At 39.2% G+C, this 144,179-nt stretch overlaps 1 protein-coding gene and 1 long non-coding RNA gene across 3 annotated transcripts; both read left to right on the forward strand.

The window, feature by feature from the left end:
- The first annotated feature begins 4,625 nt into the window (after positions 1 to 4,625).
- Positions 4,626 to 73,918, forward strand: SLC66A2 (solute carrier family 66 member 2). 2 transcript variants are annotated; one of them, XM_075213186.1, is made up of 6 exons: positions 4,626 to 4,742; positions 20,384 to 20,721; positions 22,018 to 22,151; positions 27,799 to 27,852; positions 42,456 to 42,672; positions 71,040 to 73,918. In XM_075213186.1, the coding sequence occupies exons 2-6, from the start codon at positions 20,516 to 20,518 to the stop codon at positions 71,245 to 71,247; spliced, it is 819 nt and encodes a 272-aa protein (XP_075069287.1). In that variant the 5' UTR covers positions 4,626 to 4,742; positions 20,384 to 20,515; the 3' UTR covers positions 71,248 to 73,918. The 2 variants fall into 2 exon arrangements, with proteins under 2 accessions (XP_075069287.1, XP_075069288.1); XM_075213187.1 differs by lacking the exon at positions 27,799 to 27,852 and having other exon boundaries at positions 4,627 to 4,742.
- A 49,715-nt stretch (positions 73,919 to 123,633) lies between these two features.
- LOC142157797 (uncharacterized) lies at positions 123,634 to 140,571 on the forward strand. The gene is made up of 3 exons (XR_012692638.1): positions 123,634 to 123,926; positions 135,136 to 135,308; positions 140,233 to 140,571. It is a non-coding gene; the product is annotated as an uncharacterized LOC142157797 (long non-coding RNA).
- The last annotated feature ends 3,608 nt before the right edge of the window (positions 140,572 to 144,179 follow it).

The following is a 144,179-nucleotide window of genomic DNA, read 5'->3' on the forward strand; positions in this document are numbered from 1 at the left end:
TATACTGTATACAATATGCCTCATAATTAAATGTCTGCATGTTTATCTACATTATCTTGATCATCCTTATAGCCTCCAAGTATCTATCGTCCAGACTTTAGCGCTGTTCCATCCCACTGCATTTATTAGGGAGTGGACTCTCCCCCTTTTGATCTAGCAGCTCAGTCTGGGCAATCTGTCTCATATACATTTTCATCCCATTCCCGCTGTGCGCACCCGCCTTCCTCTGCTAAATCCAGAAAATAGTGCATAAATGATTTGCTGACATTATCATCTGAAGGTGCCCATCAGTGTTATGTAATAGATTTGTAAAATAGTGGAGAATTTCAATATTCTTGAAAAAATCCTCTGTAATACCACTTTCATACTGCATACCCAGCAATATCCTGGGTATATGAAGCCAGGATATTGCCGGGGGACAAGGCTCCCAGACTGGCAAAATCCCAGGTCGACCAGGTTAGACCCGGGTATGCCCAAAAAGAAAATGATAAATTGAAAAAAAAAAGAATAAAAAAAAGTCATCTATACCTTAGCATTTCCTCCACACTGACTGTCCGGCAGGTTACATGAAGAAATTACGTAATTCTTATTGGCCAGGGAAAAAATTATGCATTTAAAGCGGCAATAGCGGATCCTACGTCTGGGTTACATTATACATGCATAGGGTCCGCTATTGCAGCTTTAAATGCATTATTTTCTCCCTGGCCACTAGGAATGAGGTAATTTCTTCATGTAACCTGCCGGACAGTCAGTGTGGAGGAAATACTAAGGTATAGAGACCTTTTTTTAAAATTCATCTTTTTTTTTTTTTTTTTTAAACTCTAGTCGGTGAGACCCGGGTTGAAAAACGGAATTACCCCACCAAAAGTCCCAGGTCTAATTCCCCGGTCATCTGACCCGGGAATTAGACCAGAACTCTTTCATACTAAGCCTCAACCCGGGTCATCGGGGCTTGCCCCGGCAAAAACCCAGGTTTTTGAGGCAGTATCAAATGGATATAATTGTATATGGGTAGACTGTTGGGAGTTTATTTAACCAGTGTGATGATGAGTTATTGATGTAGGGAGCTTGTTGTAACCTGTGTAGCGGTACTGTAAAATCCCATCCTAGAAAGGGCAGACCCTTCAGAAGTGTTGAGTGCTAAGTCAGGGCTTTTTGAGCATTGCAAACTCATTACTAAAGCTAATAAACATCAAGCTGTTCAGTTCAGAATGACTTAGAAAAACATACAATCTGTAATAGTATAATCCTCGCCCGTAGTTTTACAAGCTACAACTTGTTCATGAATAATTGACTGGAAATCTTATTAAAAATTAACATTGCATTGTATAACTATAGATAACAAGCAAAGTTGTGGCAGGTTTTTTTCCCCCCAGGAAACGTTTACATTAAGGATAGTTTATAAACCGCAAACAATGTGGACCAGCACTGATTCTTTACAAGAGTGCCTACTTGCCCACCTAACACATTTGCAAGATGCACACCACTTCACAATTCTTCAAGCTCCCTCTGGGAAATCTATCTGCGCCTTCCTTTGTGATTTTGCGAATGCACCAAATGTTATGTGGTGGGAAAAAAGTCAGTTCAAAGTCCAACCTGCTAATACTTTAGGAACACCCCATTTATTAATGTAAACCTTTCAGTTTTCTCTTAAAAATGCTGCCGGCTTATCCTTATTTATGTATTCAATAAATCTTCAGAGACAGTAGCCATTAGGACTAGCTTTCTTACATGCTACTTTCATGTGTTTGAAGCACACTTCACAATGCAGTTTGCACAAGTGTGACTAGATGAAAAATGTGAACCAATCAAATTATAGGCCGATTATTGGACGAAAACCGTGTAGTGTGTACCCAGCTTTAGAAAGTATCTATTGCTCTCAGCATGTGGTTTACAAATGCAAATTGTTTACTACTAACTGAATCAATAACAAAGTACTTTGCTCCCAAAGGAGTCTCCTCAAACACATTTCCGACTCTGCATAAAAACAAAAGGTGCATGTCGTTGCCAATGTGTCCTTATAAGCCGCATCATAAACAAATCATCATCATCATTTATTTATATAGCGCCACTGATTCCGCAGCGCTGTACAGAGAACTCATTAACATCGGTCCCTGCCCCATTGCAGCTTACAGTCTAAATTCCCTAACATACACACACACACAGACAGAAATAGAGAGACAGACTAGGGTCAATTCTGATAGCAGCCAATTAACCTACTAGTATGTTTTTTGGAGTGTGAGAAGAAACTGGAGCACCCGGAGGAAACCCACGCAAACACGGGGAGAACGTACAAACTCCACACAGATAAGGCCATGGTAGGGAATTGAACTCATGACCCTAGCGCTGTGAGGCAGAAGTGCTAACCACTTAGCCACCGTGCTGCCCATGCACTGGTGGCCCTGACCCTTAGTATTCACACTGGCTTTTGGAGTCTCCAAGCCATGAATACACAGCTGACAGAGCATTGGGTGCAGATAACAAGTCCGGGTTATGGTTCTACACTCAAGTTATTATGTCTGCGGAACCTCACCAGGTATCTGTATGGGAATGTCCCTGCTTGGGCAAATTAACGTCTTCTTTAGAGTGGCTGCTTCCATCACACTCCCTCACCCATATTCTTCAATAGTGACTCCTTACAGACAATTAGTGGAACCTTCCTAATGCACTTGGAAGCTCTCACAAGCAGGACCCTTCTCTACTCTCTGTCCCATGTCTGCACTTTCTTCATCAATCCTGTACATCCTTGTTCTGTTTCTTTGTATGATATGTGATACTGACTGTCTGGTGCCTTATAAATATATGAGGATAAGATATAGCCGGTCTTATACCTACGCAAAGATAGTATAACAATTTTGAAATTTAAACAGAGCTGAGGTCTGGGTATTTCAAACAATAATACGAGGCGGTGCAGCTCAATTAGTACATTTTATGGAACAATCCTGGACTCACCAGAGTATGGACGTTAATAGAGTCTGAAAGTCCGGGGATGCCCTCTCCTTCTTCTGGCTCCCACGATCACAGTGCCCAAAAGTCACTTTATGAAAATCTGACAATCCCCCCATTCCTTACCAATATGGGACTATGCCAACTATTTACCTGCTGTATCCTCCCACTCTAAAACAATCCAGTTTCCACTGAGTCCCTGGCTGGCAAGTGGCATTAGATATATAAATGACTTAACCCAGGGCAATGGTTCTCCCCTCTTTACAGACCTCCAAACTAAATGTGTGATTCCCAATAAAATATTTCCCAGTACCTACAACTTAGACATTTTCATAATGACATAAAGACTGTCCTTTCCACCTGAAGTCGTAGACAGTTGTAACTATCATAAGGTCGGATTCGGAGCATGCACAGAGCTATTTTATGCAAGATACGCTACACAAATGGACATATATCTGAACATGAATCAGGCCCATAGTATCTCCTGACACCTAGTTGCAGAATGGAAACAATCCAATCCTCTTGAATTCCATTAAGACAGGATCTGGCACGTCAATAAAATGGAGTACATGACAAGTATAATAAAATACTGAAAATCTTTTGACCAAACATGGAGTCCATGAACTTCATTCTTCGTCTGTTCCCCATTTATATCTCTGGAGTCATCATCAACATTTATTTATATAGTGCCAACATATTCTGTAGTGCTTTACAATTAGGGACTTTCCTTTCCCTCTCCTCCCCTTAACATCAACAGTCTGCCACATAGTCCCCCCTTCTTCTTTACCTTTTTCCCTATCCATACCTAAAATCAATCCCTATAAAAAGTTGTTCTGCTCACTCAAGATAAACCAAATCCTCTCTGAATGACTGATGGGCAGAACCCATGTTTGAAGCACCATGATTATAAAAATTGAATAAACTTCACAAACAAAAAATTAAAGGATATACGGCTGTGGGAAAGAAATTATGTTAAGTAATAAAAAACTACCCTCCCCTTAGATTGTACGCTCCTTCCAGCATGGCCTCCTCTCCTCCTGTTCTCCACCACCTTAACTCTGCTCTCCAGCTCCTCGTCTCTTCTGTGAAGTCCTTCTGCCCCTCTCGCTACCCCGATGGGGGCACTCACCTTTCATCTAGCTGTACTTTGAGCTTCTGAGTTATTGTGCTTCTTGTTAACTGTACCGTGCTGTCTCACCCTGTACGGCGCTACGGATACCTAGTGGCGCCTTATAAATAAGAATGAATAATAAAAATAATAATAACTGCAGTAAGGCAGAACGATAAACTTTGAGCAACCAAAATATACTTCATCATACAGAAAAATGAGCCCTTCCTCTTCACTCCCTCCCCAGTAACCTGCAGAACAACCTTCTTATGGAGGTCTATATTGGTCACCAGCAGGAGGCGCAATGATCTAACGTTCCGGCACTGTTCCGCATTTTTAAAAAAGTTGCATACTAGTACTATCAACTATTGTATATGTACGAATTTAAATATTGAAACATCCGTATTTCCGCGGATGAGATGACATGAGGTTCCTCTGTGTCAGGATATACAGCCACGTGTGACTAGCCGGGTGTCAGACTCACACCTGGACATTCTACTTCCTCTGTTAGCTCACGCGGCGCTCCTTGTGACGTCACAATGCCGCGGCCACACCCCTCCGCCCGGGGCTCCAATCAGATGTGCAGAGTGAGAGGATGGGGATGAGTCGCAGTGCTGGGTATTGCTAAGCAGATAAGCTGCTCAGACTGCTAGATCCCCGCAGCCCGCAGGATGACAGCTCATCCGGGGTAAGTTCATAAAATGTCATCATGATGGTGGTAAGTGCCTGGATGTCTGGTGTGATTGCTGTTGTGTTACCTTGATAAGAGCACCGACTGGCTGTCTGTAATATAGTAGTCTCTGGGATATGTGGATGTTGCTGGGGTTCTATTATATCTGCAGCTTTGGTAATGCATGCTCAGTAGGCTGTCTGTCACTTCATATATTTATCCATTCTTTCTGACTGACCAGAATTTGGGTATTTTGCTCCCAAATCCTACTGCCCCCTTACTAGTTGCAGAAGTATTCTTATCATGACTCTATTTGTGGTGGGAGCTTAAACGTGTATCTGAAACTAAGCATAAAATAGAATTAATGGGCAAAGCCAAGTTCACATCTTTTAACTATACTGTATGTGTAGTCAGTAGTATGAATGTTTGCTATTGATTTATGCATTTAAGTAATTCCTATGGAAAAGTGTTTGTACTATGAAATATCATTAGTAGAGATGCTCAGAATTGTTCCAAATTGGTTATTTAATTGTTTTTTTTAAATTGGTTCCAAAGTTGGAAAATTTGTTATAAATTCTTATTTAGATGCTCTAAAATGCTTTAGCTAAATTTAAATGCAGTTAACAGGTTTAAACTTGTTTAGTCTTAAATGGCCTAATTGTATTATTGTTTTTCTTGGAAATTAGAATTTCACTCAAGCTTTGAACTTGAACACAGTACTGTTTGTTGTTCAAACTAAAAATACACACATATATATATATATATATATATATATATATATATACATATATACACTAAAGAATGTAGTCTCTCAAGCTCAAAGTGTTAACATTGTATAGTTTAATGTCTTGTGTTTAACTACAAACTTGAACCAGGGTCATCAAGCTCAAATTGTACCAGCCCCAAATTCACAAGAAATGTCAATGTACAAGCTTTAGGCTCTCAACAGCCAAATTCAAGCAGTTTGAATAATTTGAGTATCTTTAGTCAGTAATACCACTGTTGTACTACCCAATGGTTTAAGGAGGTTTACAGATTTCTCTAAATTCAGCTAAAATGGCGAAGGATAGTTAATACATTTAGGGGTATATTTACTAAACTGCGGGTTTGGAAAAGTGGAGATGTTGCCTATAGCAACCAATCAGATTCTAGCTGTCATTTATTTAGTGCATTCTACAAAATGACAGCTAGAATCTGATTGGTTGCTATAGGCAACATCTCCACTTTTTGAAACCCGCAGTTTAGTAAATCTAGCCCTTAGTGTTCTTCCCTGCACCTATTTTCTGGGTGCTCCACCTGGCTGTTTTTCCCTGCTACTTGGCTCTTGGAGCCCAACAGAGTACTATTATAATAGAATAAACCATTGTTTCTCCTATTAAAACAGGCACTTAATGAGTGCTACAGCCAGCAGTGTGCGTTAGACCACTAACCACCAGTCTGACCAATCCTGACAGGTGTGGGCAATAACCTCCCAACATTTTTCAATATAATTGGAAAGCATTACAACCAGGGCCAGTGCTAGGGTCCTTGGCGCCCTAGCCACATTTTCAAAATCGCCCCCCCCCCCCCCGTCTTTTCTTACCTTAACTTGCCTCCTCTCTACTCCGTCTGCTCCCCTCCACTCACTGACACTGTCGGGCCGTGATGATGATGTCACGGCCCGACAGTCAGTGAGTGGAGAAGACGGAGCAGAGAGGCGGCGGTGGTGATGATCAATAGTCCCTCCCCCCCCCTCCCTGTGGATGTATCTGAAGCTGTGCGGCGTCCGTGAAAGGTATGGTCAGCGGTCGCCGCACAGTTTTAAAGAAATTTTTAATCTGTGGTGCCCGGCGCCCTAGGCAACTGCCTAACCTTGCCTAATGGGAGCGCCGCGCCTGATTACAACAGCCCCCTCCCGGCTACTTCTTAATGCCACCCGGCTGGCAAAAATGTTAGGGGAGGACACTGATGTTGAATTAATATTCTAGTTACACAATGTCTGGACAAACCTTGGGGGTCCTGCGGTTGTGACTATGGTGGAGAGAGATGGAGCAATGGCCCCTTCCGCATAGGATTATGGGCAGTGTAATGTGGCTTCTGAGACCAATAGCTTCCTATTGGTCTGTGTGGTCAAACCCTTCCTAGGTGGTACTTGCAGCCTGGTGGGGGATCCATTTGATCACGCTGCCATAGGCTGCATGCACAGCCTATGGCTATAGCTGCATCTGGGCCTGAGATTATGCTGGCAGTGAGCTGAATAGTATAGCAAAGTGTATGGTGAAAAAGTAATTCACATGAATAAAGCAAATCTGAAAATAGCACAGTTTTATGGTATTTTTCTACTTTATTCTTGTAGTTTGGTGATATGGCCTCCAGAAGTGTACATAGCACTCAATGTGAGATCTAAACAGTGGCCGATAAAATGTTAACATACCCACCCTCATCCTGCTACAAATACCTTTTTTTAACTGCCAATTAATTTTTTCCAGCATACACTAGTTAATTCGGATGACCCACTGGCTTAATTCTTGTTCTTAGTATTATCCAGAATAAACATGATATATAAAAGTTAGTACTGTGGATCTTCGATATATCCCCGCTGATGTCCCTTTTATATTATTGATTTTCTGTACTCTCCATAACCGTAAAATTCAAGTTGTGGTTCCATGGAGTTGGCCATGTGGTACGAGCCAACAGGAAGTTAATAGCTCTGAAAATGGTCCATGGAATGTATTCGGTTTGTCATAGCTGATTCTAGGCTAAGAGGTATTGATCAGAAAAGAAGTACAGGTTAGATGCTTGCCAGGAATTACTGATGAGGAAGATAGTAGACATGTGGTAAAGATTGTTGAAATTGTGTGTCAAGATGGAGAGGTAGATGTTGGTATTAATGATTTATGCATAAGTGATGTTGGAAAATTGCAGAAAACTATTTGTCTGTTGGCATAGGAGCCTGGGCAATGTACTGTGTGTTATTTGTTGAAGTTTTGCCAGGTCATAAGATGGAAGAAAATGGGATGCTGCTCAGTAGACATTTTCTCACTTGCTTGAAGAAATAGTGCACGGATAAAGAGTTTAGATTTGTCAGTCATGACATTGCAGTTTAGAAAAATAAGCCATTGTTCAAATGAGACTGCTTGCATACTACTAGTAATGTATAAATATGTTTTTAGTGAGACGTTCAGATGTTTCATTAGTGGTTATTTAAACTACTTAATGAGGGCCCTGCAAAAATGATTGATCCCTCTTCTCCCCCAATGATGATAAATTGTATCGGTAATCCTCAATATTTATTGATAAAATAATAATTATTAATTATTATAATAAATTATAATTTAATAATTTTGTAATGAATCAATTAACCTACCATAATGTTTATGGAGTGGGAGAGGAAACCGGAGCACCCAGAGGAAACACATACAAACTCCACACAAATAAGGCCCTTTTTAGAAATGAAAATCATGACCCCAGCACTGTGAGGTAGAAATGCTAACCACTGTGCCACGGTGTGCCCATGGTAATAGTGGCAGAATATGGAAAGTGGTATAGTATGCAAATGGAAAACTCTTTGAACTTCTTTCTATCATGTTAAGGGATATCTTGTAGCTATTACGGGGTCATGGTACAATGATAACAATCACCTGGGCACAATTAATTCCGGTTTAGAAAAGACAGAGTAGGGAAAAAAAGGGAGTGGAGTTGCTTTATATGTAAGGAGTGAGAGAAGATCCAGTATAATACAGGGCAATGCAGATAGGATTAACAGTATTTAGTTAACTTGAAACTGGTGACATAAAGTTTTTTGATTAAGAACAATTTGTAGAACATCAGGACAAGATTAGGAACAGGATAGATTATTCATTGACAAAACAACTGAGATGTCAACAAAAGTCAAAGAGGTACTTATAGAAGCTTTCAAAATACTGGGCGTGGACTGGAATCTGCCAGAAATGCAGGTTGTATTGCTTGCATGTGGCACATCTTAAGCAATTAGGGGTCTAGTGTCCATCAGTCAGTGTGGTTCGATATACAGGCAGCAGTAAAGTAGGGGCCAAAAGGTTTTAGGGTCTGATCCATTAAGGAAAGTTAAGGAAAAAATTGAGCAAGTTTTCTTACTCAAGTTTTCTGGACAAAACCATGTTGCAATGCAAGGGGTGCAAATTAGTTTTATTTTGCACGTAAGGAAAATACTGTCTGTTTTTTGTTTTTTTCATATAGCACACAAATAAATACTTGATGGCTTAATAGTACACTGAAATTTAAAGTTGATCTAGGACATGCCCTACCCGAAATATAAATCTGCCATCACATTTTAAATCTTTCCTCCCTCCAATGCAACATGGTTTTGCCTTACTTATTTACCTTTGCTTAACTTTCCTTAATGAATCATGCCCTTGGTTCTTAGGAAGACTGACTTAAGTAAATGAGAAATCCTTTGTGAATGTCTGACAGGGCAAGGAATTGATAGCTGGGTGCAGGAACAGTGACATAAACTAAAAAGGCATTATTATTGGATTATATTACTGAATGCAAGAGAACTGTGTGCCAGATATGGTAGAAAAAAGGAAGGGGACTGCGGTGCTGTATGTGCTAAAAAAAACTGCATGTAAGAAATATAGACAAACAGTCTTATGAGGATAAAAAAGATGCATGTACTGCTAGTCTGCAAAAGACTAAATAAATAGCAATAAAATGTCTAAAGCACAAATTAGATTGCACTGTTAGTTTTAAAAATAAAACAACAAAAAAACAAAAATGTGACAAACGCTCTTTATGTACATTGGTGAAAGAAAACCAAAACAAAGGGAGGAGGAATAGTTAGGCTAAAACTGGAGGTGGTGGGTAAGTTGAATGAGACTGTCAGATCTAAAATCTGTTCAGAGTTTGCCTAGTGGTGTCAAGTATATCTGGGAGCGCTTCAGTAACAGCTGGAGAGAATAGACACAGACCAAGTTCTTATATGCATGAAATATTCTCTGTTTAATATCTCAAAGTTACAAGTTTTTATAGCATTCTGAATATATGTAAATCCGATGTCATATGCATACAATAGTCTATGGGATGCGCTGCGGATTAACTATCTCACTTATTCTTGAAGTTTCTAGCTTCCTCCCCCTTCTAGGCCAGTTGTGTCAATTATTCTTATCTATGTCTTGTTAGTTACACCTCAAGGCCGTGAGCTTACATCTTGGAAAACTGCATTTCAGCAGAAAATGAATAACCTTTTTTAAGCAACTAAAATATATGTAAGTTACAAAAATGGTTGAACACAGGCTTCATGAGCCCTTAACAAAAAATCATATTTATCAAGACAAAGAAATTGCAGGCAGTCTAACTATTTTTGCTCTGTATTTATTGTTGAGAATTCAAAGGGGTCATCTACACTAGGGAGGAGACATATACCCTACAGTATTCTAGACCTAAGTATCTTTACTACAGAAGAGCGGTTACTTGAACTCTCACAATTAAAATAGATAAGTCAGATTATACCACCTGGCCTCGTTAACTAAACTTTCTAACAAATCACAGTTGACAGGCATTATTGCAGGTGATTGAAGGATGACAAATGTAGTACTAAAACACAAAAAGGCAGTAAGAAATCATATAACAAACCTGAAATCAATAGCAGGGAGAAACAAATGTATATTGATTAAGACAGTATAGTGGAATAAAGTAATTTAATTTTAAATTCAATGCATCAAAGTGTGATATAATGCATTCAGAATGAAGCAATTTTAAAGCAGAATCAAGTTAATGGTGATGTAAGCAGTGGTTATATAGCAAGAGGGTGGCTATTTACTATTTATAGGCCACTGTTGGGGCCTCACCCTTATTGCCATGTAGACTTTTGGAGGACCTATCGCCAAAAAGACATTAAGAAAATAGAGAAAAATAATAGAAGACAGAAAAATAAGAGGATTTATAACAGACCTGTGGCTCTCCAGGTGTTGTGAAACTACATGCCCCAACATGCTTTGCCAGAAGATAGCCCACTGACAGCTGGCAGGGCATGCTGGAGAGCCACAGGTTGGTCAGGCCTGATTTATAACAAGGAGATATGCTTTGAAATTCATGGAAGGAACAGTGAAAGGGATGATAACATATGGAGGAACAATTTTTTTTTTTGCTCCCTAGAAAGGGCTATAGATCAACAGAATAGCCTCCCAGCAGTTGTGGTAGGGAAGTGTACAGTGTAAGAAATCAAGGGTGTATGGGGCAAACCTATTGCTATTGTTAACAGACTAGATAGACTAACTTAAGAAAATGTTAAGAAAAAAGAAAGAGAACCCAACCCCCAAATAAAAAAAAAAAAAAGCAGTCTAGATAGACTTGTAGAGTTCCTTGTTTAATTGTTTCTTTTTTGTTTTGATGAGGCAACATGTATTATTGTGTAACTTGGGATTCAACACTGCTACATAAGAGGAGTCCTAACCATATACTAAGAAGCTAAAAATAGGACTTGTTAATGATATTTGTAGCAAGTTAAGAGTAAAATATAGGACAAGTTGCCTTTGCAAAATCTAAGAAGTTTATACTCCATGTCAGTTAAGCAAATTTATAGTAACAAAACAGCAACACAGGGAAGGGGGTGTGAAAGAAGATCAAGGTAAAGGGGTGAAAGAATACAAGAGGAACCTCAGGGATCAGAAGCCTAGTCGTTGGTGGTGGTGGAAATGCAGGTTTTCCTTGTTTTCTATGTCTATAGAAATGTCTAAATATTCAGTCTCAAATCAGAAACACACAAAATACCTCTACACCAGAAGCAAAAAGACATCCATCATCTTGCCAGTAGTGCTCCTCCCCTTGTAAACTTTCTTACCAGAATTGTGTATTCTGCACACACTGTATTCTAAGGAGAGAAGCAATAATGTCTGTGTCCGTTTACTATTATTTACACATGGGTTAGTATTACTCTCTTGTATCATACAGGAATGTGTAACGCTTTAACTGTCTTTAGTGGCAGTTGAAGTAGTAAAAACAAAGTCTTGTCTATAACCATGTTTGGGTTATACGCCTCGGGCTAGAGTCACGTGAACTACAGCGCTCCCACATTTTCTCATTGTAAATGTTTCTATTATATTTCGTGCTTATGTATATATAAATCTGTGTGTGGATATGTGTGTATGTTCTATATAGTACCAAGTTGCGCACTGGTATTCAGTGGAAATGGTTATCTTCAGTTCTTATTTTTGTCAGATGTTATTGTTGTAGTTATTTGACCATATACTTTAAAATTTACCTTAATTACTGTGCCCACTTTATCTTAAACTATCAAAATGCAACCCACACGTTTGTTAGAACCAAATATGTGTTTTTACTAAGGGGTCTATTTATGACCCATCGCATATTTATCACGTTAATTATCATTCCTTATCAATATGTATCTCCAAAAAACATGAAAGAGCGCAAACTTAAAATCAATACATTACAATTTAATATTCATTGAAAAAATTAAAACCTGTACATCATCATCATTTATTTATATAGCGCCACTAATTCCGCAGCGCTGTACAGAGAACTCATTCACGTCAGTCCCTGCCCCATTGGAGCTTACAGTCTAAATGCCCTAATACAGACCGACAGACAGACAGACAGAGACTAGGGTCAATTTTGATAGCAGCCAATTTTAACCTACCAGTATGTTTTTGGAGTGTGGGAGGAAACCGGAGCACCCGGAGGAAACCCACGCAGACACAGGGAGAACATACAAACTCCACACAGATAAGGCCGTGGTCGGGAATCAAACTCGTGACCCCAGTGCTGTAAGGCAGAAGTGCTAACCACTAGGCCACTGTGCTGCTGTACATACATATGAATGGGTGAAAAACCATGACCTAAAAATAGAGCAATGAGCACAGTCCAAATCCTTGGTGTTATCCATATAAAATCGATTAATCGTGAGACACAGTCCACATGTGAAATGACTTATGTGTAGATGCCAAATTACCAATCCAATATCAGCTGGCTTAAATGACAGAGCATAGCTTTGGGGTTTTTAAAACATGTAGGTCAGAAACCTGGGACAAACATGCCTGCCCAAAAACACTATTCTGGTGGTTTTGTCACACCCTCCCATCCCCTGTTTCGACCTAGGGAGTGGAACACTTGTAGCCTCTAAACAGAAGATACAATAGAATGCATCTGTGTTAGCTAGTTGTGTACCGGACCTATGTTCAACTGTAAACATAACATTTTGCAAAGCTAAAAACTATGTCTGTCCAACAGGTAAGATATCGGAGCGTCTAATGCCCACTTAATGGCCAACGTTTCCTTTTTCACAATGGCATGCCTGTTCGTGTTCATTGAGTTTTCTACTCAAATAAATTATAGGGTGCTCCTCCCCATCTCTTGTTTTTGGACAATACAGCACATACTCCTAAATTTGAGGCATTCGTCTGTGCGACAAATTCTTTTGATAAATCTTGTATAATCAACACAGGTTGCGTACATAACGCCATCTTTAATGCCAGAAAAACTTTTTCTACCTCAGGGTTCCACTTCACCATATTAGACTGCCTTTCTTTGGTAAGGTCTGATAGTGGAACTGTGGTGGTGAAATTAGGAATGAACTGCTGGTACTACCCTGTGATCCCCAAAAAGGCTCTCGTCTGTCTTTTATACACAGGACAGGGCTGGTTTTGGATAGGTCAGTTTTATTCAATTGGGGCTTAACCAAACTTTTTCCTATGGTGAACTTAGGAACTTTTTCCAGCACTAAGCAATATTTCTTGGCTTGGCTGCTAGCACTGCCCTTCTGATTGAGTCCAACACTCCTTGAACTCTAAGTGAGAGTCCCAGTCTGGACTGTGAATCACAACATCATCCAGATAGGCAGCTGCATACTGTCTGTGGGACTTCAGTCTTAGCCATTGCACGCTGGAAGGTTGCTGGGGCCCCATGTAACCCAGACAGCAACACCTTATATTGATAGAGACTTTCTGGAATAGAGAAGGCTGTTTTTTCTTTTGCGCTGCCAGTCACTTGCCAATAACCCTTTGTCAGATCCAGTGTGGTGAGACATCTGTCTGTTCCTAGCCTTTCTATCAGCTTAGCCACACAGGGAATGGGGTATGCATCAAACTTGGACACTGTGTTCATCTTACAGAAATCGTTTTACAGAAGAGTAGGTTTCCATCTGGTTTCAGGATTAGAACTATGGGGCTGGACCACTAACTGTTGGACTCTTCTAGAACACTGAGGTCTAACAGTTTTGTTTAACTTTCTTTAAAACAGCCTCTCGTTGGACTTCAAGTATTCTATATGATTTTAGATTGACTTTGACCCTTGGTTCTGTGACCATGTCATGTTTTATTATGGCCGTTCACCCCGGAAGCTCTAAAAATATTTCCCTATTTCTTATGAGGAACACTTTAGCCTCATTCTTTTGAGCAGTTGACATTTTCTCTGACACTTTTACTTCTGTAAGTAAACTGAGTTGGGTTACTGGTTGACAAGGTTCAGCTGCAAAGGCTAACCTATCCTTTCAGGGTTTTATTAGGTTAACATGGTAAATGTGTTCAGGCTTTCTTTTACCCGTCCGGTACACTTTTTATAGTTTAACCTCATTCACTTTCTCCCTGATCTCATACAGGCCATGCCATTTTGTTTTCTACCGTGGGGACCAATATAAGAACTCTGTCTCCAGGGACAAATGTTTGTACCTGGGCTTTACACCCTCTGTTAAGCTTTTTGGGCCTATTCCATGTGCTCCTTGACAATGGGCACCAATCCTATTATGTATCTGAGACACATGTTCAATAACACTTTTAGAAGTAGTGGGTTGCCCTTCCTACATCTCCTTTGCCACATCCAGAAACCCTCTGGGCTGTCTCCCATGTAGAAAATGGATAGAACCCTGTAGAGATCTGAGGAACTTCTCTAATGGCCAGTAATAAATATGGGAGCAAATTATCAGAATTTTTCCCATATTATATACAAACTTTTTTTTATCATGCATTATAAGGTTTTGTTGAACCTGTCTACCAACCAATCAGTCTGGAAAGGGTAAACGGATGTCCTGAGGTAAGCAACCTTAAACATCACATTTCCTTTATGATTCTAGACATAAAAGGGGTACCTTGGTCAGTCAGGATTTCTTCAGTTATGATATTGGTTGAGATGTTGCGCAAAGGGTTGGCCTCGGATACCCGGTAGCATAATCTATTATCACTAGGATATACTGATGCAGACTTTAACAAGACCCCAAGAAGATCCATGACTACCCTGTCAAATGGGACTATCTATAATAGTCATGGGCACAAGTGGGCTCCTGAAATGGGGTCTGGGTGCATGGGACTGGAAGAACAATATTTTGACACCTCTTTATGCACTCCTGGTAAAAAGAACTGTAAAATCCTCTCAGTCTTTTTTTCCGCTCCTAAGTTTCCTGCTGTGATGTGACCATGAGCTAGGTCTAATATAGTTCTCTGATATGACTGAGGAGCTGCCAACTGTTCTACCATGCACTCACACCTTTTTGTCATTTGGTACAAAAGCTCATTACAAATGGCCATGTTTGGTTACACAAGCCTGTCGCATTGTCTCTGGCTTTTATGAGGGTGGGGTCTTTTAACTGTTCTGACGCAAACAGCTCCTTCCTCACATCTAGGTTAGTCATACTTTCAGCTCTGTCTACATCTTTTCCTTGCCCCGTAGGAGGTAACTCATTTTGACCCTCATCATCATTGCTATTTCCTCAGTCATACTAGCAAATGGAAATTGCTCTGCCAGAGGACCATTGGTGCAGTCAAACTGCTCTATACCATTCACACCTGGGACCATACGGGTTTCCTGTAACTTCCAAAGATGTTGAAAATGTTTATTATAGTATCAAGCATCTAGTAAGGGCAACAGTCGAACCACAAAAGGTTTCAATATTCACCTCATCAGTGGCATAATGCTGGGTGTCACCTTGTATACAAGTTACACCAACAGTTGTTTGCTGGAATTTGAGAGAGAGAGATTCAAATCTGTGCTGCATCACATGTCTGCAACAATTAGCAATAACGTGCCCTGGCATACCACACATTTAAGACACATTCTTGTCAAGTCTGTTGTGTGGCAGGGATCTGCCTGGCCTAGTGCCAGCAGTCTCTTTATTTTGACATCCAACCTCCCAGCACCCTTTTTCCACGGAACAGTCTTACCAGTGTTACTGAAGTGCGCTGTTGTGGATCTAAGGGTCGCTGTGGTGCATCCACCAACTTGTCAGCTGTCTGAGGGTCTCCGTGGCTCACTAACTTGTGCAAAACCATGGGCAGATACCTTAAATAGTGGTCCATGACAACTCTTCAATCATATGCGGACCGGTTAATGTCTCCGGCTGTAATCATTTTTTGGTTAGGTGGATAAGGTTGTGCATTTGTGAGCGAGGAGGCTTGTCCATGGAGTAAACCTAGCGGTGACCTCTAACAGACAGCATAACTCCCAGGCAAGTCAGGATTTCAGTCTTTAGCTTTTGTAGTCCTGAGCATTTCCAGTGCTTAAATCAAAGTCGGATTTTTGAGGTTCTCCTGCAAGAAAAGCTGCCAACTGGACGACCTACTGTTCTTTAGGCCAACTCTCATGCACAGCGGTTCTCTCAAAGGTGGCCAAAGTAATTTTTTTTAAAAAAGTGACTAGCTCTGGAACGGGAGATAGTCACTAAACTGGAGGTCATGGTGATCTATTGTACGACCTCAGTTAAGGCTTTCATGATCTTCACACTATTGCCTGTGGTTTTCATCAATGACCAAATGCTGCACCCTGGTAGCTTCCTGCTAAACCGATGTAGCCTGTAGTAAGGCTTTAACTACGTCTTGGAGGCTAGATGGGCCAAGTGGTTCTTATCTGCAATCACATTCTATGTCTTCCATGTTTTCTGGTTTTATCGGCAGCTTCGTAGCTGTTTTTACCCAGGACATGTATCAACACTGTTTTTCAAAAAGAAGGGTCTGGCCCTTTAAACTGTAACAGTTTCCACAACCGTGCAGACCAGGCACCACTTGGACTTGCCTTTTTATGTGTCCAGCATGTGCCATGCTGTAAAAATTCTCTGTAGTGTATCACTCCTGTGACTTTGCTTTCCAAGCACACAGGCTTGCTGCTGCTGCTCTCAATATGTGCAGTTCTTGTGCTCACTTTCTCCACCAGGTTGTAGCCGGGTTAGGGTAACAGGTGCCATCTCCTGGGGTAGATGATAGTATACAGCAGCCGAGAAATCACACAAGTCTAAAGATTTGGTACAGATGGCTCAGCCAGTTTTATTTATCAAACAAAACTAAAGAAAAACTTAAAAATAAACACCTTGTCTGTCTTGTACTAACTAAACACAAGTTGGTTCTGACTGTCAAACTATAAAAGAGAACATAAGAAGTTCCAGGACATAAGGTTTACTCACAACAAATAGAGACTCTGCAATCCCTTTCCCCCAGGCACAGCAGAAAGGATGTCTAGTCTGACTGGTTTTTAACACCCTTCCTCACGTTCCAGCGTTAATCGGCCTATCCTTAGGCTGGAGGTCCAAAAGCCCTGATATGGGCCTAATGGATGGAACCCGCCCTCACTCTTTGTCTAAAGCCGCAGGAACCCTTTTCCAGTTTTTACCAAAGGCCAAAAGCCCTTAGCAAGCCGTTTAAACAGACAAACATTTTCCTTCGGATTTTAAAACATGTAGGTCAGAATCCTGGGACAAATATGCCTGCCAAAAAACACTATTCCAGTGTTTTTGTCACATTTGTTACTTTAAAATGTGTTAATCTACTGAAAACTATGGTTTTCGAGAGATTTATTGTAATTAATTACCGTTTTTCTTGGTTTGGTTTTTCAAACTGTGATTACTGCTTTATATTTCTACACAGTTTTGACAGTGTCCTGTGACTACTATGGCAACCACAGTCACATAACACATGGCGTAGTGAGCAGAGAGGCTTTGGAATGCTCCAGTTCGCACTATAAAAGTCTCCGCTCTCTACCATCATGTGACCTGTTGAGAGTATGAGTCTCCATGTGGTTTTAATTTTGAGAAGGAGATAATGTTTTGTATGAGGACAGCTAAGAAAAATCAGATGCATACTTAACTTGCTATTTCAAGGAAAAAAAACCTTTTATGTGTAGTTTTAAAGTTAAATGATTTACATGACTTTACATGCACTCTCCCAAACATTGTTCCCCTCTCACACTTGTTTTGTCTTCACTGATTCTTCATTGCTTTTCTTTTTCTTCAATCCCAGTATGTTTTGCCTTCAGTGCACAAGTACACTACTCTCCTTAGGAAGCAGACACTTAAGCAATGGTACCCAGAGCCCATGTGCTGGCCTGGTAACAAAAGGCAGGAATCTGCCTTGGAAGTCCATTCAATAGGATGGCTGTTTCATTGTTCCAGGGCTCAATGCAGCAGACTGTTGATTTGTAAAGCACTTTCATAGTCCATGTATTTGGATGTTTTATGGCTTGTGGGCGATAGCTTTTCAGTTGAGGACCTGTAAATTCTGGTGGCATTGATGGGGGGTATGGATTTACATTACCCTTCACTCTGAAAGTGTAATGTGATGTGATGCTTACCACTGGTATAGGCTATTTTACGTCCTCAGTAGTAGCCAGAACTGTCTGCAGCCCCAGAGACCACTGTTCAGACAGACATTTTTTGTAATTATTCCCTGAGGAATGTGATCTAGAAATGTATGGATTTTATACATCTCTGAACAGCGAGTTCACGCTGTCACTTAAGACGACTTGCTTCTGTGTTTATTTCTCTTGCTCTTGATGTTCTACTCTAAAGAAAGACCCGCTTTATTAAGAGTTGTACAAATAATATTAGGGCGCTAGATAGGACCTATAAGATAATTACAGCTGCCCCTAAACGCTAGGATGCAAACCTAGACCAAAAGACAAATAGACATAAAACAGATATAGAGGCGCTAGTAATTACTTGATTAAAAAATTATTGACATTTATTGTTATAAACATACACCAGGAACATATATTCCCTAAATAGGGATTTTAACAAAAGGCTCCTATACCTTGGGTGGAGCAGGTAAAAAATCACAGCACTATCAGCTATGAGCACTCAGACAGTTATTTGAAATGACAACCAATATTAATAAAAGTCAATAAACTCCATAGATGAATTGAATGAAAGTGGGGATGACACAATTTGTTAGGAACTCATATAGTGTAGAGTATTATGTTAGACTCTTGCTGAAATACATGTCCAGATGGTATAGCAAACACCATATATGAGTTCTCACAATGCCGTTTATGCAATGGTATAATTTATCAAACCGGCAGTTTGCTACATTGACTATACTAAGCGCTCTCCTTATACTGAAGATGGTGATCTAATTTTATCATATTTCACCAGAAGAGATCCAGCTTGTATTAAGATCAAGGGTGCACTGCCCCCTTTATTCTTTTCAAACCATTGATATTGTGTTTCTCTCCCTGGTGGTCTCTCATGCGGAGATGATGCCGGTTTGATAAATTATACCATTGCATAAACGGCATTGTGAGAACTCATATATGGTGTTTGCTATACCATCTGGACATGTATTTCAGCAAGAGTCTAACATGATACTCTACACTATATGAGTTCCTAACAAATTGTGTCATCCCCACTTTCATTCAATTCATCTATGGAGTTTATTGACTTTTATTAATATTGGTTGTCATTTCAAATAACTGTCTGAGTGCTCATAGCTGATAGTGCTGTGATTTTTTACCTGCTCCACCCAAGGTATAGGAGCCTTTTGTTAAAATCCCTATTTAGGGAATATATGTTCCTGGTGTATGTTTATAACAATAAATGTCAATAATTTTTTAATCAAGTAATTACTAGCGCCTCTATATCTGTTTTATGTCGCTTTATTAAGAGTTGGTGTGTTCTGTGATGCAGTTCTAGATTTACAGGAAAAATTATTTTACTACTTATGTGTCTGTTTTCTATGTAGTTGTAGATGTAATATTACCATTTTATTATTACAGGAATTTAAATCAGCATATGTGTTTCTTTTGAGCCCTGCCTGTGCAGTATATACACATTTTGCAAGCTTGGAGTGAATAAACCCTTTCTATATCCTGTTGCACAGATTAACTGTGTCACGGTGTCACTAGGAGTGGTTGGCAGACTATATAACAAGTCATGTTTAGTAGGTCAATGACTCCATTGAGCTAATATCGCTCTATGGCTATAGAAGCAGATATTCTTTTCCTATCCTTGTTTCTTTTTTACTTCTTTCCTGTTGTTTTTTTTTTTTTTTTTTGTTTCCTTACTTTTTTTTGTATGTAAATGTAAACACTTCCTACCAACTATGGTTTTATGAGGATTAGAACCTGATATTCTGTATTCTCAATGGCACAGAAAAAAGTAAATGGTAGGTAGTTGCTTCAAAAAAATGTTGACCCCCTACCTATGGCTCACATTATGACATCAGTGAATCACCCACAAATTAGCTCATCAATGGGTGAGAAGACTCGTCTCTTTACAAGCTGTGTGGATGCCATGCTGGCTGTTGGTCTTATTTGTTAGAATAACTTTGAAGGGTACAGGGGGATGGAGGGCAGACTACTCCTTGTCGGGATAGCTGCAGGAGATTACCTGTTGGCTCGCACTGAACTGGATTCACCATCCTTGAGTTAAAGCAGATCTTGCTGACTACTACAAGTATTATTTCTTAACTACGTATTTCTTTCTTTTTCTGCAGGTATCATAATGGGATATTATAGTATCCTAACACAGGTTTGGTGGCGCTGGCCCCTGTAATAGTCCAGTCACAGAGACTCTGCTGGACAGAGAAGCTGGACAAAGCAGAGAAGTGTAACGCTGACCCTCGGGCATGATGGACGAGGACGGGACAGAATGGCTTGTTGCCGCTTTACATCAGCTTATTTCCTGGGGAGCATCAGCTGCCATGATCTTTGGGGGAATAGTGCCATATATACCCCAGTACAGAGACATTAGAAGAACTCAGAATGCAGAAGGGTTCTCTGTTTATGTTTGTCTTATGCTATTAGTAGCCAATATATTGCGGATACTGTTTTGGTAAGTTATGTTTTTGTGTCACTTGATTCCTGGTGGTATGCTTTCTAGCAGTCCTATTAGGACAAGGCTTCATCTTCCCCACCTTAAACTGTACTTGTCATTGCTTTTGCATGTGCAGGAGATCTTTTTATGATAAGAGGAGAAGTGAAGCTGTTACAAGGTATTCTAATGAGACAACCTAGCGTTTGCTCTTGTACAACACCTTGGGATGTATTTTTGCTAAATGTGCAATAGCGTGGGACACATTTTAGGGCACAAGTCCAACCCACCCTATGAAACAGTCTCCGTATTGAACGTGGTTGGGAGATAATAAAAATCTTAGTGGAATAATATGATGTATAAGAATAAAGATAGCTGAGAAAAGAAAAAAAGTCCAATACGGATAATTGGGAGTGAGGGGATATAAATGGGGGGACTGAAGGAACAGTAGTTGTCTACATTAAAGTAGGAATAGTTTATTCTAATGGTAAGGAAATATTGAGATAAATAGCATTTATACATACGGGGTAACAAAGAGAGTGGTAACAAAAGGAGAAATACTTGTGACAGTTAAAGATTGTAGGGGGTTGATAATTGGGAGAGCAAGGTGTATCTAGCTTCAGTCTAGTTGCCTAAGAAGGTACCACGTAGTGAGTTAAAAAGTTTGAAAATTTTTTGTTGAATAGGAGTTGCTAATTACCCCTTTTTTTTTTAATATCATCATCATCAACATTTATTTATATAGCGCCACTGATTCCGCAGCGCTGTACAGAGAACTCATTCACATCAGCCCCTGCCCCATTGGAGCTTACAGTCTAAATTTCCTAACACACACACACACAGACAGACAGAGACTAGGGTCAATTTTGATAGCAGCCAATTAACCTACCAGTATGTTTTTGGAGTGTGGGAGGAAACCGGAGCACCCAGAGAAAACCCACGCAAACACGAGGAGAACATACAAACTCCACACAGATAAGGCCATGGACGGGAATTGAACTCATGACTCCAGCACTGTGAGGCAGAAGTGCTAACCACTAAGCCACCGTGATATCAGGGAGTGTTTCTTTTCTACATAGGTAAATAACGTTGTCTGGAGTTCACCCCAGTTTGGAGGGATATAATCAGTTGTTTAGCCACTGTGACTATTACTGTTGGGGCAGGAAATGTTTCAGTGGAGGGTAGAGCATCTTTCCAAACATCAAAATTAGCGAGGAGTCATAGTTACATGTATTTCGAAACGATGGTTGCTGAATTTAATATGTGAAGTATGGCTAGCTCTCTTAGTTTAACATATGAATATTTTCCCCTTTTCAGGTTTGGGCGTCATTTTGAATCCCCGCTCTTGTGGCAGAGTATTATAATGATTGTTACCATGCTCCTGATGCTGAAGCTGTGCACAGAAGTACGTGTTGCTGGTGATCAGAGCACAAAGCGTCGCTTGTTTACAGGTTAGTGATGGTAATATAAAATGTACATTCTATTTCAATTGCATACAGAACATATGACTCATCCAGCTGTTCTACTACAACTTTTGCAAAACATCCTGCAGTTAATTTTTTTTTTTTTTTTTTGGTAGTGTACACTGTAATTATGTGTAATATTTTTGACTATCATGGTGAAGATATGTTTGACTTGTTAAAAACCAAAAATGAAGCCTTTTATCGAGTATCCGAGTGCAGGAATTCAAGCTGAGAGGCTTCAAATGTTAGGGTGACAGTGGTCATCATAAAAATATTTTGGTGGAAGTCTCCTTGAAATGACTTCTCCTGTGTTTATTTGCATCAGAAGTTTTTGTTCTGTTAAACAAGAGGTCGGGATTAATTACGAACATCTTCATTTGTGAATGGTACAAATAGCCGTTCCATACATGGTATCTATAGTTTGTTCAGTTATTAGAATCACAAAGTTAACTGTGCACTCCAAAATAATAGGATTTGTAAACTATACATTTCAAAAGACATATAGTCATATTATGGATATATAAAATTATTTCTATCGCTGATATAGTTACTTCACTTTTAAATGAACCTGAACCTTATGATGATATTGTAGGTCCTCCCCCAAATGTATAAGCTTTATTCCTTAGCTTCTAGGACTAACACACAGTGATCTGTGTTTTCAATTTGACATTCGAAGCACTTATGGAGCATGAATATTTAGATATTGTTCTATTTAAGTCCACATGTTGTACTTGATTTATCAACCATTTGCCAGTGCCAATGCCTTGGTAATACATATAGCAGAGCGGGTAAATAAGACATTGGGCAAAAAAATAAATGTTCAAATGTCAGAAAAAATGTACGTTGCAGTAAAGAACTACTTTTATACTGCGACTGAAGTTATACAGCAGCTTCTTGGGAAAACTGCAAATAGCAGAGGATGGTAACGTCCATTTCATTACTTTTTAAGCACATAACTATAAGAATATCAGTGTTTTGCAAATCCTGTCTATGAATGATAACCACACTGGGTAATTTATAAAAGTGGGAGTAAAGAAAAACTGTAGTAGAGAAAGTCAAGCATTTCATTATTGTTACTAATGGTAGCCACACATCAGCAGAGCGTTCTGCATTGCCCAAGTGGAAGGATTCGTTTCCAGTTGGCCACAATTGTGGATAGCCTTGCTAGAATGATGCAGTCATTCAGTGATCAAGTGGCCGTATCGCTATGTAGGTCAGTTTGTGTATGTGGTTACCTACCATCCTCACTAACAGACAGTTTAATATAATAGTTATATCTATTAACTGATTTTTGAGCATGCCTGAAACTGTTCTGATTAATTCAACGTGTACTGTTCTAGAGATGATCTGAGCCCATCTGTAATCCATGATGATGTGTGTGGCCAGCTCGTGGAATTCTCAATCAAGGCCACTTACTGTTTTGTTTTTTGGGGTTTTTTTTTTTTTTTTTTTGAGTGCATTGTTACAGTTGTAGACAGGGGTCATATAGTGATAATGGTGGAGATATAGATGTTTCAGTTTGGAAAATGCAAGTAAATGGAATTTGATAGTTTTACAGTCAAAGCAGTAGGAGAAGGGGCGATATGGCATAGCATCGGCACACTTGACCCACTGGTCATAGACTTAATTTCTGTATTCTGATGCATAAAAATGTAAATGCTCAGACTGCGGAGTTCTGGATGGAAACTAGATTATCAGGGAGTACTCGTCAACTTGTTCACAACCAAAGCGAACAAGATGCCTTTTATACTATGGAATTCAGTTCACAACAAAATATATATTATATTTACATTTTTTTTTAATGTGGTGTTTAAGGAGAAAAAGGATAGTTAAACAAAAAAGGTGCAGCATGGATTGTTGTCTGTTCATTAATTAAAGTTCATGACGTGGGTCAAATGATGTGGGTCAATATGCAATAACAACCAGACCTGTTCTGACATTCAATGAAAGGTAGGGCTATAAAGTGTATAACATATTAAAAACTTTTTTATTTCTGGTTTAGTTCTGCTTTTATAGTATTCTATTGCTTGATTCTGCTTGTTGCTACATCTCTTGGGAAGTCCTTTCCGTTTTCTGAAATCTGTGGCGTGAAATGCTTATCGCTTCCCTTTATTGTCTTCAGAACATTGTGATGGCAAAATCCACTTGAGTATCACAAGATACTTCATTATAGTTGGTGTGAAAAAGAGGGTCAGTAAAAAAAAAAAAAAAAATTACTGAAAATGTTTGTTACCTTGTTCTATATTAGGTAAAAACTTACTTCTACTTGTCCTGTAAATTTTGTTTATACAGGACTTTAATGTGTGATAAAATAAACATTGTAGGTTGACTCTTTTATATGCATATGTAAACCATCTAGACAAAGAGAAAAGCTGGAGCTTCTAAAGGGATTCACAACATAAATAGCTCTGGTTGGTTTTGTGCCTGATGTGTATGTGGCCTTGCAGTACTGGAATATTGCTGCATCAGTACACATTTTGTGGCATCTGTTATAACTGGTGCACAGGAAAAATCTAGTGTAGACCATGGCAACCAATCAGATTGTCATTTTGAAACACAATTTAGAAAATGAAAGCAAATGGCTGATTGGCTGCTATCTGTTAGCACATTTTCTTCAGAATTACCTGTGGAACAGTTTATCAGTGACATTTAGCAGGTTATCATCACATTGATGAACACATAACTGACCTACATTTTGTAATATATCAATCTTTACTGCTGTTAATAAACCTGTTTTTTCCCTGTGGTAACTATAATTTAAAACAAAAACTTCCTTCATTTTGCATGTAGGTTTACTATAGTTTAGGTTTACTGTAAGTAATTTCCTATTGCTTTATGAAATGTTTCTATTCAAATGTTTCTAGCATTGGTATCTCTGGATAAGGAGATCTTCTTTAAAATTGAGATTTTGTAAAACTTTTTCTCCATATCCTGATGTGACCCTTTTACCAAATGAATCTTTTTAAAATGCTTCTTTCACAATGCCGATTATTGAGATAATTTTGCTCCTTTTGTCCTTGTCTTGTGGAACTTCACACTTCTGTCTGCCCCCTGTATTGTGTTGAATTGTCCTGACTTTCTGGGTTGGTCTCTCCTATATAAAAATATATATATGATGAAACGCGTAGCAGCAGATAAATTCCTATCTGCACTGGTGTTAAGACGCCCTGTTTATTTTGTAAAGACTTCAAAGGAGTGTGTTATCTATCTAGACAAGTATAAAGTATTTTCAAGTGTAAATACTTATATCTTTGTTTTTCTATTATTATTATTTTATTTATTTTTTCACATTTTTTTTCCATTTGAGCCTTGAGGCTCATTTTGTATTCTTTAAGCTAAACATCATATCTGCACTTTAATAGCTTTGTTGTAAGTCATGCATGTTGGTATCCAGGTACAGGGCTAGATTTACTAAAACCTCTAAAACTGAGATGACAAGTTTGGAAACTTAGCTTTAAAGTACAAGAATCCCACAGAGATTGAACATTAAAAAAGTATTCCCCTTTTAATCCAAGTGTATTACATCCTGAAATAATATAATATTGTTTTATTTTAATTTGTATGAAGTTCATTTTCAAAAATAAGAGAAAATCAGGGGTAGATGTACTAAGACTTCTAAAAAGTGAAGTTGTTGCTCATAGCAACAAACTAGATTCTAGATGTAATTTTATCAGTAAATTCCAACTCTGATCTTGGGCACCATTTAAATCCATTTGCAGAAGAATATGTGTCCTGTCCTCCTTATAACATTATAATGATCTTGCACATAATGTAATATCGTTTCTGCACTGCTCTGTAAAATGAGGTGCACCAATGATCTTTACCCATACTTCAGTGGGAATACCTTGACTCTGTCTGACCCCCTCCCGTGTCCCTGTGCAAACTTATAAATTTGCCCATTTTGCCACATAAACCTTTGCGCCAATGGACAAAAATATAGACATATTTGTACAAATTGAGAGCTGTGGAGCAGCCATTTTGCTTTTAAACTCCAGATTCCCCGAAAAATGTTTTTGTCCAGATAGTCGCTCTCTGTCTCTCTTGAGGCAGCACAACACATGATTGCAATGATTACGATGATATATGCTCATCTGAGATCTTATTTTGCCTCGACAAGTTGTGATTAACATGCACAAAGTTTTGGGGAGCTCTTCCCCCTACAGGTGTAAGAATAATAACATTATAGTGTTGTGTACAAAGTTATATAATTATTCATATTATTAAAGCTCAGAGGTACATTAATTTGCTTTAATGCCACAGTATCAACATTTTAAAGCCTTTTAATGTTGGGAGGGGGGTGCTTTTCTGCCTCTTGGAAGGTTCCCTATATCACAAAGATAAAGGTATACAAAAATTAAACACTATTGACCATTTATTACTGCTCGTTAATCAGATTGTACATTATATGTATACAAAGATAGGACATAAAAACAGACAAAGTTTGCCACTTACTCTAGCTACACACAGCAGATATACAACAAAATAAAATGCAAAAATGACTTTGGTTTCTCTTTAAAGTGTACTGTAGTGATCATACATCATTATGTGCTTAAGAGTGATTGCTCTAGTCTAGACCTTCCCAATGCTTGATGTTGCATAAAGATTATCAGGAACACAGCACATGCCCCTGCCAGTACATGGGCTGTTCACATTCTCGGAAACACATAGTAACACGTTGTAGATGCACATTGAAAATATACACACAGCTGTATCATATTTAATGGTATTCTATTTAACATGTAGATGACAGGACCACTTTTAAATACAATTTTCAATGGATTTTGCGCAAAATAAATCAATGTTTGTTTAGAAGAAAGAAATATCTGTTTATGAAAATTAATATTTTGTTGTAACACTTTATCTGTTCATTTTATCTATGGACAGCATTGGGCTTGCGTCATTAAGGAAAGTAAGGCAAAAAAAGAGTAAATGTTGTCCGAGACGAACCATGTTACAAGGCATGGGGAGCAAATTAGTTTATTATTTTGCACATAAGATAAATACTGGCTGTTTTTTTTTTTCTTCCATCTAGCATACAAATACTTTCAATTTTAGTGTAAAAATAAAGCATAAAGTTGAGCTTGGACATGCCCTTTCCCAACTATAAATCCATCCCCACCCCCCCTCCCCCCCAAAATGTAACATGGTTGTGCCCAGGTGCAAAGTAATTCCTTTTTTATGCTTTGCTCTCCTTAATGACTCGGACGCATTGTGTATATATATTTTCAGTACATTTTTTTTTTATTTTTTTTTTAAATATATTCTTCACTTTTTTTTTTCCAGTGGAATCAAAATGTACATTCATAAGCTGCTTGAACTAAATTCATTTAATTTTAAATTAACTTAATTATCTTAATGAGCCCTGATGGTCAGCTTGGCACATCTACTGCTTCATGAAACTGTGTTAATTGCAGTAATAAATGTGTTTCTAGGTGGGGTGCCATGTAATGAGTAGTCATTGTACTGGAGGTGCATACATCTTTGTTTCCTATTCTCTGGTATTTTGTGATTGGAGTTGTGCTGAGTCATGAACAGTATACGTTATTACAACAATAAAGGCATTAATAGGTGTTTTTAAACATTGTATCAATGCTCTGTTTTTCTTTCTTTTCTTTTCATTGTTTGATATTTTTAGCCTCAGATAGTAAGGATGAAGAACTCAAAACTCATCCCAAGAGATGCTTTCTGGGTATGTACTGTCAACACCCACCTTGCATGAGGATTTACCCCCTTCCATCATGTGATCTGTACATTTACCTTTTTTTTGTGATTTTGATCACGTTCCTATCTAACAGTTATCACTCACTGAAAAGAAGTTTGTGCTTTTTTTGTTTTGTTTTTTTTATTTCTATCAAATATTTATGGAGACTTCTGACTGACTCCGCATGCGTTACATTTAGGTGATACATTTCAGAATTGCAACAGTTTTTTTCAGGGATATTTTATGTCTGTTCGAGGTTGGGTCTATTACTTCTGAAGTACTGTACAACCCAACCAGTACATGATTGACAAGTGAGTGTGTTTTTGTGTCTTTTAATCCTGTGTGTAGTGTTATGCAGCCTGTATATGATTGATCTGTGGTGTTTCTGATTCTAGTAGGACATAATATAAAACTATAGTAGTAATATTGACACTACTTTACAGCATTCAATGTATAATAGCATTTTGAAAATCTTGTAAATCTATAGAACTTTGATGTCTAATTCTGATTCTTGAGTGTCGTCTCCAGCAGGCCCAATTTAATAAAAAAAATAAAAAAATATATATTTATCTTAATGTTTATCCAAAGTGGTAGAAACATGGGTATTCCTGAGACGATCATCCCTGCCCGGGGCAGCATCTGATGCTAGAATTTTGAAATGACACTTCCTGCTTCAAAATGCTGATTGGATAAGCAGCAATTCAACTGCATGTACATCCTCTAAGTGCAGGGCATTGTCGTTGAAGGTTTTTTGCATTTATCCTGGACAAGCATTATGCAAGGATGCTGGCAAGAGTAACTAGAGACGAAGCTACTGATACTCCTTATAATGGCACTATGCAAAACGCTGATTGCTTTTGTCTCAGTCACAGAACTGTATGTTGATTTAAAGTACCATATTCTAGCACATAAGCGATGCTGATGAGATATATTATTTAGAGGAGTTTATATTAGAAGATGTATGTGTGATCACATTACTGATCATCAGGTGTGTGTGTGAGATATATATATATATATATATATATATATATATATATATATATATATATATATATCATAATCGGACTGCTTTTGTAAATTATTACAGATATTAAGTCATCCCAGATTTCCTTTCCTGTGTAAATGTCACCAGTATAGATAAGGTCATGGAACTCCCATTACTCCAGTGATGTCTATTTTCTTGATATTTTGCTGTAGGGTTACACTATTTCATATATTATTTTGTATCTATGTACGGATGATATTAGTGGCTGCATGCGGTTGTTTTTTTTTTTTTTCCTTCAATAAACCAAGTTATGCATTTCTAAACTCCTGTTAACCTACACAATGACATAAAGGATAGAGTTTAGATAAGCTTCAGACTTTGGTTTGGCTAAATATGTAGTACTTGCATTTAAGTTGGACCTGCTAATTAGAAAATGAAAGAGCATGATGTTTCTGGGGATGACTTTTAATTTAGGTAGCATGATTGAACACTGGTTAGTATTGCTGACTCACAGCACTGAGGTCATGAGTTCTCTTCCCACTAGAGCCGTATCTGTGTGGAGTTTTGTATTTTCACCCCTGGCTTGTGTGGGTTTCCTCTAGGTGCTCTGGTTTCCTCCTACACTCCAAGACCTACTGGTGAGTTAATTAGTTTCTTACAAAATCGACCCTAGATTGTGTGCATCCATTTGTTATGGAATGTAGATTAAGTTTCACTGGGAGAGGTACTGATGTGAATGCTTAAATACTTTTTGTAAAACACTGCATAATATTTAGGCACTATATAAATAGCTGATAATAAAACATAATTTTGCATCATCTCACAGGTCATTATTAATAATATAACACTCTTAAGTTTTCATTGCATCATAGAACTTTGCAATGCTGAATGTTGTGTTACTGACTCGACATACTGCAGGTAACAGCTGGTAGGGGTCAGAAGGCTATATATTAGCATAACTTTTTCGAATGTGTGGTAAGTTATTGGCTTAGGGAAGTCTTCCCGCAGTTGTGCTTTTATTGAGGCTATTGTTCTTTTTCATTCTTTGTGTCTATTGGTTTCATCCAACTTTGACATAAAGGGATTCTGCTAGGGTTTTGTATTTGTGGTTAGTGTTCTCCATGAACAGCTGTTATGTGTCATTTTACATTGCCTTTGAAAAATCTGTAAATTCACTAATAAAGAAAGTGTGGACAGAGGAGTAAAACCTATGCACACTTTATTCTCTTTATTTCTTATTTTGTATTTCAATTTTTCGGTTATGTTGAAAACTGACCATTATATAAGAGTTTATATAAGAGTCTGTGCACCCATGATAATTACTATTCACTAATAAACAACATTCTGCTTCTCCTGGCTTCAAGTTTCTGTTCCTTTGCGACACTAGAGGGCAGCACTTGTACAGCTCAAGATTGTTGGCAGTGTCTGAATTCTTGCTGATATGGTTCATCACTGCACTGTTTTCTTTATGAGATAACCATTGTAAAACTGGAAATGCCTGTGCTTTTGAAGCTTTGATGTTTTTTTGTTCTCAAAAGGAATGAGAAAATTCACATAAGCAATTTATAGGGGCTTCAGTATTTAAAGCAAAACTAATGCAGCATAATAATGCTATATTCATTAAAGTCTAAATCACAGTTAACAATGTCCTGATTCATTTCTTTAATTCACTTTTTAAAGCACATATGTCTGCTTTGGAGCAATTCTATAAAAAGACATGTATCGGCAGATTCACTTTGAGATGCGGCTCTAGCCTGTAGGCGAGTATGTGTAGTAAAACAGAATTGAGCTATCGGCCCTTTTTAGATTATCTGAGGACTAGTCACTTTCAGGGTTTGTGTAGAAGAACAACAGATCTCTCCTTGCCTGTACCTTCATCACTCTCCATGCAAAAAAATTGCACAGTCTGCTTCACGCAGCAAGATCTGACAACTATATTCACAGGAAAGCAGAATGTTTACAGCTCAATATCTGCACAATGTTCAAAGCCAGCCAGGGAAATACATGCATCTTGCAGTGTTCTCCCCAGCACCTGTTTCCAGGGTGCTCCACCTGGCGTTTTTTTTTCTTGCCACCCAGCTCTTGGAGCCCAACAGTGTCCTGTTATAATAGAAAAAAACATTGTTTCCCCTATTATAACAGGCACTATGTTAGCACTACAACCAACAGTGTGTTTTACACCACTGACTACCAATGTGACCAGTCCTGGCAGGGAGGGCCGCCATCAGGGGGGTACGGCCAGTACTGCTGTGGGGGGCCCAGACAGACCTCTCCGCCTGTCCGGGCTCCCTGGACTGTCCAGGCCCCTCAGTTTGACTGACCGTGCTGCACCTTCTCTGCGATGCTGCAGCTCCGCCTCCCAGGCTCAGATAGGCTGGGAGCGCGGCGCGGTGACGTCATCACTGCCCGCCGTGCTCCCAATGTATCAGTGACCGAGAGCTGCAGTATCGCGGAGGAGAAGGTAAGTTAATTAGGTATTCATTTTATAGTAGAGGGGCAGATAGAAAAGGGGGCTGTGGGGGGGGGGGGCATTAACTGTGATTGGGTGGACAGGGGGACATTAACTGTGATTGTGGGGGGGAAAGGGGGAAATTTACTGTGATGAGGGAGTGGGGGAATGTACTGTGATGAGGGAGAGGGGGCGCATGTATAGTGAAGAGGGAGGGGGGTCCTGCCAGATTACTTAGTACTGGGCCCCACAGTTTCTGATGGCAGCCCTGCTGGCAGGTGTGGGCAATAACCTCCAACATTTTTCTATATTGTTGCAAAGTATTACACTGCCCCCAACCGACTATTCCTTAATGCCGGCCTGCTGCCAAAATGTTCTGGGGATAACACTGATCCTGGTAAGAATTATTTAAATCCTTGAAACGACATTGCTTTGGTATTCGCTCAGTAACTGTGTTCACCACATTCTGTCTCTTTAGAACCAATATTAAATGAAATTAAAACTATATATAATGTCAGTTTGTGGCTTAATTCCACCAATAGCATCACTCATACATACATACATACATACATACATACATACATACATACATACATATTATATAGTAGACAGCACGAAAACAATGTAGAAGTAGTATTTGACTGTACTCTTGTGAGCTAGCAGTGTGCCAGCAATTTATCTCTTTGTTGTTATCTTTATTAATTTGTTTTTGTTTCAAAATTTCCTTCTCCGCAAAAGGAAAATAAACTTTCTGTACAATTATAGAAGCACAAAACAAGAAAAAAAAGAAAATGTTGGCTGTCCAAGACACCATTCTCCACCTCGCCCACACAGTGACTCCCTTTCTCCCTAAATATGTGTTGCTTCCTCTACCATTTCCAGATCTTCCAAAATATCAGGATAGACTTGCTAGACATGTCCTGAGCACTTCTACGTGCCTCATAACTAGCTCCTGGAAGGGCGCCAGCCCTCCTACAGTGGCGGAGCCATCTTTTAATTACTGTACCCTCTGCTGCAGGAAAACTTTATGTGCCCTTTAGTATTTCCAAGAGGCTCCCTCTCTCCCTCCCCATTTCGTATTAATCCAATGAAACAAGCCTCATACCACTCACTCCTTTGCCGTTTGTTGTTTTTATGGTGTTGTGTATGGTATACTTCGAGCATGTAGTATGCAAAGAAAATATTTTGTAGTACTAATCATGATTACTACATAGAAGCTCTTATGATCTAATTATTTTATACTCCAATACATATTGCATGAGCAATAGCACATTGGTTTTGTAAGTATATTTTACTAGTTTTAGCCACAAGATGGAGCTCTAAATATCTTTTTTTTTTCCGCCATGCTAAAACTACTGCATATTGAAGGTAAAGATTCACGTTTCAAGTAGCTGTATGTTTTTCTTCCCACCCTCTCTGACTGGTCAGTTAAAGCACGGAGATTGTTTCAGATTTCTTCAATTGTCTATACATTTTTACATTTTTAGACAAAAAATACTTAAGTTGTATTGGTCATTGTCAGATCTTTATTCCAATTGAGATTTATACCACATTTTACTATTGGTGTACCTTAGTATTGCATTTATGGAAAAATCATATACGACGGCAGAAAAAGAGCACCTCTTTCTTGATTTATGTATTATAGGAGATGGATCTTAAACTCAGATATTTTCATGGAATACAGCTGTAAGAGTGTGGTATATTAGTTGTATCAATTTGGTGAGGACAAGTAAGAGAGCCCCAAAGCCTCTGGACCTGCCAGAAATGTCTCCACTCCATGGAGTTGGTAAGATTTTCAACCCTGCTTTATCCCGAATGTTGATAAATACTCTTTAGTATTTATCTTTAGTATGTGCTTTGCACATGCTATGAAGCATACACAATTTTAAAGTGCTACGGAATTTGCTGGCGCTATATAAATAAATGATGATGATGATGATACACATACTATAAAATCAGTGATATGTTTAGGAATGTCAAGTGGAGATTCAAGTCCCACGGAACCACATATAGTAACTTTTTAAGTTAATTGATGTCATTTTTTATTAGAGCTTCCTGTTTGTTTGCACAGAAAAATATATACCTTTAACACAGCTGTTAAGTGTGAAAATAAGTGAACTGGGTTTGGCAGTAATAATACTTTCTTCAGGAACTTTCAGTGAATATTAAGGGATAATTAAGATGAAAAGTTCTGACAGTAATTGGGTTTGAATGATAAAACTAATGTGAAGGTATTGTAGTGGCAACGCTGTTTTGGGATATATATGTCAATGTTGGGTGATTTATATATGCTGTACTACTGTGAAAAATTCTAGCATTTTGTTTTCTAACATACCTGTTTGCACAAAAAACCTGCAGAAGCAGTAGCGGTAGGGCTTTCCATATCAGTACCTGTTTACTCAAAATATTCCCCAGTGTCACAGTAATGTATTCCAGTCTCATGTACTCATTAAGATATGCAAAAACCTTGTTACATTTTCACTCAATCCACTGTAAAACAAATCTATAGGTTGCTGACCTCATTATTGTGTTGGCTGCCTTAAGGATTCATTTGTATAATGCTGTTACTGATTTTGTGTATACAAAGTTATTTCAATTGAATGATGGTCTATACTGGAGTGACTCAATGTTATAAAAACGCTTATTTTGCCATCTGCAATTTTTCACATATCAACTAATCATAAGGACATTATACTGCTATTATGGGGGCTAGTAGTCAGCCTGGGATAATTTTATTTTTTTCTGTCTACTTTTTGTTGATTGTGCACTGCTGCGGATAATATGGTGCCATGTAAATGATAATGATGGGTTAAAAACAGCATACGTCCCTTTTATAATATGGTGTTAATCTTGTAAATTTATGACATAATTGGCTCTTGTATTATATACCCCTTTTGATTTTTATTGACTCTTGTATCAGACACTCTGATTCTATTGGCCAGAATTCCTGAAGAGGCGGTTCTGTTTTTTTGAACATTCCCGCCCTAGACTTTGATTGGCTTGGAGAGACACATTTTTGCTTATATTGAAATCGAAACTTGCTATAACTTTACTTTTTTTTTTTTTTTTTTAATGGAACAAGATTAGAATATGTTTGAGAATTATCCTTCACTGACCATATGAATCAAATCTAAGTATTGTAGCATATCTATAAGGTCTGTCTTGTCTGGATTCAGTCTTTTCAGATTTTCATACTTTTACAAATATATTGTATGTGTTTAGTTATCATGGGAAATGGATATTAATTGATTTAATATAATACTAGAATTGCATAAATTAATTCCTTGCATGCATTGTGTAAAGCCTGAATTTCTTTTATTATGTAAATTTCGAATACTTGTGTTTCGTATTTTGTGTCTGTTATTTGGTAAGTCAACTCAGCATTAGTGTTGTTGAACCATGGTGAAATATTTTTCTCAAAAACTAAAATTCTGGATAGCAGAAACTCAAACATAAGCGCAGTATGAAGTATAAGTTTTGTTGTAATCAGTGTTTGTTTTCATTTTTATTGAATGAATGAGAACATTGTCCATGGAATCACTGTAGTCACTTTTCTTCCACAACCTTCTGACTTAGCAGGAGTCAAATAATTGACATGACATTATATGCTGAAATGCCACAAGTTATTTGCTAAATTGGAATCCTCTTCTTTTTAGATTAATTAAAAATGGTGTCGTCTTACAAATGGATTTGTAGTGGTTTTCTTGATCGAAATAAATACCACTCATCATATCTTGTATGTGTATCAGTCAATTATGAGAAATGACCTTGCCCTTTGTCATTTTGCAGGATATTGCATTCTGAGATGGACTTTTCAGTTATCAAATAAAAGCTTATACAACAAATAATACCAGACAGCACAGGTGAATTTTTTTTTTTAAATATGACGTGAATACACATAGTAGTGTGAATTGGTGACATTAAAAGATTACCTTGATTTTAAGGTTTTTATTTTACAAAACCACAAATAAATCTGAATATAAAATTGTTTTATATAGACCATTTATTAAAAAAAATAAAATAAACCCTAGTGCTGTTTGTAACAAAAACAGCACAAACAACAATAAAATTTGAATTTCATGTACAAAATGAACATGTGAGTTTTCCACTACTAAGGCCATGGGGGATTGTGTACACCCCAATATTTACAGAGCGAACCTAGGATATAGGGGAAGGGTGTTTGGGCAATTTTTAACCTAGCTATACAAAATTTAATTAAAACTAGTGTAAAACTGCAGAGCAGAGAATACTCTGAAGTAACAGTGAAGGGGGGAGAACTCTCAAAATGATTCTTTCTCCCCTTACCCCTATTAACTGGTTTTAAATATCTTGTGAGGGGTTGGGTTATTGCCATGGCCCACTTAGGGAAGCCAAGGAGGTATTAAACTAGAAAGCCCTTTTTGGCATATCCAGTGTTAATGGTGTATATGGGGCAGGAGGTTTGGAGTCCGAGCATGAGGGGGCTGGGGGGGGGGGGGGGGTCTGCAAGGAGTTGCCAAGGAGGTGGTATACAAAACATCAAAATCATTCTAAAGGGCCAATTCAATTCAGCCGCATTATTCCTAGAATATACCGGCCTGCGCACTAATACTGTTAGTACGGTAAAAGTGTGCAGTATTACCGTTAGTACGCTAATTATGACGCTGATTTTTGCTCGCACCTGTCGGGCCGTGATTAAAAATCTGGGTTAAAATTATTGTATTAAAGGTAATACTATTATCCCCATGTTAATCCTAGACTAACGTGGCCAATTTATATCTGCCCCCAAGTGTTTGACAGTGTATGAGAAGAAGGTGAAGACCAAATTGGCGCTGTGCTTAAGATTTTAATCTTGGCACCAACAAGGGTAAATATAACATTGCAGGATAGCAAGAGAGCCAGTATTGCTAGAATTACATAACTGCTAATGTCCAAGAATGAGTAACTACTAGATACTTTAATAGAAATACAATGCCTACTTGTTAAAACTTAAGTAAGTTTTTGAGTTGGTCCAAGAGACAATAATATAATAATATATTATCACTTATTTATAAGGCACCACAAGGTTTCCGCAGCACCGTACACAATACAAACAATAGACCATACAGGGAAAACAGTACAGAACATTAAATGAGTAATACCATGACTTCAGAGGCTCCAGGCAAAGCAATTATAGTGAAGTTAGAGCAGAAGAGTAGGTAGAGAGACAGGAGGGAAGAGGGCCCTGCTCATAAGAACTTACATTCTAAACGGAGGGCAAACAGACGGCTGACACAAAGAGAGTCTGAAGAGGGGAACAAGCGTAGGAAATGCGAGGTGATGAGAGCGAGCATGGAGAGACGGTTAAGTGGAAGGCTGGTAGGCTTTGAGGAAGAGGTGAGTTTTGAGTGCCCATTTGAAGGAACACAAGTTAGGGGACAAACGGATGGAGCGTGGGAGGTCATTCCAGTGCAGGGGGGGGAGCTTGGGCGAAGTCTTGAATTCTGGAGTGGCATGTGGTGATCAGAGTGACCAGGTGAGAGTGTTAATGGAGAGGAGATTGGAGATGAGGGGCAATAGAGTGGGAAAGAGCCTTGTAGGTGAGGGTAAGAAGTTTGAAAAGGATTCTGTAGGGGAAGGGGAGCCAGTGTAAGGCAAGGCAGAGAAGGGAGGCAAAAGAGGAGCAGCGAGAAAGGAAGATAAGCCTTGCAGCTGCATTGAGTAGAGAATGAAGGGGGGCAAGGTGTGAGCTTGAGAGGCCGGTGAGGAAAAAGTTAAAGTAGTCAAGCTGGGAAATGATGAGCGCATGGATATGGTTTTGGCTGCATCCTGAGATGGGAAGGACCAGATGCGGATGATGTTGCGTAGTTGTAAGTGACAGGATTGAATGTGGGGGGCAAAAGAAAGGGAGGAGTCGAGGGTGATGCTAAGGCAGTGGAGTTGGTGGACAGAAGAAATGGTGGTGGTGTTAACAGTGATGTAGAGATCAAGGTGGAATGAGGACTTGGATGTAGGGAAAACAATGAGTTTGGTTTTTGCAATGTTAATTTTGAGAATGCGTGCGGACATCCAAGAGGCGATGGCGGAGAGGCCGTTGGATACATGAGAGAGGGGGTGGGGGGTCAGGAAAAGAGATGTAAAGTTGAATATCATCGCCATATAGGTGATACTGAAGACCGAATGAAGTGATGAGAGCACCTAGTGAGCTAGTGTAAACTGAAAAGAGTAGAGGGGTTTGAGAACAGAGCCCTGAGGGACTCCTGCAGGGAGGGGGGGGGGTGTTGAACAACACATGGGTACAGAGAGCAAGAGCGGTTGGCGAGGTATGAGGTGAACAGAGCCAGAGAGGCCGAGAGAGTGAAGGGTCTGCAAAAGGAGGGGGTGGCCCACGGTATCAAAGGCTGCGGAAAGGTCCAGGAGGATGAGCAGGGAGAAGTGCCCCCTGGATTTAGCAGAGAGGAGATCATTAGTTACATTGGCCAGGGCGGTTTCAGTGGAGTGGAGGGGGAGGAAGCCAGATTGGAGAGGGTCATGAAGGGAATTGTCTGAAAGGTGACAGGTGAGGCGAGTGGTGAAAAACTCAGGTAGCATTATGCTCTTCTGGATTAGCGGTAGAGAAGGGTCTTCTTGCAGGACCTCTTGCAGGCAATATGCCATTCTTCCCGTTGGAGGGCGAGACTCCAAAATCGCTGAATACTTGTGCCAATCCGGTATCTGTACTTTTGGGATGTTAAGGGTCTTGTAAAAGGATTCCAACTTGTCAGGAGCCATGAGTATGAGCTTGTCATTGTGGTTTACTTGAATACTTAGCGGGAATCCCCAACAAAATCTGATTGCTTTATCAGTGAGAGACCTAAGCATCCTCCTCTGTTGAAGGGTGCACCATCACAGATCCTGGTATATTTGTATCTTTTGGCCTAAATTCAATCTCTTTAAGGCTTTTTGTTTTTCTGTCGATATCTTCCATAACTGTAAATTGATAAAGCCTACAGATGATGTCGCAAGGCATCTCAGACTACAGCCTATGGGGCTGAATGGCTCTGTGTGCTCTATCAAACAATATTATTTGAATCATTGTACAAAATGTCATTGATAATGTTTGTAAGAACATCCACAATTCCCAGGGAGGACATCCTCTGGAATACCTCTGAATCTCAAATTGTTGTGTTATGATCAAGGTTTTTTTTGGGGGGGATTTATTTTGCTTGTTGACCAATTTCCTGGAATTTGTCCAGTTGAGACTCTTTGGCATCTTTATTTTATTCCAGGGATATCACCCGATCAGAGAACTGTGCAAATTCTGTTTGGATTGTTGCTACTTTATTTTACATGTTTGCAGGGTTTCTTGGATTTTAAGCTCAGAAGCTTGTAAATCTTGGTTAGTTGCCAGCATTTTACGATAGTGGAGTATTCATCCCAGGTCACGCTGATCTCTTTGTGCTAACTCAGATCAGGGGGTAAATGTATCAAGCTGAGCGGGTTTGAAAAGTGGAGATGTTGCCTATAGCAGCCAATCAGATTCTAGCTGACATTTTGTAGAATGCCCTAAGTAAATGACAGCTAGAATCTGATTGGTTTTTCAAACCCGCCGGAAAACTCTCAGCTTGATACATTTACCCCCAGGAGTTGAACTGGTGTTTAGTCACTCATTTCTTAGGAGTATGTTTTTGGTGATTGTCATCAGGGATTCAATGAAAATGCGGAGGGTGTGTTGGCAACAATGATGCTGACAGCGAAAGACTTAAAGCTTTTGTACAATCAGCCGCACTAGGGAAGTGTCCTTTTACATATAACTATATCTATGTATTTCTTCTCCTGATTTTGCTGTCTGCAGTCTATCAGTCCAACTCCAGCTCCAGTTCTAGCAGAAGCCAATCATTACAGGCTGCAGCCTGTCAATTAGGTGTCCTCCGTTTGGAGGATACCTAATTGACAGGAATTGGAGAGGCTCTCGCACTAATCAGTGCCAAGCACCAGCAGCCTCCTCGGAGGACACCTGGGCGATATTTGGAGACTGCTGGTGCTTGCCACTGATTAGTGCGAGAGCCTCTCCAATTCCTGTAAATGCAACGTGACTGGCGGGAGTTAGTGTGAAGCAGAAGGGCTGCTCTGGCAGGGTGAGCCCCAATTGATATGTTGGGAAGGTTGCTGGGTCCATGAACCCATATTTGATGCCTAATATAGATAAGGAGGGTTTCCTCTACAGTTAGACACATCGATTAGTAGGTGGGCATTTCTGATGTAGTAGGCCGAAGGAGCAGCGCTCAAAGGCTTCCTTTTCTCCACAGTGGATGTCGTAGTCCACTTACAGTTGTGCTGATTAGAGCTGGGTGGTCAATGGTCCCATTAGAGGAGGAGCGGAAGTCCCCTGGATCCAAGGAGTATGAGGAGCGGCTGCCTGTGAGCCAGAGGTCAGAGTATGGGACCAGGCATGTTCCAAATTTTATATGTTTTAATAGAATTTATATTGCTTATTAAGGATACTCGTACATCTGAAAATTGCTGTCCCAATTGCTCCTGATTTAGGTTAAGTTGGCGTCCATATCTGGAACAGGACATGCAACACTGCAGTAGGACACAGGTGCTAAAGTTTAGAATTGGCATTTGTAGCCAGAGTCTGTGGTCATCGGCAAGGATGAAAGTCGAAATTGTCAGAAAAAAGTTGGATACACAATACACAACACATCCTTCAACATGGGCACAAGTACAGCCAGAATTTATGTAATGAACCAGAAATCCACGATTATTCTTCATGTTACAGACCTGGAAAGTCTTTATATGTCGTGGTGAGAAAGGAGAGAAAAGGAGCAATCACACTTTCTACAGGAACTGAATCTTAGAAATTTGCATCCTAAGAAACATAAGAGTAGATAATATGGACAGCACACATTTTTGGATGTTCTCTAGCTAAATTATTCCTATGTACCTGAGAAGATGGTTTCTCAAGGTCTTGAAACTGGCTTAGGACAAACTTCTCAGGGACGTGTTTGTACCAGTAGATAGAAAGGGCAACCATCTATAGTAACCTGTAACTGTAACCTCCTTATAGGTCTCCCCCATTCTCATCTCGCTCCTCTTTGATTTGTACTCAAGGTGGCTGCTAGACTAATCGTCCTTTCTCGCCTCTCTACTTTTGTCTCCCCCTCTACCAAGCCCTTCACTGGCTCCCCTTCCCCTACAGAAGACCTTTCAAGCTCCTCACCCTCACATACAAGGCCCTAGCCAACTCCACTGCTCCCTACATCTCCAACTACCTCTCTATTCGCACTCCATCCAACTCACTGTGATTGGTCAATGATCGTCGCCTCTCTTCCCCCCCTGATTACCTCTTTTCACGCACTTATTCAAGACTTCTCCCGCACTGCCCCCCTTCATTGGAATGATCTCCCTCGCTATCAGAACATACCCCAATATGTGCAGTTTCAAACGGGAATTAAAAACCCACCTTTTCTTAAAAGCCTTTTAGTCATCTGCTTAACTACCCACCTTGTCGGCTACCTCTCCCTCTCATCCCTTGTTCCACCTTCGCTCTGTTTGACTCTTTCCCTATATCACCCTTCTGTCCTCAGTATGTCTGCCCCTCCCTTTAGATTGTAAGCTCCTTTGAGCAGGGTCCCCTCTTCTCCTGTTTCCACCACTTTTAACTTTGCTCTCCAGCTACTCTGCCCAGCTCCTTCTTGAGCCTTCTGCCCTCTGACTTTTCTTTTGCTTTTCTCTGCACCTTTCATTGGCTCTTAACCTGTCAGCCGCACCCTCCCTTTGGGCACAGGTTCCAGCCTGTGCTTATTATCCCTCGGCCTCAGCCTCACTCTTTCATCCTTTTCTTTCTAGCTGTGCTTTGAGCTACCTGAGTTATAGTGTTTATTGTTAATTGTACCGTGCTCTTTTACCTTGTACTGTCCTATTGTTTGTTCCTGTATGGTACTACGGATACTTTGTGGCGCCCTATAAATAAAAAATAATAATACTAGTAGGGGGTTAACGCTCTCAAAACCATAGACCCCATCCTAGATCAAGTAATGTAGCATGCTAAATATTTTAAGTTTTGTATTTCCTTGTTATGTTTGTAGTGACTGGGAAGAAATTAATGTCTCCACCTCTGCAGGATCTAGGTGTCTTGTTTTTGCACATTGTCATGCAATGCTGGTTTTGGTCCAGCAAAGATTTTACAATTTGTAGAATAGCTTGGCCGCAAGGGACACTGTTACAAGCATGCCTGGCGCTATTTCACTGTGCTTCAGAGTTTGTCACATGCCACTAACCTGAATAAATATAAATACTGTTTTTGAGTTATGTGTACAGAAGAGCATATGATTTGACTGAACCATAACGGACAAATACATTTCATGTAAGCCCCATGAAATGTATTTGTATATATTTATATATGTATTTGGTATATATTTTTGCTTATTTTTTTTTTTACACTCCTTTTAAATTATCAAACCGTTCCGTTCATGGGTCATTTGGAATAGTGCTTCAGAGTGCAGTGACCATATACAAGCACAAGACTGTAGATCAACCATTTTATACTGGTCACAGGACTCTGATGTGACTTGTTCTGATATTTTGTTTATAACCTAATCTGATATATGAGTAACAATTTTGTTTATATAGCAATTAAACATTTTTTTGTATGACCATCTTTTTTTGTTTTAGTTATGTTGTTTTGTTTTTTTATGAGTGGAAAGAAGACTGTAAGTCCTATGGTTTGTGAGAATATTATGTCCATTTTTGGCAGACCACTTTAGTATGGGAAAGGAGTAAGAGCTGGACTGAGTACAGGGTTGGGGATACGACCACCCCAAGGTTTCTTGTGGGCATTGTTTATCCCTGGCTGAGTTGATTGATAAGGAGGGAGAGGAATGAAGCAAAGTTGCGCTAGGTATTGTTCATACAGCATACAAACAAGTGTGAAATCCTATAGTTGTGCTTTGCCACTCCACTGCCATGAAGGAAGCATGTACTACAATGGTCACTTTAGCAAATTAGATATGCTACATTAAGGCTCACTATTAACCTTTGTTTCTTTGAAAAGTCATTATCAAATTATTTTATTTTGTATTTTTGTAGGACCTGATCCACCAGCATGTGGGTTGTAGTTATGCAACAGCATGTCTAAGTTGCAAATACATGCCCTACTATACATGTTTGTTCTTATTGGTGTGTTGGAGACTCTAAAAGTTTTGGTTTTTTTTTCAGATTTTGATATGAACTTCTTCTGGCACTGGAGCAGATTCACAGACTATGTGCAGTGTGTACTGGCCTTCACTGCTGTGACTGGTTACATCACCTATCTGTCCTTGGATTCTGTGCTCTATGTAGAGACACTGGGCTTTCTTGCAGTATTCACAGAGGCTATGCTTGGTGTTCCTCAGCTTTACAGGAATCACCAGAACAACTCAACAGAGGGAATGAGGTGAGCATTTTACTGGTGGTACAATATTTTACAGTATACCTTTTACCATTGATATAAATCCTGACCAGCCAGGACATATTATATAACCTTAAATGTCTCCTTCTGTGAAGCTTAGATTAGGTGGAAATTGATCATTTAGTTTCCACCCCATGATTGGCCATCTTTGAAACCATTTTCTTTAAGAAATCTCAGCCTTGTATTGTATTGTATTGTATTCTGGTGGAAGCTTTAATAACAAGCAATGAGAGCAATTACACAGGTAGAAATGACAGCCGGCTCCTGAGGTGACTAGTGTCTTGCAATTAAATCCGTTGTTTGCCATGTCTAACTGTAGGAGTGTCACAGCATACAACGTAAATCTTCACTGAAGCTTCCTAACAAAGGTCCCCACTAATTGTAAGTCTGGGATTTGCTGTGTTGCTGATTTACTGATGTGAGGTGGTTTTTGGTAAATCTTCCATACCGAAAAGATGGTCTAAGGTCTAGCATATGCACCTTGTATGCCTTAAGACTTAAGGCAGTGTTGGCTAACCTGTGACACTCCAGTTGTTGTGGAACTACAAGTCCCAGCATGCTTTGCCAACATAAAGCAGCTTATTGCTGGAAGGGTATGCTGGGACTTGTAGTTTCACAACACCTGGAGTGTCACAGGTTAGCCAACACTGACTTAAGGCTTAAGTGAATCTTCATGCACAATTTAAAGCTCTTAGAATTCCTACCAGTTTTCCAGTTGCCTTACTATTTTTTTTTTTTATTCCAGTTTGTCCATCTCTGATAAGACCAAATGATAACCAGAGAAACTATTTCAGCAAATAAGTTGCCCTGTTCACTACAAATGTTTATTGTGCAAGTTAGAACAATGGTATTGATGATTGGAAATCTGTTATACAGCAAATTAAGAAAATGAATAACCTACAACACTATAATATTTATTTTTTGCTGGGGGTTTGGGGAAATTTATCAGCTGTGACAGCTGTGCCATTATCTTTTGAGGTTGCTGCTTAGTCAGTATTCACATCATAAGCTAAATTCGAGGACAATATGTGTTCTTCAGATGATCTAAAGAACATGTTTTAACTATGCACATTCATTCATAGTAGAACTCTGATATAATAATATAGAGCCGTTGCCCTCGCATAATAGACTTGACTGACTTAGTGGTTCGGAATCCATGTACATGTTTGTATACATGCGTGTCCAACTCTTGTCTTTGAATCCTGGACACATGTCGAGGGTTCAAGGTATACCTAATCTGAGTGCATAGTGATTTGTTAGGAAGCTAATTGATTGTGTTTTTTAAGAGACCTCTGGGCATAGAAAAAAGAAATCCAACTGCCCCCACCCAGTAACATCGGCATTCAGTTGTACGCAACCTAGGCCTCTACTGTTAATCTGAACATATCTGCATGCGGAGTGCTTGAACCCTACGGACAGTTTTACTCTTATTATGTAACATGGGATCAGATCTGCTGATTCCTGAGAAAAAATGTAAACCAATATATAAATGAGCCCATGCTAGTATCTGCCGAATGGGGGGGGGTCAATCACTTTTATTTTATTTTATTTTATGAATGGTGCAATTTTCTGATTTACGTTTAGAAATAAAACTGTGTTTTCCACTTAGATACTGTTGTCTGAATATTAACATTACAAATATGCAATTTCACATTGATAAGTGCTTTTTTTTGATAGTCTACAAATTCGCTCTGATTTATGTCTGATAGGACCTTGGAACTGAATTCACAGGAATTAACAGATATTTGTATAGTTTGAAAAATCCACATAGGTTTGTAATCATTTTTTTTTTTTTTTATTTTTTTTTTTAAAATTACAATACAGATTTGAGCAATACGAAATCAGTCACACTAAGAACAAACATTATAAAATCTAGGGGGAGCATTAATCCTTAATGTGACCTTCCCTCTTATGTCACCTGTGCTTTATCTGAAAACATTAATTAGCTAGTGTTCATAAAACAAAGAGGTTGTGATTAATGGAGATTAGCCTTCCTTTATTCAAATATATAGTAGCTTTTGAGTTTCACCTTGAACAAGTTGGTCATGCTCACTGACCTCTTAGAGAAAGTGACCTCCCTCCAATGCAATTTATTTCCAGATAACGCTTGTTAACCCCACACTGCTTCTGGTGAAGTGTGTTCTTTTACCTTTAGATCCCTGTGGTAATTGAGAAAATGTGTCTGACAGGGCAAATTAAAGTCTTTCCCTTACTAAATTACTGGATGGATATTCATAGGTACAGTTTATCAGTTTACTAGGAACTAGGGACATTACTATCTAATGAATCCATAAGCTACATTCCCATGTATATTTATTTGTTCAGTCCACAGAATGGCTGCCTCTACTGTGCAGAGGTGATGGGTGCACTTTAAGGGAAAAGAACTGTAGAAGTGGCTTAAATGTTAAATATCAAAATAACCAATTATATGTTTTATCACAGTCAAACATTGATTACATTCCTAAGTGTGCTGCCCGCATCCTTAAATGGTGTACAATAATAAAAAAAAAAAACTCCTAAATGAGTCGCATAATTACATGCCAACTCAGCTGTTGAGTCACTTCCACTATGATTGCCCCCACTGTGTGTTCTCTCCTGCTGTGAGAGCTGGAGAAAGCCTGCCAGGGACAGAGCATAGTGCCCTTTAAGATGCCTTACCACCTATTCTTAAGTGTTCAACAATGCCTCTATTTTTCCCCACCACTTTTTTTTTTGCTGGTAAGGTGTATGGATAATCGTCAATATGTGTATCATGTCATCCATACTTATTTAATTAGTGTATAATTGTCTCTTTGCCAGTTCTCTTCTGCGCAGCAGACAGTGATTTTGAACATGACCACTGTTAATTAGAAATCCTATTAGTGAGCTGCAGAATGGAACATGTTGCACTTGATGATGGACATTTTTAAAAGTTAAATAAGCACCAGCTTAGATACTAAATCTCATGTTGCTAGGAGAAGCTGATTGGAATAATTATGTATTGTGAAGAAAGTTAGTTGTTACAGTGAAAAGATTCCAATTGTTTGTCTGCTGTTCAGTTCTCTCAGAAGAACAATAAGGAACACTGCCATTTAACAGCAACACATAGGTAACTTTGGTGCAGTAGGATTTATGATATGTGCTGAATTAATGGCCACCTACGCAAGCTCTCAGAGGACAAATCGCATTAATGCTGCAAGTCCAAGCTAATTATTTTGTATGTACTTTGTGAACCACAGAAGAGAAAAAAGTTGTATATTTTTACATTGGCCAAACTGCGGAGATTAGGCAGATGCATTTTTTTGTTTAGTCTTTTGCTATAATTTTTCAGATGTAATGAAGAGTTGGCTGGCAGAGTATCCTGGGAAATGTAATGCAACATTGGCAGGAAATTGTATTTTGTCATCTAATAGAGTGGAGTAAGCAGAAAATGGAGGTAAATTGTTTTTTAAGTGGTGTAAAATTAAGTCTATATTCTATAAAAGATAATGCCACTTAACTCCAGTTCAATTTATTAATCAAACATGTTGTTTGGCTCATACTCTAACCAAAACATAATGCACAGATACTTATATTGTTTCTTACATGTGGCACCCAGGCCCGATCCTTTGAACCACGAATACTGCTGCCTCCCCGTTGCTATATATTATCATTGAGTGATCTGCAGCATCGAGCAGTGAGAAAAACAGGACATATATAAAACGGGGACAAACAAGGTAGCAAAATAAATGCAGACATGAAAACAAAGGGTGGAGATGGCCCTACTCATGAGAGCTTACATTCTAGTTGGTCTAATAGGGCACAGCTGAAATAAGAGGAACAAATGTGACTCTGACTGGAATTTGGGATAGTTCTCAGGGTGCTTTAGTATGGGTAGTCTGGGTGGGAGTAGAATAAGCCCTAATAATGCTGTAAGTCCTTTCGGGCATGGAAGGGAATTCCATAAGTGGGTTTCCTGAAAGTGAGACTGGTTGCCCACCAACATTAGGAAAACACAACGGAGCTGGTACATTAACGAAAGTTGAGCAAAAAATTGAGTAAGTTTTCTTACTTAACTGTTCTGGACAAAACCATGTTGCAATGCAAGGGGTGCAAATGAGTTTATTTTGCACATAAGAAAAATACAGGGTATTTTTTTCATAGAGCACACAAATACTTGATAGCTTATTGGTACACTGAAACTTAAATTTGATCTAGGACATGCCCTACCCCAAATATAAATCCGCCATCACATTTTCAATTTGCCTCCCCTCTAATGGAACATGGTTTTACCTTACTGGCTTACTTTTGCTTAACTTTCCTTAATGCATCAGGCCCAACGTGATTGCGTTTGACTTGTGATGGTAACCAGCTCTTGCACTCGGGGATTAAGGTGTTGGTGGCTAATGAGGGAGTGCAAATATATAGAGCGGCGGTTCCCAAACTGTGCGCCGCGGCTCCCAGGGGTGCCGCGGCGCTGTCACTGGGGTGCCGCGGGCCAGACATAAAAAAAAACAAAACACAAAAAACTTACCAATCCGTCGGGCGCCGGGACCCAGCAGCCTCCTCTCTCCCACAGCTGTCACTGAATATCGACGTCAGTAACAAGCTGCAGGAGAGAGGAGGCTGCTGGGTCCCGGCGCCCGACGGATTGGTAAGTTTCTGTGTTGTTTTTTTTTTATGGCTGGCGCCTGGCGCGGGGCAGAGTGAGAGGGATCGTGGCAGAGGAGGGGGACAGAGGATGGTGAGAGGGGGACAGAGGATGGTGACAGCGGGACAGAGGAGGAGAGCGGAGGATAGAGCAGAGGATGGTGACAGTGGGACAGAGGTTGGTGACAGCGGGACAGAGGAGGAGAGCAGAGGATGGTAACAGCGGGACAGAGGTTGGTGACAGAGGATGGTGACAGTGGGACAGAGGTTGGTGACAGCGGGACAGAGGATGGTGACAGCGGGACAGAGGAGGAGAGCAGAGGATGGTGACAGTGGGACAGAGGTTGGTGACAGAGGATGGTGGCAGAGGAGGAGAGCAGAGGATGGTGACAGCGGGACAGAGGAGGAGAGCAGAGGATGGTGACAGTGGGACAGAGGAGGGGGACAGGATGGTGACAGCGGGACAGAGGATGGTGACAGTGGGACAGAGGAGGAGAGCAGAGGATGGTGACAGCGAGGCAGAGGAGGGGGACAGAGGGGCAGAGGATGGGGACAGCGGGGCAGAGAAGGGGGACACAGAGCAGAGGAGGGGCACAGTGGGGCAGAGGAGGGGCACAGCGGGGCAGAGGAGGGGGACACAGCGTGAGAGGGGCAGTGGAGGGGGACACAGTGTGAGAGGGCAGAGGAGCGGACAGCGTGTGAGAGGGCAGAGGGGGCAGTGTGAGAGAGGGCAGTGTATCTGGATGCAGAGGGGGCAGTGTGTCTGGATGCAGAGGGGGCAGAGTGCCTGAGGGCAGAGTGTCTGGATGCAGAGGGGGCATTTTTGCATACAACTAAATAAGTATTTCTGTCCTGACCTAAATACTTATTACAATTTTTTGACCCAACTACTTCTAAAACAGGACTGCTCAATAATTATTTTGGAGGGGTGCCTTGAAAAAATTTGGAGACTCTAAGGGTGCCGCGAACTGCAAAAGTTTGGGAACCACTGATATAGAGTAAGCAGAATTCATTTTTCTTGAAACACTCCTTTCTGCAAGCATAAGTGGGTACAGGTCATTAGAACCAATATATGCCCTCACTATACTCGTTTACATGCTGTTACTAGTGTTAGTAAAATTCTGAAGTAAAATTTCTGCTAGTAAAATCATCATTTTTTTTTACACCAGTGGATAACGGCCTTTAGGCTTTTTTTAAATTAAACAGGTCTAAGATGCTCTTTACTTGAGGTTTTTAATCTTGTTTATATTTTATTGTGTTTAATAACTTTTTGCTGATCTAGTGTGCAAATACTTTTTTTCCCTTGTGGTTTATTTAACCTTTAACATTCTACTTTAATGGTTCAAATAAATCAGACCTGTTGTGTTGCTGAATGCATTTTGTTGAATTATCTGTATAATCTTCCATTACTCTGTCATCTTCATTGAATGTTTGATTGGAAAATGGATAGTTTCATTAGTTCATTATTATTCATGTTATAATGCTAATTAAGCTGTTGGTGTGCATGATCAGTACATGCCTGTTTGTACAAAGTGCTTTAACACAATAACTCCAGGGTCTGGATCTTGGTTCATGTTCATATGGATGGACTCAAGGTGGTGGTTCAAGGTGCCTGTATGCACAATTTTCCTACACAAAGTGGGTTGAGAAACCCACTTAGGGCTAGATTTACTAAGCTTCGGTTTGAAAAAGTGGGGATGTTGCCTATAGCAGCCAATCAGATTCTATCTGTCATTTTGTAGAAGGTACTAAATAAATGAAAGCTAGAATCTGATTGGTTGCCATAGGCAACTTCCCCACTTTTTCAAACCCGCAGCTTAGTAAATCTAGCCCTTAGTGTAGGAAAACTCCCAACACCATCCCACTTAGAGTGAATTCTAAGATATAGCTGTGATGCAAGCAAACAAACTACATCTGTGCTAATTGGTCATATGGTTTAAATAACAAACCAAAACAAAATACCTATTGGTATTAGTTAGGCTAGATGAGTGCCAGGCCTGGATGGTCTCATAAACTATGCTGCACGGAGCAGCAGCCAAACACAGGTTATAGAAATAGATGATCAATTCCTGTTACATACTTTTAAATAAAACACAGTTGCACGATGTGAAGCACAGGATGCAATAAATTAGGTGTATATACTTTTAAAAAAAAGTTAGTCAGAACTAGATGCCAGAAGATGTCCATCTATTGATATGAATAGAAATTAATTTATGCACATTATTAATTGGCTCCTATGATTTTTTTAGTGCTGAAGTGGGGATATAGTGAAAATGTTCAGCTTGTATTTTCCTGTTCGAAAAATGTAATAGCCTCATTTAAAACATGTATAATAGACTTGGGCATTACTTTAGTAGAGCTTGGATGTACACATTTAAGCACTGCAGCAGTTACTGAACTGCAAGTCCCTGTGCTCTTAGTAAGCGTTCAATAGAAAAGTCAGAGTGACAGATGTCTTCACAGGGTATCACAATGCATATTTGCAATAATGATGCTCTTGCACAAATTATTTCCTTGTTTAATTATTTCCTTTACATTTCAAATTATTATTATTGTACATCAATTACAGAAAGCAGGACTAGCGGTTTGATTACAAGCCTTTGGAATGTGTGGCTTTCTAAGTATGGTTATTTCTTTTGTATGAACTATTTTTCAAACCCAGGCAGTGTAATAAGAAAGCTAAATCTAAAATATGACATCTAATTGAGGTTTAAAAGCCAGTTATTTCCAATGTGGGATTTTTGCAGTGAGGTAAACGCACAGTTTGTTGAACCCTTGTGTTTTTAAATGTGAACCTCAATGAGAACATAATTTTCATTTTATTTTCTGTTACTCCATGTAAATTTTCCTTTTGGGGAAATTGGAATGTATCCTTTGAGGCAGGTCGGTTGTTGTATCTGTTGATAGAAGACCAAAGAAAAAACATCCTACCTACTTGTTTATAAATTGAAGTAGAAAATGCTGCTCCGAGGGAGCACCTGAATTCAAAATAAACCAGTGGCTTAATAGAATTGTCAGCTCAAAGAAAATAAACATGACATTTTTACGAGTCAGTACTATGAATAAGGAAACTTTTTTTTCCCCTGGAATGGAAGATGTGCTGACACAAAGTTTGGGAAGTAGGGCAATGAATTCAAGAAAACAATTCACATTTCTTAGACTGTAGTCCCATGTGTATCAAAAGGTCTAGTGAACAGCAAAATCTTTTTTTTAAAACAGTAACAGTATTTCACAGAAGTAGGTTTTTGCATTAAAATAGACTTAAAAATGCATTGAATTCTGTATAGCGTACATGTTACCTACAATAAGTGGAGGACGCCATTTTATGACCCCAGTATCCATGAGGATATAGCTGCCAATTCTCTAGAAACAAGACGCCTCACTGAGTTGGGAGGTACAATGTGCCCCAATTATGTTACGCCCCAGTGGAGTCACAGGTTCTTAGTAAATTGCAAAATGGTTGCCTCCTTTGTCCACTGGAGATGGGTACACTTTTATTCAGGCTTTGTCTTCTTTGCTATTGGATAAAAACAAAAGTGCAACTTTTGTAATTGCCATTTTTATCCTCCCCTCAAAGTATGGAAGGAATCTGTCTCCTATCTATAGGCTGCTGCTGGCGTTGGGCATGAAATTTCAGCAGGTAACGAAGTTGACATTTTAACTGCCCTTGAATCTAAAATTGAGCTGGTGATCTTGATTAAAACCCTGAACATAATAACAATAGGAGTAAAATAGAATGTCAGGAAATAAACCAAGATTCCCAACAATCTACGTAGTAATATTTCCCTTTGTACCTCTCAAAAGTGTAAGCAAGTTTAACGGAAGCTGGGGCAATCCTGAGTAAGAGAGATCATGATCTAATAATTCCACCGTAATGCACATCTCCAGACGTTCTGCTAATTCGTCATGTGTTTGTGATACTTGTGTTTGCTGCACTTGCATCCTTTGAAATACCATAATGATGGAATGCTGCCACTGTGTGGGGGAATAAATGCTGGTACTAAAATGGGGAACAAACTATTGGTGCGTGGGGTGAGTATAATGCAGAAACGAAAAAATAAGAGCGCGCTGATTCTACACAGTGTTTAATAATTGAACCAAATCATTAATAAATAACTAATAAAATCAGATTGATATTCATCAAATTAAAACTATATTAGCAACAATTTGACATGGACAAATGCACCTAGATATCCTGGATATATTAAATCCAAACTCTCTGGGCTAAGGTTAAAGGACAACAGAAAAGTGAAAAAAGTTCCTTGTTTAGCATGCAGAAGCCACTACAGCAAGTAGTTCGTATAAGGAATATACAGGTACTGTCCCACCTGATAGCCACCGATGAATCAGAGAGATAATGCAGAGGTTTCCTTGTTTCAATCCTAGATTAGTCTCAGTCCACTTGAAATGATCTTGATATAAACAACCTTGGGGTTATGGTGTTATGAAGTTCTAGACCCAACCAAGGATCCAAAGGTGCCAACGATGATATAATATCCTGACGCATTTCTCCATGACTAAGCACGGTTTCATCAGAGGAGTAAAACCTGATGATCCTAATGATCCTCTGATGAAACCGTGCTTAGTCATGGAGAAACACGTCAGGATAATATATCATCGGTGGCACCGTTGGATCCTCGGTTGTGTCTATAACATCATAACACCATAACCCCAAGGTTGTTCATTTCAAGATCATTTCAAGTGGATTGATCCTACTTTAGGATCGAAACAAGGAAACCTCTGCATTATCTCTCAGATGGGACAGTATCTATATATTCCTTATACAAACTACTTGCTGCAGTGGCTTCTGCATGCGAAACAAGCAACGTTTTTTTTCACTTTTATGTTGTCCTTTAAGCTTAGCCAGGAGAGTTAGGATTTATTTCTCAGTGATCCATTTCTTCTAATCATCTCTGCATGATATATCCAGGATACCTAGGTGCATTTATCCATGTCTAATTGTTGCTAATATAGTTTTAATGTGATAATTATCAATCTGATTTTATAGTTATTTTTATATTAATGATTTGGTTCAATTATTAAACAATGTGTGGAATTGGTGCTGTTATTTTTTCGTTTTTGTTGTGATCTACAGAACCAGACATCTGTATATAGGGAGCTGCGGTCCATTGTGTGTATGCTGTTTTTGTTTGATTATTAGCTTCCCGATATTTGTTTTAGTATAATGTAGGCAGCACTTCCTTCCTTTGCGAGTGGTAGTTTGTATGTATTTTTCACTTTGTTTAATAAAAGGCTGTTTACTTGAATTCAATAAATTGTTGCCAATTAATAAGATCCTCACAACCAGAGGAAGCACCCAGTCATACCTTCATATAATATACTGCAAAGATATGAGACTCCTAAATACTCTTATGTCAGTACTTGCTTGCATATGGCGCTCTTTACACCACGGCTTCGACCCTGGCAATTGGCACTTAACTGCTCCTCCGGTATCTCCCAGGGAGGATCTCAATCTCAGCAAGTATGATCTTTGAATAAAACAATTATTTTTACACTGCTAGAAAACCATTGTCTACTTTTTTTTTTTTTTTTTTTTTTAAATAGTTTTGTGGGGTTTTTAATCTTAGGTAATTCTTATAATTTAAAAGTTTTCACTTTAAAGCATTTATATTTAAAAGTATGAACATTGGCTCATAAGAAATGCTATCTCTGTATAGAAGAACAATGTCTTTGTTAGCAGAACTTGGAAAGTGTCCATGCCAGTAGCAACTCGTCTCTGCCAGGACTAATGCTGATTTTGCGAAAGAACAAGAGACGATTTTGATCCTGTCATTTCACATTCCAGTGTCTTAATATAGCTACTGAGATATGGATTGCACTTTTGTTCTCTACACAGAGAGAGATATTTACAAATCGCAAATGGTACAAAGACAAATGACAAAGTTAATGGAGATGATTTATGAACTAAGGGAAGCACAATATCATTTGTCTGTATAAAATTGAATTACAGAACCAAATTTAATTGCAGAAATAAAAATAGAAAAAAAATAGAAATGAGTATCCCAGGTCCTCTGTTTTTAATGTACATATTCATTTTATGGAGATTAATATACAACACAATGTCTCTATCGATCAAGTTGTAAAGCTGTAGATACAGGAGAAGCACAGGTATTTTATTATGTTAGGTGACAGGGAATATACAATTTTTTTTTTTTTTTAAGATAAATTGACTGATTGATACAGGTTATTAAATCACTGATCAGAGTTTGCAGCTTTACATTTACTAGTTTGTATTTGTTTTCAGTTAATTTGTAGTCATTCAATAATACTTGCAACATAAACCACCAACTTCTGCAGCAGAGAAACCTTTTATATTAAGAAAACGAGAATGTTGGGATGGATAAGGAGGAATGAATGGAAGAAATGAAAAGCAGTGGAATGTGGGTACCATAACTATTGGTTAAAGCTATATGAATAAAAACAACCTTTGTTTTAACATTATTCTGACTGTTCTAGGATATCTAGATCCTAGAAATTTTCCTTTGCAAAATTTCTCTGCCAATACAAAGTAACGTCTCTCATTTAGATTTGCATATCAGTACCCAAACTCATTCCCGAGAAGAGATTTACCTGTTTTACCTGAGCCATCCCTCCATGTACATGATGGCAAAGGAAAGGGGTTGGAGTTGTGTTGTGGAGAAGTGGGACATTCCAAGGCCTCTTTGATCTCTTCATCCTATGTCATGGTTGCCACTGTAGTCGCATGACATCTAGCCATTTGTTAATCATTAGTTGCATCTTGAAAAGAAAAAGTACTCAACCATTTGTCTTATTACAAACAACCACAGTGTTTTTTTTAAAAATACAATTTTTGGATCACTTTACTATGTAAATTGTTGCTGGCAGATTTAAACCTAAATCAATATATTTTGCAACATGGATGTGTAAAAGACGTTCATTTGCGGAATTCTCTAAATACCAACTAGATGTCACAATCAGTATCAATATTGTTCAGCGTGGCTTCAAGTCTGCATGTTTTAGCTAGAAGCCTGCACCATGTGGCGAGGACTTTGTGATGTAGGAGCACTGATTCCTGGCACCATGTGGGGGGGAACGAACTATGGGGGATGGGGGGGGGGATATAATGCAGGGAGCATTTCCTATAGTGTGAGTTACATGGCTATTACATAACCAGTGTGGTATTGTCTTAAAATCTTTAAAAAGTAAATGAACAAATAAATCTTGAAATAAGATTTTTTTTTTCTTGTTTGTTTTATTGGTATTGTCTCTGAAAGAGAGAGTGTCCACACAGCAATGGGTAAAAGCTATGACAAGCACGGGGAGTTTTTTGATCACTGGGTCAACACCGGCTTTTGTGTGTTGCATTATTTTTGGGTATTATTGTGGGTTTATTTTTATTTTTTTTGAGGTTTCCAGATATGTTCTTAAATGCCTTTATGTTTTGAATTTTAACAATTTGATGTGTTTTAGGCATATCACACTTCTCAACAATATACTATAATACATATAAATAAAGGTGTTATGCAGCTGATGGTTTTTCTTTTTTTAAACTAGAAATAATATGTATATACAATAATTTGACAGAACACACAAAAGCTTTGACAAAATGTGTTCACTCTGCTGTGATGTACAGATGAAATACAGTCAGCCTACTTTATAGCGAGAAGTAATGTTGAGCACTGAGAATGGGTCTAGGTTTGGAGATCTGTCTGCTCAGAAAACTCTTTCTCGGAAAATCTCGAAATTCTGGGAAAGAACATAATGCAAGGTTTTAAACACATTCCTATATGTTCTATAAACCTTTAGATAATGTCACATTAAGCACGTGGATTAGAAAGTGTAGATGCTATCAAAACATGACTCCATCTGGTACTGATAAATCCAGTGTAATTTGTGTAATATATATATATATATATATATATATATATATATATATACACACACACACACATACAATAAAGATTGAAATATATTGCCTATTGGCATAGACACAAAGTAGTCTGCACGTCTCTCTTGCATGTAGTTAATCAGAAAAGCTTAGCATTACCCCTGTCTCCTTATAACTTCACTCTTGTAATTAGTTTGGCCAGTGAGTTATAATCTCTGTATAATTTACAATATGTGGAACATTATCCCATATATATTCCTTCGCAGGGCTCTCTTGTCAATCTGGTCACACAATAGAGTAGTTTTAGGCTGGAAAGGACCAAAAACATGACAAGAGCAGGCAAAATGGTAGCCGACATACTCCCCAAAGTTTGCTCATAGTTGCTTCAAGGAATGAGATTGTGATCAGATTTGAGTCTCCTAGGGCTAGATTTACTAAGCTGCTGGTTTGAAAAAGTGGGGATGTTGCCTATAGCAACCAATTAGATTCTAGCTGTCATTTTATTGAATGTACTAAATAAATGAAAGCTAGAATCTGATTGGTTGCTATAGGCAACATCCCCACTTTTTCAAACCCACAGCTTAGTAAATCTAGCCCCTAGTGTGAGAGTAGGCAGGTCAAAGGATAGGAGATAAGTGAGCAAGGCCATAAAGTTGTCAAGAAATTGAGAAACTGGACCTTGGGGGCGATAAACACGAAGGTGAAGAGGATAAAATAGAATGATAGTGTGAACTTCAAAGGAAGAGAATGAAAGGGAGTGTTCAGATGGTATTACTTGGAAGGTGCAACTTTGAGAAAGTAGAATGACTTCTCTACCACCTTATCTGTTTCCGTGTCTGGGTATATGGCTGAGGGAGAGTTCCCCCCCATAGGGGAGAGCTGCAGGGGATGTAGTGTCAAGTTTCTGTAATGGCAAGGAGGTCAAGGGATTTAGAAATTTAATAGATCATGAATGGATTCAAGTTTGTTGCAAACAGATCTGGTGTTCCATAGTGGACAGGAGGAGTGGAGAGAGGGTAGTGGAGATATGTGGATAAGGTTGGCAGGATTGCAAGTATGGAGTGGACGGAAAGGTTTGGGATGGAAAGAGAAGCATGAGCAGAGAGTAGGCATTGTACAGGGTCCAGGTTTGGGTGAGATATCACCAGCAGCCATGAGGAAGAGGACGTGTGAGGAGGATTTATTTCTGTTTATGTAGGCTGGTGAGCATGGTGGGTGCAGGCGACAAAACAGTTCATGTGTGCAGACTAGTGAGGAGAGAAATAGTGATGGGGAAATCATAATAGGGGATGGAGAAATAGGATGATAGAGAAAGAGGAGGAGTTTGGAGTGAAGTATGGTGACAGTATATAGGGGAGACTAAATTGAGTGGGTGCATGATGTAAAGATGTGAATGAATATTAGCTGGGGTAGGTAATGAGAGAGTGTAAAGGAAAAATGTATTCAAATTGTGTGGCGCAATGGAGGTGAAGGATACTTTATCACCCCCCTGGCTGGGGTTGGTAGTATCCTGGAGCCACTGCCTACTCTGACAGTTGGGTGCAGAAGGTCCAGCAGCCTAACATAGGTGACAACGGCAATCACAATTGAGCTCAGTGGGTCCCACAGCTGTACAGAGATGGTAGTTCAGTAGATCCTAAAACAGCCTTGCTTTCGGTATAAAGTCGATCCTCGACGCTGCTGTGACGTTTGCCAACAGTATTCAAAAATATTGAATGCTTTATATCGGTGTCAAAAAGGAAAAGTGGGAGTTTGGGCGAAGAGCTGAGGCAGTGTAGATCTACTCCAACTGCTGTTGGTTTTGAGCTGAAGTAAGAAGCATGTGATTGGTGGCCACTGTTGTGACACATGTCCCCCATTTTAAAGGTCTCCTAGCAGATTGCTGTCAAAAGCAGACATTGAATTACTTGGTAAAAACTATATTTCATACCATATTATTTTGGCCATTATATGTCATAGTGACATTTTGTGTCTGTAGAAAATTGGGTTTTAACCCAGAGATGTTGAATAATAAGATGTTTCATGGTTATCCTTTCTATCCATTTTTATTCTGTTACTCATAGCCTTTGCTTTAAAATTACATTATTGCATTCGGCAGGGTAAATTGATTTATTTGCTAGATTGTAACCTTATAAAGGAAGAAGGCACCAGAAGCAGAATAAAGCCTAAGGAGGTAGTGCAGTCTTCATTTAAATTATTGTTAAGGTCTGAAAAGTACAAATGTCAAACTCCAAGATGTTTCAAAAACATACAAGTGTACATGTTTGCTCCAAGCAATAATGATCTAGTGTATAAGGCTACATCTCCATTTTAGCAAAGTGACTCATACCTGCTGTTGAATGTCATAGCAGCTTTTCTGATATTCACTGACCTCAAAATAACACATTTTTTAGTGCAGTGTGTAGAGTTTAAAGGGATTTTTTCTTTTCTTTTTCTTCTACCTATGTGGATTGTTTGTGCGTGCTAGCCTTAGAAAGGAGTGGAATCACCCCTAAAACCGACAACACAGATCACTCTATGGTGCTATCACTGAGGGTTGACTTACGGTGCATTCTGGTAAAATCCTCTTCAGGCCTGATTGATCAAGGCACACAGTCTGAGTGCAACCAGCGTGTAGTATTTATTATACGCTGGTATTTCGGCTTTGGGCACTCCCAAATTCATCAAGGCACGGATCTGAAGATACAGGCGCTGATGAATATGGGTGTAGGGCTGCTCTATACATGGGAGACTGCAGGATTTGTACCTTTTAGGTCCAGCTGCATTACAGCTTTTTATTTAAACGCCATTTGGATTATTCGCTTACAAGATATGAATCATTTACACATTAAGAACACAGATGTTGGTAAGTATTACTTGGGTATTTATTTGTAAATACATTTTATGGTGCCAATGATGAGTGTGGTTTATTTAACCACAGCGGGCCCTGGGTGCCAGGGGATGCTGGCACTTGTGGTTCCCCAAGTGCCAGCATTGCACTGTCTGCCATGGGTATGCTTGTGCTTGTAGTACTAAAAGCATCAGCATGCCTAAATTGTTAACGGCAGCATGGGCTAGCTGGAACCTGTTGTGCACAAACACAAAATAGTGTTCAGACTCAAAATAACACCTTTATTACCCTACACTCACTGCCCAGGGGTGTGGGAAGAGCCCTAGGGACTGTGTAACCCTGGGGTGGGGGTTGAGCCGCACAGGTTTTATTTTTTTGTGGAGCCCAACTCCCTAGGGAATCCAGCCCCTTGCTGACCAACCTGGGGCTGCCCCTTGCTGACCAGCCTGGGGCTGGTTTGTCATTATGGCACAGAGACCCCACATTGCGGGATCCCCTGCTATAGGGCAAACAGCTCCGCTGGCTGAGCCTAGTGCTGGTTGTAGTAAAATTGGAAAGACCCCACACTCTTTGACCTCCAATTTTGCTAATAAAAGCACTAGGCTGACAGCACAATGGGTAATCTGGTTGGGAGAGGGGACTCCACACTTTTTTTTCTTTTTAACTGGACCCCTACCTGGAGCAGGAGATACGGCTGAAAATACTTATTGTCTCTGTGCACCCGACCTTGAATTGGGCGTGGCTGCACAGGCACACCCTTACTGTACATTGACTTTGTGATTACACCCGTTCCCGACAAACCAGCTCCCTCCCCGACATCGTAGGTTATAGTAAGTGTGGTTTACATTCCTAGCTGAATTTGATCAGGTTTATGTTATTGGTGCATTCTGCACTTCTGGGCATGCGCAGATTGATATACCAAAGGATACGTTTAAAATGTACAGATAAGTGTCTTGATGGATCAGGCCCTTCATGTACAAACTAGTACATTGCTATCCAGCAGAAAAAGGATTAAACTAATTTAGGTCAACATCATTAACCCTAGAAACTAATTTTATGTTACAAAAAGAAGTTGGTGTTTGTTTGACCTTTCTGCATGCTTTAAGCAGGATATGTTAACCTTTATCCATAAAGTATGTTTAAAAAAAGATCTCTCTTTATCCAATTCTTGGAATCCAACTCAAAAGATTCAAGAGGTGGGACCAGGAATTTGAGTGTTCCTTAACAAATGTGTAGGGACATATTAAACATAATCAAATGTGTCCATATACACTATAATACAATTGTAATAAATGCATGTTTCTCTGTAACATCATGACCATCAAATATTATTTATATATATATATATATATATATATATATATATATATATATATATATATATATATATATATATATATATATTTTTTTTATGTTTTTTTTATTTTTTATGAGTATTTTATGTCAGCGTTTCATTGCATTTTTACTAACTAGCTTATCTGTGAGGCACAGACTTGACATGTTTTAGAAGTGTCTATTTTCTGATCTGCAAGAAAATACCTGTTTTGAATTTGTCCTTCAGAAGACTTGGAACATCAAATCATTGTATGTTCGTTTTTGAAGCACTTGCAATCTAATCATGCTCTTATCCTCTCAGTAAAGCAGGGCACTGCTCCATCACTTTTAGGTCACATATACAGTATATACCTGTCACTTTTACAGGCTGCATGTACTGTATATGCCTACATAAGTAGAAATCATGTTCAGAATCGTCAATTTACTGTTTAAGATCAGTTTGCTCTTCCATATTTAGGATGGGCTAGCTGATAACCCAGTCACTGGTAAAGCATAACAATACATTATTAATAAATAACTCTTAATCCACATATAATCTTGAATAATCTGACCGGTTAAGTGTAAGCACTTACAATAGCTTCTTCAAAGCTATGATATTTATTATGTACTTAGTGATAAAACCACAGTACAAAACAATATAATAGATAAAGAAAAGTATATTAAAAATAATAAAGCAAAGCAGTGTTACAAAGTTAAACAATACTGTAGCCATGTAGCTTAAACAGCATTATATACACGGAAACACGCATTAGCACCTCTGACATATTATTTATAATATGAAATTCACCATTTCACATTAAGTGTGGTATGAACAAAGATGGATGACTCTTTTTACCATTTCTTTTTCTGTCTATATTTAACTGATGAAAGTATGTCTGTCTTACTTGTGTCAATGCCTCGACTTCATCGCATGTTCTAAGCAACAAAGAAAATCTGTCCTTGAAAAGAAGAAAAGAAAATAACACAATTAAAATACAATGTTGCAAAAATGTAGTGCTAGCTTAGCAGGGAATGTTAAATTACTTCTAGGGAACATTGCTTTGTTTGTATTTTGAACATGAAGGACAGAAGAGAATACAGAAAACTATAAAATCTTAAGACATTTTCACGGTAGAAAATTGACCATTGAGACCACTAATTGCATAGCTTTAAAACACATGGTAAGCTTTTTTCAGGAGTTCAATGATTCCTGTGCCAGGATAGCCAAATAACACAAGTCCTAGTTTACAAATGTACTTTTTGTTGTATAACAACTGTCCACATTTTTTATTACTAGGCCTTTATTTACATAGCGCCAACATACACTGCAGTGCTTTACAATTAGAACAAACAGTAATAAAACAAGACTGCTTGTTACCAAATAGACAAAGATGTGAGAGGACCCTGCTCACAAGCTTACAATCCATGTGATCAGAAGTTGGTTACACAAGTTTAAATGCCATATATATATATATATTGGTCCAGCCAGATTGTAAATGTATTTAGTAGGGCTATATGAACCATGGAACCTTAGAGTTGGTTTGGGGCAGTCACTATGTTGTTTGGTTATTGAAAGAATAAATTTTTTTTTTGTGTAAACTGTGTAGAGGGGTGTTAATTTTGGTAATACCTTAGAGAGGTTAAGAAATTTTGATAAGCTTAATAAGTGTGTTTTCAGGTAACATTTGAGGCTAGGGGAAAGTTTTGGGGCTATATTTACTAAGCTACGGGTTTGAAAAAGTGGGGATGTTGCCTATAGCAAACAATCAGTTTCTGGGTTTCTTTTATTTAGTACCTTCTACAAAATGGCAGCTAGAATCTGATTGGTTGCCAAAGGCAACATCCCCACTTTTTCAAACCCGCAGCTTAGTAAATCTAGCCCTTGGTGTATGAGGGAGGAAATCCCACAGAGTGGTATGCAGCCTGAAAAAGGTCCTGTAAGCAGAAATGGGTGAGGGTGAGAGGTGAAGAATGGAGGGTTCCAGTTGGGAGATCTTTTGAGAAACATGTAGAGATTTGTGGTGTTGCTGTCTTGTTAATTGTTTAAATATTAATTAAAGTGGCCTATTTTATACCTGATTCTGTAAAGTACTGGCATCTAATGTAGGCACTGGCAGTCTAGCTGTTGCATTTAAAAAGAAATGGAGGGTTGGAAACCTGGTTAAGGAAAGACCAATAAGAGGGGAATTGCAATAGTAAATTTAGGAGATTTAGTGCAACTGTCTTGTTTGAGATACGTGCATATTCTGGAGATGCTTCCTAGATGCATGCAATAGGATTTGGTGAACGATTGGATGTGTGGAACATAGGGCATCTAGGAGAGTCAAGGATGATGCCTAGGCAGCAAGCTGGAGGAGGGTAGGCTTTATACTTCGCTGAAGACAATTTGAAGGCAGTGCTTTGGTTTCGGTGGTAATCTGTATCCCGAATAGTTAAACAATGACCTGATGAAAATATACACTTTTACATGAGGTCACACTCCAACGCCAGCATGCAGCAGATTTGCAATTACTAGGTGTTGCATACCAGACTCTTCGGAAATCAACGCAATCGCTGTGAAGGTAAGTGTAGGTTTTCATCAGGTGGTTATTTAACTATTCAGTTTTGCTTGTTTTTTTCAGAAATAGTGGTCGTCAGTAGCCCAAGCATCAGGATACTGTGCCCCGCCCTTTTGTTTTATGGTGTCCTGTCACGAACACGCTCCCAGCTTTCGTGACTTTGGGGTGTTTGCTGTATGAGGTTACATGTGATTCCATTCCATTCTTTTTCTACCTATCACACAGGTTATAGACCTACTGAATTGCCCCACAACAGTGCACTCACACCCCCACTCACTTCAGGTTTGCCACCACCTATTGAATACAGGCAATAGGACCCCAATATACTGTCCCACACTGGCACACAATGCTTTTGGCTACCCACAGGTTAGCAAAGCCCACACCAGCAATCAAAGGGTTAACTCGTCACACCTCCAGACTGTTACACAAATGTAAATGCAAGCACACATTAGGCTTGTTAGTCAAATGTATTAACAAATGTCGCGCCGACATTCAAAGGGTTAACTTGGTTGAGTTATATTCTTCTTAACAGGCTAATGGATTCGTTAGAGCAGTGAAACCCAAACTTTCTCAGTTCAAGGCACCCTTAGGCTAAAATAATTACCAAGAAGTCCCCTGCTTTGCTTTCCACTGGCCCTTGCTGAGGCACCCCAGTGAGCAAAATTAAATGGGACGGTCTTCACAGGGGCAGTGTTAATGCTAATAGGGGGGCAGGGATGTCCCCAGGGTGTCACTATAGTTTGCTCACAAATATTCCCAAAATTTTGACCTTTGGGTAATTCTTCACAGATATATCCCAGAGAGATAACTCCCCCTTCAATAAACCGGTCATAATCTCGCACACATTTAAATACCAAACGTGATGGCATTATGACAATGTGACATATCTTACCTACAAATGTGTGATTATAGCTGTTCCCGGGTACCGCCAGTACCTGTCATTCACAACCCTGGTGTGATATCGGCCCCTCAGCATGGAGTGGCAGACAGATTTCCCAGAATATGAATTATGAAGACATTTTCCTTTTTAAAGCTCATATTTCTATATACCTGTATAGGCCTTCAAATGCTGTCTTTAGCTGTAAGGAGGTTCAGTTGTGACTGGCCCTACAAAGTCTATTTAGGTGTCCAGAAACTAACTTGTCAGGATGTAGGTCACAGCAGAGGAGCTTTGAAGCTGGTACAGCTGACACTGCTATCGTCTAACACTGGGATGTGCAGAGCCACTGAATACACACTCTCTAGCTTCACATTTTACACTTTAATAGCTCAACTTATCAATGGTTTCATTTGATATATCATATCTACACTGCAGTTATGATTTAGGCCTTATTCACCACAATTATGTGATGGAGTAACCCTTATAAATTTCTGTAAGTTCTCTCTGTTAATGACATGTCCTGACAAAGGATGTGAGTGACTGATGACAACAGAATAGCTGGAGATACTCGGTAAGGGATATTGGTGGATGTGATCAAGATGCAGAATTGAGAGAGGAAATTGAGTGTTGCAAAGATCAGATACTGGACAAATTCAGGTAAAATCAAGAAGAGTGAGAGAGTAGGTCCACTCTGCAGAGAGCAAGGGTTACAAAAAGTAGTTTGTAAGCAGGAGGATGGTATGGAACATCAATAGGGATGTTGAAATCGCCCAAACTGTTACTGGGGATATCAGTGGATTTGAATATGGGAGCCAGGATAAGAAATGTTTAAGCAATTACTGGGGTAATGCCGAGGGACAATATATAATAGCAACACACAGCAAGAAGGGGTTGAAACACTGGATGTACTAAAAGATTGAAAGTGAGTGAATAATAGGGTGGAGCACTTTGAATGTGTAGTATGGTGATAGGAGGAGCCTACCCCACCTCTTTTTCTCTTAGGCCTGTAGAAGTGGGTGGATGGAGACTACCATGTGGGCAACAGTTGAAGCAGTGTTTAATTGTGTGAACCATGATTACATTATTGATAGAAGTCTGGGATAGTTTGAGAAGAAGAGTTCATGGATGTAAATTGGTTTATTACAGACAGAATGTGTGTTCCTTAGAGCACATTTAAAGGATCTTGAAAGTGACAGTAGATAGATGTTTGAGGTTTGCCTGATGGTGTGCAGAACCAGAATGAAGTGGAAGGTGGTGGGAAGAGAATGTGAGTTAGAAGGATTGAGAGGTAAAGAAGGTGATTGAGAGGATACCAGGGTAATGGTACCTCAAAGTATGTTCAATAACCCACCTGGCATAATTTAGGAATATCTAATAGACAGACATAGAATGCATGTATACATGGATAACACACTATAATCCAGCAATTTTAAGCACAGTTTGAACGAAAAGTAGGGCTGACTCCCCAATGGACTTTTAAAACCTATGTTTTCAAAGTCCAGATATCCATATCCAGTCACAGTGATTACTGACTGAGGATAGTGCCATTAAGAATGACAGACTGTTTGTTAAACATTGTGTGCTGTGATAGGAGTTTGAGAATGAGTGGCAGGGGACTAATTCAAATGAAAGGTAGTAGTGAGAAATAAGTCACCACCCCCCCACTTTTCGGTATATAGTTCCTAAAATTCCTAAAAAAGAAAAGTGGAAATGTTGCCCATAGCAACTAATCGGCTTCTAGCTGTCATTTTCTAGATCATTATATCTAGAACCTGATTCGCTGCTATGGGCAATACCACTTTTTTTTATATTTATTTAAGTAGTTTTAGTAAATCTGCTTCTAGGGCTTTTCACATTCTTAGGTAGTGTAACATCCTTACTTTTTCAGAAATTTTTCTTTAGACCAAATACACTGGTGACACACACACTCTATATTTCTCTGTCCTGGTATTACCCTGGGTACTTGAGATATTTTGTGCAAGTGACGTTACTCTCCTATGTTTTCCTGAGCAGTAATTCCAGTGGCAGAGGTTACAAGCTCTGTTCTCACTATGGCATCCTTCCCTATTCCTCACCCATCTTCCATCACATGACATGCTGAAAATGGTGCGAAGTGTGACCCCGTGACAGCCCATATTTTCCCTCCAGAGAGGTATTGAGCAGGAGATAGTGATCTGTAGGAGGATAGCCAAGACCAATGATTATCAGATGCAAGCTTTAAAGATACTTAACTTGCTATTTAATGAAAACTATATGGGACATATAGATATGAAAAGGCTAAGGCTGAACTAAATGTTGTTTTGTTTTTTTGATTATTTTGGAACATCTATTTTTTTTTTTATCATTTTTTTTTCAACAAATACTGTATAATGTAATCCAGGCTGTGGGTCCACTCATTGCCACTTTAAAACTCCAGTTATCATGATGTCCATTAAAAGTGACTTTTTACTGTCGAATTTTACATTTGGAGGCGATTTTAGCTGCCAGAAATACTAGTTGTCCGTTGCATGGTTAGTCAATATCATATTATCGCTGTTATACTCATAGTAATTTTTTTTTGTCAGTGTGGTGTGTGTCGGATTTGTTAGTGCCGGGTTACCCTGCCACACCTGCTTGTATGCCGCATCACAGTAGCATTACTGTAACTTATAGCTTCAATCTGACAAAGGGTATAAAGCATTGTTGCTTTAATTTGCCATTTCAGTTTGCTGCTGGTATTGATGTTTGAGAGTTGCAGAGGAGTGCATTTCTCGATTTCGGCAGCAGAGAGGTGGAGGAAGCAGATGCTATATAATAAAGTAGTGGTGCTGTTTCACATTGTTTTTATACTACACCTGCAGTCTGCCTGTGGATTTGTTCTTGCTGCCTGCAGAAGATCCAATGCAAAGAGAGGTGGAATGTAGACAGAAAAAGCAGTGTTGCTTCCATAGTAGTCCCGCAGTTTCTTCTTTCTTTGTGGCATTAAAAGGTTTTACAAATGAATCTTATTGTCAGTAAATACAAACCTGCATCCCTCTCATTTACTTTTCTAGTTACATGTGCTGATTTACCTTTAGTAAACTGACATCCAACTATAAGTTTGAAGATTAGTTTAAAGATGGCACACAAAGTTGGTATAACTGAGGAATACTAGTGGCACCGCTCACTGCCAGATTATACCCGGTATCATGCAAGTTGGAATAGATTTAAGCTGACAGTTTGCCTTGTAACTTACTTGATGAGAAGAAATTCCCAGGATAATGGCTCAAACTTTCAGCGGAATTATATATGTTCACTGACCGTTGAATCCCCTAGGAAGATGCAGTGCTTGAGTGATAGCATTGTGGCAAAGATAGGGCTTCTTGATATGTGTCCATGACAACATTTAGATACATTGTTAAATGAAATAAGGTGGCTTAAAATTAAATATACAATTTACTTGCCTAGCTAATGATTTGGTAGGTCCCCTAATGCATGTAATGTGCTGAAGAGGGATCCTCTACTGCTTGGGTATTCATTTTACAGGTTGTCAATGCCCCAATCGTGTGAAGTTCCCATTCACTCGAGTAAGGGTCCAGCTTTTTTGTCTGTGTAGATTTAAATGTTGATGGAGCATTTTAGGTTCAAAACATTACCTACTTTTTTCAGAAAGCCACTGTATATGTCACAAAAAAGTAATAAATAATTGGTGGGCATTATTATTAAAAAATAAAGTGAAACCTCTTCAATAAAGTATTCAAAAGATTTAAGCGTTCAGTTTTTTATCCCTGAATGGAATCAAATTGTAAAATAATTTTACAGCTGTTGGCAATGTCAGTGTATGCCGCACAACTTTTAAAATAATGATCGCTTGAAGGATTTACTCACTCTCTTTGGTTTTGGCTCATGGCTCAATACCAATCAGGGACTGTATTGTTTTCATTTCCATCTGCCAGATCTACACACACATATGGACTACAGTATGCATTGATGATTGATTTGGCTTTCTGGCTGATGATTCCCACCTTCTGATATTGCTGACAGCTGTAAAACGATTTTACAACTTGACTCCACTCGGGATAAATGACTCATTCATGCCTCAGGTTTTCTTTTATAATGGTGTAAAGCTTAAACAAGAATTGTTTGGTACTTCGAGGGCAGAGCTAAGAAACTGTGACCATTCAGCTATGACAAAAATACAAGGTTGTTAGCAAAATGTGCAACAAATTCATAGTTCATCTATAGTTTTATGGATTAGAACATTTAAATTAACAAACTTAATACATTTCCATTATATTTTATGCAAGACCCAATCACTCTTGTTTCAGGCTTATTAGGTCATTGGCCAAGAGGGGCTTTTGCACTGGAGTTTACTTTTATGTTAGCACGGTTTATAAATTGCATGCAGTAATTTTTAAATTATAATTGCAAATATATGTATGCTATAGTTTTTGCACATGATTACATAGCTTACGATGTTAAAAAAGGCAGTAAGTTGTGTTTGGTAGTACGGTGGTTTAATAGTGTGTATGTACGGTAGTTTTAGCATCTGCTGTATGGGACTTTGTTAGTCACCGTTTTGTGCAGCTGGTATAATCTAGGATGTTGGAAGTAGGTTTTGTGGGTTTCTTTACTGGCAGTGTTATGAATAATGGTAAGGTAGCAGTATACTGTGGGTAGGAATATACGGCAGTGGTATGTGATACAGAATTGAATGTCCAGATATCGATGAAACATTGTTCATTTATTACAATAGAGCTGGTCATCGATATGGAAGGTTTGAGCGGTGTTAGGGTACCAGTGTAGTGAGGTATTACAGTAATATTATGGTGGTATTTTAGTTGGGGCTGTTAAATAAGCAGTACATTGCATGGTGTATTGTCTTGGAAGCATAACGTCATTTTAGTTTATGGTGTTAAGAGTGGCAGTATGTTGTGTGGGATATTTTAATGGTATTATAGTATGCTTGCCAGGTACTGTTAGTTGTATATACTGGGAGTGTTAGTGAGGCAATAGTGAGCGATGGGGTGTACATACAGAGGTAGTCTATGTATTTTGTTGGTAGTAAAGTTTGCATTTTTAGTGTGGCAGTATGTCGTGTAGGGTGTAGTTAGTGGTGGTAGTATGGTATACAATGATGGTGCAGTAGTGGGTTTGCTATGGCATTTTGTGTGGTATATGGGTTGTAGTATAATGTGTAGTATCAAATTCATAGTATAGTGATTTTTTTAAATCAGTTTGTCATAGCATAGTGGATGGGATGGTAACATTCCCCGTTTTCTCTGTTCACTCTGCACTGTAAGCAGTGCATCTACAGTAAGCAGCAAGGAAGTCACAAAACCTTGGTGCTGGATAGACCAAAAGAGCAAGTTTTCGGAACCCATCAGTGTTATATGTAAAACAGTACTGGATATCATGTGACCCCGCCATTCCTCTTTTTTTGCATAGATGGGTGGATTGGTGGGGGTGGCTGATACTCCCCAGCCTGTGCTATGGCTATACAGAATAGAGAGCTCAATCGGGAAGTGGAAGAAATTAGGGTGGGTATGAAGGCATGGAGAAGGTGGTGTGTGACGTGCAATTTTTATACCAAGACAGAGTGGGGTCAGTGACTGGGCTGTTAGACCGTCTGTGTAGGTGGGTTTAGAGCAGGGTTGTCCAACCCGCGGGCCGCATGCGGCCCAGCACGCCTGTAAATGTGGCCTAGAAGGAGTTTTGGTTGTGGTAAGGGGGCAGCGCTGTTAATGGAAAAACAAAAACCTGCAAAAAGAAAAGAAAATACCTTGCAGTCACGTCAGCTGGTACTCCGGCTCCCTCCCTTGTCTCCTCCTCCGTGCGGTGCTCGCAGTGAATGTGGGGCGTGATGTCATCACGCCCAACATTCATTGCGGAGCGCAGCACAGAGGAGTCACCCGCGTGAGAAGAACAATCAGCAGCACAGAATTGGAGAAAAGAAGAGAAGAGGACAGGAGAACAAGCCGATTAAAAGGTAAGTTAAGGGGGATTTTTTTTATTATTTCAAGGGACGCTGACAAGTGAATAAAAGTCACCTGGTCCTGGAGCATCATGAACCTTATCTCCCTGCTACATACTTTTACTTGTATTACTAATGGGGCATTATATATTATTCTCTTTGGCCCATTATAAGTTGTTATCCCTTAACTAAAAGTGGTGTAATTATCAAAACAGGCGACAATTTGGGGTCACAGTGATGTATATGTCAGGTACCGCAGGCCTGGTCAGGGCACCCTGATATACAATGCCCGGCTTAAATGCACTTTATTGATATTGCATCGAAACAATACAAAAAGTGATTATAGTATAATAACTAGAGAGGATTTTTTGAACATGGTGATTGAAAGGTAAGTATAGGGGGATTTGAAAAAAGTGATATATCACTTTTTTTCTCATATATATATATATATATATATATATATATATATATATATATATATATATATATATATATATATATATATATATATATATATGTGTTAACTATGTTTTCTATGGTGTTTTGGATGATCAGCTATCGTTATTGTTAGTGTATCTTTTATGTGCGGCCCAAACCAACTCGTCGTCTTCCAATGTGGCCCAGGGAAGCTAAAAGGTTGGACACCCCTAGTTTAGAGGATTGTGGTTTGTTGGTGTTAATGGAAGTACTAGGTCTATGAACTCCTCTACTACTTTGCTTATAGTATATAGCTATGTAAAAGTTTCAATACTTTGACAGAACTGTCAATTATTGGCATTGGCTCTGCTCCCGAAATTCCCACTTTTAATTCAGCACAGTTAACGTCAATAGAAAATTAAATAAAAAGTTCAGGTGCAGAGCATGTAGACCGGGTGGAAAAGACAATAGCTATTATTAATGGTGTCCAGATCTGCTGCAAAAAGGTTTGTAAGCACTTCTAAATGTACACATTCATATATGTATTATCAAAATGTGCCATTACGCTGATCATAGAACACATATACAGTTCTCCTGGTCCATTATTACAGTTACAGCTGCTCTCAGGACAGTTTGTTACCTACTCTCTACAGGACTAATGCATTTAGCTAAAACATTAATTCATGCACTCATCATCTCCCGCATCGACTATTGCAATTCCCTCCTTACTGGTCTTCCCAAAGGCAGACTTGAACCCCTACAATCTATTTTGCACGCAGCTGCTAGACTGATTTTCCTTACAAACCGTTATTCCTCTGCTGAGCCACTCTGTCAGTCTCTACATTGGCTGCCTGTATTTCAACGAATCCAATATAAAATTCTTCTACTAACATACAAGGCCATCAACAAAATTGCACCGACATACATTTCCTCACTTGTCTCGAAATATCTCCCTACTCGACACCTCCGTTCTGCACAAGATCTACGTCTCTCCTCCACTCTCATCACATCCTCCCATTCTCGGTTACAGGATTTTTTCCAGGCTGCACCTACTTTGTGGAATTCCCTCCCTCGCACAGTAAGACTTTCCTCTAGTCTTCAAACCTTCAAGCGTTCACTGAAAACCCACCTCTTCAGACAAGGTTATGATATTCCTCAACCATCATCTTAATTTCCCTAGATTACCCTATTGCCATCCTCTACACTGCTAACGCAAGACAACAACCTTCTGACCAACATTGCAACACACACAGCCCACTCTGTACTTTTACCTTTGCAGTCTGGCTGGTCCATTGTGCAATATGATGTAGCACATGCCCTTGTGTTTCTAACTCCCATTGTCCTATATATTGTAAGCTTTCGAGCAGGGTTCTCTTACCTCTCTGTCTGTATGTATTACCCAGTATTGTCTTATTAATGTTTGTTCCCAATTGTAAAGCGATACGGAATTTGCTGGCGCTATATAAATAAATGTTGATGTTGATGATGATTTAGCTGCAAAAGCACTGAGCCATAACATCTAATCAGCTGTTGGCTTTTATCTGGTTAGTGCAAGTTAGAGAATGATTGTCTGATTGGTCACTGTGATTCAGTGTAGATTTTGTACATAACTGCAGTGTTGGTAAATGAGCCCTAGTGTCAACACACATATAGGAATGGGTAGTCCATTGTGGTCTGAGACCAAGATAATATCTTTGCATATATTTTTTTTTTAGTGTTGAAATTACTAAAAGATCAGATAAATGTAGCCTAATGATCTGTGAGAGAAATGTCGCCAGTGGTGCATACATTTGTGTAACGGACACATAATGTAGTGTTTTATTATTACTCTATTAATTCCTGTTGTAGTTGGATATTAACATTTTTTGAGTTGTTACATTGTTAGTTGCTTATTGTATTTCACCTTACATTTTCTCTCATTCTTTTCTCTCTTTTTTTTTCAGTATCAAAATGGTACTAATGTGGACCAGTGGAGACACATTTAAGACTGTGTACTTTGTCCTGAACCAGGCTCCCTTCCAGTTTACTATATGTGGTCTCCTTCAGGTCTTTGTAGACATAACCATCTTGCTGCAGGTCTACATGTACAGCGGATACCCTCAGAAGCCAGTCTCGCACATCACACACGTTTCCAGTGCCAAAGCTCTATGATGAAGAGAACATGTACTGTCTGATCACGTGCTTCCCAATCCTAGAACTACTTCTGCACCAATAATGCAAATATCGATCATGAACACTCTTTGCCAAGATTGTAATCTGTGTTTTTTTTTCTATTTTGTCTAAGAGTAACATGATTTTAGCAAATCTATCAGCATGATCATGAAAGTCTTCTCCTAAACTGATAATTTTTTTGTGTTAAGTCAGATTTTAAATCTAAATTATCCACTGTATATGCTTGAATACATGTTTCTGGACTATGGGCCTTATTTACGATGCACACTTGATGCTCACCACATTATCACTTTTGATTTTTCACTGGTACACCTAGATTGTCTGCCCGAGCACTTCAAGGAGCATCCTTAGTGAGTGTTGTCCCTCAGGAGATGCCTCTGCAATCTAGATTTTTACACCTCCCTGAAAACAAAGTTTTCTAAAGTCCAACCTCTTACCACTTTAGCGCTGCTCGATTTAGCCTTATTTATGTCTTAAATTATTTTTGACAGTAAGGGGGTTTTAGGGCCGTCTTTACTACATTTTTGTGTGGGAAGATTTTTATTACTTTGTATAAAGTGCACATCAAAAGGCGCTTCTCCACTAAAGTGCAACTTGAAGATACAAAATGCACCACATTATAAGTATACAATGAGAATCAATCTCTGCCAACTGTGAGATATTGCAAATAGCTGTGTGACCCCCTTCTGCCAAGTTTGGAATGTCCATTAACCTGCACCTCTGCACCCCATTATATCATGTCTATGATCTCTCTCAACAAAAGAATCTCATTTCTGCACTCCTCTACAAATCTAGATGCACAGGTGTGTGTGTGCTCCTTACTTTGGATGGAATGCCCTTTCTCTGCCCACTTCCACTCACCTACTCTTCTACAAATGTCACCATCTTGCTTCACAAACCCATGCACTTTGGAGGAAACCAAAGTTCACTAGCACAAATATAGGCATGTGACGCCACCATAGAGGAGTTTGTACTGTGGCTTAGCCCTTGTGTGCTTCGTAAATGAGGTTGTGTGTACATAGAATTTAATCAGTGTCAAGCCAGTATAAAGGAATACCCAATTTCACTTTACGCTGTCAGTGTTAATCTATCAGACTGCTTTTCACTTGTTCCTACGGTCCAGGTAATTGATGTGTGAGGCCTGGGACACCATGCTATGCAATGTATTTTATGGGGATGGTACGCAGAGCTCCTTATCCTCTGTATTATTTATAAATAATGGGAGTTATTAACGTCCTCTAACCTCTCCGCACAAATCTCTCATTGTCTTGCCATTAGTATTTTTAATGCCATATTAGCAATTTCAGAGTTGATTAATATTTTTGTTTTATAGGAAGGATAATATCAGCCCAGTCCATTCCATGTAATTGTGTTACTATTTTATTTTTCTCTGAACTGGAATGAGAATATATTCCAATGATATTATCTCAACTTAGAGTTCTATACCCATAGATACTGGAGTCTATTTTAAATCCTATGTGTCTGACCTGTGTGTATAGTTTTACATTCTTCTTTTTTTCTTTTTTTATTCACATGTCTATTACTCATACATCATTCGTACATGCTTGTCCTGTTATAACTATATAGGCTTCTGTTACTTCCAGGCTATGCCTTTTATGTTTGAATGTGGCCATAGATTATTAATACATGTGTATATGTTTGCACTAAAACTGTAACATTATACTGTAAACACTATCAATGTATGGTGAAAACTCATTTACATCAGCTGTAGCGTAGTTGTCATTCAAACTTACTGATATCATGCCATTACATGTCTATATGTGCTCCTTTAGTTTCACTTGCCTGCATAGATGATCAGCAAACTAGACTTAAGAGTTCCAGGGGGGAATTCAGAATGACCCGCGCACTAGAACCGTTAGTGCGGTCATTTTACCACAGATTTTTGCTTGCGGCTCAGAGCTGTGAGCAAAAGCCAGCATTGAAATTACCATACTAACATTAATAATGCGCACTATTACCATAGTAACGGTAATATTGTGCGGGACATGTTGTTCTCACGAACAACGCGGTCAATTGATTTCCCCCACTAACCCAGTGGAAGTGAAACGCAGTGATATTTGCATAGACTCTTTGAATGGCCACAGCTGCTACATGAATGTTACTATGCCGGCCACATAACGGCTACATGTAAAATGTTACAGACTTGTCCAAAATGGTCTACATACAAGTTGAATTTTAGGATTATTTTAGAATATAGACTTTGCAGTTGCAATGTCTTGCCAGAACACACAGATTGTCTGTTTATTGTTGGAAACATTTAAGCTATCTATGAATTTTTATTATTTTACATTTTTTCAAGTTTTTGTTTTGCTGTTTTTGGAGGAGAGATTTTGCATAAAATATATATTTTCAAGTGTAACGGGTTTTTTTTTTTTAATGGATTATCATGAAAAAGTATGAAGGTTATGATTGCTGGCAGCAAAAAACATAGCTGCTGGGCTTACTTTTATACTCACAATGTGTTTCAGGGTTCAAGCAGTTGGAAGTCTTGGATTTGTATATTTTCTTTTCTCTATAAAGTGGTGTAAAAATTGTGTAAAATTGAAAAAAAGACCATTTTAACAAAAAGCTTTATGAGAGATTTTGATTTGTGTGGTAAAACGGCAATAAAGCATCATATTTAAGAATCTGTTATTTGTAGCAATGAATTTAGTGTTAAATACTTTACAGCAATGTGAACATATTAAAAATGAAAACGTCCATCTCTCCATGTAGCCGGTGTCTCACAGTGCAGTATAGTGATTACTTTGTTATTATGAACTTTCATTTAATGTCACAACTTATCTGAACAAGGCTATCCTGGCTATGTGCAGAGAGATTGAGATGTGAAATGGAGCAGACAACTAGCTTGGCAACCACATCTCTGCTTTATGAACAGTAAAGGAGAGGGCGGACACTAGTGGTTCAGACACCAGTCTTTTCTGTTAGCACGTCACAAATGGATGTGGCTGAAACTGTACAGGCATGGTTTTAATATAGCCAATGAAATATGAAGAATTGTTATCTCAAGGAACTATAATAAAATTCAACACTGACCGAGCCCCCTCTGACTTCTAGACGATGCAGAGACTATTCTATGACTGCTGTACAATACAGACAGCATTCTAGTGACTGCTGTACAATACAGACAGCATTCTAGTGACTGCTGTACAATACAGACAGCATTCTAGTGACTGCTGTACAATACAGACAGCATTCTAGTGCCTGCTGTACAATACAGACAGCATTCTAGTGACTGCTGTACAATACAGACAGCATTCTAGCGACTGCTGTACAATACAGACAGCATTCTAGCGACTGCTGTACAATACAGACAGCATTCTAGCGACTGCTGTACAATACAGACAGCATTCTAGCGACTGCTGTACAATACAGACAGCATTCTAGCGACTGCTGTACAATACAGACAGCATTCTAGCCACTGCTGTACAATACAGACAGCATTCTAGCCACTGCTGTACAGTACAGACAGCATTCTAGCGACTGATCTACAGTACAGACAGCATTCTAGCGACTGATCTACAGTACAGACAGCATTCTGCTCACTGAAATACATTGCAAAGAGCAATCTACGGACCAATGTTCAGTACAGCGATCATTCTAGGGACCGCTATACAATCCACAGAGCATTCTAGTGACCACCAAGGGTAAATCCTTCCTGGGCCCCTGCTGCTGCAAACCCATTAAACAAATAAACTATATACCAAAAATTTTGTCAAGTGTTCTAAGCTACACACACACATACATTTTCAATGTTGCAAGATGTATTTTCATATCATGTCAAATGTATCTAAGATTGGCTCCATTTTAAACTGCTTGACTGTGGTAAGACATGTTTCTTTTAAAAATGACAGTATTTTTGAGAGGGAGCAACCTCCAGTTTATTATATGTGACAGACCTGTTAATAAAGCTCATTTTAAGATCTATAAAGATCAAAGCCATTTTTCTTTGATCTGTTTTTGAAGTTTAGGCCCAATACATCATGGTTTTTACTATCATTTTCCAGCTATTTTTTGTTACCAATCCTCTACCTCTGTAATTTTTTGGGTGCTTGATATTCGTGGCGATAGACCTCTGAGGGAGGGTAATCCTAACTGTTAACATCCCGCCAAACAGCTTTCTTTTCGTGGGCACCAACATTTCCGCCTGTACCTCAAATTCATTTTTCTTAAAGCTTTTATGACCAATTTTGCACATGTCTGATATCACTGTCAGAATAGTCTTACAATTTAGACTGGATGCACAGAACGCTGCTCAGATTGGTTTGCATCAGGATACCTGGAGCTGCTGACTGCCACCTGCAATGTTCTTTCTAGCTGCCTGTTGTTACTGACTGCTCATTGCAGAAAATGTCTTTTAACTGCACACATGGATCAGGAGCCAATCTCCAAATACCTGAAGGACACTCCAGGAAAGCCCGGTAGGAGTGTTTCATACAAAAAGTTTTTTTATTTTAGTATTTTTCAGATGGTTTGTTTTTTCTGTTTTTTTTTTTGTTTTTTTTTAACTGTACCTGTGTGGAGCCTGTGCAAGGGAAGAAAATCAGTTAATAATAGTGTGTGTGGAGCATGTGATAACGCCTTACCAATTGACTATATGGGTGTTTTTTTTGTATGGAATCTGCTTCTCAACCTCCTCAACAGTTTAACCCTTTTTTTTTTTTTTTTTTTTTTTTTAACTTTTTTTCTTTTTTTAAGTCTATGCAGGAAATATTGACTCAAGAACAAGGAATAAAAAGGGATAGAACCCAAGTTGATGAGGACACATGGCCCCATATGTTCAAATCTAAATATGATAGTGATTCAGGAGAGAATAAAAAGGATTCAAGGTTGTTTAACCTAGATTGTCAATTATATCCTCAAGCATATCTAAATCAATGGATATGAATGATGCAAAAAATGACAGTTGTCAGCGCTACTCCTCAACACTGCGTATCTGTGTGTATCTAGCAATATGAAAACATGAGGTATTCGTTCATATTTTGATCAGTGTTTTATTGGTGTTTTGAAGCATATAGGTCAGTGTAGGACCTGCATATAATGAGGTGCCCTTGACGCTGGGATGCAGGCTTAAATACTATTGATCAAAATATGAACTAATACCTTATGTTTTCATATTGCTAGGTACACACAGATATGCAGTGTAAAGGAAAAGCGCTGATAACAAGTGTTTTTTTTTTTTATTTCTTATACATATATCAGCATTCATATTTCCATGCAGCTGGTATCATTTATAATATTGGATATACCAAGTGTGGGCTTAACACCACGCAACTGGTACCATATATAATATGAGATATAGCGAGCGCACACCTATTTTTTTCTCTGCATATGAATGATGCGCCTGTTGTTCCCTATCCTTTACAAGTCCAATATGTAAAAACCCAAAAAACATTTTATTTTTTTAAATTTATTTTATTTATTTTTAAAAATGGTATACAAAGAGACAAACGTTAGATAAACGACAAGCTGTGGTGTTACGAGTTTTCTTTCCACAACATGAACAGTCTTAACTGTATGTATCCCTTTTTAGGAGGAGGATGTCTAAACGGAGTCTTGTGCCCAAAATTGATTCAGCAGAACGACTATTCCATTAGATTATCACAGTCCTTTAAAATGCTTCAGGCATTGCACTTAAATCTGCAATAGTGGTAACCTCAGTCACTAGAGGACTTGGATTACGGGCTAATACAAATATTGAAGATATTGAAAATTATGCAGAAAAGTATTTTGTTTGTGAAGCATCGCTGCATACTGTTGCCTTCTCTTGTAGAAACAGGACTTCAGCTCTACTAGCGCAAAGGGATCTTTAGCTACATCCATGGGCTACAATCAAAGAATCATCTGGGTATGCTTCTATTTGAAGGTACTTTTGTTCATAAATAGGATTCAACAGAGCAGAAAAATAACGGAGGGTCTCATCATCTGTCTCAGAATAGAAGAGCAAGGCGGTTTCCTTATTTTTCCCTTTAGAGCTAAGAGTACAGTAAAAGGAACCTTATACTTCTAGGTCTGGGAACCGTATTCTAGGCAGTTTGATAACAGTCATTTTGGCCCTTTAGAGCTAAAAGAGGCAGACCAGGAAAACAAACGACACCATGACTTGCTTCAACCCAAACGCTCTATTCCTGTAAGAGAATAATTTCATACTTTGCAGTGGTCTAGAAACTCCATTCGGGATCAGTGGGTACAAGATGTGGCCAGCAAGGGCTACAGCATAATATTCCATCATTTATCCCAAGAGAACAATTTAATCCCAAACTCATTTTCTTCTTGAGTTACAAGCTTTAAAAGACAGCTTACAGAGCTTTTTTAAAAGCAATAGTCATTATGTCCCTGGAAATCAGGAAGGCACAGAGTTTTATTTAAAACTCTTTCTATTACAAAATCATAAGGAGGTTTCAGTAGGCAGATTCTACAAGCGCGGTGGCTACCTCCTGAGCACACTCGGCTCAGGCCTCAACGAACGACATCTGCAACACAGCTGGATGGTCATCTTTGCACATCTTTACCAGAGATTGGGCCTAAATCATGGTCTGACGCAACCTGCATGCAACTTGCAGTTAAAAAAAAAAAGAGCAGAACTTGTTTTTTTTTAAAAAAGCATTGCTTTTTTTTTATTTTATTTCATACCTCTTTCACATTACAGACGCAACAAACTTACAGATTAATTTCTATGTTCCGTATTCAAATATGGGTAGATCTCAAGATTAGAGGTGGACGGGCTCGGTTTCCTTAAAACCGAACTTTGGGGTTCCGAGTACCGAGCTGACTCGGCTCGGTACTCTCGTGCCTATTCGGATTCCAAAACGAGGAGTGACGTCGTCGGATCTCGCGAGTTTTGGAATCAATAAATACCCGCCTCCAAGGCGATCTAGCGCCATTTGAGAGAGGAGCAGGAAAGGGTTAGGTCACAGTATAGAGCAGGCAAAGGGATAGAATAGAAATAGGAGGGTGGTAATCCTAATATAGCAGTCATTGCACTGTATTTTTATGAATTTACAAGTCCTTGCAGGCTTTTTTTTCTGAATTTGCACTACAAAGTGTGGGTCTAATATACAACCAAATACAAGTGCTCAATTGCTAAGAGTCATTGATGAAGGTGAAGACAAGCAGGCTTGTCTGTAGAATTTGCAGGCAAATTCTACTGCGTTATATAGACAACACCCAAAGAGAAGAGCTCCATTGCTAATTGTAATTGCTGAACTAGATATTATAGGCCTGCCTGGCTGGGTCTAAATCTGCAGTTACATTTTATTGTACCATAGCTCATACAAAACAGGAGGGGTGGCATTGTTCTTGTCACTCTCCAGTCTCAGTCATGATGATACTAATCCTTCTACCACATGTACTAAAGTCTATGTTCAAGTGCATACTGTTTTTAAATCAGGGAAGCAAAAATGTAAATAAAAAGCTTGTACCTTTTTTAAAGAAAAAAACCCTCTAAAAAAAGGTGAAAGTTTACTGTAGAAAAACATAAAATTGCCAACATGCCATTCTACCCAAAATATTACCAGGCATACCAGCATCAGGTAGCTCCCTTCTCTTAGCTAGATTTCAGCCCCTGCTGCAATCTACACTGTCATCATAATCGCCCTCATCATTGTGTACATCTTCCTCAAACAATAGTAATTCATCCCTGCTGGAATCCACCATCATAGAGGTTTGTGTTCTTTGATGCAATTGCTGATAATGGCCTTCCTCATGGAATTTGTAGTTCATTTTATGGCAGAGCTGTCACGATTTTTGGGCAGTTCTTTTAGAGCAGAGCAAATATCAAAATGTTGTGCTGACTCATGTGCATCACCACTGGGTGTCTTGGGAAAGCTAAGTTTTTTCAGAGAAGCGTTTGCCAGAGAAACTGAAGGAATAGACGTCATTACAAGATATTGATAGCTCTTGGATCCTGGCGAAGCGAATTAAGTACTTAATCTACAATTACAATATAGTTAGCAGATTTACTTTACTGTTTTATTTCATCCGTAAAATTTCTCTTCGCTGCTTCTCAAAAAGTATAATTAAGGCAATAACTTGACTCAAGCTAACCATGTCTGCACTCTCTTTACAGGTGACTAGTTCGCTGGACTAAAGTACATTCCCCTAAAATGCTAGTCTTCTTGCAGCTACTGCATTCCCATACATGCTGTTGCAGAATCCCAAAAATGACCCTAACTTTTTCGGGACACAAACAGCATCTCCTGCATGTCACTGTCATTTTTTTTAAAAGTTCTGTAACACCAAGTTGATTGTGTGGGCAAAACAAGAAATGAAATGTGATGGAATTCCCCCCCCCCCCCCCCCGCTGCTGCAATGCTCTAACAATATTGGTGTCGTTATCAGAAATCACATATCCTCTGGAGAGTCCACTCAGGATTAGCTATGTTGCAATGACATCCCTTACTTTTTGTAACAGATTGTCAGCTGTATGCCTCTTAGTGAAGCCGCTGATACACAGAGTAGCCTACTTCTGAAAAACGTGACATACTTGGGTACGTGCTGCTGCAATCTCCTACATGCTGTTGGAGAATGGTGGTAAAGTCCAGACATTTTTCCAGCCACAGACAGCATCTCCTGCACGTCCCTGTCATCATCCTCATCAGCAGCAGCTAATTATATAGCGCCAGTAATTGGGCTGCGCTGTACAAAGCAGATGAGAACTAAGCAGAAACCATTATAATTTATGTTAGTTATGTAGATAGTTATAAGATATAGTTATAAGTTATGTTAGCTCACATCAGTCCATGCCCCATTTAACTTTGCCTTGATTACAGGTGTTTTTTAATTTACTAAGGAAAATTGTGTGTTTTTACATTTTGGTTTCCTTCACTTTAAAAACACTATGCACCTCAGTCTTTAACATAGGTTATAGCAGATGCCTTAAAGGCATTCCTATAATCGGGACTGGTGCCAGCAGCTGCTTGGTGCTCCTGGTTTGTTCTCGACTAAAGTGTACTGACATTGTACTGTGCCATTGATGTGAATCCATATCGGAGAACACTGCCAGGCATATTAATAATGCTATGGCACATTACAATGTGAGTGGAGAATAAATTCAAGGCTGATTACTTCTGTTGAAGCACTGAACACTGGCAACTATTTGGGGGTGAGCTATGGCAGTCTTTTGGGCAAAAGTATATGAAAATCATATTGTGACCTGTGGGGTGCTAAAAATTGACTGGAAATTAGTGTTATTGAGGTTAATTATAATGTAGGTACAAAATAATAGCTAAATTATGTGATTTTTGCCCAACAAGTGGCATTTTGTCAAAAAAAGCAAAACCAAAACATGCAAGGGCGGTTTTGGCAAAACCAAAACCCGAAGGTAATCCAAATTCAAAACACGGAGTTAATGAGCATCTCTACTCAAGATACTTTGCTTAAATGTTGCTTGCTGTATATTAACAGATTGACTAAAGTGCAGGATACACACGTGCAATATAAAGCCCCATCAGAATGCGTGTTCAACTCCTAATACTATAATCATGAATAAAAACATGTTTTAAAAAAATATATATATTTGCATTAAATACATAAATCAGCATTTTCTTAATGTGTATCATACAATGCATTTTTATATTTTCACTGGCATACAAATGTTCTCTCTATCTCGTTTGGCATGTGTACATGTTTTCAATATAAAGCTGTGGCAGTCATCATTAGTAGTCAGCGCTTACAACTGCTCTATAGGTGGTGCAAATGATACGGCTTCAAAAAAATGTGCTTTAGAGAAACCCAGGACATGCATCTGCTTCATCTGTGTCGGAATGCCGTAGACACGCCCCCTTCAAGACGGAGGCAGTCTTGTAATTTGCATTTGAATAGGAGTTGCATGCAATTGCGTTCATTGGCATAAGGTCTGTTTCTGAGCATGCACAGAGCTATTTCGTGCAAGATACGGCACGCAAATGCGTCCAAACATGAATCAGGCCCATTATCTCTAGATTTCTCACCCTCTGCTACAAAAAAAAAATTCCCTGCTCAGGTGCATGGTGCTGTAACTCAGGGAGTACAGCAGCCTCATGTTGGTCAGTAAGACAGAGCCTGCGCCTAATCCCATAATGCTGTAGAACACCCAGTCCAGTTCCGGCCCTAAGTTATTTTATTGTATGGATTGCTACTTTGTTAGTTTTGTAGTATAGTGTTCCCATTTCCAGTACTGTTGTAGAGCCTGTTGAAACCAACAAGAACATAAAACAGAGGATTTGTTCAGCTTGTGATAAAGCCTTTATAACAGAATCTGAAGAAATGTGTGCGATATGCAAGATTTAAAACAAATAGAAAGATCAACCGCCTGCGCAATGTAAATAACTAGTTACAAATGATTCTTTCATCCATGCAATCAAGGAGGAATTTTTTTTTATATAAAACATTTTTGAATGGAATCTGTGCATCTAATTATAGGGGCCTTCAGTAAAAGGAACATTATGACATCCATAGACTTCCAGGATGCCTTTCATATTCCTATAGAAGAGCAGCACAGACAATTTTACAGGCTCTGCATAATTGAGGGCCATTTTCAATTTCCCTGCCTGCTTTTGGGCTGGCAAAGTTCCACAGGAAACAAAAGTGGTGACAGAACTAAGGACACCATGAGTAAAGATATGGTCCTATACAAACATTATCCTAATAGTGGAAATAGTCAGCTGCAGAATAGCATAGGTAATATATTTCCTGCAGCAGCATGAATGAGTTCTGAACAAGTAAAAGTGCCATCTTGTTCCAACACAACACATTAAGGTTTTGGTAGTCAAAATAGACACCAGGAGAAACAAGGTGACTGTCAGATGAAAGATGTGTAAAGATCCTGGCAGGGCCATTGCAGGTTCATTCAGATAACAGAATGGGGCTACGGCTGTTGGGAATGTTTTCTTTAGCAATAGGAATAATTACGTGGGCAAATAGGCACATGTGAGCTCTCCAACTAGTGATCTTAAAGAAATGGAATCACAAACAGATGTCATTGAATTGGGCAATAGATCTCTTGGTGGTCTATAAAAGTTTTCTCAAATGGTGGAAAGGGAATGCCACTTTCAGAACCAGAGTTGGTGATACTCATAAAAGGCTCATGAGCAACATGATGGGGAGCACGTCTTCAGGAAAATAAAGCATAAGATGCATAGTCAAAGAAAATGTTACATATATACATCTTGGAAACAAGCAATTTGGAAAGAAATCTGACATTTCCAGTATCGAGTACAAGGTAATCATCTAAGAATTTAAGAGTTTACTCGGACAACAGGACTCTGGTGGCCTTCATCATTAGATAGCAAGAATTATGCTTTGGGCGGAAAATAATGTAAAGCTACGATCAGCATTGCATGTAGCAGGCAAGCAGAACATAGTACCTCAGTCGCACAAAAAGTTCCATCTAGGGGTGTGGAGTCTAAATAAGGATGTATTCCAGCTACTAATATACAAGTTCGGACTTTCACAGGTAGACCTATTGATGACAAACCACAATGTCAAAGTATCCGTAAAGTTCCATGAATAGAAGGAATAGTTGTTCTAGCACAAGCCTGGCCAACCTGTAGCTCTCCAGGTGTTGTGAAACTATACGTCCCAGCATGCTTTGCCAGGAGATAGCCAGCCGATAACTGTCAGGGCATGCAGGGACATGTAGTTTCCCAACAGCTGGAGAGCTACAGGTTGGTCAGGCCTGCTCTAGCACTTCCATGGATATTCCAACTGCGATACATCTTCCCACCATTTCCTCTCATGATTCGTGTCCTGAGGAAAATCAAGAAGGATAAAGTAGAAATGCTAGCTATTCTACCATTCTGGCCAAGGCATGAATGGTTTCGAAAATCCTGGGAAATGCTCAAAGAAAGACCATGACCTCTACCTCATTGATTGGATTTACTAAATTAGGGTCCAGTTTTACATCAAAATGAAAGGCATATACATTTAATGGCAGTTTCTCAGAGATAAAGGATTTTCAGAATGAGTACACTCCTCCATCCTAGGAAAAATACTTTTTCCATTATCTACTATAGAATATAGAAAATAATTGTGAGTATTAGTATGAGTCTAAAGTTAATCTTCCTTTAATGAATATTCCAAACATCTTAGATTTGCTACAAGATGTATTTGCTACCGGTCTTGCCTTACCCACACTTATAGTAAAAGGTTTTGGCTCGAAGTGTCCTGCTGGATACCAAACTAGCTTCTGTAAAACTTGTTTTATTGTTTGGGAAAAAACATATAAGGATCCATCTTTCAGTCAAACCTTTTGTGGCTCCATGGAACCTGAATTTAGTCATAACAAAGAATGGATAAACATCTTAAAGCGCTACCTGCTATATTTCAATAACAATGTCTTTATTAATAACAATATATGTACAGGACTAACATCACACAAGTCCAATAAATAATAAATTGACCCTTTATCGTATCCACACTGAGGTAGTTCTCAGTATCTAAACAAAATTGTGAACAGAAATGGCGCTATTGGTGAACAATCCAGATACTGTTATAAATGGAATTAAATGTCCATATATTTTCAGTTTTTGGTAATTTTCATATCCTTGGTGTATCCGCTCCTCTTTATTCAGTGTGCTTCTCTGTATTCACTCATCAAAGGGATCTGTTTTTGAGGCTTTGGCTGCCTGCTTTTCTTTCCTATCTGTTATTGCTTTGATTCTTATCTGCAAGCTGACTGAGTGGGAGACACAGCAAAAAGAAAGGAGTTTTCTGGCCAATTGATACAGAAAAGATAGAACACTATAAAGATAAATCTCCATATTCCACAGACAGGACCCAACATTCCAGGATCCAGACAAGAAACCAGTAGTCTGTGAAAGCTGCAATAACAGATAGGAAAGAAAAGCAGGCAGCCAAAGCCTCAAAAACAGATCCCTTTGATGAGTGAATACAGAGAAGCACACTGAATAAAGAGGAGCGGATACACCAAGGATATGAAAATTACCAAAAACTGAAAATATATGGACATTTAATTCCATTTATAACAGTATCTGGATTGTTCACCAATAGCGCCATTTCTGTTCACAATTTTGTTTAGATTCTATGTTGTATAGGCACGTTGAGGGGACTGTGCACTGTGATTTGAAAGGCTGCAATTGGAGAGATTGCGCGGATTATCTGAATATTTTATTGAGTTCTCAGTATGCCAATGAATGACCCATTTGAACAGCTACGCAAAATACCGGTGAAATGGATGAATAATTGTGCTATTCCTAGTGACAGTTACTTCTGTCAGGAGAGTTAGAGAATTACAATCACTATGGTGCACAGATTCTTTCCTGAATATGTATTTGGATAGAGTGGTGTTCCGAGCCAATCCTGGTTTTCTACTTTCTTGATTGTTGTGGATCTCCATTCAACATCAATCAAGAAGCAGTGCCACCAGCTTTCTTACCACAACCTAAGGATGAGAAAGAGAAGAAACTGCATTTACTACATTTCGTAAATGTTAGGACTCTGTGTTGGTCTCTGCCTTTGTCTTGTTCCTGGATACAGTACCTCTATGCCGCCAGAGGTGCTGCTCTCTTCGTATGGACATTTTCTACTCACTGGTAGGAGTTAATCTCTGCTCCTCGTTATTGCACATCTGTGTCTCTCATTTCTTATACCAGCTTCTCCCAGGTTCATGTGCTTGTCATTGGTGTTCCTGAGACTGCTTATGTTTGTCCCTGGATTACCTGATTTGTTATTTGCTGTTTCTGTGGATATCCTTGTTTTAGCCAGCTCCTGCTATTCATCTGTACCTTGTCTCCTGGAAACCTACCTGATGTCTGTCTCAGGCCTGGACACACTACTAACTTGTAGTTCCTGAGTATTCCTGGCTATTGCTAAGTTACCTGTTGTATTTTCATTATCATTTACCTGCTGTTTTGCTATACCTGGAAGTCTGTTGATTTATCAAGCATGGAACGAGACTGAAGTCGGCTTCTTATTCACTTCTTAGTCATGTTCCAGCTTCTTATTCAGAAAAGCTTATTTTTAAAGCATTAAATCAAGTTGGATCACCGATTTCACATCAGATTAACACTAAAGGGTGTCCCTTATACAAACTGCAATAGTATTTAGCCTGACCCAGCAAGGTTTTGGGCATGAAAAGGGGGCAAAGTGGGCACGGATAGCATTTTGAATTAATAGCTGCAGTTTTACAAGGGTTAAGTGTAGATATGTTCACTGACCCACGTGTTCTAGTTTTTGTTTTGGCAAAACCTCCCTTATGTGTTTTGCTTTTGGATCCCTATTTTTTTTTCTAAAATCCCTATTTTTTTGTGTGTTGCTAAAATCACATAATTTTGCTCCCCCCCTACATTATTATTAACATCAGTAACACTAATTTCAAGTCATTTGCAGTCAATTTTGACCACCTCACAAGTCACAATATTATTTTCATACACTTTCAAACAAAGATTGCAGCAGTTCTTGACCGTGATAAGAAGAAGGCCATTGTCATGCCTGGGCATAAGACCAAAAAATGCACCTCTTATGTGTTGTATTATTTTTACCCAAATCCTGACAACAGTTGTCTAGCCATTTGTAGCATTGTAAAGCCACAGTCAGTAGAGGTAGGGACCTTAACCATCTAGGAACCTCATCCATGTTACACCATTTGAAGCGAGTTCATGGAAACCTTTTGTGAAAATTAGAAACTTATGCTAAAAAATAGCAACAAGCAGTCCAGCATCCGCTACCTCCCTTCTCTCGGCTAGATCCCAGTACCTGCAATCTACACCCACAATACCTTCATCATCAATTTTCTCACAAGTGTTCAGAGTTAGTCCTGCATTCAAGTTTCTAAGGTGAGATGGCTTCTTCCAAAACTCCTCGGAAGAATCCTTGAGCATTAGGCCCACTGTTGCTGCTCCTGTTGCTAGGGGTGGACTTTCAACCCAGAAGCAGACCAAGAAGAAGACTTCTAGTAGTTTACAACAATTGACTGTTAAACAATCCTTTGCAAGAGGAAGCAAGTATGAAAGCTGTCACCCAGTCACAAAGTGGATCACAGACGCCATGGCGACTATGTTAGTATTAGATCTGCGTCCAAAATCCACTATTAATGCAGCTGGTTTTAGACAGTTACTTGAGGTCTTGTGTCCTCGCTACCAAATTACATCACAATACCATTTTAATAGAAAAGCTATTCCTCACCTCTATCAGAAAGTTCGTAAAAATGTAATTATTGGGCTATAAAATGCCATTCTACCAACTGTACACTTAACCACAGATATGTGAACAAGCGGGACTGGGCAAACTAAAGGTTTTTATCATTCTGACAGCCCACTGGGTTGATGATGCTCCTTCACCAGCAGGGACAGCAGCAGCATGAACCCAAGTTCGTTGCATTTTTCAGAGGCAAGCTACTCTGTGTATCATCTGCTTCACTAAGAGGCATATTATTATTATTAATAATAATAATAATAATAATAATATTGTAGATTTGTAAGGCACCACAGTGCTCCACAGCACAATCAAGAACATACATAAAACAAGAACAGACAAGGCAAACAAAATGAATGGAGACATGAATACAAAGCGTACGGAGGACCCTGCTCATTAGAGAGCTTACATTCTAAAGGGAAGAGGGCACAGCTGAAGCAAGAGGAGTGAGTGTGGCTCAAAGTGGAGAGTGGAATAGTTGTGATGATGCATTAGTGTGAATGAAGTATCGAGGATAAGGTCACCTCTTAAAAAAAAAAAAAAAGAGAAGATGGGTTTTCAAAGAGCATCTAAAAATTTGAAGGCTGTGGGAAAGTCTGATTAAGCGTGGTAGGGAATTCCATAAGTGGGGAGCAGCACAGGAGAAGTCTTGAAGGCAGGAGTGAGAGGTGGTTATCAGAGACGAGACAAGGCGCAGGTCAGAGGTAATACTGCTGACAACCTGTTTGAAAAACTAAGGGATGTCATTGCAACATGGCTTATCCTGCTTGGACTCTTCTGAGGATATATGATTTCTGTTAATGCCACCAATAGTGTTAGAGCATTACAGTGGCGGGAGTTCCATAACATTCTCTGTTTTGCTCACACAATCAACTTGGTGGTGCAGAACTCTTTAAAAAATGACAATGACATGCAGGAGATGCTGCCTGTGTCCCGAAATATTTAGGGTCATTTTCGGAGCTTTTGCAACATCATGTAGGAGAATGCAGCAGCTGCAAGAAGAATAGAATTTAGGGGGAATGTACTTTAGTCCAGCGCAGTGGAAAATACTTTCTGTGTTGTGAAAGGTGCTGAAACCACTCGAAGTAGTCACCTGTGAAGAGAATGCAGACACTGTTGGCTTGAATCAAGTGATTCCCCTAATTAGACTTTTTGAAACACAGCCAGAGAAATTGAAGGATTAAATTAAACAAAGCAATTACGCTAATTATATTGGACTTGTAGATTAGATACTTTATTCGCTTCGCCAGGATCCAAGAGTTATCAACATCTTGAAATCGGATCATTACATTTTGGCAACTGTGCTTGATCTTAGGTTTAATAGCTATGTCTTTTCTTTCTTTCCAACTGACCCAGATCTCAAGAGATGAAATGAGCTCCTGGTCAGCAGGCTGACAGCTCAAGTGGTACATGACACAATGACGTCTCCTCCTTCAGTTTCTTTGAATATTGCTGCTAGGAAAAAACGTAGCTTTCCCAAGACACCCAATGGTGATGCAGATGAATCTGCACAACATTTTGACATTATGTCTGGTCTAATAGAATTGCCCAAAAATTGTGACCGCTCTTCAGAAAAATCAGCGGAGATGAATTACTATTGTTTGAGGATGATGTACACACTGATGAGGGTGAATATGATGACAGTGTAGACTGCAGGTGCTGAGATCTAGTTGAGAGAAGGGAGCTAGCTGGTGCTGGTATGCTTGGGAATATTTTGAATAGAATGGCATGTTGGCACTTTTATGTTTTTCTACAGTAAACTTTCACTTTTATCAGAGTGGTGTTTTTTTCTTTGCAAGGGTACACGCTTTTTATTTACATTTTTGTTTTCTTGACTTAAAACCACTATGCACTTGAACATAGACTTTAGCACATGAGGTAGAGGGATTAGTATAATCATGACTGAGACTGGAGAGTGACAAGAACAATGCCACCTCTTCTGTTTCTGTATGAGCTATGGCATAGTAGAATGTCACTGGGGACTTATAGGAACACTGACAGCCCTATTATTACAATTTCTGTTTCAACACTGAACCAAGCCACCTCTCCTGTTTCTGAGTGAGCTATGGTACAGTAAAATGTAACTGCAGATTTAGACCAAGACGTCCAGTCCTATTTCTATTTCAGCAATGACAATTAGCAATAGAGCTCTCATCTTTGTGTTTTACCTATATAACACAGTACAATGTGTCTGCAGATTTAGAAGACCAAGCATGCCAGACCTATTATTTCTATTTCAGCAATGACAATTAGCAATGGAGCTCTCCTGAATGTCACTGGAGACTTTGAAGAACGCTGCTACCCCTCCTGTTTCTTTTCTACTTATGATGCTGCCCAACTGCACTAGAGACTGCCAAGAACTGTGCTACCCCTTCTGTATCCCTCTGTGAAATGGCGCTGGATCGCCATGGAGGGCAGTACTTATAGAATTCAAAACTCACAAGATCCGACGATGTAACAATGACGTTTTGCCTCATTTTCAATTCCGAGGGCGCGCGAAAGTACAGAGCCGGCTTGGCTCGGCTCAGTACTCTGTGTTCAGAACCGAGCCTGAGCATCTCTAATTAAATGCCATTGGGCCACCAATTTGACAGTGGGAATCAACACAGGTTGGTCAGTTGGTCATCTGTCTTTTGCCTGGCCCAACACTGTTTTTGGCATGAAATCCAGTGGCAAAATAGGCACAGGGATTGCATTTTCATTATTTTGAATAAGTAGCTGTAGTTTTGCAAGGGTTGATTTTATGGAAAAATATAACTTTTAGACCCATCTGTTTGGCACCATCCTTAAATAATGTTTAATCTTGCTTTATTTAAATAGAAAATTATGCATCATTTTATCATTTTATTGTTACTTATTTCTGTATTGTTCAGTAAAACATGTAAAACATGTAGGGCCTGAGTCAATAGGGAGAACAAAGCATAAAAAAGGAGTAACATTTGCACCTGGGCAAAACCATGTTACATTGAAGGGGGAGGTAAATTTAAAATGTGGAGACAGATTCATAGTTTGGGTAGGACATGTCCTAGATCAACCTTAAATTTCAGTGTAATAATAAAGCTATCAAGTATTTGTGTGCTAGATGAGAAAACACAGTATTTAACTTATGTGCAAAATAATAAACTAATTTGCACCCCTTTCATTGTAACATGGTTTGTCCCAGAGAACATTTACTCCTTTTTTTGCCTTAATGACTCAGGCCTGTAGAATCTAAGTATTTCTGTATATGTACATCCCTTTAATATATGTACTCTTTTCAATGTATTCTACATGCTCTAGTTAAATAGGAATGGAAAAATACTCGCTTGCCATTTACAAGCAGAGAATATGACCAAAGCATTGCTCAAACAGTTATTACCAGGGGCAAACACAGGATTTGTAGAGGGAGGTTTCCACACAACGCCGCCAGTGGGCTTGACCAGCATGCATGGGGGCTTTATACATCAGTCACTTACACACATCTGTGGGCAGCACGGTAGCTTAGTGGTTAGCACTACACACTTACACACTTCTGCTTGTCAGCACTGGGGTCATGATTTCGATTCCCGACCATGGACTATGCGTTGGTTCTCTCTGAGTGCTCCGTTTTCCTCCCACACTCTAAAAACATATTGGTAGGTTAATTGGCTGCTATTAAATTCCCTTTTAGTCTCTCTTGGTCTGTGTGTGTGTGTGTGTATGTTAGGGAATTGAGAGTGTAAGCTCCAATGGGGCAAGGACTGATGGGAATGAGCTGTGGAATTTGTGGCGCTATATAAATAAATTGATGATGATGGATACATTTCAATAATGTCTGTTGTAATCAGGGGCGGACTGGCCATCTGGCACTTCTGGCATTTGCCAGAAGGGCCGATGGTCAGTTGGGCCGGTCCGTTCCCCTGCGCAGCGATCATGTGAGCATTTGTATACTCACATGATCGCGTCCAGGGCAGTCAGAGTCGTACAGCCTGTCACTGAGGCTTCCTGGTGGCTGGCTCCTCCCCAGGAACCAGCCACCAGAGGAAATGTGTCGCGCGCAGCGCTACATGTCCTGGCCGGGTCCTGCAGCTGTCAGAGGAGCGGACAGCAGAAAAAGGCAGACGACAGCGGAAACGAGTAGAGACATGCAGGTGAGTACAATAAAGGGGGGGAGGAGGATTGTACATAGAAAATGGGGAGAAGTGAAAGGATGCCACGGTGGGGGAAATAAGAGACAAGACAGTATGCCACTGGGGGGGGGGATAATAAGAAACAGTATGCCACTGGGGGGGGGGATAATAAGAAACAGTATGCCACTGGAAGGGGAGGGAATAAGAGACATGACAGTATGTCACTCGGGGAGGGGGGGGGAATAATAAGAAACAGTATGTCACTGGGGGGGGGAAATGAGACACAAGACAGTATGCCACTTGGGGGGGGGGGATAATAAGAAACAGTATGCCACTGGGGGGGGGAATAAGAGACATGACAGTATGCCACTGGGGGGGGGATAAGAGACATGACAGTATGCCACTCGGGGAAGGGGGGAATAATAAGAAACAGTATGCCACTGGGGGGGGAAATAAGAGACAAATATCATTTGGGCGTACTATTGTACGAACTGGGGCACTATTGTGGCATAATATGTTTTGGGGGCTATTAATTGAAAGTGGGGCTGTTTGGGAAAAAAATAACGTCTATTTTTAAATGTGAATAGGAATTATTTAATGACAGTGATGGTTGTGGGAAATAGGTATATTTCTTAAACGTAAATGCGATTTAATTTATTGTTGGGGTTGTTTGGAGGGAGGTATATAGGTTTATTAAACGTGAATGCTAGTATTTTAATGTTTAGTCTGGAGGGAGGCCTAATTATAAAACATGGGTTGCATTGATTAAACACCGGGGGGGTAAATGTGTCATACCCCGGTTTTCTCAACTCGCGGGAGATCGGCATCTTCGCAGCTTAAATTTAAAGCGGCGCTGCCTTGTAAAGGGAAACCTCCCTTTACAAGGCAGCGCCGCTTTAAATTTAAGCTGCGAAGACTACGATGTCCCGCGAGTTGAGAAAACCGGGGTATGATACATTTACCCCCAGGGCTGGTTGGAGGTTTCTAAATTACATGTACCCATTTTTTTTTTCAAAATAGGGCCTCCAGCATTCGAGGATCCAGACAAGCAGCTACTAAAGACACCAGCAGCCACAGGTGGTGAAAGTGACAAGAACACTGGTGGGGAATTCCCAAATTTTGGTGACTGTCTCGTTTAGTGAGATTTGGTCCGACTACAAGGACAGTTGGGAGGTATGTCCCACTTCACACTGTACTGCTTGTGAAGGCAAAGCTGCGTGCAACTAACAGTATTGCACACAGTATTGCCTGTGTATTTGTCTAACATTTTGTCTAATATGATAACCATGTTACATAATAGGGACCCCCTGTCTTAAATACCCCGTGCCCACCGAGCGTTAATCCAGCTCTGGTTAGGAGGAATGAGCGGATAGCTGCTCCCAGTCCCTGGACAGGACACAGCCTGCAGAGCAAGCCGAGGAGCTCTAAGTCTCACAAGATGTGGTAATCTCGTGAGACTAAGAGCTTCCCTGCTCACTCTATGCTGATGGATGTCAGCAGCACCAGAAGCATAGATAAGTACAGTGGGCTGGGGGTGTCATAATGTGTCTGGGGAGATGGCGTGATGTGGATGGGAGGGTGTGATAAATGTAATGTTTTATTATAATGTATGTATCAATGCCCCATGTTGGCCACACCCACACCACAATGTGGCCACGCCCTTTTCGGCGCCGCCGCTGTGCGGCGGCACACAATTTCTTTCCTACTGGGCCTCAGGTGGGCCTGTGTAATTTAAATGCCAGGGCTGATTCTTAGTCCCAGTCCGGCCCTGGTTGTAATCATGCTTTTTTTTGTACTGGCAAGCAAGTGTCAGAGCCCAAACAAGTGAGTAATATCACCCCTGCAGAGGACAGGTGACCAGGGCTGAGAGAACACTAGCAAGGAAGTGTCAAAGCCCAAAGTAGATATATTACCCCAATAGAGGAGGGGTGGGTGAAACATTATCATGTCACCCTTTTATGTTCTGGGCAGAAGGAGTAAGGAGAAGTGTATTCTGTCTGTGAAAGCTGTTAACCACCTAAGAAATGTGCAGAAGTAGACAGGAGATATATATAGTTACTTTATTATCTGCAAAGTATGGTACTGGAGGAGACAAATTTTATAGAGTTTATATTTTGCAATATACTATTGGTCTGGTGCCCAACTTACTCCTGTGTCCACACTTGACAGAGATTGTTGTAAAACCTGCATGTACTGATCCGTCTGGTCACTTATGCCCACACCCAAGAGCTATCCAGGGCAAAGAATAAAGAGCATATGAGGAAGTGCATTACCTCCCCATGCACCCCATGTCAACACAAACCATTACAGTGGGTTGCATAGACATGCAGGGAGTCAAGTAACAATGATGAAGCTAGGAGTTAGCTATATATGCACTATCCCAATATTCTTGTGTAGCTGTTGGATTATGTGTCTATTGTCATCAAATGACTATGGAATTTTACAGAAATCTCAACAGCTGCAAGCGAGCAAGACCCAAGTGAGTGTGTTCTGGGAGTATACTTTCTTTTGTCAAAATATGCAACTATGTCTTATTCCCATGTTTCCGTTAATATAAGCTGTGTTAAAGGACTTTTAACATAGATTTTTAATTTTTTAATAAATGTATGAATGTTTTTAGCAACCCAAAAATAATTTAAAAAGCGTCAAATCCTGTTGGTGGACAATGGCAATGTGCCAGGTGGCTCTAGTGTGAGATGTCACTACAACATTTCATCTTTAAAGTCAATCAAACTGATGGCGATCTAGTAAGCAGAATCCAATTTCACATTGAAGTCTTTGTGCCTTTTTAGGAATATACTCAGCCCCAGAACCTGATGGAGAAAACTCTGAGACAAGTCGAAGGTTGTTAGAGGAATATGAAGATAGGGGAAATGTAAGTTGTTCAGATAGCGATAGCAGAATAAAAAAATAAATGAAAGTAAGCCACAGAAACTGTTGAGAAAAGATTAATAGGAGATATGTAAGTGCGAAATAGGAGCTGAAAGTTTTCAAAATTGTAATGAAAAGACTAAAAAATGGATTGAGAAAATGATAAGATTCATGTCCAGGTTGTATATCTTGTAATATCGATTCATATGTACTTCTGTAGCATCAGAGGTGTGACTTCTGCTTCATACACTGTTCAGAGTGGCATCTAGTAATAATACAGCTTTACAGATGCCTTTTATATTGCAAATCTAGTCTGTCAATCTGTTTGCACGATTAAAAGCTCCAGCCATGAACATGAAGGCTCACAAGTGGTATTCATAATGCTGAACAGATAAACCCATTTGTTATTTGGTTTGGAGGCACGATTCTAAATATCTCATACCCACTTTTGTGACATAGGTATGTATGGCTCGGTAGAAGAAAAAAATGCTACCTTATATCTCTTTTAATTGCAATGCAAGATGACATTTCAGAATGAATTTTGGAGAAGTGTAGTAAAATATGTACATGGGTATCAATATCACAACAATGGCATATATTGAAGTGATGCATACTCTTACAGTAAATTAAATATTTTAACCCATCAAATTATACATTTTGTCATGGTGGAGCACAATTAAAACATTTAATAAATGATTATATAAATATTTGATCCCCTCTGTCCCATAATGATAAATTTGTTTCTAACTGGTATGATCATTTGAGTACAGCAGCGCAGGAGTTAATCTAATTAAAGAAAAGCTTCCCTTTGTTCAACTGTTACAGCAGGTACAACTGTGCCCTGTTAATGTGTTTCACAACTAACGTTGTGTTCCTAAGCTATGGGATATCATAAGATTAGGTTGTTACCAAGTGTATGGATTTCCATCTGAACTCAATTTAACTCTTGCCATAACTATTTAAATTAAGGTTTTTGTAAAGCTAGATGACTTTTTGGTATTTGAAGGTTTGGTCAATTAGCATGGTGGTAGGAAGGAAAAGTCAGTGACATTGCAGAAGGGGGACGAGTGTGGTGTTAAAAACCTACTGTATGTTATTGAAAATTGTCAGTCTTTTTGGGGATCTATCAAATTGAGCTATCCTACGTTACCCAGTCACTTATATTGTACTACATAAGTGTTCTATTGCCTGTAATTTTATTTCTTTTATTTTTAATAACTGTTTTTGCAATTATTTTGATGTCATTTTTTTATGTTTTTGGATTGTATCCAAAAGCTCCTTACCTTTTTATATTAAATATAAAATGTAATTATTACATTTAATAATAAAGTTTTGTCCTTGTTACTTCAACAAATCCTTAAGCCTTTTAAGGTGAGAAGTATTGCATAGCTGTGTTGATCATTTCTTTGCTTGGCTGCTTTAATCCTTTTTTACTTGGCTGTGTTAACCCTTTGAATGCTAGAGTAAAGTGTTAACAAAGAGCATAGTGCGTGCCAGTGTGTAAATGTGTGTAATAGTGTTAGTGTTCTACTACCCTAATATAATAGGTGGTGGAGGTGATTGGGTTGTGTATGGATGTGAGAACTCCTTTGGTGTTTGATTCAGCACAGCAAGAACACTGGTGTGTTAGGTGAGTGTAAGATTGAGTGCTGAAATCCTGTTTTAACCCCATACAGTAAACTTCCAAGTCATGGTGCAGTGAATGTGTTTGTGACATTACAGATGTTATACATCCCTAGGGGAATTGAGCCCACAAAAAATGCTCCCCTGTTAGGAAAAAAACAGCCCCATGCTTAAAGCACTGGGGCTCCTCCGAACACCTTTTCTGGTGGGTATTGGGTAATAAAAAGATAAAAGTCAGAAAAGGCATTTTCAACAATACCTGGAAGCTATAAACTATTTGGGTATGCTGGTACATTTATAACTACAAGTGCCTGCAAACTCATGCTAGTGTTTGCAGGGCACTTTAGACACCGACAGCCCAAATAGCAACATGTAAGAAATCACGACGCACACAAATTATGCTGCCATGAGAACCCCCCCACCCCCGCACAGTATAAAAAGACCTCACATCTTCTTTCTCATTTTGTGGCGGAATGGTCTTCCATGGTGTGCTTATGTCTTCTTTTTTTTTTTTGCCAAGCCTGTTACAGTGGATTTATGGGACTTAAGACAAGAAGATTTCTTGAGCCATTTTGGATTACAAATTGGACTCTTTGACTAAAAAAAAGAAGATTGTTTGTTTGTTTAAATGGACTTTTGGATACAATTTTGGGCTCCTTTTGGATTGGAAGCTTGCAAGATTACTGGATCCCTTTATAGAAGAAAACAACACATGGTAAGTATTTGGGGATTTATTATTTGTAATAAATATATGTGGTTAGAATAAGGGTTGTGTGATTTATTTAAGGTTTTTTTTTATTTTGTTTTATTAAATTAATGTGGTATTAAAGAGGATGTTGTGATTTATTTAACATTCTACTTTGTAGTACTACAGTTCGCAGCAAGCCCTGGGTGTCGGGGCATGGTAGCACTTCTGGTTCTCCAAATGCCAGCATGCCCTGGATGCCATGGGTATGCTGGTGCTTGTAGTTCTACAAGCACCAGCATGCCCAGACTGTTGATGGAAGCCCAAGCTGGCAGGGACTTGTAGTTCCACAAACTAAAATGGTGTTTTATTCTCTTTTTTTTATTTATTTAATTTTTTCACTTTATTACCCACAGTCCCGGGGTTGTAGGAAGAGCCCTAGTGCTTTCAGCACGGGGCTAGTTCTTCCTAGACGGCACAATTTTTTTGCAGGCCACACTCCATAGGGAATCCAGCCCCATGCCTGGGGTTGGTTGTCCGTATGGCAGGGGAACCCCTGCCACATGTTTAGCCACCGGACCAGCTTCCATTGCCCTCTTAATGTCTGCAGTGTGATTTTCGGCGTTTTCACTGTCAGCAACCACATTGTCAGTATTTTGTGTGTCTGGATTTCTTACATGTAGGTATTTTGGCTGTTGATATTTTTTTTTACATGTCGGTGTTTTCATCGTTAGGTATTTTCTACTCGTCAGTATTTTAAGTGTCAACATTTTAGTGTCAGTATTCCTTGTGTCAGTATTATTTATGTCATAAATATGTATCCAGGTTCAGCCTTTCAATGTTTTCTGACTTTTTATGCCATTATGTTACCATTGTCAATGCAACTAGCTGTAGCTAGTCTGTGTAGACTGCAGCTTTAATTTTGCTTGTTTCTAAAAGTTATTAAGATATTTAGCATGACTGCTAGAACATAGTAAGTAAAGTATGGAAGCATTTCTAAAAGTAAATTTATCTTCTCCATTTGAGAAACTTGTTGTGGTAACGTACTTGCTATGCCAAACATAATTCACACACTTTGTGGTAAGGTCATAGTCTCTCTTTAATTGTACACTTCTTAAATGTGTTTACGCCTACTGAATCCACATATTTAACAAATTGGATTGATAAAGGCTACATTAAAGGGTATGCTCATTTGTCTGCTGATTATGAATTTGTCCAATTATTTTTTTTTTCATGGTTTAATACCGATCTGTTACTATCTTAACCTGGAAGGACTCTACTTTGAGATTCAATTCTGACACTGTACTAATTAAGGAATTGCTATACTTACAGTCTAAGTGGATCTGAAACGTACGTGACTAGAGAGGCATGCTCCCGGTCTGTGGATACTTGTTTTCTGCTCTAATATTTCTGAAGCTGGAAAATGCTGTCAGAGGGTTGTTTACTGACTTTTGAAGTACTTTCATTGCTTTTAAGACCGTAATATCTTATTTGGCAACTATCCACCAGTTTTTAAAACAAACTCAGTTTTCTTCTGCCAAACACCTTAAAAGAAATAAAAACTGATGTTATTAAAGTCATTTGTTGGATAAATTCCTGACTGGTTAGGCTGAAGTTCATACTGGTGACAAATAGACTTTATTTTTATATAAATTATAAATGAATCCTCAGCAATCCCCTGTTTAGCATTGTATAAAATATGGGCTGTATAAAAATGGAAGAGATGGAAATGTTTATTTGTTATGAGGGCTATACTTGAAAAAAGGTCTGTGCTGGTTTTGGCCCATGTAATTTAGTCCACACACAGTAGACAAACTAAAATAAATATACGCTGACTCACGCTCTCCTCTCACGCACCCTTTTGGTGGATAATGTATTTTTTTTTAGGACAATATCAGTACCGGTAAAGTACAGTCATGGCCAAAAGTTTTGAGTGAACAAATATTATTTTTCACAAAGTCTGCTGCCTCAGTTTTTATGATGGCAATTTGCATATACTCCAGAATGTCATGAAGAGTGATCAGATGAATTGCAATTAATTTCGAAGTCCCTCTTTGCCATGACAATGAACTTTATCCCAAAAACAATATTTCCACTGCATTTCAGCCCTGATACAAAAGGACCAGCTGACATCAGGTCAGTGATTCTCTCGTTAACACAGGTGAGAGTGTTGACAAGGACAAGGCTGGAGATCACTCTTTCATGCTGATTGAGTTAGAATAACAGACTGGTAGGTTTAAAAGGAGGGTGGTGCTTTAAAGTTGACAGTTGACTTTACAGTTCTTCCTCTGTTTACCATGGTTACCTGCAAGGAAACACGTGCAGTCATCATTGCTTTGCACAAGAAGAGTTCAGAGGCAAGGATATTGCTGCTAGTAAGATTGCACAGAAATCAACCATTTACCGGATCATCAAGAACTTCAAGGAGAGTGGATCAATAGTTGTGAAGAAGGCTTAAGGGCGCCCAAGAACATCCAGCAAGCTCCAGGACCATTTCCTAAAGTTGATATAGATGAGGGATCGGGGCACCACCAGTGCAGAGCTTGTTCAGGAATGACAGCAGGCAGGTGTGAGTGCATCTGCACGCACAGTGAGGCAAAGACTAAAGGAGGATGGCCTGGTGTCAAGAAGGCCAGCAAAGAAGCCACTTCTCTCCAGGAAAAACATCAGGGACAGACTGATATTTTGCAAAAGGTACAGGGATTGGACTACTGAGGATTGGGGTGAAGTAATTTTCTCTGAATACCCTTTCTGATTGTTTGGGTCATCTGGAAAAATGCTTGTCTGGAGAAGGAAAGGTGAGCGCTACCATCAGTCCTGTGTCATGCCAACAGTAAAGCATCCTGAGACCATTCATGTTTGGGCAGGGCCAGATTAAGACAATGTAGGGCCTGGGCTAAGGGTACTGTGAGGCCCCCGGTAATTTGTAAAAGCTTCCGTCCCCCCTGCATCCAATTCATCTCTCCACCCCCAGTCATGTTCCGCTCCCATGTATCACCTCTGCTCTTCCTATGAGTCATAGTCTCACGAGACCTCCTCACTAAACAGCGCACTGTGCACCGTACTGACAGCAGGGCAGCTAACAGCATCAGATTTGCTCTTAGCTGCGCCTGCCTTTTTTGATTGAATGGAAGGCAGTGACAGTCGGGGACGGGGACGCCCTGACCCGATCGCTGGCAGTATAGGTAAAAAATCTTTGTTAGGGCCTCCCAGCTGCCCGAGGCCCCAGGGCTATAGCACAGAAAGCCCATTACGTATATCCGGCTCTGTGTGTGGGGTTGCTTCTCAGCCAAGGGAGTGGGTTCACTCACAGTTTTGCCTAAGAACACAGCCGTGCATAAAGAATCATACCAAAACATCCTCCAAGAGCAATGTCTCCCAACCATCCAAGAACAGTTTGGTGACAAACAATGCCTTTTCCAGCATGATGGAACACCTTTCCGTAAGGCAAAAGTGATAACGAAGTGGCTCGGGTATCAAAACATCAAAATTTTGGGTCCATGGCCAGGAAACTCCTCAGACCTTAATCCCATTGAGAACTTGTGGTCAGTGCTCAAGAGGCTGGTGGACAAACAAAAACCCACAAATTCTGACAAAGAAGGGTCAAGATTGTGTGACTCCCTTCAAATTTATGTACTTAACTTGCATCTTCACACTCTTACTGGCCTTGCACGGTAACATCCCTTATCTTCAATTCCAAACACAATGGGCTACAAATACAAGATACATGCAGCTCTAAATATGGATGTAACTTGTGCACCTGAGCACTGCGAGAATTTTCCTCCAACATTCGTTTTTACATTGCACAAATGCGCTTGCATGCAACTATGAGGCACTTTTGTATAGAATTATAGAACTTTCTTGATTAAACTATCAAAAGAGTAAAGGGAGAAATATAGCAATAGCCATTAAATAGTGACAACTGAGCAAATAACTAACTTGTGCAGAAATATCTTTTAAAACATGCTCAGATAGACACAGAGGACAGAGTATTTCATAGCACTCATTTATTTTTCTGCTTGTGCAAGTTGTCTTCCTAGCTACTTGTGCTAGAGGGTGGGGTACGGTTTAACGGTGCGGAAAATTCCAACACCGAGGACACCTCCAAGGAAAATCCGAATGTGTAAAAATCCGATTTGAATATAACCACACTTACCCCTAAAGCGACGCTCTACATCTCCGATCGCAACAGCATGCTCCACGCGAGTTATTCTGACTACACAGATGTTCGGCACAAGACTTTGACATCACCGCAACCTGAATAAATCTTAATTTAAAGCAGCAATGGTGGGTTAAGTGTTTCAACACTAAACCTGTGGGGTCCCGCTATTACTAGGTGCAGTGTCGTTATACTATATGTAGTGTAACAAAGGGAGGCATTTTTCTGACAAGAGGCAGAGAAAGTATACAAACAGAATAAAACATTGGCACAGTTATGTACCTAGGTTGAGATTAAACCAGGTAAAAATGTATGTGTAGTTTAAAGTTTGTTAACTTACATGATTTCCTCTCAGCAAACAGACAGGGTGTGTCTGGGCAAACAGAGCCACTGATGGGTGTTTTCTTTTAAAGAGAAGGTGGGTGTGTCACCTGTCCATCAAGCTAAGGCTGGGGGAGGAGTAACATGTATAAAAGCTTGTTTGTGCCATTTGTTCAGAGAGATCAACGCTGGGGAAGCTGGCTGGTCTTGAGAGAGCAGAGCTATGTCTAGCTAGCGTTTAGGGTCTCCAAGAAATGCTATGAAATCTGTACGCTGTCAAAACATTTACCATCCTGACAATAAAACTACATAAAAGGAAGAAGTTCGCGTGTGCTTCTGCAGTAGCGGGCTTTTGCCACAGTAGTGGTATTATGAGATTGAGACAAGTAGTATTATGGGAGCAGTAGTATTATAACCATTATTATGAGACATAAAATATTAGTAATGATCTATGGGAAAATTTGTAGTGAATCCATTGTGCTGTATTGTAATATTCCAAGGTTTATATTTTGGAATCGTACACATAGATACACATGTCGATAGGATTTGTATGGGAGACACAGTAAAAGGTCAGCAATGGAAGTTTAAGTACCTCCACTATGTTGAACTGTTATTTATTTAGTGTGTAAGATTGTGTTATGCCCACGGAAGTAGAAGTAGTAGACCTATCAGTCAGGATTTACACAGGCTTTCCCTAGGGTGCAGAGTCTAGCGAACCCCCTGGTTGTACCAAGAACTGCTGCAAAATAGTTTTGGCTTTGCTGCCGGAGGTCCGCAGATCCGCAGTCCCTAGGTTAACTGCCTGTCATAAAAGGAGACGAGTTGGAGAGACTACAGTATGCAATGTAGCCAGTCGTCCAAAGACAATGTATAAGCAGGTAGTGCAGTACAGAGCGAGAATCCAAGCCAACATCAGGATAGTCAGGGTCTGGTACACAATCTGACTGTGTGGTACAAAGAAGCCCAGAGAAGCCGGAGTCAGAGAGAGAAGCCAAGGTAATGGGATGAACAGAATACACGGTACCAAAGGAGAATCTACAAATGAAGTCAGAAAGCCAGGTCATTCACAAGACGGCTGTAAGCACTGAATACACAGGGAACTGGCTGAACGCTGGGAACAGAGAGCTGAGTCAGACACTGACAGGAACTGTTGCCCTGACACAGATCCGGTGTCAGAGCTGAACTAAATAGGAAGGGAAATTGAATTCCCCGCCTAGCTGGTCACATTACCGCACTGCGAGTAAGCAGGTAAGTTTCTAACAGGTTCCTATTGAAGATATCATGTAACATTGTATAAGTAAAAGCTACTATAATAAATATATAATCTGCATTGGTATTTTAGGTTTTATACACTCTTGATACAGTAACTTGAATAAAGATCTCTGTGAGGGTTGAATGTTATATAAAGTGGTGAGAAGGATGAAGTAGGATTGGCGGCTTATAAAGAAAAGCTTGAGGATAATTTACAAGACTATCTAGGAGCAATGTATGGAAATAGCCAGTGCATAATAACACATGTATTACACCTTATACTCCATTAAAAAATTGTATTTATTTTTTATGTACAATTAATACAATCAACATTCGTTTTGCATGGAATCTCATATATCTTCATTGTGCTCCTGGTGAAGTGGGGAGATTCCCCATGACATACAAACCTTTACATACTTGCTAGAAATGGCCCAGTGGTCTCCCCAAATAGACAGCAGTTAGACTTTAATCAGATACTTATTTGAAATTTGTTAAAAATGTTATTTACAAAATAGAGGTATAGCGATGGGGTCATTAGTAGAGCCTTGAGGGACGATCATTTTTTTTTTCAGGTCAAATCTTATATTTGCCAAAATAATCTGCAGAATGACTAATTTGATGGGTTAGATATGTGTATGTGTTAATTATGTGTGTAGAATCAGAACCCAGTTCAGGGTTTTCCAAATCCAGTTCTTCAGGGAGCTCTAACAATGCATGTTTTCCATCTCTCCTTGCTGTAGCACAGATGTATTCATTACTGACATTTTAAAAGTTCCACAGATCACTTGTGACCTAAAGAACATTAACTGTTAGGGCTCTCTGAAAACTGGATTTGGGAAACCCTGACCTAAACTGAACTTTTTATTTTTCTCGTTTAAATGAAAGTATTTGGTTGGTTGCCATTTCATTTGTTCCTAAAGAAATAACCATTCTAGATTAGATCTGTTTTATGTCATCTGCAGCAAATCAATAAATACTGTCCTAAGACTATCATATTTCTAATATCAAAATCATATATTTTTTTAAAGAATGAATGAAGGAAGTTTTATGGTCCCATTAAAGCTATTGTTTCACATAAAAAGCAAAACACACATGTAAAAGGAAAATAAAGTTTAATGCTGCTGAGTATGTACGCAAGTTATATAATGAGATGGAATTGGATTCTATAAAGTGAAAGACAATAGAAGCTGGAAAGCAAATTAGCATACCAGCACAGTTTTGGGGTGTCAGTCTGCTGTACACCTTCTAGCATATCCCCAGTCAGCACATTTTATTAAAATATTTGTGTGTGTTTTTGTTTCAGTTTTTACTCCTGTTTACTTTAAAAAAACTGTTTTGCATTTGTATTTCTGTATGTCAATTTTGTATCATCATTTTTTATTCAATACGCATTGTGAGTTTTGTGGCATATTAAACTTCATTGAATAAACTTCTGTCTTTGTGTTCTTAAATAATTTGTCAGGCTTGGTTTTATAACACTACTTTTAGGCAGATAATTGTTTGGTGTACAGTATCTGATTCCTCTGATGACTCAGTTTGTGATTTTGTCAGGGAGTAATTTATAAGTAAGGGATTATATGAAGACTTCTTAAATAGAGTGAGCTCTTGAACCAAATCTTGGTAGCAGAACTGTGAGGAAAATTTACTAAAAATAGTGTTTGGTGGTGGCTTCAAACCATCACGCATCTCTAGTGGTTTAGTACTCCAAACCACTGCATTTACTCTAGAGTGGATTGAAGCTGCGATGTAAAATGGCTGGCAATATGTGGCAGACTGAAAACAGTTAAACCGCCAGCGGTTTAGCCAAAACCCTCAGGAAAGAGACAGGTTTTGCTATACCTGCTTCTAATTGGCTTTATAGCTCAAACATGTTATCTTGCCATTCAGAACATAAGCGGAAGCACCATTGACATATAAATTATGAGAGCAATCATTAATTGATAAAGGGACAACATTTTTAACTTCTGGGCAAATTTTATTTTCTCTTACGTCCTATTGGGGGACACTGCAAAACATAGGGGTATAGTTGGTGGTACCGGGAGTCAAGGCACTTAAACAGTTAAATCTGTGAGTGTAGCTTCACACCTAATATACCCCTCCCACAGGAAGAAATACTCCGTTTAGTTTTAGTGCCCTCACAAGTCGGTGTCAGGAGCCGCGGCGGTACGTCGCATCCTGTTGTGATCTAGCAGCCGGGTACGTGCATTAGTTACAATGCACTGTTATTATTCTTTGGGGTTATCTTTGTGGCACAGAGTAGGAGGAAGTATGGACATCCTCCAATTCCAGGGGGAGCTCTGGTATGATTTTAATTTGTTCATTTATATATTTATACATGTTCCTGGTTTATGTTATTACCTATGCTAGCTCTAAGCTAGGAATTAATAAGCAGACTCCTGAGGCTTATTGTCAGCGCTGTCCTCCTCCGTTCTGATTTGCCTATCAAAGTATTTAAGGCAGGGAGTGCTTAGCCTCTCTTCTGGTTATAGCGTCCAGTTTACTGTTAGCTAACCTGTTTCTGTGCTGTGTTTGGTGAAAGCCTTTTGGATTGACTTCTGTGTATGACCCCTGCCTGTTTCCTGGATCTTGGTACCTGCTTGTTGCCTTGACCTTCTGCCTGTTACTTGGATTTGAATCATTGCTTGTGGCCCTGACCCTCTGCCTGTTACCTGGATTTGAATCATTGCTTGTGGCCCTGACCCTGCTTGTATCTGACCTCCCTGCCTGTTCTCAGTTTAGGCCAGTCTGACATTACCCACTCTGTTACGGACCACAGACCTCTGGCCTGTTCCTAACTCAGTGTTATTACTTCCCACTTACGTGTGCAGCAATGCGATCATAAACTTGTACTACACTGAGTATAAGACCTGGGAGCATCCGAGTACCTGTGAGCATAGCCAGTCTCTATTGGAAAGGCAGCTGCTATAGGTGAACACCTCTACGGCTAGTACTACAAGTTTGACGCACTGGTTGCCATAACAGTTGGGCATATGTTCCAGGATTCATGCCCTGGATTTTACTTTATTAAATTGTACTAATTAATTTAATTTTATTTCTTTTTCCTTTTTATTTTAGGGGGGAAAATCTTGCTGGGTTCAGGGATGCCTCCCTGGGGGTGGATAGCCTGCAGCCTTCCTCCATCCAGGCCCCTGAGCCAGGGTGAGTAGCTTTGACAGCTATCTCACCCCCAGCACAGCCAGGCTCTTATCTTCAAAATGGCAGCTAGAACACCATTGAATCAGAGAACTTAGTTGTGGCTGCTACACACACCGGAGGGCACAGATCAGAGTTTACTCGCGATGGAAGCCATTTAACTGAAAAGGAAGAGAAAGTCATGGACTCCTCCACTTTCTGGCACCTTCACCGGAGCTCCCTGTGCCATTTTTCTGCATTTGTGCAGTCGTATCTCTACTGTGTCCCTCATACAAGACAGGTCTTTTGTTTTTTAACCATTGGAATGCTCTTTTTCTGCCAGTGCTAATTTAAGAGTCTGTTGGGGATCAAATTACTAATCAGAATTACCATTATATCTATCCTAGTTAGGATCTGATATAATTTGTACAGTTTGCAGAAGCTGTTAAAATTAAACAGAAGGGGTCACCAGATATATGTTTATATATTTTAAATACATCCTGGGCCATTGTGTGTATGTATGTATGTATGTATGTATGTGTGTGTGTGTGTGTGTGTGTGTGTGTGTGTATATACACACAAATATATATATATATATATATATATATATATATATATATATATATATATATATATAATATGATTCCGTTAGTATGAACGATTGATCTACGGTCCAGGGGATAGATGTCTTGGTGCTGGAAGTTAGACAAATTTCAGGTTTTTCCAACCCAGAGATATCTTACTTCTGTTTTCTCACTTTTTAAAAGGCAGATGAAACAACTCATTTCTCTTACTTTTCCTCTTTCCCGCAATTAATGGATATAATTATGGAGGCATGGAACTAGCCTGTCCGCTGTTTTCACATGTCGTGAAAGTTTAGCGCTCTCTACCCACTTCTGGTACAAGAATGCAAATAATGGGAGGCTCTTCAAAGGGTAGACCCTCCCATAGAAAAGTTGTTCACAGGCCAGGGGGCAAGAGTCGGAGACTGGCCGTATTGGACCCAATCAACCATAAAAAAAACATTTTGAAAACAGGACATCTACCCTCCAGAGGGGTATACAGCATGGGAGAATTAGGTGGCAGACACAGGACTATACTCTGAAAAAAAATTGTACCATGTGAACCATTTAACCAGGGGTGAGGAAGCCCTTGAGGTATAGTTAAAGCCTATGGTTTCCATCTCATAGCTGTGTTGAACTTTGATGATTCTGGTAAGAGATGGAACCAAGGGGGGATTTCCAGCTTTGAGCTATTGCGGCTCTGGCTGAGATGAGTAAGTACCCAGCCACATAGTGATTATGACACTGAAGATGAGGGGGATATAGGTGTAAAAGCGCCATAGCCGGGGATGGGGATAAATCATCCTTAGTGACCCCGGTAATTAGCTGGAAAATTTCAACCCAAAGTGGTTGTAGCACCATGGTCTCAGTCTTTGAGGCAGGGCCCTATGCACAGTTCCACTCTTGTTCATTTCAGTGGGAACTTTTGCGCAAATTGATTAAATTTTACTGCATCTGGACAGGCAGATTATTGTAGTATCCTCACCTGTGTGCCAGTCCCTTGCTTGGTGGCTGCACAGTTTACACCTCTCCAAAGGTCGATCTTTTCAAACCTGGGACTGGACAGTTGTGATCACGGACTCCAGTTTGTTGGGAAAGGGAGGGTACATCTCGACTCTCAGATTCCAGGGTTTGTGGGACCCTCTGGAGACATTTCTCCCCATCAATGTACTAGTCCACTTCAAGTTTTTTGAAAGGAAAACCGGTCAGAGTGCAGTGGGACAATGCATCAGTTGCATATATAATCCAAAAAGGCAGCACTTACACTGCCAGGGCCATGAAGAAATCGACCAGGATAATGTTGTTGGCGGAGCAACACTTTACAGTGATCTCGGCAATATTCATTTCCGGAGTAGACAATTGGGAGGCGGATTATCTTAGTAGAAACTAGGTCCATTCAAGGGAATGGTCTCTACAGCAGAAGGTGTTCGATCTCCTACTTCAACAATGAGGTTGTCCAGAGGTAGATCTGTTAGCTTCACAGTTCAACGTCAAAGTTCCTCTCTTCTGCGCAAAATCCAAGAATTCCACAGTAGGATTTGTGGACGCCATGGTGATTCCTTGTTGGTTTCACTTGGTCTACCTATTTCCTTCTCTTCTCATGCTCCCCTAGGTTCTCTAGAAGTTAAAGGAAATGGGTGGTGGCCTCAGACTGGCCACACCGAGCTTGATACTCAGACCTTCGAGGAATGGCAATAGAACCTCATTTCAAATTGCCTCTCTGACCTGACTTACTGACACAAGGTCCTCTTCGATGCCACACATTAAGTCGGCAGGCCTTGACGGTGTGGCTATTGAAATCATGATTCTGACAGCTAAGGGGTTTTCCTCCAGCAGTGGTGAAAAGAGCTAGGAAGACTTCTGCTGCTGCCAACTATACAGAATCTGGAAGGCATAGGTTTCAAAAGCAAAACATTTTCACACATCATTTTAACCTTTTTAGGTTGCCTGCCTTCCACTAGCCAGATTTAGACAAGGATTTGCATTTGCATCCTTAGAGTTACAGGTTTCAGCCTTGTACATTTATTTTCAGCGTAAGTTGGCCTTCCAAGTGGAGGTTCTTTTTCCTACAGGGAGCACTATATCTCCTTTCCTCGTTTGTACATCCGATGCAGCCATGGGATACAAATTTGGTTCTTCAAACGTTAGTCAAAGAACCATTTGAACCCTTAGATTCTGTGGATCTTCAGTATCTCACTTGGAAAGTTTTTTTCTACTGATAGTGTCTTTGGCACGTCAAGTATGTCAGTTGGGGATGTTGTCTTGTACTCCCCCCTTTTCATGTTTTTCATGCAGATAGGGAGGTGTTTTGCACCAGGGACTTCTTTGTTCCTAGTGTTGTGTCTCGCTTCCAATTGAATCAAATTGTTATTCCTGCTTCCTCTCCGAGTTCTCAATCCTTGGATCAGTCCTTGTTCTTTTTGGATGTGGTGAGGGCCCTTAGGTGCTATGTAGACCGCAATGTGGGGCTTCACAAAACCACTGATCTTTGTGCTGTATATTGCGCACAAATGCGGTTGGCCAGCCTCTTAGGTGTCTTTGGTTTGATGGATTACTTCAACAACCAAATGTGGCTTGCATGAGGTCAGCTAGACCGGTACCAGGTGGCCTGTTGGCTCATTTGACCAGGACTGTAGTTGCTTTCTGGGCAGCGTGGCACACAGCTTGTCACTCACCGGACTGTGAGTGCCATTTCCCGTGTGTTCAGGAACCGTGGCCGTCCGCCATCCTGAGGGTCTTCGCATGTGCAGCCCTTATCAAGCCTTCAATACCTGTTGCTTTTAATTGATTGGATGATCAGGCAACCCTCCCTATTTAAACCACCTGTGATCATTACCTGGTTGCCTGATCTTGGAGTCTCATTCCCCATGAGCCTCTGAAGGTGTTCCTGTGTTCCTTGTGTATTCAGCTTCTGCTGATTCCTGTTTACTGCTATTGTGGTTGCCAGACCACTTCAACTCTCCTGTGTTCATCGTGCCTGCACTCAGCTGATTTCTATCCGCTGCCTCCGTTACTACTACAGAGTTCCTGCTCACTTCAACTCTCCTGTGTTCATCGTGCCTGCACTCAGCTGATTCCTATCCGCTGCCTCCGTTACTACTTCAGAGTTCCTGATTGTCTCAACTCTCCTGTGTTTATCGTGTCAGCTCTCCGCTGCCTCCGTTACCACTACTACTGGATACCAGACCGCCTCAACTCTCCCGTGTTCATCATGTTTCCAGTTTCACTTACTACTGCTTCCTGAGTATTGCTTCTTTGATTCTGGATTACCTGCCGTGCGCTGCACCAACCTGATTACCGCTTCCACCCTCCAGTGGTCTCTTCTCCTGCCGGCCTTCAGCCTTCAGGTATCCCTGCACGTCGCTCTGACAGCCTGCTCTCCTGAACCGCGGTATGCATACTTTCCATTGACTTTGCTTTTGTATTGCATATCCATCTGGACTGAGTTGTGTTCTTCTCCGGAGCCTCCTATCCACTGAAGCTATTGTTACCATTGACTTTGTTTTCTATTGCCTGGATTGCTATTGAGACTTTGTATACTTCAAGCAGCGCTGGTCAGTTATTGTTGTATTGTGGATATCATCGTGGGATCAAGTTCTGTGTGCCCCGTGTATACTCTGCTTTACATTCATCTCCTCGTGCCCCTCCTCACATATATATAGCAGTGGTACAACTTGCTGACGCAGACCACTGACTCCTGTTCCCTGTGACACCTGTTTCAAGTATCCTCTCACATAGCAGTGGTACAACTTGCTACACGCAGACCACTAACTTCCCCGTTACCTACCTTCACCTGGATTCCATTTCTTCACTATAGACAGCGGTACAACTTGCTATACGCAGACCGCTGACTCTCACTACCTCCTCGCTACTCCTGGACATTCCTCCTCACTATAGCAGTGGTACAACTTGCTATACGCAGACCACTGACTCTCCTCACGTTTCCTTGTCCATCTTGATCCTCGTGTACATTCATCTACTCATTACCAGTTGCTGCTAGTCATAGACTTTCCTTGAGCATTCTCTCACCATCTGCTGTTTGTCCTGTTCCGTTGTCACCCTGCTACCAGAGAACCATAATACCAGCTATATTACTCTGGTAAGTCCATCATCTGGTGATATCCTGGGCAAAGACTCCTAGTGCCCGTGACACAGCTTCAGTTGAACAACTCAGCTAGGCAGCTATGTGGTCATCTATCCACACCTTTGTGAAATTCTACAGGTTGCAGGGCATTGCATCCCCGGATGCCAGGTTTTTTTTTTTTTTTATGCAGCCGGATCGGAGCATTCGCTCCCTTAGGGGCAGCTTTGGTATGTCCCCTATGTTTTGCAGTATCCCCCAATAGGACGTAAGAGAAAATAGGATTTTTGTACTTAACGTAAAATCCCTTTCTCGTAGTCCATTGTGGGGCACTGTGCGCCTACCCTTGCTCTGAGTGTTTTTGGAGTTGGATTTGTTTGCTGGTTAACCTGTTTTCGGCCTTCCTTCAGGCTTTGTTATATATAAACTGAGTACTCCTTCCTATGGGTGGGGTATAGTAGGGGTGGAGATACTCACAGATTTATCTGTTTAAGTGCCTTGACTCCCAAGGACCACGACTATACCTCTATGGTTTGCAGTGTCCCCCAATGGACTACAAGAAAGAGATTTTACGATAAGTACAAAATTCCGATTTTTCATTATATTAAGGACGGAAAATTATTGTATTATATCATGGGGGCACTATATAGTGTCACATGTGTGTATCATAAAAAATTATTGCCCCCATTAGCAATCAAATTGTATTGCCCCATTAATATAATTATATATTCATATTTCACCCATAAGACAATACATTAATATTGTCCCCACTATGTAATGAAAAATAAAATCCCACCCCTATTTAATTATAAATTAAGTTTGCCCCTTAATCAATAAAGGATTGCCTCCATTATTTATATGTCAGTGGTACTTCCTCTTATGTTCTGAATGGCCAGGTTGCTCAATCTGCATGCTGTTTTAGCTATCTTGCCTCTCACAACCACTTGTTTTGCTTTGGCCGTTTGGATAGCGGTTGTGCAAACCCCAGCTTAGTAAATCCTGGCTGTTTGTATGTTTTATTATGGTTAAATTGGGATGGTGATCTATAAAGTGGTTTCTAAAAATGTCTATTCTGGCAGATTAGCCTTTAGTTTATCTGGCAGTTTTAAAATCACTAAAAAAAATGGCAGAAAACTGGCGGTTTCATCAAACCGCCCTTTAGTAAATCTAGCACTGTGTGTTTAATAGTGCGCATGGGTTTTGGTGGATTTTAGTTATTTTTAGACTGACCAGGTTGTTTTTATTTTGATTAACCCTTTGACACCCACACATCAGACATGTTCAGATGAGGCTTGCCCTGACAAATATACATATTTTTGTTAAAATAAAGAAGTACAAACACAATTTTGTGTTTTTAATAAACTAAAGGCATATTTGTATTCCACAAAGTATATTGTAAACCTTTGCAGCACTAACAAAATACACTACATAATTTACAGTCAATTTCATGTCAGATATGCTGTGACGTCTTTGGAGAACAGTGTAAGCGGGCATGTCCTGGTGAATAAAGAAGCTGGTTCAGTGACTCAAAACGTATCCAGCTTCTGCTGGGCAACGGTTTCAAGAAGCATATGACTCTCAAAGAAGGAGGTTTAAAAGAATTGAGTTTAGAACATAAGAGTAGAAGATTTTTGCACCTTCGGCTATAATAAATTGACCATGCAGGTGCTAACCTAAAATACTGGTTAAAGAGAAATAAAATTTCAAGTATATTTGTTATGGTTTTTCTGAAATTGATTAAACACAATGACCATTATTTTATAGTAACTGAATGTAAAGCTATCACATATTGTAATTTAATGGGTTATGTCATGGACTTCTGTTTAATCAATGCAATGTGCAAATTGGCAATTAATTATAATTAGTAGCACTTTGGAAGTGCTCTTTAAGGTATTGCAAGTGAATGTTATATTTTATGTTAAAGGACGGCACTGTAATGTTATATATGAAACATTGTTAATGTACAGCAAGTAGGTCTGGCCCATGTATCTTCTAATCTAAAGTGAACAAGTCACTGCCTGAAATACTCCTGTGTGGGTTTTTTTTTCTTTTATAGGTAGAGTTTGAAATTTCTATAACCTTTTTGAGTTGATCAAACAAAAGAAGTAAGTTGACAGTGGGTCGGGTATTGATTGATATTTTAATCAGGTAACAATAATCAATGCATACCCTAAGGGGCTTATATTTTCTGGGCACACAGACAATCCCTAGTCCAGGGCATGACCTTAACACTTTTTTTGTGAAAGTGCAAGTGAGCAACTTGCAGAGCAAAAGCATCACACATATTTGTGCACAAATATTCCTGGTTTTATAAGTACAAGTATGGCTTAATATAACAATTGTGTATATCTCAGATGCATAGACCGAACATAGGGAAGAACACATACATAAATATATGATAGAAAATGCACTTACTTTCGGCTGTTATGTCCCAGGACGCATAAAATAATTTAATGCTGAATACACCACTGAACTTCGGTAGGAGTATACTTTCTGAACAGTAGAGGACTTTTACTTTTGGAAATTATATGTTTTTATTGATGAATGTTTTTTATATTTTACCATTAAAAGAATATACATTTATAAGGGAATTAAGCCAGATCCCCCCCTTTTCTTGCTTTTATCCGATGTATATTTGCAACGTGGAGAAAGTTAAACAGTAATGAGGAGTGAGCAGAGGAGGCAAATAAATTTCCACAGCTCAGTGTGGTTACGTTCAATGAAGTGAATTTATCAAGGTGCACGAAAGGAAGTGCATCTGTAATGGGGCAGTGAAAAAAGGGTTATGGCAATCTTTGTCATTCATTTTGTTTTTTATTACAATCAGTACTGCATAGCTGAATGGAGGTATGAACAAGTGCTACTGAGAGTGAAAATGTGAAGGGTGAGATGGCTGTCTTGCCTGTACCTGATGCCATCCTTGTCTCTTCCACTCGCTTATCAGCAAGCACCCGCCCAAAGATGACTCATTGACTTCAGTCTTTGCCATGGGAATACGTCAAGATTAAAACCTTACTACATTTTTTACTACAACTTGAACTTGTTTACAATTATTGATTAGATAACTGTCGTACTTCTATTTTGCTTATTTCAATATAATATTGTGTTTTTCCCCTCTTTCTTGTCAACATAATTATAGTATATCTTTGTCATCTGACATTTTTCACTTTACTATGTACAAACCCACCACAAACACACTCATCTGCTCAAGGGAAAAACAAAAAAAAGATCTGCTGTTTGAACCCCAAGTTCACTTTATTAACTATTGTCTCTAGGACAGAAACACCTATTCCCAAGGGCCTCAGTGAACAGACCAGACTACACTTTGTAACATGTTGATAGTTTTCTTTCTTTTGTGAATTATAAGTGTTTACTGCACTACACAATCGTAACATTGCTCGCTTCACGTCCATTAACAACCAACAAACTAGAGATCTTCACTTCCCATTACTGAGACAAATCCCAAAGTTGATGTAGACAACTTTTCTTTTGACTTTATCAGATTAGAAAAGGTACTCGCACTAGATACAAAATACACTTGGAACAGCACCACGCTGAGATGTTTTATACAAGAAAAAAGGATCCATATGTGCTTTACAATTTTTAAGAGCCCCTCCCACAATATGAAAATTCAAGAATTTATGGAAAATGGAACCAGCTAATGGACATATGCTCATTTGAACTAATGAATAAGTGGTTAAAGTCAAGAATCAATATTTAGACACAATAGATAAGGAAATAGATGTTAGCCAAATAAAATTAGAACCTATAGCAGATGGAAGATTTTATCAATCTACAAGAACTTACTAAAGCAAGTTGCATATCACTGAGAACAACACAATAATGAAGAGACAAAACAAGTTCCCTAGGGACCTACAAGATTAATTCAATCACAGAATAACAAAATACAACTACTGCATTAATCCATAAAATTCTTGACAATAAGAAACTCTGCACACAATGATGTGATTGCATTGCTCGATTCAGACACTGATATATTTGATTGGTTTTAGAGCTTACACCACCAATTAAAACTCCCAGAAGGAATTACTTAATCTGCTTACACCAAGGTCAAAAAACCAGAAAGCGCTTTAAAACAAATTGAGGGACAAGAGTAGGTAAACAACCAAAAAATTAAAAAAAATAAGTGAACTGCTCCTTCCATCTCAATAGACAACACAATACACTACCTACAAGGGCCTAAAGATTCCCTACATAATGCATTTAATAAATTTAATATATACATTGATTTACCAAAATTTGTAAGAAAATAGACTTTAAACAAATGTTTCTTAAAAGAAAAATAGTCTTTGCACAAAAATCAAATTCTACCAAAACACACGCTGGTTTAAGAAATAAATCAATGTTTTATCACCATCAAAGCTATTTTTCAAAAGTTAATAGCCTATGAGATAGGCAGAAAATCAAACTTACCCTCACACAACAAGAAACACAACAAGAAAAAATGGGACATAAAGTAAATTATCAAACCAACCGATAAGGAAGGTGGAATTGTTATCCTCAACAGACTGTATATCAGAAGCAACTAAATAACTTTCAGACAAACTTGCATATGAACCATCAGCTCACACTGGATCACACATCGGAATACCGCAATCAATTAATCGAACATGTTAACGGTGGTCTCCATTTAGGAAACCTTGACAAAACAAATTTATAGCAGATATGAATCACAGGATACCAGTATTTTCTTTTCTTCCAAAGATTAGTAAAGTGTCTAACCCGGGGAGACCAATTGTGTCTGGTATAAACTCTCCAACATCAAAATGATCAGAATACTTATACCATTTTTACAACTTTTGGTGACCAGACAGAGTTACCCCAGGATACCTGGCACAAGTTATACACTTACAGTGCCAACAGTATGTTCATACAAAACAAGCTTACCTAATTTAGCAATTTAGCAAGAAAAGCATGTGAAAAGACTCTTAGGTCTAAATATATCAAATAGCGATTTTTGCAAATCACTGATATCCGGCGACTTTGCATGGTAAATTTAAAGCGGCAATAGCTTTAGAGGCAACATTGCTGCTTTAAATTTACCATGCAAAGTAGCCGGATATCGTCGATTTGCAAAAATCGCTATTTGATATATTTACCCCTTTGAGTAAAATGGGTCAATGTATTCTAAGATAACACTTTGAAAGGGATCTTAGCCCAAGACCTAAAAGGGTCTGCACCAAAGCCCAAAACATAAAAAAAATTAACTTGTATCCACTTCATCTGGTTTAAAGCCAAGAAGACCTGATTCGAAGCACAGAATATGGACTTTTACCATTGTAATAATTGCAAAGGCTACATTACTAGCAGATACATCAACACAACAACACCAAACACCAGAAACCACACATAAAATTACATACAGAATCACATGCAGTATAAAAGGTTTAATCTGCCCCCCACAATGCCTATGCTCAGGGGCAGGCTGGGCTGAGGGGGGGGGGGGGGGGGGGGGGGAGAGGCAGAGGGACATCTGCCCCCTGGTCCGGTCAAGTCCGGTCTCATAGTGGGCTACCTTGGGCTGGCTCACTGGGCCACCTGCATTTTTTTTCCTCTAATAGGCTTCTGAGTCAAGTCTTGCCCCCAGGGCTAAAATTTGCCAGCTCTCCCCTGTCTATGCTGAAACATGTGAAAGCTTAAAAATAGCTGGGCATATATATAATAACACAGTCACTATGCACAGTATCTACAGTCATTTTCTCATAAACACAATAAAGCTCCTGCTTTTTTACATTTAAGGGGATCAAGCTGATTAATAATTGATGGAGGGATGGGGTTTACATTTCAGAAATATTAAAAGAAGAAACGCTGAATTTACAAAATAAAAATGTAGATCTCAAATTACTTAAATATCGACCTATGATCCTTCCTAACATACTAAAATCAATGTGATGCACTATGATGTGCACATCACTATGTTAACAATTTTCCTTTGCTTTCAGGGTAGACTATAGAATAACTGTGTTCATGAAAGGTTTTAATTAGCTATACATTAATTTACTATAAATATGCTGCAGCAAATCCATGATCTATTTTACCGTATTATTAATCATCCTTATACACTGCAGTGCATTATTAGCAATAAGAATCTTATGTGAGTATAGTTTATTTTATTTTAATTCTACCCATTAGATTGTATGGGAAAACATACTATGTGTAAATTATTTTTTGACAATTATATTTTCTTTATTGTATGAGAAAAAGCTTTACATTCTGAATATAAAAACTGTATTATGTACACTGAGCTGTAATTCTATTCAAAAATCAGGCAATTACTCTCTAATTTCAGTATTATATTCCATTTGTTTTTCCCTCTCCCCTTCCCTCCCACTATTATGCTAGATCTCTGTGGTATGACAATGTTCCATTTTACTATGAATAACAATCCTAGCCCACAAACTCACTCATCCGCTTAAGAGAAAAACAAATGAATAACTGCTTTTTTTTTTTATGAAGAACTGATTTACCTTATTAATTACCGTCTCCAGGACAGCAACTCATATTGCTTAGGGAAACAGTAAGAGATAAACAGACCACACTACAGACAGGCAGACTGTGATTCATTTTTTGGCCTCAAATAAGAGTCGAACATTATTCTATAACAAAATTAGACACTAATAAGATATTCAACATCAATTCAGAACAAAGATGGCCACTGACAGGATGCTGACATGATTCCACAACAAAAATGGTGCCCAATGTTAAAAATAGCTTTAATTTGAGGGTGAAAAGTAAAATCATGTAATGGCAATTCAGGGTCTGGAGCACCTGAATGAATTACAGTTCACAGATAAGTGAATCTTCCTGACATCCCTGATTCTGCTTTTTTGCTTTTAGTTCCTTAAGTGCAGATCTGTGCCTTCTTCCAAGATTGGTAGAGAGTTTATTTTTAGTTGTAAGTCTTTTATTCATTGTGAAAATCTGTTATACATCCTTGCAAATAGTTCAATATATGGTCCTTTGGGTTAGTGTTCATTTTAAGTCGATTGTGGTTTTATTGCCATCTTTAAAATATGCAGAGGGAATTTGTCATTCTGAACAGGTAGATCAGTAACTGAAAATAAGACTGGTGTTGAATCATGTACATCAGACGGGACAGCACTCTGTTAAGGGGATTTTCTCACAGCTACAAAGGGACTTGTAATTGAAGCAATGAATTCCCCCTGCTAGGGCTGCAGCAACAATGAAGTAGCAAGATGGAGTCTGCAGGCTGGACAATTGTCTGAATGCTCTCCCTTGATTGAACTTGGTGCATCTGAGGGATCACAGAGAATTCAAGGGTCCATGTCCTATCATCTAGACCTTTAGCAACCAACTTCCGGCCAGGGGCGGATTTAGAAAACTACTGTACCCGGGGCGATTTAGGCCCCGCCCCTTTCTAACAGTTTAGGCTGCCGACGGCTGCACAGTATGTGCAGGTCCGTCCAGCCGTGACAGGCAGGGACAGTGTGCTGCCCGGCTGCTCTGATTGTGTTTAAAACACAATCAGAGCAGCCGGGCAACACACTGTCCCTGCCTGTCACGGCTGGACGGACCTGCACATACTGTGCAGCCGTCAGCATCAAGTGTCTGCTAGGGGGAGCGATCGCCCCGATCGCCCCCCCCCCCCCCTGGATCCGCCACTGCTTCCGGCTTGTATTATTATCAAGCAGGGCATCTGTATTAAATGGGCTACAGGAACGAGAGACTGGATTCCTTAATGCTTTCATATACTCAATTGTGCTCTGACTAGATTGTCTTTGTCATAACGTCACTCGTAGTAGTGCTGGGCTTGGCCCGGTCCTGAAACCCAAATGCGAGCCAACATCTTAGATTTTAAGCACAGCTAACCAGAGGCCTGGTCCTCATCCCGATCCATATGAGCTTAGCCAGTTAGCTATGGCGCCAGCCTATCAGCCCAAACTTTAGTAGGACAATTTGCTCTTTTTTTCTCAAAGGATACCAGATACATTTCTATATTATCAACTGGTGACATTTTCTGCAGAGCCGGACTAGGTGGTACATTTCTGTGACGCCTCACCTGGACTAACTCTTTCCGTAAGAGCCTGATGTTTTCCTCCTGTGTATCTGCAACTAGTAGCACCTGAGCTTGCTGCTTTTGCTGTGCAGCGTCCACATTCAGGAAAACTCTCAAAACTTCCTCCATGTTAATGTCTATGTGGTTTGGGTAGCAGAAACTTGCTTCCCTAAGCTTCCGCTCTTCTGACACCACTTGTGGCATGCACACCCTTCTGGTGATGCGCGCACAAACCAACAACTTCTTGCTTTTAACTTTGCTTTATTGTCAGGATTGCAAAGTAATTCACAACATAAAGCTCCACACACTTTCTTTTGACCCTGATGCTAAATAGCCAGAGACCATCTCGCTAGACACAGGACGACTTATTCAGCAGTGAAAAAGACAAATTTAAATACTTTAAACTCCTCCCACAGCACTAGCTGATGGACAAGTGACACTACCACTTTGCCTTCAAAAAGGAGTTCTTTGCAGATGTTCCATTTGATTGCTCTTACTATTGGGGTTCTTTACCTATGTTAACAGAATAACCACCTGTAATTGAATAAGTCAGTCAGCAGTTTATCAAATATCTATAGTAACGATCGATCGGAGCACAGGATAAGAGACCACACAAGTGTCTGGTTTCCAAACTGAAACTGCTTTACTCCAGAAATAAATCATATAATTATACATAACAGTTTTTAGGGGTATAGCAGTGTAACAACCAATTAGAAGTTTTAGAGGCATAGAAGCATAACAACCAATTAGAAAACAGTAAATTATGAAAACAACAAGCTAATGATACATTATGCGTATTCTGCAATTTGTAAGTTTTAAACAAATCTTTCTTATGTTTTTATCTTCTCAGGCATTGTCCCACCAGTCTAAATGTTACTTTTCATAAAACATTCAGCTGTGCGTCCTTGGCTTGTCCATATTCTCTGAGAACCTCTTTTGCAACATTTTTCAAAGCTTCAATCTTTGTCTTTTCTAATTCTAAGTACAATATCTAGTAATTTCTTTTAAAGCTATAACATAATGATTACTTATATGGATATATCATTTTTATTTTGCAAACTCTCACATTACTGCAGACACACCCTGTCAGCTTGCTGTTAGCTGTGGATCATGATCTCTCTACCACACTACAAAACATGTACATTTAAATCACACATGCCCTTCACTTGTTTACCTTTAATCTAGGTATGCAAATCTTTGTCACTATATATATATATATATATATATATATATATATATATATATATATTCCTTCTTTTATTGTGATGAGAACACAGATCACTTAATTTCATACAAAGATTATCAAAAATGGGCGCTGATAGATATCCAAAAAGCTGCCAAAGATATACAAGAAAGCCCACTTACTTTAAACTGTAACGAAGATAGATGTATTAGTATAGCTCACAGCGCTAATCGGATATTACACACATGAGTTCATCTGAGTCACAGTAAAATTGTATTACTGTAACAAACACAATACAATACATAGAGCAGTACTGTTTCATCAAATATACAATGTATAAATATATAATGTCCCAGGGGGTATTCCTTTAACAACGTGTAGTAATTAATATGGCCAGAATGTTAAAAACCACGTGAGGGGGTCCCCAGAGGGGATCTGCTTACAAGAAAGATTCTTTAACAATGCATATCAATGGGATCTTTGAAATAGATGAAAGGTCCTCCTCGGTTAACCACTCCACCGATGGATACATGAAGTCAAAATAAAAGATCATAGTATAACTCCATTTATTAAATGGTACATCAATACAATTAAAAACATAAAAATAGAAGTAGTGTCCTTCTATCAGCGTACCATCAGACATAAAAATGCAAGCACATAAAACAATGCATGAAGGTGGCGTTACCCGGGTCCAATCCTCCACTGTAGTATGTAGCAGTCTTAGCCGATGGAAGATAGTTACTCTTAGGTCCTCCGATGCGTTTCGAGTCACACCGGACTCTTTTTCAAGGTGATCCCACAGGGCAATCTCGATAATATTATATACTCGTTATACCCGATCACGTGCGTCTCCGCATGAATCGGCATCGCTGGAAACATCACATGACCGCTCTCTTACTATCAAAAAACTTTCGGTCTGAGTCCACATCGAGGCTTGAGTTATGTGCGTACTGCACATGCGCAAAGATGTTGAATCGAGGAAATGAAATCTACATCGAGGCTTGAATTATGTGTGTATTGCACATGCGCAGTGTTGTTAATTCGGGGATGTGGCATCTGGGATTATTCAAATATTACAAGGCAAAGAAAAAAGGGAATAAAATACATCATTATAACTCAATAGACATATAAGCCTACATATACACCTTAATGTTCTAAGTAAAGATGCATATTGTTCAATTTCATAGATCCACATGTGAAGTCATATATCCTTATATAATATATCAACCAATGTATATGTAATCAATCATCCAGTACACAGCACTGATATTTACATTCAAAGAGTGAAGGATATTAAATATAATTATAAATTACATATTCAAAGTCAAACTGCATTAAGTCACAGATCATAAGAACCATTTGAGCTCGAAATCCGCATTGAGCTCACCAGGTTTTAAGGTTTTTAATTTATAGATCCACCGCATTTCTGCTTGTGCTAACTTCTGGAGGGTGTTTCTGTATCTCCAGTGGGGTAGAATCCATTCTATTCCCCAAAAGTTAACAATGTCTTTCGGGTTACATTGGTGGACCTGTCTAAAATGCTCAGAGAGAGTGTGCGTTTACAAAACTTTTTTAATATTATTTACATGCTCCCTTAGCCTAGTTTTAAGTGGTCTTGTAGTTCTCTCATATACAGAAGATCACAAGTGCATTTAATAGCATACACTACATTGATCATATGACATGTAATAAACTGCTGTATATGGTAAGTATGATCCAAAACTTCAAAAGTCTCTAGTTTCATACAATCTATCGGTGTGTTTCTACACATAATGCAGCTACCACATCTATAGAAACCAATGCTCTTGATGTAAGATGAAGATACATCAAAGGTTACACTTCTAACAATTTTGTCCCTAATACAAGGTGCCTTTCTGTAGATGAAGGAAGGTCTATCCGGGAGATCTTTTCCTATCACAGGATCATTCTTTAAAATAGACGAATGTTTACAGAAGATATTTTCGATTTGTTTATGAGCCATGTTATACTGAGATGTAAAGGCCCATTCATAATTCCCTTGCTTCTTTTTCTGTAAAGCATTATTACTTTGAATCTCTGAATCTTTTCTTTCCCATAAATGTACTTGTTCTTCCGCTCGATTCAATAGGTCATCACAATAACTTCTAGATTTAAAACTTTCTTTCAACTCCTATATTTGCTCTACCAAAACACAACCTTCAGTACAATTCCTCTTAAGGCGCTTCATTTGCCCTAAAGGTATATTGGAGAGCCAATTCTTATGGTGATGACTTTCAAAGCGAACATAACTTGGTCTGTCTGTGGGTTTCCTAAATGTTTTGGTATGTATAACATTCTCTTTAATGTATACTGTTATATCTATAAAATTTACAGTTTCACTATTGCAATCAAATGTTAGCTCTACATGAGATAAATTGGAATTCAGATGAAGACAAAACCCTCTTAATGATTGCTCAGGACCATCTCATATAAAGAAGATATCGTCTATAAAATGAACCCATAGCACCAGATTCGCCCCAAAGCCACACGAACCCCTCACCCAATTCTCCTCCCATAGGGCCATAAAGAGGTTTGCGTAGCTGGGGGCGAATTTGGTGCCCATAGCAGTACCTATGCATTGAATATAATATTCGTCTTTGAATCGAAAATAGTTATTTGTCAAGATAAATGTGATGGATTCAATAATGAACTCTTTGAGTCCTTCTGTCATGTCTATGGTGTTTAAAAAATGTGAAATTGCTTGAATTCCCTGATCATGCCTAATGATCGTGTACAGCACACGGACATCAGCGGTGACTAGAGTGTAACTAGATTTCCATTCAATCTGGGAAAGTCCGTCTAAAAAATCTTTGGTATCCTTCAAATAAGCCAGAGTTTTTTGTACCAGAGGTTGCAAGTATCCATCTATAATTTCGGACAAATTTGAAGTAACAGAACCTGTGCCGGCAATGATAGGTCGGCCTGGTGGATCTTGAGTGTTTTTATGGACCTTCGGTAATACATAGATGACAGGAATTGTAATGTTATCCAACTTAATGTAATCATACAGCTCTTGATCTATTATTCCCATATTTAGACACTTATCAAGCAGCAAACCCATTTTCTTTTGAATATTACTTGTAGGGTCGCTCTTAAGTTTCTTATATGTCTCTCCTTCATCAAGTTGTCTTAAAATTTCTCCCTCATATTTACTCCTGTCCATAACAACAACCCCACCCCCCTTATCGGCGGGCTTTATAATGATGTCTTTATTATCTCTCAGGCTCTGTAAAGCTTTCCTTTCTTTATAATTCAAATTCCATTGTTTCTTATATTTACAACCTTCAGTAATACCTTCGATTTCATCTTGGACCATCTTACTAAAGGTTTCTATAAAACCTCCTTTTATATGTTGGGGGGGAAAACTTGATCCTTTCTTGGATTTCCTATATGGAGTATTTATTAATTGACTAGGTCTTTCTTAATTTCAGTTTAGCCATAGCCACACAGTTTGAAGAGACTTTGTCTTATACAAGAAACATCAACAGCTTGTCTAAGCAGCTATGTCAATCATACTTAATCTATATATACTGACACTTCTCCTTCCCTTCCCCACTTACCCTAAGAAGCAGACAGAGATCTGGGAAATGCTTTTATCTGTTGTAGTTGGCTAGTAGTATTGCCATTTGTCTAATTCTTTTATATGTTTATTTTATATTTGAAATACTTTGATTAAGAATTTGTTGCATTTCTAGCTTTTAAACATGTATATATTAAACAATAAAATTACTTTTTATCAAATTAAATTTGAAATCTATTTTTTCTCTGAGAATATTATTAAAGTCATTTTGTCGCTTACAAATAATCATTGTCCAATTCGATTATTGTGGTTCCAATGCACAAAGATATTTAATTGCAAAATATAGGCGGATTTACAGTAAGCCATCGTAATGCATAAAAGATGTTACAATAAAGCAATACACGATATTATAATCAAACAGGAAAGTATAGACATAAACCAATACATTACATGTTAAGTAGTGCTTTACCCAGGCCCATGATAAGATAGAGTCATGTTGTCTGTAGTCAGGCTAAGAGAGTGTACAATGGCCAGCATGCTTATATGTAGCTTCAGTATAGAGAAAACACTGATCATGTCACTATGTATACAGATAACACTTAGTGAGGTCTTCATTGGTCTAGGGTTAATGATATTCCAGTTGCCTGCTGGTCATAGGTCAGTTCATTTGATCCTTTCAAAGGGTGAGGGGCAACTTCCCCCAACTATTGTCCACGTGTTTCACTCTGAATAACCAGTTCAAACTGACCCACACACAAAGTACTTTTGAGTATTGATCTCATATTGCTTATATCTTGCGACCGCTAGATGCGATCGCTACTCTGTCCAAACCGGGTTAATGCTGGTGAAATAAGCTTTAATATGAGACCAAACTCGTGACCATTTAAAATACATTTTACTAATAAATAAAAATGGATTGGAACCTTAATAAATGTGTATTATTTACAAGTGTAAGTGCAAATGTAAATGTGTGTGTTTATGTAAATGAAATGAACCCGTGCGATTGCATCATAACACATGGCGTATTAATTGCAATCACACGGTAAAACAATATTCATCATTTTGGTTTACTTCATCCATTATTTGACTTCGACAATATATTTCCTGTACACAAGTGGAATCACACATACTTATAATAAGTGTCCTATTAAAGTAAAATGACAATCTTATTAACAAAGTTGGTTTAAAATCTAAGATGGGTACTAATATTAAAATGGAGGCTTAATGTGGTATTAATAAGTTTAATTTCTTTAGGACAAACATGAAGAGAAACCTTGGTTTTAAAGAAACAGGTGTTTATTGACAGGTGACGTCCGAATGACAGTAAACAGTGTGGTTCCAGCAAAGGCAGGTGCTAATGGTAAAAAAACATCATGTGTCATAGGTTCTGGTTGATTGTGAGGTTCATAACTAAGATTGTCCAAAGCATTGATATTATCAACACTGAGTGAGTGCTTTTCATTACTAAAAGTAATCTACTAACCACACGATGTACACTATTATACTCTTTTTGTTTTTTCACTTGAGCTTCAAGGATTAAGCACCAGAATAAACTTTTTTCTGAACTGGTTTCAAGATGCCAGTGATCCAAATAGTCATTAATAGGGGGTCGGATAGTGTTAGCTTATAAAATGCCCAAATCCTTACAAGTTGACTGTAATGCCACTCTTTTGCCAGTGCAGGCTTCATTTACTTCTGACTTAGTACAGTGTCCACTTGACCTTCCTCACACTGCTACTATGATGCTTCTAACTTCACATACTGAACTTCCTCCCATTAGTTTATAATTTGGAAATAAGTGCACACTTTTTCCAACTATAATTCAAGTTTCTGCAACGTTCAATATGGATAAAAATCTTTAACTCATCGTGTTCACTGCCTGCCAAAAGCGGAAACAAATTTCTGAACTTTCCGGAGAGACTGAAAAATCTGCAAAAACCAGAAGGTCAAGTTCCTGCTGAAATCAGATTAGGTAGGAAACATGGTTTTTATTCCCTGTTTGTTGGCAAAAAACAAAATAGACAATTTCTATATATAGCAAAGAGTTTTTTTTTATAATTGATTCAGCGCTTATTTTACCTCACAATACAATAAAAATTATTTTTTACCTTCAAATAGATATATGTTAAAATCTTCATTTATAAATAATGCGTATCAGAATCTTCAATAATGAATTCATAATTTCCACATACATGTAAAAAAAACAAAAAGACAAACAATTTAAAGGTAAAACAATTTACAGATAAACAATTTAAAGAAAACACAACATTACACTAGGATGTTATGCCTTTATTTTATATTTTTGGGTACAACATGAAACACAATCCTGAGACGTAATACTTCTGATGTTATTCTATGGAAGGAATTATCTAAATAGATCACTACGGGCACTTTTTCAAGACACCTTCTAGTAAGTGTGTGTTCATAAGAAAACCACATGTGAATTTGATATTTTACACTTACACAATGGTTATAAGACTGATATGAAAAGAAAATTCTAGTAAGTTGGCATTCTATAATATATAATTCTGTATTTTAGATCCTCAACATCTATCACAGGGAAAATATTTTTTCTTGCATTACTGCACTATGTTTTGTCTTTTTTTTTTTTTTTACATGTATGTGGGGATTATGAATTTATGATTTAAGATTCTGGTACACATTATTCCTGAATGAAGATTTCAACATATATCATAACAAGTATATATCTATTTGAAGGTAAAAAATCATTTTTATTGTATTGTGAGGTACAATTAACACCAAATCAATTCTAAAAAAAAACCTCCTGTTATCTTGTTAGATGGTATGGATGTGTGCATCACCAAATTAAAATGTGATTGGCTGCTTTTTTTTGGAGCGCTGATAGTGTTTCGTATATTCATCTGAATTTTTATAAATACTTACTAAAATGAAAGTGTATAAGCTGTCAACACAGATTGTATACAAAATTGAGCCCTGGACCAAAATCAAGCTAGCATTAGTATGACCACATATTATTACTGTGCACAGTGCTAATATGAACAAGACAGACATGAAATGGCTCTTCCTTTCTCTGTGCCAGGATCCTTTCAGCCAGTTGACACTTTGAAGACATTGGACCATAACCTACCAGCAGTTGTGCAGTTTTCTTGCACTTTTTGTAGTGCAAACTATTCTGAATGTGGCAACACACGGGTCATTGCTATAACACCAAAGCAAACATTTGAGCTGATCAAGCCACTGATAAAATTGAGCCTTGATCATCAACTGAAGTTGGTTAGTAATGAATGGAATCACTGAAACCAATGGAATCCAATATCCAGAAATTAAATTGAGTTGGAGAGGAGTTGTATTGCATGAAAACTCCAATTCACTTTATTTCCAATATAAGGAACAATATTAGATAAATTGTCACAAGAACTCTAAATATTGCTGTATTTTATATAGCGGTGCAGGGAATATTGTCATGTATTGTTGCTTCTAACTTCAATTTCCCAAATATATTTGCTGCAATTTCTGAAATGAAAAGATCTTTAACAGATTTTTAGACATATGTGGTTTATAACTATATAGGACACTTGTATCTCTTGGGAAAGCTCCAAGCCTGACCGATTAAGATATTTGATTTACAATTGTTCTTTAGATTACTATTTTGTTTAGCATGCGTCGGTCCAATATTACAGTTTTCACATTATTTGATGATATTATATTTTTCCATATTAGGATCTATATATGAGAAATGCTTTGAAGGGTTGCATCTAGTTGCTTTCCAGAAGTTAGTGATATTTTAAGGAAAATTCTAGAACTCATGCAAGCCTCTGATAAAGCCGAATGGCAGACATGGAAATCAAGGGATTGAAAGACATTGCTTAGCGAATACCTATGTATGGATAGTTGATCTAGGTCACTAAGAGAAATCAATGATGCCTGCATCCAGTCATCAGTGCAGCAATAAGACTCCAGCTCAAGCTTATTGTCAAAACGGTCACATTGCTTTCCTTGCAATGCCTCAGGTCTCAACAATAGCCTACTTCTCTTATGCCTCAGGTCTGACATCTGTGAAAGGCTGTATATGGCACTTTACCATACTAGAAATGCTCAAATTATTCCACAGGATTTGAATTTCAATCATATGTGGCCATTCTGAGGGCTTTAACACTGTTTGCAGCATGATCATGATTTTTGGGCCAGTTTGACTATGGTGGCCATTCTGTCCTTGAACAGCAAACCTCAAACTCAAATTTGATGTATGATCAAGTTTGTGGTTACAAATGTTACTTGTTCAATCTTAAATGACTACAATGTATAGTATTTTTAGTTATTTTTAATTTGAACAGTGAACATTATTGTTTTCGAATTTGAAGTTCCAGTTCAAATGAAAAAAACATTAAAAATACTATACTCTGTATGGTCAAACCTGTTTGCCTTGCTTGAATTTAGAGCATATATTTAGTTCATCTTAAGGTCAAGAATTTATTGCAAATTTTCATCATCGTATTCAGGTCGCTTGTCTGTAAGCAGCTGGTCACTTCTATGTGTTTGCAACTTCCTGCACACATTTGTGTCCTCTGAGGCTTTACTCTGCTTGCTCAGATTGGTTTCAGTCTGAACCATAATCAGAGTTTCACAATGGTCCTTTTCAGAGCAGGAGAGATCTCCATGCAATAGATGGGTTTACTCTGGAAAATTTGCTATGCTCGCTTGACCTGATCAGCACCGTAAGAAATGTGATCACTCTCTAGTCGCTTCAACCTGTTGTAAAACAGCCTTACATGCTTAATTTTTACAATATATATTAAGGAACACTAATGATGCAGAGACAGCAGTATTGTCAATAGCAGCCAATCAAAGTTTAGCTGTCATTTCTCTAGTACAGTTTACAAAATTTAAGTAAACATCAGGTTGCAATAGGATAGAGCACATTTTATTCACTGTTACCTGTGGAACAATTTACCATGTATTTTCTCTAATACAACCACATAATTATTTTTTTTCAATGTACTGTTTTATTTTTTATATCATTGAAACCATACATGCCACCTTGTAGTTTCTCCCTTGCGGGATATCCCAGAGGGGAGGTCAGGTGAGAGTGGTGACATAATTGTGTCACTTTAGACACATACCCTATTTAGATTTGTGGCATTGGGCGATGTGGGCGGGGCTTAATTATGCGATTTGTGCCATTAAGCCCTGCCTCCAGCCAGGATCCAGCAGGGTGCCTGCTCTTCTGGGAGTTCGAGAGGACACCCCGAAGTTCAAGTAGTAGTAGTAGTAGAATTAGTAGAGAAGGCAAGTATGATTAATACCAAGTCCCAATTCAAGGACTAAGGGTTAGATTTACTAAGCTGAGGTGGGGATGTTGCCTATAGCAAACAATCAGATTGTAGCTTTCATTTATTTAGTACCTTCTACAAAATGACAGCTAGAATCTGATTGGTTGCTATAGGCAACATCCCCACTTTTTCAAACCCGCAGCTTAGTAAATCTAGCACTAAGTGTGTTTTTGGTACGATAATATGTGTTGTTAAAAAATGATCACATCATATGACTTGGGTTATGCCAAAAGCGAGGACGCATCTTATCATAGAATCTTAATTTGAGTTCCAAGGAAATACAGTTCATTCTAGCAGGGTTTTAAGGAAGCATTATTACATAGATTTATTGCATTATCTGACATGGTGTTTTTCTTCATAGCTTCCCAACAAATTTATTGACTTGCTGAAGGTTATTGTACAGTGAACTGTGGAAAACAGTTCACACAATTCAGATAGACCTCATTCAAGTACAAATAGACATATAAATCAACTTTTCTGTTAAAAGCAAATAAAAAGAAAATATCAGTGGAAATGTGATTTCTGGTGATATTTATTTGTCTCCAAGTACAATGTTTTTTATTGATTCATGTTGTCTATTTACAGACCTCACACAAAGCTTCAGGTTGACCTGACATTGTTTGACTATTTCTATTAGTTTTGTGTTGCATATATAAGAATACTCCCTGTACAAGAATGAAAGGCAGCGGCATCAATAGTTTTGACTGCACATTAAGTAATTCACTACCATGAAGCAGACAATCAAATCTGGGGCAGCTCAAGGGGGATATGCTTCCATGGTTTGTAACCCATTATAACCAGCCTTGCTTTTAAAACTGCACTGTACAGTGTAATCAAATCAAATATATGTTGTTGGTAAGGGTTAAAAAATAGCACCCTGTTTTACAACATATTAAATGGATGAAGATAGACATTTAGGGGTTTATTTATTATTCAACATCAGCACCAATCATTATGCTGCAATTTACCATGTCTGGGCTGCTCTGGGAGGCATGGAAAAGACCTCCCTCCTCCACAAAGTCTTTATTCTATTCACAAGCAGACTAACACTGCTGGCGAATGAAGAACGTGCTATGTGCTATCACCTGGGAGGGATCCAGTGAAGCCGTAGAGGCTTCAGCTGGATCCCATTGAAAAAGATAGGCTTCATTTCCGACACCGCTATATATCTGCTGCTTAAGTGAAGGATTGTCCACTAATTCACTTTCCTGGGGAAAATATAAATACAGCCAAAAGGTTAGCCAACAAATGGTGCGCACCTATGTTCATTTCCTATTGCGTATATCGACAAACGTCACCTAAGAGAAAATATAGATAAATTAGAGCTAGACTGATTTAAACGAGTATAGGAGCACACAATGGCATCAAATTTGTAAGAAGAGTATAATGACATATGTTTTATTGTACATGTTCCACTGCGTTATAAGGTGTAAATGAGCCATCGGACAAATACTTTTCCTAGACATCAATTCTAAATTTTAACACTGACATCTACAGGCTAAATTATATTTAATTTTATAAAACCTATTCAATAATCATTTTTTGAATATAACATCCATTTATATTTTGCTTCTGAAAAGTTAGAGAGAAAGAAAACAGATGAGTGAATCTCAAGTATTGCCAGTTATGCTTCCTTGTTCCTGTAATTAGCAAACAAAATGGGTCTCGATTTGAAGCTTAGATTTCTTTTGCAACCCATATTATGTTCGCTATAATAATTTTCACTTTGTAAACACACATAAAAGTCAACATGATAGGTTTTTAAATAGCCGCAGAATTACGCAGATGTTATTCTACATCACAAGTTATTCCAAGCTCATAATCAACCTTAGCAGTTATTAAACTATACAGTTATGTGCATATAATTCAATAAAATATCCTTCCAGTGTGCACCAGAGCACATATATTCAAGGCTAAGCTCAGATTTATCTCCAGTTCTTGCAATCTCTTTCCTTACAGACCATAGTACTAAAATATCATCCTTCAACTTTGTTATACATTCCCCAATATTACACAGGTTAATAATAAACATAATTAACGCAATTGTACTGATCAGTAATTTATTATTAAATGGTATATTTTTTATTAACACTATATTTGTACCTCCATAGTAAAATTTTACCTTTCATTTTTTCACTTGATCCAGTTAAACTATAAAATACTTCCACTGTAAAACTTAAGTTCACTAATGTATTACAACCATTTAATACAAAAGTGACCATAATTTAGGTATAAACTTTGTTAATGATATGTTGTACAAATGTTGTTCCATGATGTCACTAGTCAGTATTCATTATAGTAAGGTTAACAGATGTCTTCATTTCCTCGCATCAGTCCCTTTATTAATGGGGTTTATGAACACTTTAGACGATGGCCTCTGTGTACAGATCCAAAGACTGGTAACAAAAGGGGTGAGAGCAGCAGTGCCGATATCTCTGCTATCACTGTTTTTGTATGGTTATATCCAGGGCTGCCATTAGAATATGTGGGGCCCAGTACTAACTAATATGGCAGGGCCCCTCCCCCGTCCTTCTTTGCTGTACATGCGCCCCACCTCCATCTGCACAGTACATTTCCCCCCTCCTTCATCACAGTAAATGCCTCCCCCCACTCCCTCATCACAGTAGATGCCTCCTTCCTCATCACAGTAAATGCCTCCCCCCACTCCCTCATCACAGTAGATGCCCCCTACCTCACCATAGCACATGCCTCCCCCTACTCCCTCATCACATTAAATGCCTCCCCCCACCCCCTCATCACAGCAAATGCCTCCCCTTCTCTCTCATCACAGTAGATGCCCCCCTAACTCATCATAGTACATGCCTCCCCATACTCCCTCATCACAGTAGATGCCTCCCCCCACACCCTCATCACAGTAGATATCCCCTTCCTCATCATAGTACATGCCTCCCCCCACTGCCTCATCACATTAAATGCCTCCCCCCACTCCCTCATCACAGTAGATGCCTCCCCTCACTCCCTCATCACAGTAAATGCCTCCCCCCACACCCTCATCACAGTAGATGCCTCCTTCCTCATCACATTAAATGCCTCCCCCCACTCCCGCATCACAGTAAATGCCTCCCCCCACTCCCTTATTACAGTAAATTCCCTTTCCTCATCATAGTACATGCCTCCCCCCACTGCCTCATCACATTAAATGCCTCCCCATACTCCCTCATCACAGTAGATGCCTCCCCCCACACCCTCATCACAGTAGATATCCCCTTCCTCATCATAGTACATGCCTCCCCCCACTGCCTCATCACATTAAATGCCTCCCCCCACTCCCTCATCACAGTAGATGCCTCCCCTCACTCCCTCATCACAGTAAATGCCTCCCCCCACACCCTCATCACAGTAGATGCCTCCTTCCTCATCACATTAAATGCCTCCCCCCACTCCCGCATCACAGTAAATGCCTCCCCCCACTCCCTTATTACAGTAAATTCCCTTTCCTCATCATAGTACATGCCTCCCCCACTCTCTCATCACAGTAAATGCCTCCCTCCACTCCCTCATTACAGTAGATGCCCCCTTTCTTATCATAATACATGCATCCCCCTACTCCCTCATCACAGTAAATGCCTCCCCCTATTCCCTCATTACAGTAGATAACCCTTCCTCATCATATTAAATGCCTCCCCCCACTCCCGCATCACAGTAAATGCCTCCCCCCACTCCCTTATTACAGTAAATTCCCTTTCCTCATCATAGTACATGCCTCCCCCACTCTCTCATCACAGTAAATGCCTCCCTCCACTCCCTCATTACAGTAGATGCCCCCTTTCTTATCATAATACATGCATCCCCCTACTCCCTCATCACAGTAAATGCCTCCCCCTATTCCCTCATTACAGTAGATAACCCTTCCTCATCATATTAAATGCCTCCCCCCACTCCCGCATCACAGTAAATGCCTCCCCCCACTCCCTTATTACAGTAAATTCCCTTTCCTCATCATAGTACATGCCTCCCCCACTCTCTCATCACAGTAAATGCCTCCCCCCACTCCCTCATTACAGTAGATGCCCCATCCCTCATCACAGTAAATGCCTTCCCCCATTCCCTCATTACAATAGATTCCCTTACTCATCATCATACATGCCTCCCCCACTCTCTCATCACAGTAAATACCTCCCCCCACTTTCTTATCACAGTAAATGCCCCTTTCCTCATCATAGTACATGCCTCCCCCCACTCCCTCATCACAGTAAATGTCTCCCACTACTCTCTCATCACAATAAATGCCTCCCCCACTCCCTCATTACAGTAGAGTCTCCTTCCTCATCATAGTACATGCCTCCCACACTCCCTCAACACAGTAGATTCCCCTTCCTAATCACAGTAAATGCCTCTCCCACTCCCTCCTCACAGTAAATGTTCTGCTCCCTTTCAATATCCCATCACAGTAAATGCTCCCCCTTACCATCCTATCACAGTAAATGCTCCCCCTTACCATCCTATCACAGAAAATGCTCCCCCTTACCATCTTTTCACAGTAAATGTTCTGCTCCCCCCCACCATCCCATCACAGTAAATGCTCCTCCTCGCCATGCCATCACAGCAAAAGCTCCCCCTTACCATGCCATCACAGCAAAAGCTCCCCCTTACCATGCCATCACAGTAAAAGCTCCCCCTTACCATGCCATCACAGTAAATGCTCCCCCTTACCATGCCATCACATTAAATGCCCCCCTCACCATCCCATCACAATAAATGCTTCCCCTCACCATCCCATCACAGTAAAAGTCCCCCCACATCATCCCATCACAGTAAATCCCCCCCTCACCATCCCCTTACTGTAAATTTTCCCCCCTCACCATCCCCTCACTGTAAATGCCCCCGCCCATCACAGTAAATGCTCCCCCCTCACCATCCCATCACAGTAAATGCTCCCCCTCACAGAAAATGCCCCTTCCCTCACCATCCCATCACAGAAAATGCTCTGCCCCCCCCCCACCTCCCCTGTCATAATAAATGACCAATTAACTTAACTTGTTCTTGAAGCGATGCTGCAGCTCCGGTCACTGGGAATGTGGCTCACAGTGATGTCGTCACCCCGCCACATGCTCCCAGCCTATCAGTGCCTGAGAGCCACAGCATGGTGAGAGACAGGAAGGTGGTTGGTCAGACTAAAGGGCCCGGATAGACAGAGATGTCTGGCTGAGCCCCCTAGTCCGTTCAGGTCCCTTACAGCTGTACTTGCTGTACCCCACTGGTGGCTGCCCTGGTTATATCATTCCTTGTGTTGGTATCATTCACCACCCCTAGTTCTGAATGTTCTTGGGATGTCCAAGCAGCACCATTAACCACTGATACATTACATTTCTTAGGGCCAACACTAGACAGTGTGAAGACTGCAGGAAAATATTCAGGTAAATACCGGGGCTGAGTAATGTATGACTAGCAATGGAGGTAGCACTGTGCAATGTATGTTCTAAAAGTGGTTAGCACTGTGAATCGAAAAAGCTGACAATGTCTGGTTAGCAATGGAATAATTCTGTGCAGTATACGATTTCCAGTGGGGATAGCGATGTACATTGTATGACTGGCAATGACAGCATCTCTATGCAATATATGAATATATGAATAGTAATGGGGTTTGTCTCTGTGCAGTGTGTACCTGGCAATGTGCGTATGTATCTACAGTACATAATTGCCAATGTGGACAGCTCTTTATGGTATATGGCTGGTAATAATGGCTTTTCTGTGCATAGTTGGCAGTTAGTAATTTCTCGGGGTAATGCAAGGCATTTGATTGGGAGGTATACCCAGGGCCACCAAGAGGAATTCCCAGTGCAGCAACTTCTTGGGGCTCTTTCCATAGTCAAGAAAGGGTGTTTGCCCACATTAGGTTAGTGGCTCCACCCACTCCTCCCAATCTGTACATTCAACCCCAACTTGGCACACATAGGATGATTCCTTATATACCCAGCCAAGGAATATCACTTTGAAATTATATCTTTTTTTTGCACCTTGGTACACCTACCACTCCACACAAATCCCAGCAACCACATAAGTGAAACATAATGACCTGTCTGGTCTTATCCCTGACCACTTCCTCCCCCGCAAACCTTCCCCTCTATACCCACTTTAATAAACCTCCCCTAAAAAAAACTCTGTTGTAGAAATATTCTCAGGTTACAAAAGAAAAAATCATTTAAAGTACAATCTAATAACCAAGTAAAAAAGTTTATTGTTATTTTCTTACATGTAACAAAAAATGACACTAAACAACAAATGGGTTCTGTACATGAAATTATATATTTACCGTAATTTGTTAATGCAAAAAAAAAATGTAGTAAAAATATGTAGGCAAATGTAATATTTATTTCTTAACCAAAAACATTAAGATTTAAAAAAGTATATCCTTTTTACTGTAGTGCTCATGCCAATGCTCACTTGTTTATGCTGCAAAAATTACATTTATTTTTTGCCAAACTATATATGTATATCATACTTACCTACTTTTGAGACCAGCTGTCCGGGAGGGGGTCCGTCGAGGGGGCGTGGTCACAAACGATGCGCCGCTAGGCTCCGCCCCTGTCAATCTTAGTCAATTCTGGCCAATTGTAGCAGGGGGCGCAGTTAGCCCCGCCCCACCATTTACATCAACGGGGAGATGCTGGTTCCGGGATTTTTGCCTGCTCTCTCGGGAGTCCGGGAGAACTCCCAAAAATTCGGAAGTCTCCCGGACATTCCGGGAGAGTAGGCAACTATGATATACAGGTATATACTGTATATTTTGCACTGTATCAGCTCACTCCCACCACACTACAAATATGATCTTTGTGGTAATGGCAGTTGTGGCAGGTCTTTTTACATTTGTACATTCATTATGTTAAAAAATGCATTATTTGCTCTTCCTTGGACATAATGTGGTGAAAGGTCCTAGGAAAAGCTATGGATTATAAAGAATAACATACCCCATACATTCAATTATAATTCAGTTCTAATATTTTTACATAATATTTACAAAATTATGAAGGACTTTTTTCAATTTGTAATAGACATTTTGCATTGTTATAAGACCCATGTTTACTTTTTAAGCTTAATAGACTTTGATATTCTGCCCTGTGCCTGCATTGCATCTTTAAATTCTCTCCAAAAATTTACCTTGCTACATTAAGCATTGAAGGTCCTATTGTGTGCATTTAAATGGAATTAAGAAGTCAATTTACCAATGTGTAATTATTATAATTCAGCTTTACTTTGTGTCAATATGTAAAGGCTCACACTGTGCTTATTAGGGCTACATTTAAATTACTTGCAGCAACACAGAAATTGAGATGGGAAGTTATACAGCTGAACTTCAGGGTGCTTCACGCTTGTTCCAGGCAGATAACTCTTTTAACTCTCTAGAAGTTGTAGGGTGTGAGGTTCTATGGACCCTTAATAATAGCTAAACAATTATACAGAATTTGCAGAATAGATGTATGAACTTGACATGAACTTCCTTTGTGGTTTGCAGTAGTTTACAGACTTGTACTTCTCTGAGTGAAAATTATTATTTTAAATTGCAAGTTTGGCAGAAAAAGCTAAATAGAAAGTAACTTTGATGTATTTAGAAGATAAGCTCACACCCACGTACAGCGCTGGAACTAAGTTTACCGCAGAATAATAAGAAAAGGTTAAAGAAATATCACACCTTTTTTAGACATGCTTTTAAAATTTTCAGACACAACACTTAAAAATATCTTTGGAAATAACTTTATGTTTTGTATGTAATACTGTTAAAACTCAAATATGAGTTGTTGATGATGCTGTACCTTTAAATAAACACGCCAAGAGTCCTCTAATCAGAACAGAATCATAGCTGCTTGGCTTCATTCAACCAATGTGTCAAGTTGTATTTCCATTCTCCAGTTAACTGAGCTGATATCTCAATGGTCAACATTGAAGGTAATTATTATAAGTATCGGTGCACCCTGATACCACAACATTTCTGGGGGCTCATAGTCTGGGATGATCCAACATCTGTGCATCTGACAAGAAACTTCTACAGACCGGTAAAGAACTACTGAACCAAAATCCGTACGGTGAGTATGTGAAAGTTGTATATTTCTACCTCCTTACTCTGTTCAGTATTTCCTTTTCTGTCATAAGGGGGTTCCGGTGTGTTAGATAAAAGAGATAATTTGTTCAACCCAATGTTTGATCATTTAATTTAGAAGTATATGGCCACATTAGATAATAGAAAGGGGATTTGTAACAATTGTAGTTGTGTGATTTTAAGAAAATATTGTGTATTTAGAGGACCTAATTTAGAGTCTGTAACAAGTAGAAATAAACAATTTGGTTATGTAGAAAACAGACCAGAATATTACACTACCCTTGGTTGTCACTTGAATCCAGAATATTTAAAAGATCAAGTAGGAAGAGATTAGTTAGATTTGATTCTCAATTGGCCCTATAACCATTTACCCACAGATCGAAGGGCCCTCTGTCCATACAGTATAAGAAAGTTACCCAAAAGTCCAGAGAGTGAGATAATAATTAAAGGGTACCCAGAAGATAAGAGAAATAGCTATAAGAGAAATAGCAGATGGTCTAAACCATAACATAATACAGTAACAAAGTGAATGGTGAATCAGTGGTTTGACTTGAGCTGTAGGGCCTGCACAGGTCGCATTGTGTTACAAACAAAGGGAGACTGCATACCCATACTAACTGGAATATTATCTCTGGAAGCACAACAGGAATTTATTGGGGATCAAATTTACACCCCTGGGAAAATCTAACAATAATAGTAGTAACACATGTTGAAGATTTTGATTGTTTACAACATATTATAGGAATAACTTGGGGAGGATTATTGGAAAATACACCAGAAATACAGGAAGGGGGGGGGGGCAGAGAGGAAATACTGCACACCCTATTATCTGTCCCCGAAGTAATTTAAGACAGATCATAGGCCAGACAGAACACGCAGAACTCTTCTTAAATCAAGTGGTTATTATACTGTAAATAGACCCTCAAGATATTAAATATAGAGATACTGACAGTACTGTGATCAGTAACCCATAATATGGGGACACGGAACAGTAAATTACCCACTATGGGTAAACCGATGGCTATAATGAGGGAGCGAGGAAGACCACAGGCTCTAAAAGGAATACAGAAAGTATTAAAGAGAGAAGGGTTATCTTGAGAAGGTACACTAGATGAAGAAATGGATAAAAACACAGGGATTTGAAAATCACGTCAATCCCTGGATAGCTGTTAGTAAAGAATATATGAGAGCTGTCTCCACAGAAGATGAAGATTTCCCATATAACCCATCAGTGTACCCCCAGGACCAAGCTCAGAATGTTCCCCCCGCCCTATGAAGAGCCAGCTGCCTCTCTAACCCAAACTATTCCTAGCACCAGGTTAAGAAGAACTGATCCCACCACACATAGATGGGAGATAGTGCCTCATCAAAGTCAGCAATCCCAAGTGCAATGTTCAGATAGGAAATGCCCAGTGTGTGTGAGAAATATTTTCGGAGAAAGTCTATACTGCCCATACTGCGGAAATAAAGTTCCTCAGGGAGGCGCAGAATGGAACACCCCTCAGAACCTCACATTTACAATGCCCACTGATGATGAAAACCTATCTTCACCATTGAAGCACCTCACAAGAGCAAAGTATACAGTTTGCAAGTGTGGTCATGTGGGACCCAAAGGTCATGAATGCCCATGCGGAAAAACTACTATGTGCCCAGTACAGGACTTACAAGCCCTCCAACACAAGACACAGAACGATGTAGAATACTGTCAAGCATTCCCAGTACAGGTGAATAGAGTTATGAATGATGCTGAGATGGAGTAAGACAGCTTCAAGAAGTACACAGAGCATGGTCATCTTTAGACATGCATGATATAGTTACTAAAGCTCCTGATCCCAGAAAAAATCCCACCACATTTGGTCAGTATATTACAAGAATTCATGCCATATGGACACCCAGTTGGGTAGATTATGATCAATTAACTACAGCCCTCTTAGGGGTAGGCACAGCTACAGAAATAAGGAAAATGCCAGTTGCAGCCGGTGAAAATGGTTTACCAGCAATAGTTGCTCCACCTGCAGATGATATGAAGAAAGCGGTGATGTCAGGAGTCAGATACTATGACATGCTTCAGGGATGGTGTATGTTACAGCAAGAGAATGCACCAGCAGTCCCAGAAGTAAAGCAAACCAAGAATGAATCTATTAGGCAATATTATGACAGAGCTACTCAAGCACGTGAGGATGAGGGGTTCACTAGGGATAACGCCCAACACAGGAGATTGTTCAAGACTCGGTTCCTGAATGGTCTGAGTGAACTCTATCGACAACAGTTATTCCTCATTAGACCAGAGGCAGCAGCCATGGAAATGCAAATGTTACTGCAGGTATTGGAATGAATAGAAGACAGAGAACTAGAGAAGCAACAACGAGCAAGAGACAAGGCTCAAACACCGCGGATAACTGTACATGAAGTACAAGAAGATTCCCACAATTTCAAGGGAAAAGAGACGTCTAGAACTAAGGCTGTTTCACTGTCAGCCGAGGATATGAAGAAACATGGACTCTGCTTCTTTTGTAAGCAAAAAGGACACATGAAGAGAGACTCCCTAAAGTTCAAGAAATGGTTGACTGAAAAACCACAACAGCAGTCTGCTGGACAGCAGTCAGCATAGGAAGCAGCCCTCTTTCATACCTGCCACTCACTACTGGCCTGAATGAAGAAAGCGTGACAAGAGGTACGGTAAACATTATTTTACCTACAGGCCAGGATTGTGAGTGTCTTATTGATACAGGAGCAAGCCGCACTGTCTTAAGAACAAAGGAGGTACCCTCCCATTTACTAACTAATACAGCTCTCCCTGCAACAGGCCTTGCAGGAAAATCAGTACCCCTAATTGAGAGCAAAACTGTCATTCTCCAGGTAGGAAATGACAAACTTGAAGTTCCTATCCAGAATTCAAGCATGTATAGAATACACCCTAACTGGCATAAAATTCTCCAGTCAACTAAATAAAGACCATTGGCCTATTATTCGATACAGCTAGATCCAGTCATAAAAGGATCCCCATCATGTATAAAGGCAGTAGCAACAGCAGCGATACTAAAGGAAAAAGTAGCAGACATGGACTTGGACCATGCACTTATCATTCAAGTTCCACATGCGGTCACAGAAATTCTAAATCAAGCAAGAACAAAACATTTGTCAGCAGCAAGACAACTAAATATGAGGTAGCCTTGCTTAGTGCATCACATGTCACAATTACCAGATGCACAGTCCTCAATCCAGCAACCCTCCTCCCCATTGATGAATCAAAAGAGGGGAGTAAGGGGGGCCACATTAAAGATGAATCATCAGATAGGAGGTATGAGCAATTGAGTGAAGTATCTGAAAAGTCTCAAGAGGAAACTAAAGAAGCTTTAGAAATGCATACACAAAAATTTTCACATGATTGTTTCAAGTTATGAAATCAGAAACTTCAGCTTTGCATAATGTGACTAACACACCTCTTTTGGATGCAACCTTAACCCTTTATGTAGATGGGTCCATATATTATGTGGATGGAGTTCCATATACAGGGTATGCCATCAGCACTGAAGATAAAGTACTCGAGGCAGGAACACTATCTGCCGGATCATCTGCACAAGAATCAGAATTAATAGCTCTAACCAAGGCCTGCATACATGCAGAAGGCCAAAAAACCAATATATATACAGACTCCAGGTACGCTTGGGGAGTGGCACATGACTTTGGACCAATCTGGAAAAGAGATTTTCAGGGGTCAAATGGAAAACCTATTAAACATGCAAACCTGATTAGTGAACTATTTAGGGCACTGGAACTCCCAAAACAAGTAGGAATTATAAAGATAAAAGCCCATACCAAAGAACAAACTCCAGAAGCAAAAGGAAATAACTTGGCTGATCACAAGCTGAAAAAAGGCAGCTGTGTAACAGAAGGATACTATATTCCCTGTGGATACAGATGAAGAGAAAGGAAAAATAACATTCCCAGACCTACAAAGCTTCAAGATTTTTCAAACTCAAGCATCAGAAGAAGAAAAAGAGAAATGGCAGAAAGAAGGTGCACAACTCAATGATCAAGGAATATGGTCAAAAGAAGACAAATGGTGTCTACCAAAAGCTTTATACCCAGTAATGACTCAGATTGCACATGGATAGATACATAACTCCAAGGAAGCCATGACCAATAAAGTATGAAAGCATTGGATAGCTCCAGGATTTAACGCAGCTGCCACCAATTATATAGCTGTTTGTTGGACATGTGGGATACACAATCCAGGACAAAGAATGAAGACACCTGGGGGAACAATTCCAAGGGCTCTTTATCTCTTTCAGAGATTGCAGATTGACTATATACAACTTCCCAAATGGAGCACCTATGAATATGTTTTAGTAGTCAGAGATATCTTCAGTCATTGGGCAGAAGTTTGGCCAGTAGGAAAGACAACTGCCAAAAATACAGCAAAAAAGTTGATCTCTGAAGTCATATGTAGATATGGAATACCTGAAGTTATTGAGTCAGATAGAGATACAACCTTTACAGGGGAAGTGATGCAGCATATAATGAAATACCTAGGGATATCACAGACTTTTCACACCCCCCTATAGGCCGCAAGCTAGTGGGCGGGTAGAGAGACTTAATGGAGACATTAAATTAAAATTACAGAAAATGATGCAGGAAACAAAAAAACATGTTTAGAATGTCTGCCAATAGTGCTATTCAATATCAGAACAACACCTATGAAAGTCCACAGGCTAACACCTTATGAATTATTATTTGCCAGTGTCTCCATGACAGGTGTTATTTCCCACAACAGTTACAGCATAACCATGGGTATTTGACAGGCTATATGCAGGAAATATGTAAAACCATGACTAACATCCATCGGCAGGTCTTCCCTTCCATTCCAGATCCTGATTCACTTGGTAATACTCATTCCTTGATTCCAGGAAATTGGGTGTATCGAAAAAGACATGTTAAGAAAAACTTTGATCCCAGATACGACGGTCCTTATCAGGTTCTGCTAACCACGCCCACAGCCGTTAAAGTGGCCGGTCGAGATACTTGGATACACGCTTTCACTGCAAGAAACTGACCGTAACCATAGCAGAACCAAAAGAGCAACAACCTAAGGGGAGTTAATTGAAATGTATATATTAATGATTGCACTGACCATTGCATCCATATGTATTGTTTATAGTACTGAAATAGTGTTGATAAGAGAAGGACAGGAGTTATTGTAACTAGGTGCACTAGAAGTCCCTAAACAAATATTGGAATCACATAAACCATCCACTTAAAATATAACTTTTATTAAATATGTATTTAAAAGAAAAGCAAAATATAAAATGATATTCTAATAAAAACAAAATACTAATAAAATAACTGGGTACACGAGATACTTACACCTATATACTCACAGGAGTAATATAACTGACTAGGATATAGAAGGCTAATCAAAATGATCAGAATCCTTTCTGAGGTGGCTATGGATTAGAATATGTTGAAATTCCACAATCACGGTCTGTAAGAACAGGCTATGGGTAATGTATTGCTAACTACCTCCTATGCTCCTTACTATCTCTGGAATTGTAGAGGCAATCCTGCATTGAAAATCCCCTCCGTATAATAGAAGATCAAGTGCACCTAGTGGTAACGCCAACGTGCATTTCGCTGTATGGTGCTTTGTCAAGGCAAGCCGACAGGATGAACTGACAGTTTTTATACACTGTCAGTCCTGGGTTTACAAAGTGATGTCAGAATGAAGAGCCAATCAGAGAGCAATGTCTTATGTGATTGACAGTACCATCTGTCAAAAGGGAATGTGTTTTTATTGAACCACGCCTCTTGAATGTTTTTACCTGTTTTTATTGGTTAATTCACGTCTGTGGCTATAAATGAATTAAATGACCCTTGTTACAGGTAATAATAAATATTAAATATATGTAAATATATCAGTAAGTTTATAGACTAATCATGCCGATTATTCAAGCTATTATTGTAACTTTTGTCGCAAAGTACTTATAGCTGATGCATTACAGCTGAATAAATGACAGTTTACATAGTAAACAATGGTATCGTATATACACTATATCATTATACTGTTATATTGGCAGTATTATTTGTACTAATTGTGAGCCTTGACCTATAAGCTCATTATCGTTGATATGTAGAATAGCATAGTGATATCTAATTTATAGTGTAGGTTAGGATATGTATATATAATAAATTTATATATGAGAAAAACAATGTCACTCCTTAATTTGGTGAAAAGCAGTGATCAAATTAAAAGTAAAAAAAATAAATTAAATAAGTTAATGGAGAAAAATCTAATAAAGTGAAAAAACTAAGATAATATTTAAGGTCTCTAAAGACTGATTAAGAAGTGAAAAAATATTATTGTGAAATGTGGATGAGAATAAATATAGTGTTTAACAAATAATTTAATATAGTGCAAAAATTAATTATAAAGTATTCTCTAAGGTAAAAGGTTACTTATAATACTATAAGGAAAAGTAACCATTATAAAATTTTACATAATAACATATAATGAAAGAAAACTTTCTAACAATAAGGCTACAAGCAGAAATCAACAAAAGAGAAAAAACATGAAAACAACATTGACAAATCCTTATGAAAACGTAATTGAATTCAATACTAATACCATTAATGTTTGTATATCTTTTTATTGCTACTCTATGATGACAAATTGTATAGAATTTGTTTATGCTGTGTTGATACTAGTGACTGGACTTTCAGGTACAAACTAACTATATAATTGTCCATTTTGATATTATATCCTGTTGGTGAGGTATAGTTTTTGTATTTTTCCTCCTGTCACATTTTATCATGACAGAAACTCTCTAGATTATGGAAAAAACTCCATTAATTGGAGTTTCCTGAAGAATTAATCCACTTCTAAATTGTTATCCAGTCTAGTGGAAAGATTAGGTTTTAGGCCTTTGGTGACTATGGATATTAATGGTTTAGACAGTTTGTAGATAGATATGTTTAACATGCACAGGTCACCCAAGTCAGTTTGTTTTATTGGCTAATCTATTGATCTGGATTAACTAAGAACCCTGTATCTTCATCAGTAATATAGGATCTATAACGGTTTTTGTGGCAATGTTGCTGGTAGAATTGTTACTAATATTGGTTTTTAAAATTCTGTATGCTAGATGCTGTGCCCATGGATTCTTAGTTTCTTGATACAACATATAAAACTTCTGTTTTGTGTATTGCATTGCTAGTCTATGTAGCGTCTTATGCAGATGTATCATGTCCTTCAAATGTTCTTCATTGCCTGTGATATTCTTATCCCAAAGTTTGTTTAATGTCATGTCTTTCTCTCATGCTCTCTTGTCAATGTACATAGGCAAACTGAGGGGGGGGGGGGGGGGTTCCTAGCGCCTGGAACCCCCTCCCAGCCTAGGGTACTGTATGCTTGAGGTGGCTGGACCCTGCCCCAGGACCAACCACTTTGCAGCTTGTGTGCAGATCGTTTCTGTCTGCACTGTTCACCGCCACCCCTCCCCAACAGGTATTGAAAGCAGCAAGAACAGGTAGTAGAGAGTAGGACAGTCTGCCAACTGTTCTGACACACTCAATCAGGACCTGATTGTAGGGACAGTTGGGAAGTATGTCCCGCTTCACACTGCTCTGCTCAAAAAGGGAGAGCTGTGTGCCCCTAACTGTAGTGCACGCAGCATTGCCAATGTATATGATGGGGATAGGAAGAGTTGGAAACAAGCCAAGCACTCTCTAAAATTATAGCCACGCCCGAAGCATGCTGGCCACACACATTGGTGGTGTGGCATGGAAACCCCTCTCTACAAATCCTGCCTTTGCCCCTGATGTATAAAGTCATTCCTAGTCCTCTTTCTAGTATTTCTGCAAAGTTTCTGTAAAAATAGTGACTTATGCCTTGCTGTTAAAGGGTTTCTAATTCTTAAACCACAAGGTATCAAATTCTTGTACTTTGTAAAAAGAAGATATCACTGTATCTTCCTTTATAGTAGAAATGTAGTAACAGCAGTATTAGTACAATTGTATTAATGTACAGATTTGAATATTGTCGCATTTGATGAGTTAAAAAAATTAAGCTAAACTAACAGTTCAATTTTCTAGACAAACTTTTGTGAAACCCTCTCTCTTTGTCAGGTAATACAGTACTAGAAAAAACTATTTTATCATGCCAAGCTTGTGTGTAGCTAAATGACAATCAGCTCTGAAGGTCGAGTGTTAAAAATTGTTCTTAGTTTCATAGGTCGTATTTCTTATATGGACATGTTGGGGAGGATAAATGAGAACATTTCTCAGCAAATTTAACGTGTTCCATACAAACATTAGGTTAATAATGCAAATTCATTACTTGAAACCCATTGTAACCCTGAGAACTCACTGAGGGCATTAACTTGGTTCTCCAGTAGTAACTTTGGTTACAGTTTCTATGCCATCCACATCCTTGAGTGATTTGTGACTCAGTTCTTTCTGGTGTCTGTGTTTTGTTTGTTTTATTTGAACTCCTAGTATTATTGACATTTGCCTGCCTATCAGTCTTGGATTTAATGCTTAGCCGACTGCAGGGCCACCAAGAGGAATTTCAGGCACCGGTACAGCAAATTTTTGGTTGCCTTTCCAATACCAGTGAAGGGGGTGGGACCATACCAGGTTGGTGACTCCTCCCACTACACAGGCAGACATGTATTCAGTACCCGCTCTCTCCCTCTTGGTGCATTTGGCCATCTGACTGCACGGAGTCCTGACTGTGGCCTGTCTGATTATTCTCTGGTTGTGAGTCTTTCCAATCTATCATGTGTCCTTATAGTAAACTTGTCTGTTCTCTGTATGGCGCTGTGGAAACCTTGTGGAACCTTATAAATAAAAATTAATA

Source organism: Mixophyes fleayi, chromosome 5 (assembly GCF_038048845.1).
Source record: "Mixophyes fleayi isolate aMixFle1 chromosome 5, aMixFle1.hap1, whole genome shotgun sequence".
Classification (NCBI taxonomy): Eukaryota; Metazoa; Chordata; class Amphibia; order Anura; family Limnodynastidae; genus Mixophyes; species Mixophyes fleayi.

What these genes read in the sequence shown, in the direction of transcription:
- SLC66A2 (XM_075213186.1), top strand. Translation starts at nt 20,516, where the DNA reads ATGATGGACGAGGACGGGACAGAATGGCTTGTTGCCGCTTTACATCAG. An exon ending in ATATTGCGGATACTGTTTTG is followed by an intron (nt 20,722 to 22,017) that starts GTAAGTTATGTT and finishes TCCCCTTTTCAG; the next exon opens with GTTTGGGCGTCATTTTGAAT. An exon ending in TCCCAAGAGATGCTTTCTGG is followed by an intron (nt 27,853 to 42,455) that starts GTATGTACTGTC and finishes TTTTTTTTTCAG; the next exon opens with ATTTTGATATGAACTTCTTC.